Source organism: Coregonus clupeaformis, chromosome 34 (assembly GCF_020615455.1).
Source record: "Coregonus clupeaformis isolate EN_2021a chromosome 34, ASM2061545v1, whole genome shotgun sequence".
Taxonomy (NCBI): Eukaryota; Metazoa; Chordata; class Actinopteri; order Salmoniformes; family Salmonidae; genus Coregonus; species Coregonus clupeaformis.
Genome location: NC_059225.1, coordinates 36,690,522 through 36,834,700, shown reverse-complemented (window position 1 = coordinate 36,834,700; position 144,179 = coordinate 36,690,522). Strand labels below are relative to the sequence as shown.

The 144,179-nt window shown below is 43.3% G+C and overlaps 2 protein-coding genes, 1 long non-coding RNA gene and 1 other non-coding gene across 4 annotated transcripts; 2 read left to right on the top strand and 2 right to left on the bottom strand.

The window, feature by feature from the left end:
• Positions 1–25,208: 25,208 nt before the first annotated feature.
• LOC121549586 (40S ribosomal protein S20) lies at positions 25,209–28,143 on the top strand. The gene is made up of 4 exons (XM_041861370.1): positions 25,209–25,320; positions 26,189–26,288; positions 26,519–26,592; positions 27,932–28,143. Exons 1-4 carry the CDS (start codon positions 25,318–25,320, stop codon positions 28,112–28,114), a joined length of 360 nt encoding a protein of 119 aa, XP_041717304.1. The 5' UTR covers positions 25,209–25,317; the 3' UTR covers positions 28,115–28,143.
• Positions 26,623–26,752, top strand: LOC121550142. The gene has a single exon (XR_005996922.1). It is a non-coding gene; the product is annotated as a small nucleolar RNA SNORA31 (small nucleolar RNA).
• Positions 28,144–38,934: 10,791 nt separating the features above from the next.
• On the bottom strand, positions 38,935–41,484 carry LOC121549585. The gene is made up of 3 exons (XR_005996839.2): positions 41,336–41,484; positions 40,816–40,881; positions 38,935–40,651 (listed from the first exon to the last, which is right to left on the bottom strand). It is a non-coding gene; the product is annotated as an uncharacterized LOC121549585 (long non-coding RNA).
• An 8,155-nt stretch (positions 41,485–49,639) lies between these two features.
• LOC121550070 (rho GTPase-activating protein 21-like) lies at positions 49,640–116,048 on the bottom strand. Its single transcript, XM_045210357.1, has 22 exons — positions 115,968–116,048; positions 109,097–109,175; positions 95,844–95,898; positions 90,410–91,075; positions 89,082–90,378; positions 85,840–85,986; positions 85,588–85,657; positions 85,425–85,458; positions 81,556–81,678; positions 77,424–77,723; positions 76,963–77,027; positions 76,675–76,823; positions 76,340–76,482; positions 75,981–76,139; positions 75,736–75,814; positions 72,424–72,497; positions 72,255–72,344; positions 71,999–72,124; positions 71,809–71,850; positions 71,588–71,693; positions 52,145–52,176; positions 49,640–51,449 (listed from the first exon to the last, which is right to left on the bottom strand). The coding sequence occupies exons 1-22, from the start codon at positions 116,032–116,034 to the stop codon at positions 49,875–49,877; spliced, it is 5,478 nt and encodes a 1,825-aa protein (XP_045066292.1). The 5' UTR covers positions 116,035–116,048; the 3' UTR covers positions 49,640–49,874.
• Positions 116,049–144,179: the final 28,131 nt, after the last annotated feature.

Below are 144,179 nucleotides of genomic sequence, written 5' to 3'. Positions count from 1 at the left end.
AGCTGTCCCATAGTAATGAACGTGGCAGGAGTCGAGATGAGACAGACAGGCAGGCAGCGTTTCTCAGCCAGTCAAAATCATGAATCAGCTGGCATCATTTTTATGGATATATACAAAGAAATGTCAATAGAAACAGGTAAAACCAAATGAAATGCAGCTAGTTTGCTGTCTTTCCAGCTTCAGTTTGAAGTGATTGTGTTAGCTGTGTTGTTGGCTAGCTCCTCTGAATAACAGTGTCCTGATGAGAGAGGACATTTTCTATGCCAGGCAAAATCGCGCATCTTTAGCTCATTGTTATGGATGTATCCAAATAAATGTCACTAGAAAACAGCTTAAACAAACGCAAATGCAGCTACTTTGCTGTTATTCTGGCTGCACTGTTTGATGTGACTGTAAGTTAGACGTAGTTGGCTAGCTAGCAAGCAAGGGATAAGAACGTTGTCAGCCAAAATGGCAATGTAACATTTCGAAAGAACGACTGGGTCGCGTCCATAGATACAGAACAAAAAGACTGAACAACTGGCAACCGAACCGATAGACCAAACGACCTGCCTGCTTGGGTAGCAACCCTAGATTTGTATCGGGACTATATCTTGTGGAAGAATTAAAAAGTATGAATAAATTCATCAAAATAACATTTTTAATCCAAAAATGTCAATAATTATTGACTTTGTCTCGGGCCTAACAACACCCGTGCCAATATATCCTCCAAACACCGGCTTCCCTGGCATTATCACTTAATTAACCCTTGATAAAGAAAAAGTAATCAGAGATTTATATATCCCAGTCAAATTTACACGTAAACACATGTTGTGTTTCAAATTTTGCTATCCATGATTTTCGAAATTGACAAGTTTGAGTAAATCTATTGGAGTAACTTAAAAGGCTCAAGTGCTTGGGGATACTGATATTTTTATATCCTCAATATTTTACACTTTTTATGGTTTCAGAAGGCACTTATTGTGTCCTCTGATGGATGATTGAGTATCTGATACAAGGGTTTCTTCAGTGAGAGACACAGACCTTTAGCAATTCATGTCAACCTTCATTATAAGCTTCAGTGGTACCAGTGAACCATGTTGAATGTGTATGTAAGAAACACTACAATATTGCAATATTTTGGTATTGGATCAAGCTGCTAACATTACTTCTAAAGCTCCTTAAGGTGCCACTGACCTCTTTTCTAGTTCTTTTTTTTTTTTTTTACAACAAATATCAAATTGAGCTGAATGGTCGGCATGTGTGTGCCTGGTTGTTTTCATATACATATGTTTTTTGTACTGTGACTTTCTGTGGTCTTGTATGGACTTTCCTGTAATGGCACAAGCTTCTCTCCTTCACTTTGTATGGCGGTATGATGGGGAACCTTTGTCATCCTGGTGATTGACAGAAAAGGGCTTGGGAGAGTGTTCACTTGTCACCTCAGTATACAATCAGGCTGAGATTACCTTGATGGCGATGATGAGGAAGAGGAAGATAATGACTCCACGAGAGGGGACACATCTCTGAAAGGATTAGTAGTACAGTGAGGGAATTGAGTATTTGATCCCCTGCTGATTTTGTATGTTTGCCCACTGACAAAGACATGATCAGTCTATCATTTTAATGGTAGGTTTATTTGAACAGTGAGAGACAGAATAAAAAAAAAAAATCCAGGAAAACACATGTCAAAAATGTTATACATTGATTTGCATTTTAATGAGGGAAATAAGTATTTGACCACAACACTTTCACACAGTTCTCCTCTGAATCATTCAGATGTTCATTGTCAAACTTCAGACGGGCCTGTATATGTGCTTTCTTGAGCAGGGGGACCTTGCGGGCGTTGCAGGATTTCAGTCCTTCACAGCGTAGTGTGTTACCAATTGTTTTCTTGGTGACTATGGTCCCAGCTGCCTTGAGATCATTGACAAGATCCTCCCGTGTAGTTCTGGGCTGATTCCTCACCGTTCTGATGATCATTGCAACTCCACAAGGTGAGATCTTGCATGGAGCCCCAGGCCGAGGGAGATTGACAGTTATTTTGTGTTTCTTCCATTTGCGAATAATCGCACCAACTGTTGTCACCTTCTCACCAAGCTGCTTGGCGATGGTCTTGTAGCCCATTCCAGCCTTGTGTAGGTCTACAATCTTGTCCCTGACATCCTTGAAGAGCTCTTTGGTCTTGGCCATGGTGGAGAGTTTGGAATCTGATTGATTGATTGCTTCTGTGGACAGGTGTCTGTTATACAGGTAACAAACTGAGATTAGGAGCACTCCCTTTAAGAGTGTGCTCCTAATCTCAGTTCGTTATCTGTATAAAAGACACCTGGGAGCCAGAAATCTTTCTGATTGAGAGGGGGTCAAATACTTATTTCCCTCATTAAAATGCAAATCAATTTATAACACTTTTGACATGCGTTTTTCTGGATTTTGTTGTTGTTATTCTGTCTCTCACTGTTCAAATAAACTTACCATTAAAATTATAGACGGATCATTTCTTTGTCAGTGGGCAAACGTACAAAATCAGCAGGGGATCAAATACTTTTTTCCCACACTGTACTTATACAGAGGGATTTGTTTAGAGGCAAACTGCATTCCAGCCATGTTGGATTTCTTTGTTCATTGCAATGCCTTCCTGTGAGAATGATGGACTTGTGTTGCTAATCATGTATATTTTCCTTAAAATCCATTTTACAAACTACTGTTGTATTTGTATAAATATAGGCAAAATAATTTATATGTTTGCATATAAGTTGTGTAAAATAGAAATTAACACTGCAGCTTTTTATGCATTTTCAAACATTGACAGCATCCAAAGAGACAGATGATTTCTTGTCTGGCCGAGTAACCTGATTTGTTTCCATACTACCTTGCTGCTATGAGAGTGAACAGCTCCCATCTTCAACTCCAGTGTTATTACACCATGTAATGAAAGCTCAATAAACATAAAAGAAGAATTCATGCAAAAGTCCACAATTGTTGGTCAATTCTTTAAGTGTCTGTCTACAAGCCAAAATAATGTATAATAGATACATTTTACTGTAAGATAAGCCCATGCATATTGAACCAATTTCAGCTTTTAGCCGCACTGGTTCTGTAAAATGTGCAGATTATCAAAGAGTGTGTTACTGACAAAAAATCTGTGGTGGAAAATATACCCAACTGTCATACTTGAGTAAAAGTAAAGCTCCTTTAATAGAAAATGACTCAAGTAAAAGTGAAAGTCACCCAGTAAAATACTACTTGAGTAAAAGTAAAAAAAAAAAAAAAGGGGTTTAAATATACTTAAGTAACAAAAGTAAATGTAATTGCTCAAATATACTTAAGTATCAAAAGTAAAAGTATTTCAAATTCCTATTAAGCAAACCAGATGGCACGATTGTGTTTTTTTTGTATTTATTTATGGCAAGCCATGGGCACATTCCAACACTCAGACATCATTTACAAATGAAGCATTTGTGTTTAGTGAGTCTGCCAGATCAGAGGCAGTAGGGATGACCAGGGATGTTCTCTTGATAAGTGCTTGAATTGGACTGTTTCCCTGTCCTGCTAAGCATTCAAAATGTAACAAGTATTTTTGAGGGTCAGGGAAAATGTATGGAGTAAAAACTACGTTATTTTCTTAAGGAATGTAGTGAAGTAAAAGTAATAGTTGTCAGAAATATAAATAGTAAAGTAATGTACACATATCCCAAAAACGACTTACATAGTACTTTAAAGGATGTTTACTCAAGTACTTAACACCACTGCAAAAAATGTATTCATCCAATGATTTTTTTTTTTTTACATGCAACACAATTTATTTTATATAGGCCTACAGTTGGCTACCTTTAGTGCTCAAGGAATGACATTCAATGAGAGCAACATTTACCTTTTTAAACATTATTGAAGTCTGTCCAATAAAAAACAATAGAGTATACATCTTCAAAAGTTATATTCTTCTAAAAATCAAGGGGTATATTTCATTATTTAAATGACAGGAAAATTGACAGACTGACTTTAAATATCCAAGGCTACTGCTTAGGGCTACCTCTTGGTCCAGCAATCCAACTAATCGAATGACAACTATGTGAACAGACAGAGAACACACGCAAGCTCTCGTTTGCAGAGAGCGCAAAAGGTAGTCCGAAAATGCCATCCCCAATTCCCCCGACGCGTGTTGCCTAAAGAACTTTATCCATCTCTCGATTTTGGAACTTGCAGCAGTCCACTGGCAAAGTATTGCAACTGATGAGCCCTTCTTCAAGTAATTCCAAGGGGACCCCTGTGGAAACATTGTTGCCAAGTGCTGGTGCGGCGAGCCAAGGTGGAGACCAAGCGACCAAGATGTCATCACAGATCTGAACAAGATCTGGTCCGAACCTTACATTTATTTGTCATTATCAAGCCAGACTATTTTTTATTTGTCATTATCAACCCAAACTATATATCAACGTGTGATCCGTCAGTAGTGTCCATTCATTTTTATGCATTTTTACTTTACGCACAGCTTTTATGCACAGCCTGTTGGACTTCCATGTTATGCCGTTACTCTTTTGCCAATTCTGCTAAATAGATATTTTAACAGTGTTTAAAAGACGTTGCCTAATATTGAATCTACTCATAGGCCTATTCCTTTTTTAAATGCATAACCTCTGAAAATATATACATTTCTGATGTACAGTGGGGGAAAAAAGTATTTAGTCAGCCACCAATTGTGCAAGTTCTCCCACTTAAAAAGATGAGAGAGGCCTGTAATTTTCATCATAGGTACACGTCAACTATGACAGACAAAATGAGAAAAAGAATTCCAGAAAATCACATTGTAGGATTTTTAATGAATTTATTTGCAAATTATGGTGGAAAATAAGTATTTGGTCAATAACAAAAGTTTCTCAATACTTTGTTATATACCCTTTGTTGGCAATGACACAGGTCAAACGTTTTCTGTAAGTCTTCACAAGGTTTTCACACACTGTTGCTGGTATTTTGGCCCATTCCTCCATGCGGATCTCCTCTAGAGCAGTGATGTTTTGGGGCTGTCGCTGGGCAACACGGACTTTCAACTCCCTCCAAAGATTTTCTATGGGGTTGAGATCTGGAGACTGGCTAGGGCACTCCAGGACCTTGAAATGCTTCTTACGAAGCCACTCCTTCGTTGCCCGGGCGGTGTGTTTGGGATCATTGTCATGCTGAAAGACCCAGCCACGTTTCATCTTCCATGCCCTTGCTGATGGAAGGAGGTTTTCACTCAAAATCTCACAATACATGGCCCCATTCATTCTTTCCTTTACACGGATCAGTCGTCCTGGTCCCTTTGCAGAAAAACAGCCCCAAAGCATGATGTTTCCACCCCCATGCTTCACAGTAGGTATGGTGTTCTTTGGATGCAACTCAGCATTCTCTGTCCTCCAAACACGACGAGTTGAGTTTTTACCAAAAAGTTATATTTTGGTTTCATCTGACCATATGACATTCTCCCAATCCTCTTCTGGATCATCCAAATGCACTCTAGCAAACTTCAGACGGGCCTGGACATGTACTGGCTTAAGCAGGGGGACACGTCTGGCACTGCAGGATTTGAGTCCCTGGCGGCGTAGTGTGTTACTGATGGTAGGCTTTGTTACTTTGGTCCCAGCTCTCTGCAGGTCATTCACTAGGTCCCCCCGTGTGGTTCTGGGATTTTTGCTCACCGTTCTTGTGATCATTTTGACCCCCACGGGGTGAGATCTTGCGTGGAGCCCCAGATCGAGGGAGATTATCAGTGGTCTTGTATGTCTTCCATTTCCTAATAATTGCTCCCACAGTTGATTTCTTCAAACCAAGCTGCTTACCTATTGCAGATTCAGTCTTCCCAGCCTGGTGCAGGTCTACAATTTTGTTTCTGGTGTCCTTTGACAGCTCTTTGGTCTTGGCCATAGTGGAGCTTGGAGTGTGACTGTTTGAGGTTGTGGACAGGTGTCTTTTATACTGATAACAAGTTCAAACAGGTGCCATTAATACAGGTAACGAGTGGAGGACAGAGGAGCCTCTTAAAGAAGAAGTTACAGATCTGTGAGAGCCAGAAATCTTGCTTGTTTGTAGGTGACCAAATACTTATTTTCCACCATAATTTGCAAATAAATTCCTTAAAAATCCTACAATGTGATTTTCTGGATTTTTTTTCTCATTTTGTCTGTCATAGTTGACGTGTACCTATGATGAAAATTACAGGCCTCTCTCATCTTTTTAAGTGGGAGAACTTGCACAATTGGTGGCTGACTAAATACTTTTTTCCCCCACTGTACCTATCCTGAAGTTAGTTTTGCACTGTGCGCTAAATTGTTTTAGGCCTACTTTTTTACCTGGTTTATAAGGATTAAAAATGTGTCAATGTAAAATACATTTTTATGTCAACCTGACTCAGTCTGTGTACATGTAACACATTTGAAGTGGATGTAATGTTTTAGCTATTTGATGAGATTTCATTAAAACATCCTTGTACTGGAATGGTATTTTATTGCAACTGAATTAGAATGGGATGACCTACTACAGTATCAACAAAGAAACAGCTTAACCTAGGTTGTTCATGTTGAAATTATACTTTTTTTGATAAGTTGCGTTTCTACACTGTAAAAAATATTGTGCCCCTTTTACTTAAAAACATTTAGATAACTATTTGAATCAGCTTTTTAAGTAAATCCAACAAGGAGGATCTTTTAAGTATAATATACTTCGTTTTTAGTGTATTACAAACTCAAATATATTAAGTGCAAACAACTAACTGGATCTCAAAAATTCCTTTCTGTCAACTTAATTTTATCAGGTTCAGAACATTTTTGTTTTTTGTTTGACCTGCTTAAGTCCTTCAAGTCCCAGAACTAATGTTATAAGTTTGATATACTTAATGTAATCAGTTACAGAACTAATATTGTAAGTTTAATTTGCTGAATTTACTCAGTATCGTAATTGATATTCTATGTTTTATCTACAAATGTTTTTGGCTCAGTTACTTATGGTACTCAGGTTAGTAAAATGTATTTAAATTGGGTTCCTACTACTCAAATATATACTCACAACTATACTTAAAAAGCTGATGCCTCAATATACTTGGGATAATTTACTAAAAATTATTATTTCTATACAAGGGAATATGCAAAAAGAAACAACAGTGTTCAACTTCAAACTTCAACACCTTATTTTGATTAAATAATTGTTATCATTTTATCATTTCTTCAAACTTCAATCTCAAATTACCCCTTAAACCCTACTCCTTATGCATTTGTGGAGAGCTCATTATTTTGTAATCTGTAAGCATTCTGAGTATAACTAAACCTTGCCTCCTTAGGTAAAGTTACATCCAGATAGCTTGCACCTGACTACAATTAATTTCAGATCTTCACAACTGCATAACATTTAGGTGATAGTTTGGGATTAGCACTTTGACCTCACATCTTGTACAGTTTGGCAAGAATTCTCTGGTGGTCTGTGTGCCACTTAACAACAAAGCAATATTTTAACAGACACGTAAATTAACGATTTGTCTTAATAGACTTTACACAAAGCAAAATATGAAATTTAGTTCAAATACAACCTCATTCAAACTGTTTTAGATTAATTAAAACATGGGTTTTCAAAACATACATTGCACATATTGTTAAAAAATATATACCAAATTGTCCCTTAAACCTGACTCCATATGCACTCGTGAAGCCCATATGGACATATTATTTTGACAGGTATAAGCATTCTGGGTATAACTCCACCTTGCCTCCTTACGTAAAGTTACATCCAGATAGCTTGCACCTGACAAATAATCTCAGATATCCACAAGTGCATATGGAGTATGTTTTAAAACAAAACTGTTTTTAAACAGGAATTGACTATGTCTCTTATGACTTCACCTGACAAAGAGAATCATGTAAACTGTAGGTCCTATACCACCTAGCAACTAGCTTTTCAGCTTACTGAGTAGGGTTTAGACCACAGTTTGTGAGTGGCCCTTTGAGAGTTCTCATAGATATCTCTGAAAACACGTAACTTAATCTTTAGAGCTTGGACCCGTGGGGAGGTCCTGAGATCATCAAGCTCCAAGAATACTTTTTGGAACACCTCAAAGGTATATTTCATTTCTTTGGGGTACCTTAGATTTAAGCCATAGATGAGGCCCATATGCAACGTACAGTTGAAATCGGAAGTTTACATACACCTTAGCCAAATACATTTAAACTCAGTTTTTCACAATTCCTGACATTTAATCCTAGTAAAAATTCCCTGTCTTATGTCAGTTAGGATCACCACTTTATTTTAAGAATGTGAAATGTCAGAATAACAGTAGAGAGAATGATTTATTTCAGCTTTTATTTCTTTCATTACATTCCCAGTGGGTCAGAAGTTTACATATACTCAAATAGTATTTAATAATAATATGCCATTTAGCAGACGCTTTTATCCAAAGCGACTTCGGTCATGCGTGCATACATTTTTTGTGTAGGGGTGGTCCCGGGGATCGAACCCACTACCTTGGCGTTACAAGCGCCGTGCTCTACCAGCTGAGCTACAGAGGACCACTTGGTAGCATTGCCTTTAAATTGTTTAACTTGGGTCAAACGGTTCGGGTAGCCTTCCACAAGCTTCCCACAATAAGTTGGATGAATTTTGGCCCATTCCTCCTGACAGAGCTGGTGTAACAGAGTCAGGTTTGTAGGCCTCCTTGCTTGTACACGCTTTTTTAGTTCTGCTCATACATTTTCTATAGGATTGAGGTCAGGGCTTTGTGATGGCCACTCCAATACCTTGACTTTGTTGTCCTTAAGCCATTTTGCCACAACTTTGGAAGTATGCTTGGGGTCATTGTCCATTTGGAAGACCATTTGCAACCAAGCTTTAACTTCCTGACTGATGTCTTGAGAGGACATTTCTCCAAAAAGTACGATCTTTGTCCCCATGTGCAGTTGCAAACCGTAGTCTGGCTTTTTTATGGCGGTTTTGGAGCAGTGGCTTCTTCCTTGCTGAGCGGCCTTTCAGGTTATGTCAATATAGGACTCGTTTTACTGTGGATATAGATACTTTTGTACCAGTTTCCTCCAGCATCTTCACAAGGTCCTTTGCTGTTGTTCTGGGATTGATTTGCACTTTTCGTGCCAAAGTACGTTCATCTCTAGGAGACAGAACATGTCTCCTTCCTGAGCGGTATGACGGCTGCGTGGTCCCATGGTGTTTATACTTAAGCCATAGATTGCCAATATTGTTTGTACAGATGAACGTGGTACCTTCAGGCGTTTGGAAATTGCTCCCAAGGATAAACCAGACTTGTGGAGGTCTACCATTTTTTTTCTGAGGTCCTGGCTGATTTCTTTAGATTTTCCCATGATGTCAAGCAAAGAGGCACTGAGTTTGAAGGTAGGCCTTGAACTACATCCACAGGTACACCTCCAATTTACTCAAATTATGTCAATTAGCCTATCAGAAGCTTCTAAAGCCATGACATCATTTTCTGGAATTTTTAAAGCTGTTTAAAGGCACAGTCAACTTAGTGTATGTAAACTTCTGACCCACTGGAATTGTGATACAGTGAATTATAAGTGACATAATCTGTCTGTAAACAATTGTTGGAAAAATTACTTGTGTCTTGCACAAAGTAGATGTCCTAACCGACTTGCCAAAACTATAGTTTGTTAACAAGAAATGTGTGGAGTGGTTGAAAAACGAGTTTTAATGACTTCAACCTAAATGTATGTAAACTTCCGACTTCAACTGTACATGACTGTGTAACACTGGGAATACCAGCCAGGACCTCTGCTCCTTCGATGCAGATGCCATGCTCTATATTCTGGTGCAGATCCTTCAGAGTGAACACCTTCATCACATGCTGAACGAGGTCTTCTCGGACCATGGTGTCGTCTGCATCCTGATAAAAAAAGAAATAACAGACTAGGCTACTAGATTAACCGTGCAACTTGAGAGGAGAGAGAGGGAAAGAAAGGAAGATACCTAATTTAGAGATAAATAAGGATACAAAAAAAATATCTTTACCTTGTATTCTGTGATAATGTCTTCATTCTCTTGTCGAGGTATATGATCAGTCTCTTCTTTCCTGGATGGTGTTGCACTGTAATATAATGTTATACAAATAATTCCATTTAATACCGTCAACTAAATACATACAGTACAACCTATATACTATTGTGAAGGTGTTACTGTGCATACCCCGTACAGAACTTCAAGGATTTTCTGCATGTCCGCCTTTACAGCACCTCCTTTTGACTTAAACAAGTCCAATAGTTTTGGTGTATATTCGTCCAGCTTCTGCATAAAGGTGGACTCAAGAGCAACAGTTGTAATTCTTCTGAACTCTTCCTTAATCTGAGAGAGAGAGAGAGAGAGAGAGAGAGAGAGAGAGAGAGAGAGAGAGAGAGAGAGAGAGAGAGAGAGAGAGCGAGAGCGAGAGAGAACAGATAAGGACAAAAGATGATCTGAGAGCCAGAATGCTATCGGGAAACCCCTCCCAAAGCATGTGCAGAGTGAGAATGTTCGGACTAATCTTTAATGCATATTTAATTGTAGATTAGAATATTAGGTCAAGACAACACAAAATATTTAAATCAATATACATGTTTTACCTACATTGACTATTTTCATTTAGCTGTATTTTGTACCTGAGTGGGTTCAAACAGGGCTGGCCATCTTTCTTTGAAGTCTTTCACAGGAAGGGCCTGAACGACATCTTATCTTTGATATGAGAAGGTCTTTTCCATTTTGGCACTCACAATGTTGTGGTTGTCACGTATTTGTACTTCTCTGAGTAGCTCCACTCGCTCCCTCTCCAGGGTCTCATCTGTTTCTCCAGCAGGGTGGGGTGGGAGGTAATTTACCTCCGCCTTCTTTGTTTTTTTTATGTTCTTGGCATTGGGCCTGTCCTCTGGTGATTTTCTCTTGACAGAGTTCACTTCCAGTTCTGGGCAACCAATTCCTCTCAGTTTCGATCTGTAATTGCTTACTAGATCTCATAATAATAAACGCGCAAAACCAAGCATTTCTATTCTATACCAAATACTAAATTCGGCATGAGCTCTATGAGCAATGCGTTGTTTTTAAACCCATGTACCCATGTATAAATACACCACATTTAAAACTATTCAACTTTAAAAGACTGTTACCTAATATTGCAGGCAAATATGGTGCTTCAGGGTTACCATGCGCATTTGGCCAACAGTGTATGCTGTTAGTGGGTAGATGTCTGCCAATTCCTTTTGCTCAATGAACTTAAGCTTCTGTGTGGATTCCAGCTCAACCCCCCTAAGGTGCTCATTATACCAAGCATTCTGACACTTGGCAATAAAAGCAAGTTCACCATGAACAGTGATCATTTGAAGAATTTAAACAAAGTCTGGTAGACCTCCAGTGGATCTGTAGGTTAGGATCATTCCAACCGAGTAGTTGGTACCATTGCAAGTGTGTTTGCCATCTGAACAAAAGTCTAATCTGGAAAAGAAAATTGTACCGCTTCCTTTATGTCATCCTTTAACACTTCCAAAGCAACAGTGGACAGCTTTGTTGCAGATAGGGCAGGCTTGACAAGATTGGTGCCATGTAGATGGTACGCAAGCATTAGTTGATGCTTAACTGCAAGAGACAGCAAAATGTTTCGAAAGCTGTTGGTCTGTCGAACAATCCACTTAACAAAAACTGTGTTTAGCTTCAAAGCGCATAGTCCAAAAAGCTATAAGGGGTCCAAATGCCTTTATCAGTTGCTGGTAGTGTTCAATGAAATTATGTTTCGGTATAAGACTATCCTGAGGAAAAACCGATAAGAATCTATGCCTGTGCTCAGATATCTTGCTGTCAAGGTACCAAATTGATTATTCTGCGTGAATTGGCAAAACCACAAGTTCAACAATATCTTTGAGGTCCATAAGAATTTCCCATGATGGTTCACCTACAGGTATTTTAGTTCCTATAATTAACGGAAGCAGACGCAGTAGGCACCAGTTTTCATGAACATTTCCTCCAATACTTCTTTCTATTCCTTGGATTCATCAAGTCAAGAGGAATATATTGTGGGCAGTCAGTTTCATCACTCCACTTACAGGGGAACTGTGTGATAAGATTGTTTAGTTCCAACAGAGTAAAATATGTATTCTTGATTAAAACCTTTTAGCACAATGCCAGTTCCAGATTCCCTCAAAAAAGTCATGCAGCACATCTGGTGGATAGCCAGACAGCATGTCAAACTGTTTAAGCTTTTCAGTCAAAGCACACTGCTTTTTCACACTATATAGCAATGTATTAAGGTGGGATTTTCCAAAACTGTCTGTATTTGTTCAGAATGTTGCTGCTTTGTTCTGGGTTGGAATGCCCCAGTTCTCACTTATTTTACCTGGATCTCAGAGAGCTCAGCTAAACAGAACCTGCAGACATGCGTTGCACTAAAACTTTCCACAAATCCACCAATAGAGTGGGCTCCAAGATTATCTGCCGCCACACAAAAAACAGTACCTTTCAGTATCTTTCCCAGCACAGGAATAAAATGTCCTTCCTCCTCCAATTGTGCAAGATCTTTTAAAAGTGGCTCTAGCACCTTCCCATATCCATATGTTTTAACATCAACAGCCTTGCAGAGAACAGCTAAGTAAATAGACTTGAGTGTAGACCTAAACTGTAATGGGACATTTGCCAACACCCAATAGACTCCTGTGATTTTGTACTTTTTGCGGGATGTTCCAATGGGGATTGTACACTTCAAAGTCATTAACACAGAGAAGTAAAGATAGGGTTAATTCATCTCCTGATAAACAGTCATTTTCTTTTAAATGTGTGCCATAAAAAGACTTGTATCGAGAAAAACCCGTAGGCCTACTTTTTAAAGCTTTTTCCTGAATGTCCTTGTTGCTCAATACTTTCAATACTGAATGCTTCTTCCTTTCTTTGCATCAAGTATATATCCTACTGGCTCCACCACAGAAATGTTTTTCTTAAAAAACTCCTTCCTCTTGTACGGTGTGTCGAAGGGTCCATCCGGCCCTTAAACTGTGCTGATGGGATTTGTCTCACAGACATCTTGAACCAAATCTGAGATTATGTAATTGTCAATAACACAGCCATGTTTCCTTAAACAGGAATTAACAATGTATTTATGACTGGACCTGACACAGAGCCTGATATGAACTGCAGCTGTCATTTTGCAATTTTGGTTCTTCTATAGTTTCCTCCTCTTCATGGACTTGTGTATTTGAATGGTCAATATGTTTTTCTACAACTCCAGTTCTAAAGTCACCCAGAGAATGAGGATTGTGTTTTAGACTCCTATGAGATGCAAAGGTACCATATACATTTGTTCTAAATCCGCACTTGTCAAATACGCAGAGGACATTTTCGTGTTTCTTTAGATGGTTTCCAAGGTGTTAAAAAAAAAACATTTTCTGTAGAGAAACTGCAAGGTCTGCAAATTTCACATTTAAAAGAAAATACCTCTCCTGGCCTTATTGACTTGTCAGTTGCATGTTGCCTCGACAAATGTACCTTAAGGGAACCCCATGTCTTGAAGGAATAGATGCAATCTGGGTGAAGGCAGGGCAGTGGTTGATTATGTCCATGTCTCAGTCTATAGTGCTTCAAATGTTCTGTTTGTTTGAATGGATTCCATAGGATTCCATCTGAGTTTTCCGCATTGCGGAAATCCTAGGGCCCTTCAATCCCTAATGTGAGCTACAATGAAAACACACAGACATTTGAATATATTTACATACCTTGTATGTATGGTCTGTCCAGTACTCAGGAACGTCTGAATACGTGAATACCTATACCTAAAGAAGAGGAGTTGTATTAAAATCTATGACAATGTCAGGAAAATAAAACTCGAATGACTTTAGCTTTAGATACTAGCTAGTTAGCTAAAAAAACGGAAACATCGCAATCCTAGCTGACTTGGAAGAGCTGCTTGTTATCTATCTTACAAGCCAGCCCAGTTATTTCATTTAGCTACTTTGGCTGTTAGATTATTGACTAGATAACTACTGCAAAAGGTCAACGTTTGCAGTGCTACCTTGAACATGTTGTGAATATGTGAACAACAAGGAGGTTTCTCAAAGGACAGGTGTAGATGGATAGCTAGGTGTAGTTAGCTAGCTAGCTACGTATTGTTCGTTCCTGTCCCTGCCTTGCAAGCTTGCCTAGCAGGCAAACATTAAATTGCAGGGGCACCATGTGTTCAGTTCTACTCTAATGTTTGCTGACGATGCATTTTTTGGTAAGCTAGGTAGCAAATACAGTGGGGGAAAAAAGTATTCAGTAGTCAGCCATCAATTGTGCAAGTTCTCCCACTTAAAAAGATGAGAGAGGCCTGTAATTTTCATCATAGGTACACGTCAACTATGACAGACAAAATGAGGGAAAAAAATCCAGAAAATCACATTGTAGGATTTTTTATGAATTTATTTGCAAATTATGGTGGAAAATAAGTATTTGGTCAATAACAAAAGTTTCTCAATACTTTGTTATATACCCTTTGTTGGCAATGACACAGGTCAAACGTTTTCTGTAAGTCTTCACAAGGTTTTCACACACTGTTGCTGGTATTTTGGCCCATTCCTCCATGCAGATCTCCTCTAGAGCAGTGATGTTTTGGGGCTGTCGCTGGGCAACACGGACTTTCAACTACCTCCAAAGATTTTCTATGGGGTTGAGATCTGGAGACTGGCTAGGCCACTCCAGGACCTTGAAATGCTTCTTACGAAGCCACTCCTTTGTTGCCTGGGCGGTGTGTTTGGGATCATTGTCATGCTGAAAGACCCAGCCACGTTTCATCTTCAATGCCCTTGCTGATGGAAGGAGGTTTTCACTCAAAATCTCACGATACATGGCCCCATTCATTCTTTCCTTTACACGGATCAGTCGTCCTGGTCCCTTTGCAGAAAAAACAGCCCCAAAGCATGATGTTTCCACCCCCATGCTTCCCAGTAGGTATGGTGTTCTTTGGATGCAACTCAGCATTCTTTGTCCTCCAAACACGACGAGTTGAGTTTTTACCAAAAAGTTATATTTTGGTTTCATCTGACCATATGACATTCTCCCAATCCTCTTCTGGATCATCCAAATGCACTCTAGCAAACTTCAGACGGGCCTGGACATGTACTGGCTTAAGCAGGGGGACACGTCTGGCACTGCAGGATTTGAGTCCCTGGTGGCGTAGTGTGTTACTGATGGTAGGCTTTGTTACTTTGGTCCCAGCTCTCTGCAGGTCATTCACTAGGTCCCCCCCGTGTGGTTCTGGGATTTTTGCTCACCGTTCTTGTGATCATTTTGACCCAACGGGGTGAGATCTTGCGTGGAGCCCCAGATCGAGGGAGATTATCAGTGGTCTTGTATGTCTTCCATTTCCTAATAATTGCTCCCACAGTTGATTTCTTCAAACCAAGCTGCTTACCTATTGCAGATTCAGTCTTCCCAGCCTGGTGCAGGTCTACAATTTTGTTTCTGGTGTCCTTTGACAGCTCTTTGGTCTTGGCCATAGTGGAGTTTGGAGTGTGACTGTTTGAGGTTGTGGACAGGTGTCTTTTATACTGATAACAAATTCAAACAGGTGCCATTAATACAGGTAATGAGTGGAGGACAGAGGAGCCTCTTAAAGAAGAAGTTACAGGTCTGTGAGAGCCAGAAATCTTGCTTGTTTGTAGGTGACCAAATACTTATTTTCCACCATAATTTGCAAATAAATTCATTAAAAATCCTACAATGTGATTTTCTGAATTTTTTTCTTCTCAATTTGTCTGTCATAGTTGACGTGTACCTATGATGAAAATTACAGGCCTCTCTCATCTTTTTAAGTGGGAGAACTTGCACAATTGGTGGCTGACTAAATACTTTTTTTCCCCACTGTATGTTACATAGCTATTTCGGTTAATATACAGTACCAGTCAAAAGTTTGGACACACCTACTCATTCCAGGGTTTTTCTTTATTTTTACTATTTTCTACATTGTAGAATAATAGTGAAGACATCAAAACTATGAAATAACACATACGGAATCATGTAGTAACCAAAAAAGTGTTAAACAAATCAAAATATATTTTACCTCATGAAGCTGGTTGAGAGAATGCCAAGAATGTGCAAAGATGTCATCAAGGCAAAGGGTGGCTATTTGAAGAATCTCAAATATAAAATATATTTTGATTTGTTTAACACTTTTTTGGTTACTACATGATTCCATATGTGTTATTTCATTTTATAGTATTCATGAAAGCCCTTTTTACATCAGCAGATGTCACAAAGTGCTATACAGAAACCCAGCCTAAAACCCCAAACAGCAAGCAATGCAGATGTAGAAGCACGGTTGCTAGTAAAAACTCCCTAGAAAGGCAGAAACCTAGGAAGAAACCTAGAGAGGAACCAGGCTCTGAGGAGTGCCCAGTCCCCTTCTGGCTGTGCCGGGTGGAGATTATAACAGTACATGGCCATTAAGGCCAGATTTTTCTCCAAGATGTTCAAACGTTCATAGATGACCAGCAGGGTCAAATAATAATCACAGTGGTTGTAGAGGTTGCAACAGGTCAGTACATCAGGAGTAAATGTCACTTGGCTTTTCATAGCTGGACATTTAGAGGTTGAAATAGCAGGTGCAGTAGAGAGAGAGAGAGTTGAAAACAGCAGGTTTGGGACAAGGTAGCACGTTCGGTGAACAGGTCAGGGTTCCATAGGCAGAAGAGTGGAAACTGGAGCAGCAGCACGACCAGGTGGACTGGGGACAGCAAGGAGTCATCAGGCCAGGTAGTCCTGAGGCATGGTCCTAGGGAGGGAGAGAGAGAATTAAAGGGAGCATTCTTAAATGCACACAGGACACCGGATAAGACAGGAGAATAACACCAGATATAACAGACTGACCCTAGCCCCCCGGCACATAGACTGTTGCAGCATAGATACTGGAGGCTGAGACAGGGGGGGTCGAGAGACACAATGGCCCCGTCCGACGATACCCCCAGACAGGGCCAACCAGGCAGGATATAACCCCACCCACTTTGCCAAAGCACAGCCCCCACACCACCAGAGGGATATCAACAGACCACCAACCTACTACCCTGAGACAAGGCTGAGTATAGCCCATGAAGATCTCCTCCACTGCACGAGCCTGAGGGAGCGACAAACCGGACTGGAAGATCACATCAGTGACTCAACCCACTCAAGTGATGCACCCCTCCTAGGGACGGCATGGAAAGCACCAGTAAGCCCCCGTAATAGGGTCAGAGGCAGAGAATCCCAATGGAGAGACAGGAACTGGCCAGGCAGAGACAGCAAGGGCGGTTTGTCGCTCCAGTGCCTTGCCATTCACCTTCGCACCCCTGGGCCAGACTACACTCAATCATAGGACCTACTGAAGAGATGAGTCTTCAGTAATGACTTAAAGGTCGAGACCGAGTCTGCGTCTCTCACATGGATAGGCAGACCATAGAAATTTAGCTCTATAGGAGAAAGCCCTGCCTCCAGCTGTTTTCTTAGAAAGTCTAGGGACAATAAGGAGGCCTGCGTCTTGTGACCGTAGCGTACGTTTAGGTATGTACGGCAGGACCAAATCGGAGAGATAGGTATGACCTAGAACTAGCATCTCTGTTTTGTCCGAGTTTAAAAGTAAAACATTTGCCGCCATCCACTTCCTTATTTCTGAAACACATGCTTCCAGGGTAGGCAATTTTGGGGCTTCACCATGTTTCATCGAACTGTAGAGCTGTGTGTCGTCCGCATAGTAATGAAAGTTAACATTGTGTTTCCGAATGACATCACCAAGAGGTAAAATATATAGTGAAAACAATAGTGGTCTTAAAACGGAACCATGATGAACACCAAAACGTACAATTGATTTGTCAGAGAACAAACCATCCACAGAGACAAACTGATATCTTTCCAACAGATAAGATCTAAAGCAGGCAATTTTCTAGAGGCTTGCTTCAGAGCTCGGGTATTTTCTGGTCTTCCTTCTGCTCTCCAGGTCGCTGAGGTCCTGTTCCAACAGGTCTTCCGGCATTATGGACTTCCGGAGGGCATCATCTCGGACCGTGGCCCCTAATTCACCTCCTGAGTGTGGAAAGCTTTCCTGGAGAAGATCGGGGCCACGGCCAGCCTCACTTCCGGGTATAGGCCTCAGTCGAATGGACAGGTGGAGCGCATGAACCAGGAGCTGGGGAGGTTTCTTCGTTGCCACTGTCAGGACCGGCAGGGTGAGTGGATGAGGTTTCTACCCTTGGCAGAATATGCCCAGAACTCCCTCGTTCACTCCTCCACTGGGCTCACTCCCTTCCAGTGCGTCCTGGGGTACCAGCCGGCCCTGGCCCCTTGGACACCCAGCCAGACCGATGCGCCCGCTGTCGACGAGTGGTTACGCAGGGCCGGACAGGTCTGGGACGCCGCCCATGTCCATCTCCAGAGGGCCATTCGTCGGCAGAAGGACCAAGCCGACCGCCACCGCAGTGAGGCCCCCGTATTCCAGCCTGGTGATCGTGTCTGGCTGTCCACAAAAAACCTCCCTCTCCACCTGCCCTGCAAGAAACTGAGGCCCCAGTTTGTGGGCCGTTTAAGGTCCTCCGGCGGATAAATGAGGTATCATACCGGCAGCTCCTTCCCCCTCACTACCGTGTCTCACTTACTTTTCATGTGTCTCTCCTCAGGCCAGTGGTTCCTGGTCCTCTGGCAGATGCCGTTCCCTGGGGTACACACCCTCCGCCCCTGGACATTGACGGGAATCCGGCGTATGCGGTGAGGGACCTGCTGGACTCCAGGTTCCGTGGGGGATGGCTCCGTTACCTGGTGGACTGGGAGGGGTATGGTCCTGAGGAGCATTGCAAAGCAATCACTATTCTGCTATTCAGTGGAGTGGGTGTGTGGTCCAAGTCTGGGTTTAAGGGTCTCTTTTCCAAGCTTAAAAGGATAAACATTCAAAACCATGGGCCATAAAAGGTTGAATACATTGGCCATGCTGTCAATCCAGCATGACTTCTGCTGCATTCCAAACAACTGGAAACTCGGAACTGCGAAATCTCAGACTTCAGTGAGTTCAAGACAACTGGGAAAATGAGCTCCAATTGGGAAAATAAGTTTTGAATGGTCATCCATCTCAGAATTGCAAGTCGGGAACTCAGGCCTCTTTCTAGAGCTCCAACCTGAAGATCACTGACGTCATGATTCAACCTTTTTTTTCTTCGTGTTCCCAGTTGTCTTGAAAGCACCATAAATCCAGAGAATGCCAGACTTTGATGACAAAGTTTGATGACAAAATTTGCCCAACGAAGGACCGCCACGCCACCTTCCTGATCAAGTGAGCACAACAAGGTGAGTCCAAAAATGTATTGTATGCTGCTGCATAAATTATGTAATATGCCAGGGAGATATGTATACTGTAGCTGAGAAAGTAATACTAAGTGTATGTTGTGAAGCTGTTAGTAGCCCTAATAATTTGGTCCCTTTCCCCCACATAATTTAGCCTACTGTTCTGACTTGGTGGTGCACATCTAGCCTATAGCCTGTTTTAGAGAAATGTACTCATCGAATATTGTAAGACCTTTCATTGTCTGCTTATATGCCCCCTTTATTTGAACAGTGAGAGGCAGAATAACAACAAAACATTTCAGAAAAACGCATGTCAAAAATGTTATAAATTGATTTGCATTTTAATGAGGGAAATAAGTATTTGACCCCCTCTCAATCAGAAAGATTTCTGGCTCCCAGGTGTCTTTTATACAGGTAACGAGCTGAGATTAGGAGCACACTCTTAAAGGGAGTGCTCCTAATCTCAGTTTGTTACCTGTATAAAAGACACCTGTCCACAGAAGCAATCAATCAATCACATTCCAAACTCTCCACCATGGCCAAGACCAAAGAGCTCTCCAAGGATGTCAGGGACAAGATTGTAGACCTACACAAGGCTGGAATGGGCTACAAGATCATCGCCAAGGAGCTTGGTGAGAAGGTGACAACAGTTGGTGCGATTATTCGCAAATGGAAGAAATACAAAATAACTGTAAATCTCCCTCGGCCTGGGGCTCCATGCAAGATCTCACCTCGTGGAGTTGCAATGATCATGAGAACCGTGAGGAATCAGCCCAGAACTACACGGGAGGATCTTGTCAATGATCTCAAGGCAGCTGGGACCATAGTCACCAAGAAAACAATTGTTAACACACTACGCCGTGAAGGACTGAAATCCTGCAGCGCCCGCAAGGTCCCCCTGCTCAAGAAAGCACATATACAGGCCCGTCTGAAGTTTGCCAATGAACATCTGAATGACTCAGAGGAGAACTGGGTGAAAGTGTTGTGGTCAGATGAGACCAAAATCGAGCTCTTTGGCATCAACTCAACTCGCCGTGTTTGGAGGAGGAGGAATGCTGCCTATGACCCCAAGAACACCATCCCCACCGTCAAACATGGAGGTGGAAACATTATGCTTTGGGGGTGTTTTTCTGCTAAGGGGACAGGACAACTTCACCGCATCAAAGGGACGATGGACGGGGCCATGTACCGTCAAATCTTGGGTGAGAACCTCCTTCCCTCAGCCAGGGCATTGAAAATGGGTCGTGGATGGGTATTCCAGCACGACAATGACCCAAAACACACGGCCAAGGCAACAAAGGAGTGGCTCAAGAAGAAGCACATTAAGGTCCTGGAGTGGCCTAGCCAGTCTCCAGACCTTAATCCCATAGAACATTTGTGGAGGGAGCTGAAGGTTCGAGTTGCCAAACGTCAGACTCGAAACCATAATGACTTGGAGAAGATCTGCAAAGAGGAGTGGGACAAAATCCCTCCTGAGATGTGTGCAAACCTGGTGGCCAACTACAAGAAACATCTGACCTCTGTGATTGCCAACAAGGGTTTTGCCACCAAGCACTAAGTCAAATACTTATTTCCCTCATTAAAATGCAAATCAATTTATAAAAATTTTGACATGCGTTTTTCTGGATTTTTTTGTTGTTATTCTGTCTCTCACTGTTCAAATAAACATACCATTAAAATTATAGACTGATCATGTCTTTGTCAGTGGGCAAACGTACAAAATCAGCAGGGGATCAAATACTTTTTTCCCTCACTGTACCTTATTTACATACACGTGGGGAGAACAAGTATTTGATACACTGCCGATTTTGCAGGTTTTCCTACTTACAAAGCATGTAGAGGTCTGTCATTTTTATCATAGGTACACTTTTTTTTTTTTTTTTTGTCATTTAGCAGACGCTCTTATCCAGAGCGACTTACAGTTAGTGAATACATTTTTTTTACATACTGGCCCCCCGTGGGAATCGAACCCACAACCCTGGCGTTGCAAACACCATGCTCTATCAACTGAGCTACATCCCTGCCGGCCATTCCCTCCCCTACCCTGGACGAATTGTGCGCCGCCCATGAGTCTCCCGGTCGCGGCCGGCTGCGACAGAGCCTGGATTCGAACCAGGATCTCTAGTGGCACAATTAACACTGCGATGCGGCGCCTTAGACCACTGCGCCACTCAGGAGACGTACACTTCAACTGTTAGAGACGGAATCTAAAACATAAATCCAGAAAATCACATTGTATGATTTTTAAGTAATTAATTTGCATTTTATTGCATGACATAAGTATTTGATCACCTTCCAACCATTACGAATTCCAGCTCTCACAGACCTGTTAGTTTTTCTTTAAGAAGCCCTCCTGTTCTCCACTCGTTACCTGTATTAACTGCACCTGTTTGAACTCGTTACCTGTATAAAAGACACCTGTCCACACACTCAATCAAACAGACTCCAACCTCTTGTCACGCTCGTCGGTAAGAGAGGAGGACCAAGGCGCAGCGTTGAAGACGAACATACTCTTTATTTAGTGAATACACGAACAAAACGATAACGTGACAGTCCACGGTCTAACACAAAACCAACTAGAACAAGATCCCACAACTACTGTGGGAAAACAGCCTGTTTAAATGTGGTTCCCAATCAGAGACAACCAGCCACAGCTGACACTCATTGCCTCTGATTGAGAACCACACTGGCCAACATAGAAATGAAACACCTAGAACTACAACACAGAAATCTACACACCCTGGCTCAACATAACAGTGTCCCCAGAGCCAGGGCGTGACACCTCTCCACAATGGCCAAGAACAGAGAGCTGTTTAAGGACATCAGGGATAAAATTGTTGACCTGCACAAGGCTGGGATGCGCTACAGGACAATAGGCAAGCAGCTTGGTGAGAAGGCAACAACTGTTGGCGCAATTATTAGAAAATGGAAGAAGTTCAAGATGACGGTCAATCACCCTCGGTCTGGGGCTCCATGCAAGATCTCACCTTGTGGGGCATCAATGATCATGAGGAAGGTGAGGGATCAGCCCAGAACTACACGGCAGGACCTGGTCAATGACCTGAAGAGAGCTGGGACCACAGTCTCAAAGAAAACCATTAGTAACATACTATGCCGTCATAGATTAAAATCCTGCAGTGCACGCAAGGTCCCCCTGCTCAAGCCAGCGCATGTCCAGGCCCGTCTGAAGTTTGCCAATGACCATCTGGATGATCCAGAGGAGGAATGGGAGAAGGTCATGTGGTCTGATGAGACAAAAATTGAGCTTTTTGGTCTAAACTCCACTCGCCGTGTTTGGAGGAAGAAGAAGGATGAGTACAACCCCAAGAACACCATCCCAACCGTGAAGCATGGAGGTGGAAACATCATTCTTTGGGGATGCTTTTCTGCAAAGGGGACAGGACGACTGCACCATATTGAGGGGAGGATGGATGGGGCCATGTATCCCGAGATCTTGGCCAACAACCTCCTTCCCTCAGTAAGAGCATTGAAGATGGGTCGTGGCTGGGTCTTCCTGCATGACAACGACCCGAAACACACAGCCAGGGCAACTAAGGAGTGGCTCCGTAAGAAGCATCTCAAGGTCCTGGAGTGGCCTAGCCAGTCTCCAGACCTGAACCCAATAGAAAATCTTTGGAGGGAGCTGAAAGTCCGTATTGTCCAGCGACAGCCCCGAAACCTGAAGGATCTGGAGAAGGTCTGTATGGAGGAGTGGGCCAAAATCCCTGCTGCAGTGTGTGCAAACCTGGTCAAGATCTACAGGAAACGTATGATCTCTGTAATTGCAAACAAAGGTTTCTGTACCAAATATTAAGTTCTGCTTTTCTGATGTATCAAATACTTATGTCATGCAATAAAATGCAAATTAATTACTTAAAAATCATACAATGTGATTTTCTGGATGTTTGTTTTAGATTCCGTCTCTCACAGTTGAAGTATACCTATGATAATAATTACAGACCTCTACATGCTTTGTAATTAGGAAAACCTGCAAAATCGGCGGTGTATCAAATACTTGTTCTCCCCACTGTAAGTAGTCAGACACTTAGGAGAAAAACGCCAATGGGATGAATACTTTTGCAAGGCACTGTATTTTTTTCCCTTATCAATCTACACACAATACCCCATAATGACAAAGCAAAAACAGTGTTTTTGAAATGCCAATGTATATATATTTTTTAATCTGACCCTAAGTATTCAGATAATTTGCTATGAGACTCAAAATTGAGCTGAGGTGCATCCTGTTTCCATTGATCATCCTTGAGATGTTTTTACAACTTGATTGGAGTCCACCTGTGGTAAATTCAATTGATTGGACATGATTTGGAAAAGCACAGACCTGTCCCACAGTTGACAGTGCATGTCAGAGCAAAAACCAAGCCATAAGGTCGAAGGAATTGTCCAAGACAGGATTGGGTCGAGGCACAGATCTGGGGAAGGGTACCAAAAAATGTCTGCAGCATTGAAGGTCCCCAAGAACACAATGGCTTCCATCATTCTTAAATGAAAGACATTTGGAACCACCAAGACTCTTCCTAGAGCTGGCTGCCCGGCCAAACTGAGCAATCGCGGGAGAAGGGCCTTGGTCAGGGAGGTGACCAAGAACCCGATGGTCACTCTGACAGAGCTCCAGAGTTCCTCTGTGGAGATGGGAGAACCTTCCAGAAGGACAACCATCTCTGCAGCACTCCACCAATCAGGCCTTTATGGTAGAGTGGCCAGATGGAAGCCACTCCTCAGTAAAAGGCACATGACAGCCCGCTTGGAGTTTGCCAAAAGGCACCTAAAGACACTCAGACCAAGAGAAACAAGATTCTCACGTCTGATGAAACCAAGATTGAACTCTTTGGCCTGACGTCACATCTGGAGGAAACCTGGCACCATCCCTACGGTGAAGCATGGTGGTGGCAGCATCATGCCGTGGGTATGTTTTTAGCGGTAGGGACAGAAAGAGTAGTCAGGATCGAGGGAAAGATGAACGGAGCAAAGTACAGAGAGATCTTTGATGAAAACCTGCTCCAGAGCGCTCAGGACCTCAGACTGGGGCGAAGGTTCACCTTCCAACAGGACAACAACCCTAAGTACACAGCCAAGACAACGCAGGAGTGGCTTCGGGACAAGTCTCTGAATGTCCTTGAGTGGCCCAGCCAGAGCCCGGACTTGAACCCGATCGAACATCTCTGGAGAGACCTGAAAATAGCTGTGCAGCGACGCTCCCCATCCAACCTGACAGAGCTTGAGATAATCTGCAGAGAAGAATGAGAGAAATTCCCCAAATACAGGTGTGGCAAGTTTGTAGCGTCATACCCATGAAGACTCGAGGCTGTAATCACTGCCAAAGGTGCTTCAACAAAGTACTGAGTAAAGAGTGTGAATACTTATGTAAATGTGATATGTCAGTTTTATATATTTAATATATTTGCAAAAATGTATACAAACCTGTTTTTGCTTTGTCATGATGTGGTATTGTGTGTAGATTGTTGAGGGGAAAAAAAACAATTTAATCAATTTTAGAATAAGGCTGTAACGTAACAAAATGTGGAAAAAGTCAAGGGGTCTGAATACTTTCTGAATGCACTGTACATGCTAAAATCTCCACTGTAGGCTGTATAGAAATAATGAAGCTCAAATTGAAAATCATTAAACAAAATAATGAAGATGTCTATCAGCCTAATCAGGTGTAGATTACATCTCACATTCCAGTGTTTGAACTTGTAAAGAATGCATGGGATTTCTCTTAATGTGACTCCGTGCAGCAAATGGCAATGTCCGCTTTAGGTATATAATGCCAGGAGCAGGAAGAATGACATTATTCAGGTGAAATATGGATAATTAGGTATTTATTCAAGGTGCATTTTGTTTAGATACGCCCCCTTGGCATTTAGGCCATTCTATTGGTTTATCGTCGGTACAAAAGTCACGTGGTACCCGGAAGGAGGGTATAAATGTCGAAGTAGGCCTCATTCTGTCCTTTCGCGAAGAACTGACACGGAGATAACGTTCCTGACTCACCGCTGTTCGCTTGGAATTTACGAATAAGTCGGTCGGGAATATATAAAAAAAAAAATGGTAAGATAACATTTTAATTCCTTAAACTATACGCGAGCTAAACTCGTTACATATAGCTAACTAGCTAAGTGGAACGATGGAAGAACAGTCCGGTATTTCTTCTGAATCCGAGCAATTGCACACATGTAGTAGGTAGCTAGCGAAGATGGCTAACGTTAGCTAGCTATTTTGGCCCATAACTTTAGCTTGCTGTAGATTCCTCAATTAATGGGCGGAGATCTGATATTTTTGAAGTAGTTTTTGAATGGTTTTGATGTGACTGAGTGTAGTTTAAATGAGACTGAAGTCTTGCTGATGCCTGATTGGCGTTGCCTAGCTGTGCTAACTTGGCTTATTAGCCAACAACAAACGTCCCACCCCCCCATATGCAACACTCTTAACTTGACATGAAGTCTTGGTTGGTTAACCTAATTTGAAGCTGTACAAATGTAGATGGATTGTTTATTAACCTCTACCTCAATTTCATTGTTGTGATGACTGGAGTAAAACATGGCCATTAACGTTACTAGTACGCCTAAAGGAATTTACATTTGTTTAGGTCAATAAAATCAATATGTGTATAGGCTAGCAGTTACCTAAGTAACTCCAATTTAAGTGACCATTGGAGTAACAAGGTGTACCCCCCAAGATGCTGAAATCCTCATTAATCATTCAGTTTATTTCTGGCGCTTGGCTGTACCACAGTCAACACTGGCTACTATGTATGCGTTCATTGATTCTACACCATTTGGCTAGAAGGTTAGAAACGTATTACAATCTGACTCAAAAGTTATTCTGAGCACATTGATGGCACATTCAATCAGATTCTTACCACACATTCAGCGTCGTTGCCCTCTTGAAATGCAGCATTCTTTTCTTGCACGTGTAGGCATTCAAGGACACTGGTAAAGCCCCTGTTGAGGCTGAGGTTGCCATCCATCGCATCCGTATCACCCTCACCAGCCGCAATGTCAAGTCTCTAGAAAAGGGTAAGCTCACTTTACTATGGCTTTCAGTCTTAAGTGAAATATTTGTTATATACTGCATTAACTTTGCGTCAACATCTTTGGCTATGAGGATAAAAACTTGATATGACATAGCAAACGCTATGACATACTGATTTATCATACGCTATTCTGAGCCTTGTGTGCGCATTGGAGCACACATGTAGCTTAGTTGCTTTCGTTTGACAAGCAGTTGTTTTCCTTTGTGTCCTTAGTGTGCGCAGACCTCATCCGTGGCGCTAAGGAGAAGAACCTCAAGGTGAAGGGACCAGTCCGTATGCCCACCAAGGTATGTACCAGATATAGATGGTGGACTTCACTGTATCCTTGACAGCCTGGGACCCACATCTGTGGTCTACCCCAGGTCTCTATAGAGGTGATGCCAAATCAATGTCCCTGCGCTTTCTGCCCGCTCTGTGGCGGCTCGGATTGAATCGGGGAAGATATGACAAACTTGGTTTAGACAACAAAACTGTCAATATGTTTAAGGCTGCAGAAGATGGTCCTCTGTAGCTCAGCTGGTAGAGCACGGCGCTTGTAACGCCAAGGTAGTGGGTTCGATCCCCGGGACCACCCATACACAAAAAATGTATGCACGCACGACTGTAAGTCGCTTTGGATAAAAGCGTCTGCTAAATGGCTTATTATTATTATTATTATTATTATATTAAGATAGAATGAGGGAAATGGTCGTTTGTTTTCGACCAGATGCAGGGCCAAAAATTTAGTTTTTGGCCCACCAGCCAATGGCAGGTAGATGGAGAAATCTAACAGCCACTCAAGATTTTTACCAGGCAAAATATTTAAATTATAATTGCATCAAAAAAACTGAATGCTTTAATGTTTCTAAAACAACAAATGTCTTAGTCAGATGTGTTATTGTTTCATTTTGTGATCTGAATCTGTTAACCAAAATATCAAATGAGACAGCTGCCCCTTTAAGGGTGAGGTTACCATGGTAATAGGGCCACTAAAGTCCTGTCACTTGTGAGATTTGTGATCTGACTAGGGCATCTCTTCGCTAGCAGTTGAAGCAGACGCAAACTAACGTTAAACATAATTCTTGTCAACAAAACAATGTAAATTGCCAAGAAACACAAGGAAAAAGTTGCACGTTTGTGGACATTCGCGTGAATTGACGTTTATGCCTGTGCGCAACGCCTCCAAAAATGAATCGATCAGCACTTCACTCAGTGCACACAGCTCCCCTGCCAGGCAGTGTTGCTGCACGAGGTGGGATATAGTATTTGTACGTCTTTGTGCGATTAGCAGCTATGAAACAAAACAGCAGTATTACTATTATAACCGCTACTGCAGCATTTTTCAGCTATAAATTGCAACTCATGTGCTCATTTTTACCTTTGACTATTTGTATTCAGGAATGTAATGCTCGCACTGTAGAGCCCTGCAACTTGACCACGTGGCTGGTGAAATTGATATTCTTACCTGCAATACCTAAAGCTACCCACATTTGGCGGGTTATAATTTTCTGCCCTTAACAGATGGCACGAAGCCCCAAGAGGTGTTGAGAAAATGTGCCAATGTGCTTGGTCAAAAGTTTTAATCCCATTGTGACTCTTCCGCTCACCATTTGTGACATCTTATTTCATATTCTCATCTCCTTTCAGACTCTGCGGATCACCACCAGGAAGACCCCCTGTGGAGAGGGTTCCAAGACCTGGGATCGCTTCCAGATGCGGATCCACAAGCGTCTGATCGACCTGCACAGTCCCTCTGAGATTGTCAAGCAGATCACCTCCATCAGTATCGAGCCCGGTGTAGAGGTCGAGGTCACCATCGCTGACGCATAAGCTGTTTACAATAAAATATGGAAAATGCATTGCCACGGTCTTGGCTCATTATTCAATGTCGTAAGATTTTCAGTGTTGCAGGGGCTAATGGTACGGATGCTTTTATTGGAAAATTGTGGTATGCTATGAAATTGATCATCAATATAGGAATATTTCATTAACAAAATAGCTTCTCTCAACATGACTGGAGCTAGGTCCTCGTTACATACGTGGGCTTGCACTACAGGATGTTTGACTTAATTGGTGAAGGGTGTATAAGCGTAACACTGACATAGTTACGGTGTGACACTATCATGGAGAACTAGTAAGCCCTCAACCTGTTGCTGCCGATGAAAGGGCAAACATTGGGTTAGTGATCAGTCCTATACCCCCATTTTCATGCCTCCAGAGCGTCTGCTAAATGACTAAAATGTAAATGTAATGGATTTCATGACTGGGAATACAGATCTGGATCTGTTCAGGGTGTAATGACTGAGCTGTTGAATTGTGACATTGTCTCTGTACTTCCGTATTACCTTACAGCGGGTGTAACTGGCCTCGTGTAGCTCAGTTTAGAGCATGGTGCTTTCAATGCCAGGGTTGTGGGTTCGTTTCCCACAGGGGGCCGGTATGAAAAAATTTAACTGGACGGTATTGACAATATATCCAGTCACCTTGCGGTTTGCGCTTTCAGTTTTGCGCAAATGCTGCCACCCACGTTTTTTTGGGTAGGATAGGTTTTAATCGTCACCGTGGGAACATCCTCTAAACACTTCATGATGAATGTCGTTACAGTGTTAGTGTATACGTCAATGTTATTCCCAGAGGCACGCGTTCCCAGCCCAGGACCGCCAGATCCAGCTTCTTCACCTGCGGGATAGTCTGAGATCAGCCACCTGGAAAGCTGATGAAACTGGGTTTGCACAACCGAAGAATTTCTGCAGAAACGGTCTCAAGGAAGCTCATCTGCATGTTCGTCGTCCTCACCAGGGTCTTGACCTGACTGCAGTTCGGCACCGTAACCGACTTCAGTGGGCAAATGCTCACCTTTGATGGCCGCTGGAGAAGTGTGCTCTTCACGAATGAATCTCGGTTTCAACTATACCAGGCAGATGGCAGACAGCGTGTATGGCTTCATGTCGGTGAGCGGTTTGCTGATGTGAACAGAGTGCCCCATGGTGGCGGTTGGGTTATGGTATGGGCAGGCATAAGCTATGGACAACGAACACTATTGCATTTTATCGACGGCAATTTGAATGCACAGAGATACCGTGAAGAGATCCTGAGGCCCATCGTCGTGCCATTCATCCGCTGCCATCACCTCATGTTTCAGCATGATAATGCACGGCCCCATGTCACAAGGATACACAATTCCTGGAATCTGTAAATGTCCCAGTTCTTTCATGGCCTGCATACTCACCAGACATGTCACCCATTGAGCATGTTTGGGATGCTCTGGATTGATTTGTACGACAGCGTGTTCCAGTTTCCGCCAATATCCACTACTTCGCACAGCCATCAATGAGGAGTGGGACAACATTCCACAGGCCACAATCAACAGCCTGATCAATTATATGGAAGCGCCTCCGTATCTTACGATAACACTGATAACACAGGTACATCACATCTGTAAGCCCATCTCGTTGAAGTCGGACAACATTTGTATTTTGAAACGTCAGCTGATAGAGTGGATCCTATATGCGGTTCTCTGCCTCTTCTAGTTAAGTTTGTGGATGTGTCGTTTGGAGAGTGGGACCGGTGCCAGTTCACCGTGTGGGTGTCTTTCTGAGATCTACATCGAGAGCGTCTATGACCTGTTGCAGGCGCCACCCACCTCCAAGACCAAGAGACGCGCCGCCTCCATGTGGTGTGAGGACAGTGCAGGCAACTCATACGACAGATCTGTGTGTAGTCCTGTGTAGCTCAGTTGGTAGAGCATGGCACTTGCAACGCAAGCGTTGTGGGTTCGATTCCCACGGGGGACCAGTATGAAAATGTATGCATTCACTGCTGTAAGTCGCTCTGGATAAGAGCGTCTCCTAAAGGCAGTGGGATGTCATGTCCATTGAAACAAAGTGCCTGCAAGTTTCCTTCAGTTTAATTAGTCACTTTGATGCAGACCAACTTTTGCAAGCAGTGCCCCCATAGCGCATGTAGTCCTGAAAGAGATAAAGTCATATTTTTCTCCTTCTCCAAATGAGTAGATATGACTGCCTGTGTAAACAAAGCCTATGTGGCTTCCTCAGCCCTCCCTGGAGAAGGTGCTGAAATGTAGGTTCTTTCCATTAAATCAGGGGTGTCAAACTCATTCCACGGAGGGCCGAGTGTCTGCAGGTTTTCACTCCTTACTCCTACTGTCTACTTCTTCATTGAAACCGAAAACACTCAGCCCTCCGTGGAATGAGTTTGATGCATTAAATGACTAGAGTATACAGTGCGTCTGACTTTATTATTATATAAGTAAACCAAGCCGTGGGCTCCTTTGAGCCAAGAATAAGTGCTAACAAAGTAACAAGATGCAGATCCCTAAACAGTAAGAGGACAATAAGAAAACAAAACAGTTATGAAATCCTATGTGCAACTATAACACATTGACGAGATTTACTTGGCATGATGAGGGAGCAGTGGCGGCTCCTGAAAAAATTCTCAGGAGGGGCAATTTTTCTGATGATTTAGGTGACCTACACACATTTTAAAAAAGATATGTCCAGCAACAACATGAAGACAGGGGCAGCATATAAGTCAATACCAGAAGCATTTATTGACTGATCTCAAAAGTGTTGGCTTACAAAATCAAAATAAGTTATCACAGTAAAAATAATCAAGGGTGTTCTTTCACATTCCTCAACACTGCATAAACAATATGCATTTCCATAAACAAATGAAATAAGAATGAAAACAGAATTTGAAAGTAATTTCTAGAAAAGGTAAACACAGCTATCTGTATGGCTTTGTAAAAATGAACAACCATATTCTGGCCAATTGTATAGATTTGTAAATATGAACAACCATATTCTGGCCAATTGTATAGATTTGTAAAAATGAACATGAACAGATTTTTATTTTTATTACTTTTTTTAAAAATGAAAAAAACTATTTTAAACAACATCAACTGTGAACTGATTTGGGCGTGTGTGTGTTAAAGAGACAGACAGGGAGGGACAAAGAGAGAGAGAGGCTACATTACTTGTACTGAAACTGTTCTCTTCTCTGTTTCAATACAGCAAAGCGTTCAATGACTTTCTCATTGAAATCAGGCATGCTGAGGACTAGTTCCCTCTCCATGGAAAGCATGGCCAGTGCATTCAGACGTTCCTGGCCCATTGAATTTCGCAGGAATGTCTTAACTCGTGTCAAAGTTGAGAAACATCTCTCAGCTTCAGCTGTTGTCATGGGAGTAGTTATGAGGATGTTCAACAGAGTCACAGTCTCAGAGAACGTCTCCTGGAGGTTGTAGCTCATGAGAACCTGGTACAGTGCCAGTGCACCACAGCCTCCCTTGAATTCAGGATTCTCATAGATCAGAGATAGTTCTGTCTTGAGCTTTGCCTTGCTCAGCATGGGGTATGCATTCACAGTGGCATTCAGAGCCTCATCAGGAAATGAATGGCAGTACCTTTCAAACATGTCTGCTTGCAGTAAGGTAGCACTCACAAGGTGGCCAGAGAAAGAGAACCTTTCTTTGGTGTGATCCAGGATGGTGTTGCAGACCTCTTCAGACAGCCTCTGCTTCTCCTCTTCTCTCAAAGCTGTTCTGGGTCTTTTGGCTCCTGTTGCTTCTTGCAGCTGCTGTTGAGAGGAGTCCCTGAAGGCAAACAGACCAATGTGTTTGTTGGCTTTGTACAGTATTGTTGTCTATGTGATGCACAGGTATATGCAATGTATCCATGTATAGTACAAATACTTAAGTTCCACTTAAAATGGGCAGGGATGCATAAAGTCTTTAGTGTTTAAGTTAGCCTTTGTGTCTCACATAGCCTGGATGTTCAGCACAGTATACAGTGGTGCTCATAAGCTTATGATCCCATGCTAAAGTTGACTAAAAAGAGGAATAAAAAAGAAAAGAAAATTGGTGTCCTTAAAGGTTGGATTTTCCAACTTTTTTAATTAAGTCATTAAGATCAATTTCCAAAAGATGATTTTTTAAAAAATGTTATTCCTCTTTTTAGTCAACTTTAGCATGGGATCATAAGCGTATGAGCACCACTGCACAGTACACATAGTATATAAAATAAGATAGATTACACCACTGGCCATATATAATGAGAATAATGTGATTTCAAACACAAATGCAGTCTCCTTTCATGCATACATTTTCAAATAAAGCTCTGCTTTGAGAAAGATCGAATGATATTGTTTAATCTTACCTTATGGCCTGCACACTGCTTGTGAAGCTGTCGAGGGCACGTTTGATAAAGACAGCATCGATGTCCTTCTTCTGTAGCTTCTGGTACAGAATGTCGACGTGGGGCATGATTTTGTGAAAAAGCCGCAGGAAAAAAATAAAATCTTCATCATGTAGCATCCTCACGTAACCAGATGCCTCTCTCACAGTAAGCTGGTCAAATGAACCCAATGAACCCGTCCGGATGGCTTCAAAACATTCTATGAGGTCGTCTCGATTCTCGTAGACAGTGTTCACGACTCTGCTGTTGAAGTTCCACCGTGTGGATGAAGGTCTGGGCAGTCTTCGTGCAACAGTCTGGTCAAGAATGCTGGTGCGTTTGGGTGACCGGGAAAAAAACGTTGTAATCCCGCTCAGATCGGAAAAGAAAATGTTCACTTTTTTTGATGCGAGAAGTAGCTTGATGCATGATCAAATTCAGCTGATGCGCATAGCAATGCACGTAATGGGCATTCTTGAAATGCTCACGCACCTTCTGCTGCACACCTGCCTTCTCTCCCCTCATCACACTGGCTCCATCGTAAGCTTGCGCAATGAGTTTGACTTTCCGTCATCGGCAAAAAGACCGTTCAGTCTCTCCAAAAGTACACTGGCGATTGAGGCTGAGGTTGATTCCGAGATGGGAAGGAACTCAAAAAAGCGCTCCTGCACTTTGTGCTTGCTATCTATGTACCTCAGCACAAGCACCAACTGTGTCTGCGTAGAAACATCCGTGGTCTCGTCAGCTTGGATAGCTACGAAGTTCGCAGACTTCACCTCCTCCACAATATGTTCCCTCGTGACCGCTAGCATACACTCCAGTAGCTCGTTTTGAATGGTCTTTGATGTGCCCTTGAAAACTTTAGCATTTTTAAGATGGTCATCAAACACCTCATCTAATTGTGCCACAAAGTTGACAAGTCCAAGAAAAATACCAGGGTTGGTGGAGCCCTCAGTTTCATCTTTGCCTCGCAAAGCTAACTCAAACACTCCGCAAAACTTAACACACTGGATTAGCCGGCTGAGGATATGGCGGTTCTTGCTAACCTCATCGTTGTGGCGGCGGACAGCTAGCCTGTATCCCTCATCCAGTTGAGTGGCAATATTCACTCTTCCCAAAGATGACAATCTCAAACAGCTATCCATGTGGGTCTTTGACAGCTCATGTTTCTTTATCTTTTCTGAAAGATGGTGCATGTCGGTTACACCAGTCGCTGTCCAAGCGGTGCTGTCTGCTGTGCCGCCTTCAGGGTGGAAGAGTAAGCAGGGGTAGCAAAAAACTGCATTAGCTACATCGCAGCCTGCTAGCCAGGTTTTCCGTTCATACCAATTTTTGGAAAATCCTCGGGTGTAGGACTTCCCCCCTTTAGTAGACACCTGTTGAATTATTAAATTTGGTCTGGGAGGTCCTAATTGTTTCGTTGCCAATTTATCTTCATTTGTTCGCCGACAAAAAGGAACTTCTTTCAAAGACACAATCGAGTTGGACTGAAGCCTAGCCATTTTGATAGTAGTAGTGAATTGATTGAGGCTGCTACCTGGTCTTTTCTTAGTTACGTTCATTCGTGGTTACGTTATGTATGACGAAAGCGCGTAAGTGCATGCCCACAGACACCCATAGAGAATGTATTGAAAGCTTTGAAATGTGAAAAAAATAGATTTTACATGACAGGCTATGAGAGACTTTTGGGCGATTTTCAACCTGACTGAAATCGGCCAAAAAACGGGCGGGGCCATTTGAAGCACGACTTTAGCCTGATTTGACATTTAGTGGCTGGCAGATCAGACGTGAACACTGATAACTGCTGTTGCCGTGATATAATTTTTTATAAATTTATTAAAAAAATTTTTTATTTTTTATTTTTATTTTTTTAAATAATTGATTAGAAAAAAAATCCCTTCCTTTTCCCGTTTGGCAGTGCGTCGCCCATATCGCCCTATTGAACAAGCCGTCCCTGTGAGGGAGACATACTATAAGAATGGTGTGCTGGTGTTACAATATGATGGTGGCATTGCATACATACAAAATATAAAGCATGCATGTTAGGGATGTGTATATTTCCCTTTCAAGACGTAGTGATTCATATCTAGATATATGGGCTTCGGTCCGATACAGGAACGTACGTTTTAGGTTGACCCTACCTAACCACACTGAGGATGATCACAGTTTAACACAATGTACATCTGACGATGCTGTTGGCTAGCTCCGATATGGCCTGCTTAACCCCTTAGACTCTGCCTCTCAAATGAACATGCAGATAATAATATATAATATAATAATAATATGCCATTTAGCAGACGCTTTTATCCAAAGCGACTTACAGTCATGTGTGCAGACATTTTAACGTATGGGTGGTCCAGGGGATCGAACCCACTACCCGGGCATTACAAGCGCCATGCTCTACCAATTGAGCTACAGTGTAGTTAAATACAATTTAAAAAAGTTATGGGGAGGCAATATGTGTGAGGATAACTAAGTACAGCTTTGCCCAACTAAATCTGCAGAATCCACACTGTGACCTACAAGATCAGAATGCACACAGAGATGGTGCATTGACTGCAAAATGTACACTTATAACACACAAAAACATCCAGTACCACATTTCATTACCTCACAGAACATAACTTCTGCGATGAAGTATAAGTGGGTGTCTGCGTCAAAGTCCTTGTCCCGCCGTGCGATGACCCTGAATATCTTCCTTATGAGGGCCTCTTGGCACTTGGAGACTGCAGGATGAACAAACTTGGAGCCTTCTTGTCTCACCCTGGACGATCCTGAAGGATCCAGCCACTTGCTCATCCAGACGTTTGTGACTGTGCCGTCGGAAAGCTCTCGGTATGCAATGTAATAGTTAAGTGGAAGGGTACTGTTACTCATGTGAATTGTAAGCAAATTGTAGTTGAGCGACTCATCAACACAATCATTTCTTCAGACAAGAAAGTTGCCTCAATGTCTTCGTCAGTGAGGGCATCAACATGGCGGTGGAGAGCAAGTGTTCTGGAAAATACCACGTAATAAAGTTCATTCTTTTTTATTGATCAAACGTTGTATTCCAATTGCAAAATGATGCATCATCTATGAGGTGGAATCCAAGTACATACCTGTCATATGACAAAGACTCCAGTTGTCAGAATCCGTCTGAGCCTGGTGCCATTGTGATGGGTACATGGCGGTCCATTCACTCAGATCCCAGACGTTCCTGAAGGCATTGCTGCAATAAAATTCAGGATTTTGTTATGTAGCCCTTTACACTCGTACCGTCAACATTTGCAAATGTTTTGTTGTCCGAGTAAGGGAAATGCTGTAAATTTAAGAGGACTATATATTTCAAAAGATAAGACGTTGAGGATTATAATAAATACACTTTGATGTCATACAAGCAAGCAAAACACCCGTGAGTCCAAATGTGTACATTTCCATATCATAAATCTCATGTCATACACAGTGTCAATGTTTATGATCACTATGTTTGATGTACAGTTACAAGATGACATGGCACCATACCCTGGGTCATTCTGAACAGAATTCACTGTGGCACACACATCTGAATGGACTCATAATGACCTTTTAGTTGAAGACTTATTTCTTTGAGTCATAAAAGTGCATTGAAATTACTTAGGAATTGTGCACACTTTGTAGAGGTGTGGCCACTTGGAGACACCAGTTAGTCCTCTCACTCAAATAAACCCATGTAATTTTCCAGGAATATTCTTATCACGTACTGATCATATTCAGAGTATTTTCAAATTTTGTTAATATTTCTGCTCCTGCTATTGTTGTGTCCTCACCTTTGGTCTAATAATTTTCCCATAATCTCCAAACTGTTCCCTTTCAATTGCTACCATGGTTATGCATATGCATTTCATATTTCTTCTGTAAGAAACATTTCAATTTATCCCTATACATATAGGCCAATTCCCACGAGTGTAAAGGGTATACCACAACCACAATGTGTTTTGGAATTGACATAAAGTGCATTCGGGAAAGTATTCAGACCATTTACCTTTTTCCACATTTTGTTACGTTACAGCCTTATTCTAAAATGGATTATTTGTATTTTTTTTTACTCATCAATCTACACAAAATACCCCATAAAGACTAAGCGAAAACAGGTTTTTAGAAATGTTTGCGAATTTATAAAAAAACTAAAACAGAAATACCTTATTTACAAAAAAACTAAAACAGAAATACCTTATTTACATAAGTATTCAGGCCCTTTACTATGAGACTCGAAATTGAGCTCAGCTGCATCCTGTTTCCATCGATCATCCTTGAGATGTTTCTACAACTTGATTGGAGTCCACCTGTTGTAAATTCAATTGATTGGACATGATTTGGAAAGGCACACACCTGTCTATATAGGGTCCCACAGTTGACAGTGCACATCAGAGCAAAAACCAAGCCATGAGGTCGAAGGAATTGTCTGTAGAGTTCCGAGACAGGATTGTGTCGAGGCACAGATCTGGGGAAGGGTTCTGTCGTGGAAATTCTACACAGGGACACTCAAAGTCAATCTTAAATCAATCATAGTTTATTATCAGCGCGATGGAGAGGTTCCAACCAACTCAATGCTCCGAGTCTGAGAATGAGTTTATTACAGAGAATGAAATAATGTTAGTTAGGGAGCCAATAAACCTACTGAAGCCGTTCATGTTTGAGCCGATCAATGCCCCAGGTCAAAGAGTTTGTTCTCGTAGCAGTAACACAGATATGCCGCCTGAAACACCTCAGCTAGAGGGTCGGTGTAGCGGTGACACAAACTGTTGTGAGTCCGGATACTGCCAGATAATGGCTAAAGAGTATGAGTGTGTGTTGTAGAGAGATGATGGCGATACAGCACAAAATCCCAGCGGATGGTGGCTGTATTATATCCAGTCAGAGGTTCCTGTCTGGATGGCGATGTATGTATTGGACGTGTCACTAATCCTTATGAAGGACTTCCTGGCAGAAGAGGTTACTCGACCAGTCAGCAGCCGATATGCCAGTGAAATAATTGCTGAAATTTTGCTTGATTATAAATTGTTTAAAGTTAATATCAGTAGTAGGTAGGTGCTCAATATATATCATCAGTATCCTATAACGATGTTTATCACACACGCTGTTTGGCGCGATGGTAACTCATTTACCTTTTGATTAGACGACCCGGAGTTCTAATCGCAGAAAGCATCATGATTCATGAAATCTCATTCTAACCAATAATGGGGCGTGCTCATTATAAATACATTGAGATTTAGTTTCGGTATCAGACTAACTTTTATGATTTTGTTTGCAGAGCATACAGGCTGGCAGTTTATCGCCAGTTCCCCCTATGGGCACAATGGAGAATTGGACGAGGTGTACGGCGTCTCATCCCTACGTGTGTCGTTTCTTCCATAAGGAGCGCATACCCAGAAGCAAAGGCATTTACGTAGGGTTTGAGCTTGAATAAAACCAGTTCATTTAGTGTCTAGCCTGCTGTAATTTTTTTCAGCACATAGACCTAATGCCTGCGCCTTATGAACAAATAGTATTAGTTAGCTTGTCCACTATAACAGGTTCAAGCGTAACCAGATAAACTTGCTTTGAAGATAAAACTAATTTCAACACGCACTAACCCAGTGTCCCTGTCGCTAGAGTAGTGACTTCGACTAGCTTTGGCTGCCATCTATTGGAAAGGAATGGTAACTACACTGGGCAGCTAGTTGACAGTCGAAATAGACGTTAAAAATATATGCCATTTAGTAGACGCCTTTATCCAAAGCGAACTGGCTACATGGTAGTGGAAACAGATCATAGAAACAGGATTACAATTTTGATATCATCGATGGTCAGTCGCTTGCATCTATAGCTCTGTCTATGAATTTGAGAGTGGTTACATTTCTTCAGCCCCATCCCTCAGCTTTATACCAAAAGAGGAGCAGGGAGACACTTTGTTATTGTTTCTACTGCTGATTGCCATTTTAAGAAGTTAAGTTAAGATTAAATACACACCAAAATATGTTACAGATACTATAAAAATGTCCCATCACTCATACAGTTAGTGAATACACAGCATCCAGCACAGCAAACAATCAAATGTATTTTACATCAAAATAATAACCACAGTGGTTATAGAGGGTGCAACAGTTCAACACCTCAAAAGCAAACGTCAGTTGGCTTTTCATAGCTGAGCATTCATAGCTTGAGAGAGTCGAAACAGCAGGACCGGGACAAGGTAGCACATCCGTTGAAACGGGAAAGAAAATCAGTGGAAAAACAATTCCACTCCGATTCCCTTTATGGATGGGTGTATTTTTGAATTTGCTGTTGAATGGCCTGCTTCTTCTCCATTTTCGGAACGCCAGCCCGCTCCCCCAAAGTGATCGATAGTATACAGGTGCAGCTCAATAAATTAGAATATTGTGGAAAAGTTAAGTAATTTCAATAATTCAATTGACAAAGTGAAACTCATATCGTGGATTAATTACACAAAAAGTGAAATAGTTCAAGCCTGTATGTTTTAATCTTGATGATTACGGCTTACAGCTCATGAAAACCCCAAATTCAGTATCTCAGAAAATTAGAATATGACATAAGACCAGTGAAAAAAGGAAATGTAATAAAGACATGTCGGCCTTCAGCCTATGTTCTTGTACATGCAGTCAGTACTTGGTTGGGGCTCCTTTTGCATGAATCACTGCATCTATGCGGCGTGGCATGGAGTCGATCAGCCTGTGGCACTGCTGAGGTGTTATGGAAGCCCAGGTTGCTTCGATAGTGGCCTTCAGCTCGTCTGCATCGTTGTGTCTCGTGTTTCTCATGTTCCTCTTGACAATACCCCATAAATTCTCTATGGGGTTCAGATCAGGCCAGTTTGCTGGCCAATCAAGCACAGTAATCCCATGGTCATTGAACCAGGTATTGGTACCTTTGGCAGTGTGGGCAGGTGCCAAATCCTGCTGGAAAATGAAATCAGCATCTCCATAAAGCTTGTCAGCAGAAGGAAGCATGAAGTGCTCTAACATTTCCTGGTAGACGGCTGAGTTGACAGTGGACCAACACCAGAAGATGACAAGGCTCCCCAAATCATCACTGACTGTGGAAACTTGACACTGGACTTCAAGCAACTTGGATTCTGTGCCTCTCCACTCTTCCTCCAGACTCTGGGACCTTGATTGCCAAATTAAATGCAAAATTCACTTTAATCTGAAAAGAGGACTTTGGACCACTGAACGACAGACCAGTTCTTTTTCTCCTTAGCCCAGGTAAGACGCTTCTGACATTGCCTCTGGTTCAGGAGTGGCTTGATACGAGGAATGCGACAGTTGTATCCCATTTCCTGGATACGTCTGTGCGTGGTTGCTCTTGATGCACTGACTCCTGCCTCAGTCCACTCCTTGTGAAGCTCCCCCACATTTATGAATGGCCTTTGCTTGACAATCCTCTCAAGGCTCCGGTTATCCCTGTTGCTTGTGCACCTTTTCCTACCACACTTCTTCCTTCCACTCGACTTTCCATGAATATGCTTGGATACAGCCCTCTGTGAACAGCCAGCTTCTTTAGCAATGATCTTTTGAGGTTTTCCCTCTTTGTGGAGGGTGTTGATGTCTTCTGCACAACTGTCAAGTCAGCAGTCTTCCCCATGATTGTGAAGCCTACTGAACTGGACTGAGAGACCATTTAAAGGCTCAGGAAACCTTTGCAGGTGTTTTGAGTTAGTTAGCTGATTAGTATGACACCTTGAGTCTACAATATTGAACTTTTTCACAATATTCAAATTTTCAGAGATACTGAATTTGGGGTTTTCATGAGCTGTAAGCCGTAATCATCAAGATTAAAAAAAATACAGGCTTGAAATATTTCATTAATGCACAATATATGAGTTTCACTTTGTCAATTGAATTATTGAAATTACTTAACTTTTCAACAATATTCTAATTGATTGAGCTGCACCTGTATCTCTCACTGTGATGATTGTGATTCTGAGCTCTCAGGTTCATACAGCGAGTTATGGTCTTCACTGATCTCACTCTCCGTCAGCTCCATCTGTGGCGTATAGGGTTCAGGACTCGGTTGTATACTGATGGTCGAGAGCGCAATCTAGCTTGGCCCCGAGCTCTTTAGTGATAGTCCCGGTGGACCTCTTCTCCACCGCAGCACAGGAACACTCTGGCACCCAGGGGTCAGTTTGGCATACTCTACTAACAGTTCTTTCCTGTTGGTAAAAAACAATTAAGGCATCTATTAGGCTATAGTTATATTCAATAATCACTGCATATACTGTATATTGTCCATTTTATATCCAAAATGGCATCAGGGATGACAGATTGTGTCTTGAAATTAACAATAGCCTTAGAAATAACATGGATTTCCATGTACCTCCTCTGCCTCCTCCTGCACATTCTCCTTCAGGATGAAAACCTTTTCAGGGATGAAGACCTCCTCCTGAAAACAAACAAACGTTTTGTTAAGACAACTGAACCCAAATATATCAGTTGGCATTAACAAGCTACCTGTCTTGTATGCTTTGTCAACACACACAGCAAATACAGGGACATTTATTTTTCAGCAAACATTAGCTATGTCAACTTCAGTCTAGCTAAATGAGGTGGAGCTAACAAAACATTTCAAAAACAAATCTGTCAACAAAATCTATTACAGTACTTTGACTATCTGAGGTGAAAGATAGCTACAGTAACTAAGTTAAATGTAGCCTATGACTCCTTTCCATTCGGAAACTCCCGGTTGCCGCATCGAAAGTGCCCTTCATCGCGAAGTCTGCCTCCGAGAAGTGCTGTCTGCAGATCATGCTAGCTCGAGCTAGCACGTCCTTCCTCTTAAGGACATGGAGCCACTTGTTCAAAAGTTGTGGGTCCTTGGGCAGCCGATGGTAGCTTACCGAGTTTTTTTTTTAAGTAGCCAATTCATACAGCCTGGCACTATACAGTTCATGTTTGAATTACTACTTGTTGTTGCCCGCACCAAACCTCACTGTCTTCAATTCAAACTCAATACCACAGACAATTAGATGATTCTGCCAGTGACGCACTGGCGTCTTCTTCTTCTTCTTCTTCTTCAATGAGGTTTAACTGCGGTTGGCATCCAATTTGTTGCATTACCACCACCTACTAGACTGGAGTACAACTCCCTTATAAATTGCTTGAAAAATACAATAAAATTAAGAAATACCCTACCATCTAACTACACTCACAAATTCAAAATTATTATTAATAATTAACACCACCCTTCTCCACTATTTAAATATATATTTAAATATGTGCCATTAAACCCCTACAACTCATCCAGAATGCCGCAGCCCGTCTGGTGTTCAACCTTCCCAAGTTCTCTCACGTCACCCCCCTCCTCCGCACACTCCACTGGCTTCCAGTTGAAGCTCGCATCCGTTACAAGACCATGGTGCTTGCCTATGGAGCAGTGAGGGGAACGGCTCCTCCGTACCTTCAGGCTCTGATCAGTCCCTACACCCAGGCGAGGGCATTGCGTTCATCCACCTCTGGCCTGCTGGCTCCCCTTCCTCTGCGGAAGCATAGTTCCCGCTCAGCCCAGTCAAAGCTGTTCGCTGCTCTGGCACCCCAATGGTGGAACAAGCTCCCTCACGACGCCAGGACAGCGGAGTCACTCACCACCTTCCGGAGACATTTGAAACCCCGCCTCTTTAAGGAACACCTGGGATAGGATAAAGTAATCCTTCTACCCCCCCCCCCAAAAAAAAAAAAAAAAAAAAGTATAATTGTAAAGTGGTTATCCCACTGGCTATAGGGTGAATGCACCAATTTGTAGTCGCTCTGGATAAGAGCGTCTGCTAAATGACGTAAATGTGCCCTTGAGCAAGGCACTTAACCCTAATTGCTCCTGTAAGTCGCTCTGGATAAGAGCGTCTGCTAAATGACTAAAATGTAAATGTAAAAATGTTAATTTCTACCTAATGCCCTCAACCTGAAATGATGGGACATCACCACTTAACACTCCCTGTAACTCTTCTGATGTCAAGTCTCGCACACCCAAATACCTCTCTGTAGCTGCCACCACAACCTCAATTTTCTTCGACTTACGTTCCATCCCTGCAGTACAATTAATAACAATTTCTATAAGCGCTAAAAATCCAATCTTACTGAAACATATATCACTTGTTGGCCTATCCCTCTGTACTGGTACATATCTACTACTCTCACCACTCCTCCCCCTTGACCCCTCTTCCTCTACTTTCTTCACTGCCTCAGCATATGACAACTTCACTACTCTTACCCTGGAAACCTCAACCTGCTTCTCTCGCACGGGACATTTTTGATCCCCAGCCCAATGGCCACCCGTACAATTAGCACTTACCACTACTTTCCTCTGTAGCTCAATTGGTAGAGCATGGCGCTTGTAACGCCAGGGTAGTGGGTTCGATCCCCAGGACCACCCATACGTAAAAATGTATGCACACATGACTGTAAGTCGCTTTGGATAAAAGCGTCTGCTAAATGGCATATTATTATTATTATTATTACTTTCCCCAATGCTACACATTCCTTTGTCTCATGCCCTTCTGCACACTTCTCACACCTTGGAACCTCCCTCCTACATACTGCTGCCACATGCCCATAAGTTTGACACCTGTAACATCGTAATGTATTCGGCACATAAGCTTGTACAGGATAACTTATATATCCTAACTTCACTTTGTCTCAAAACTCAAAAGAACAAACAATGACTTCTGTTTCCCCACTCTCGCCACCCAGCTTTGACATTGATCGAAATGGTGGCGCTTGGCTTCCACGTCCAAATTCAGCACACACAACATTCTATAATAGAATTGTGTTATTTGACGTGTCAAATTAAAAGCAAAGACCCAAACGGCGTTCCATACACAACAACCAGAGTGACAGGTACAGTACAAGTACCACTGCTATCGATTACCAGAATGACAGTATAAACAACACCACTTCTACAAAAACACATTTACATTACATTTTAGTCATTTAGCAGACACTCTTATCCAGAGCAACTTACAGTTAGTGAATGCATACAGTTTTTTTTCTTCTTTTTTTTTCATACTGGCCCCCCGTGGGAAACGAACCCACATCCCTGCCGGCCAAACCCTCCCCTACCTTGGACGACGCTGGACCAATTGTGCGCCGCCCATGGGTCTCCCGGTTGCGACAGAGCCTGGACTCGAACCAGGATCTCTAGTGGCACAGCTAGCACTGTGATGCAGGGCCTTAGACCACTGCGCCACATGACAATTTTGACCAAATGCTGCACACAAACCTGATTGACAGGTGAATGTATTGTAGCTGCAAGACAAATACAATCCAGATGTTTCCAAACCCTGAATAAAACTGCAATAAGATGCAAGTGATTGGAAGCTGATATTTGATATAAAACTCATGAGTTGTCCTCCTTTCCTAGAACTGCTATATTGCTTTCAGGGAAAGCAAACCGACCCGTCTCTTCCAGTCCATCTTCTGTGGGAAGGGCCGATTCTCCATGATTGTCAACATCATTCAGTGTGCATCCACACACGACAAAACTCTCTCTCATGAAGTTCTCTGCCATCGCCAAGCAGGTTGGTCTCACTCACCCTGTCAACATTTCACTCAATCTAGGCTTAGAGTTGACTCTAGGATTTTTGGGTAACACTTTACTTGACACCTAGCGTCATAACACATTATGATATGGTCCTAACCATGTCATATGTCATAAAAGCTGACATAACTTGTCATAACCTGTCACAATATGGTCATAACACTGTCATGACCCATATATTTACACCTGTTGTGACATATTGTTATTTTATGGCTGGTTATGACACCACATTTTTTTTTTTCCCGGCCAAGAAGTTTCCTTTTGTTTTGAAATGTTGTTTCTTAAATCCTTTGTTGTTGTAATTAATTATTTAAAGTCATGTTTTTACACTTTATGACACTGTCAAGAAGCATTATGAACATCCTGTGTCACTTTACTTGGACTAAGAAAATACACTTTGTGACTGTCATGAAGCATTATGATTATATTGTGTCACTTTACTTGGACTAAGAAATTACACTTTATGACACTGTCAAGAAGCATTATGACCATCAGAATCATATATGCCAGATAGGCCTATCACGTACATGCCCTTAGGTCAGTCATCATCAGTCAAAAAGAGGTTGTCTTGTCCTGCTCCAGAAATCTGCTCCTGCATTCATCCCAGTCATCAGCAACAGATAATTGGGGTAGGTGCATGTCTGACATCAATGTGTGTGCAATAACAATGATAATTCAATATCGTCAATCTCAGAAAATGTTATATAACATAAAAATACTGTTGACAAGTAGGCTATGGTGTAATGAAATGTTTTGCCTTGTATGTAGGTGTCATAACCGGCCATAAAATAACGCAATATGTCACAACAGGTATAAATATGTCATGACAGTGACCATGTTATGTCAGCTCTTATGACATGGTTATGACCGTATCATAACGTGTTATGACACTAGGTGTCAAGTGTTAACGATTTTTGAACTTCTCTCTATTATGGTTGAAAGATGTAGTAGTCAGTAGCAATGCCCTTCATCACCCTATAGGTGTCACTGTTGACAACAATTCCATTTGTCTAATGTCCATCTCTCCAAAAACTGCACTTATTCACTCCCCCTCATTGATGAGGGCTAGTGTGAGAAATATGGTGGAAACTGTAAACGAACACCCGTACAAAAAGTAACGTTGCAGTAGTTCTATTCTCGGTCTATTTAATTTAAACTAATTTAACCTAGAAATGAAATTAGTTGCTAATGTTAGATGACATACAGTATATAATTGTTTGTCATAACATATGGTGGCTCTAGCTCTATCGATCTCTGAGTAAATGGGAAAAAAACTGTTACTTCTGTCCCGGTTCTCACCGATTTTGTCAGCTCATACCGCAGTTACACCTCCAACACTGCCAAAATGCCAACACGGGATAACGCTCGATCTGATCGAATCGATGCCTTCGAGTGGGCGCTATGGACAGGAAAAAGTATTGATTGTGTGTCTATAAAACCTTGGTTCAGTCTACTGACTAGAGTCCCTAGAATAACATTTATTAATTTGTTTAACGAAAAGCTAGGTCATAGCAAGTGTTGCTAGACTTTACTGTTGTCAAATAGCTTAGAGTGGGCCCAATGGACACACTTCGGTACAAATCATAGAGATAGATAGAGGACTCTTCTTTGTATCTGTACCACTATACCATCCGTGACAGCATGGGCAGCGCCATTGAGGCTATCTCCATTTTCTTCTTCACGCCTGGATGATCCCTCCTGATGATCCAGCCGGGTCATCAGGAGGGATCAGCCAATGAAGTTGGAAGGATCACCCAGTTGACTACATTAAAATGGTGAAAGCCCTCAATGGCGCTGCCCATGCTCAAACAGCCTTTGGCCACTAGAGGCCTCTATCATTCTCTGGTAGAAATATTGCAGTGTACAGGCTAGTGTGAGAAAAATTGTGGAAACTCTCTCAATCAGGGGGAGTAAACAAATGTGTCTGTGAGAAGTACTATGAGTGTTTCCCAAATGGCACCCTTACTCCCTATATAGCACACTACCTTTGACCAGAGCCTATGAGCACTAATCTCCTTTGTTGCCTCAGGTGGTCCAGGTGATCCCGACCAAGTCTCTAGAGTCTCTGGCCCCTCGGCTGGTGGGGCGCGATGGGAAGCCTCTACTGAAGAACGGGGTCATCGACGACCAGGCTCTGGAGAACTACCTGTCTGAAGAAGAGCTGCTGCATTAGTAGTATGTATCGGACATCGGTCCATTTTACCCCAGGAGGTATTTGCCATCCAAACAGTCTAAAAGATTTAGCCAGTTTTCTGCTATTTCTGATTTATTTATTTAATAGGGACATATATTGTATCTGTCCCTATGAAATAAATAAAAAACATTTTTCATTGCACTATCATGCTTTAGCTTGCGTTAAATCCCAGCATCACCGGTGTCTCGGTTTTTGACTACTTTATGAACTGCTCCCCTTTCTAGGATCTTCTGAATGTGATTGAGAATCTCAGAACCAAGCTCCTGGCTGAGTGGCGGAAAAACTTAGTCCAGGAGATCACAAGGCGATGGGAGACTCAATGCTACAGCAACTCATGGAGAGTGAGAAACTCAGGAAGGAAGTGTTCCCGAGCTTCACACGGGGCTCAATCATGCCTTCATTATTTCCACTAGGTTAGCAATACTTGTTTAGTGTTCTCATGCAAAATGGCTGCCGTGCAACACCCATGTTGGTGCTACACATTGGTGGTGGATAGGGTGTATTGCTGTACCATATAGTATGTAATTCCTTTTCAGATGTAATGAATAGCATTCATGTAGTTATTTCCACTTCAATTGTAATTCCACTGTGTTTTTGCATTTGTCCACACCAATAAGTTGTCTTCCAAATGATCTTATTAAAACAGTACATTGTAAATGTGTCCAGTTGTCAGGTGGCTGAGCTGAAGGAGAGCGACCAGAAAAAGCTGGAGAACTCATTTGAGATGTCCAAGGACGCCGTAAAGGACCACGCCTACCAGCGGGCCCTGGATGGCGTGGAGGACGATTACGTACCCCTTGACGAGTTAATCGCTGAGCAGGAGAAAGTATAGGTACTAGACCAGGGGTAGGCAAACCTTTTGGCTCAAGGGCCACATTGAGTTTTTGAAACCAAGTGAAGGGCCACATACTATATGCGTGACAAAACATGTGAAGCCTTTATTCATTTTCACATTGACACGCAACTACTAGTGTACTGTAGGTATGCATATGCTTGCAGAACAATTCTACCCTTGTACCATCTCTACCCTTGTTTTTTTTTTTTTTATCACAAATTTATATAATTTAAAACATCACAGACACAGTCAAAAACACACAGATCCTGCATCTCTACCCTTGTAAAGTACAATCAAACTTACAGTCACAATATGCAAACTTAAAAATAGATATGTATTATATGACTGGAGACATGCTAAATGTAACAGCAGATGTGTAAAAAAAACGATTCTAAAATTTGAGTGAAACATATGGTAAGAGCATCTGTTTAATTTGGAATGGTCTGTTTTTGAAAGCATATTAAGGAACAATTCTCATCTCATCTGGCTGTTATGATGCAATGCAACGTAAAAAATAACTTCCCACAGCTCAGCAAGCAGCCCTCAGAAATATGAGAATACTTGACGCACAGAGAAATGTACATATTGTTTTAAAATGACAATTGTCAGTCAAAATAATGAATATACATTCCCAATATTGGTAACAATAGGAGAGGATGAAACCGTCAATTCCTTAAATGTCTTCCTCTTGTACAATTAGTTATGCATTCTTCAATAACATTCAAGTGAATGTACCACAGTCCAGGCTTTCAACCTCCCATTTAATTTGTGTCCTGTCATTCGCACAAAACCACCTATGAATGTTTCTGTCACATTCTTGTATTACTAGGGTTTGAGGATATAATAGAGCACAAGGATAGAATACCATTTTTCATGTCTGTTCCAGTACAAAGTCACCAAGTCAACTAAAGTGAGATTACACACACACACACACAAACGTGTAACTTTACTCCGGTTACATTTGAGTCTATACACATATGTACAGTAGAGATATATATAATGAGGGAAAAAAGTATTTGATCCCCTGCTGATTTTGTACGTTTGCCCACTGACAAAGACATGATCAGTCTATAATTTTAAATGGTAGGTTTATTTGAACGGTGAGAGACAGAATAACAAAAAAATACAGAAACACGCATGTCAAAAATGTTATAAATTGATTTCCATTTTAATGAGGGAAATAAGTACTTGACCCCCTCTCAATCAGAAAGATTTCTGGCTCCCAGGTGCCTTTTTATACAGGTAACGAGCTGAGATTAGGAGCACACTCTTAAAGGGAGTGCTCCTAATCTCAGCTTGTTACCTGTATAAAATACACCTGTCCACAGAAGCAATCAATCAATCAGATTCCAAACTCTCCACCATGGCCAAGACCAAAGAGCTCTCCAAGGATGTCAGGGTGAAGATTGTAAACCTACACAAGGCTGGAATGGGCTACAAGACCATCGCCAAGCAGCTTGGTGAGAAGGTGACAACAGTTGGTGCGATTATTCGCAAATGGAAGAAACACAAAAGAACTGTCAATCTCCCTCGGCCTGGGGCTCCATGCAAGATCTCACCTCTTGGAGTTGCAATGATCATGAGAACAGTGAGGAATCAGCCCAGAACTACACGGGAGGATCTTGTCAATGATCTCAAGGCAGCTGGGACCATAGTCACCAAGAAAACAATTGGTAACACACTACGCCATGAAGGACTGAAATCCTGCAGCGCCCGCAAGGTTCCCCTGCTCAAGAAAGCACATATACATGCCCGTCTGAAGTTTGCCAATGAACATCTGAATAATTCAGAGGAGAACTGGGTGAAAGTGTTGTGGTCAGATGAGAACAAAATCGAGCTCTTTGGCATCAACTCAACTCGCCGTGTTTGGAGGAGGAATGCTGCCTATGACCCCAAGAACACCATCCCCACCGTCAAACATGGAGGTGGAAACATTATGCTTTGGGGGTGTTTTTCTGCTAAGGGGACAGGACAACTTCACCACATCAAAGGGACGATGGACGCGGCCATGTACCGTCAAATCTTGGGTGAGAACCTCCTTCCCTCAGCCAGGGCATTGAACATGGGTCGTGGATGGGTATTCCAGCATGACAATGACCCAAAACACACGGCCAAGGCAACAAAGGAGTGGCTCAAGAAGAAGCACATTAAGGTCCTGGAGTGGCCTAGCCAGTCTCCAGACCTTAATCCCATAGAAAATCTGTGGAGGGAGCTGAAGGTTCGAGTTGCCAAACGTCAGCCTCGAAACCTTAATGACTTGGAGAAGATCTGCAAAGAGGAGTGGGACAAAATCCCTCCTGAGATGTGTGCAAACCTGGTGGCCAACTACAAGAAATGTCTGACCTCTGTGATTGCCAACAAGGGTTTTGCCACCAAGTACTAAATCATGTTTTGTAGAGGGGTCAAATACTTATTTCCCTCATTAAATGCAAATCAATTTATAACATTTTTGACATGCTTTTTTCTGGATTTTGTTGTTGTTATTCTGTCTCTCACTGTTCAAATAAACCTACCAGACTGATCATTTCTTTGTCAGTGGGCAAACGTACAAAATCAGCAGGGGATCAAATACTTTTTTCCCTCACTGTATACTTTGTAAAAAAATAATAAATAATACCTTGCTAAGGTATCTACATACATATGTAAATACATTCTCTCCTTCGCTCATGAACACACTTGTACCCTCAACACATCCTTGCTGTTTCATAGATACTGATAGAATCACGAGCGGATGACTTGTGCTCCTGACAGTTTGTGTGGGTGCGCATCGTCAGCTGCCAGGTTGAGGCTGGCTTTGTTTTTGCCTTGCGGCCCATCTCAGTTCGCTTGCTCCCTCACCATGGGCTGAAGGCCTGGGGAGCCAGACGAAGAGGGGCTCTCTGGGGTGGTGCCCTGGGCTTGTGCCTTGTCCCCCTCTGGGACAACTTTGGGTGGGGTGTCTATGCTGAACTCTGACACTCCGGCCCGACATTGCTCGCGGGTGATCCAGTCCCCAATGGAGAAGTCCTGAGAGGAGCACTTTGGCTTGAGGCGGTCCATGGCTGACAGCTCAGCCGCCTGGTCCACCCCGCCTTGCTCCCTCCAGTCATTGATGATGGACAGTTCTGCAAAGTCCCGCTGGCCACCCATGGTGTGCCTCCGCCGGATGTTCTTCTTCTTGCTGCGGGTCTCCGGGGAAGACCGACTCGTCTGGGCACCCAAGCCAAACATGTCATTGGCAGATCTGCGCAGACGGAACTTGAGCCTCTCTGTGATCTTGAGGTGCCGGGCGGGCTCAGGAGGGTGCTCCAACTCACTGCGGGAGGAAGAGCTGAGGCTGCCGGTGGACCGCCCCTTCTTCATCACCTCCAGGACGCGAGACAGTCGTGTTGACTCCGCCCTGCCCTCGACAAACTCCCAGCTGCCGGTCCCACCCTCTACCGATGACTCGCTGTCAGTCTTCTGCCGCAGGGACTGCCTGGAGAGTGTGTCACACTCAATTAGCCTGTGGGTGGGGAAGAAGCAACAGGGTTCCAGTTTCGGAGTCGTGCTCCCGTCAGCTGCTGCAGGATCAGGCTTTTCTGGCCCATTCCCAGTCTGGTTCGGTTCTAAGGCAGGCATGGTTTGGATGTTGCCACCCCCTGTGGCGAACACAGGGAAGTCGCTCTCACTGTCGGTCTCCATGGGCCGGCCTTCACTGATGAGCTCACTGCACTCGTCATCTGCCTCGCACCCACCCTGAACCTCTGGACTGAGCGTGCTCAAGTCTGCTGCAGTCAGGAAGGTGATGGATGAGGTGGTGGAGTAGTCCGAGGTGATGGAGCTCATCTCTGTCCCAGCTGATGCCCCAGGCCCAGCCACTGATAGATCAGGAGCAGTAACTCCTGACATCCACTTCTTGGGTCGTGCCCTGGGCACGGAAGCCCCGGAGCTCATGGTGCCCAGATCAGAAGTAGGCTCATCCAGCTGGGACGGGTCTGAAAACGAGGATATTCCAAGCAAGGCGGTGTGGTAACTGAGGCTGGGGGAGCCAGAGTTTTTGGGTGAGGGGGAAGGGGCAGGTGAGGGCTGCCTTGACGAGGGCTTCTCCCTTAGAAATAAAGAGTTCCTGTGCTCCTTTTTGCCTTTAGGAGTGAGCTCGATACCTCTCCTATTCACCTTCTCTCCTGTCCTTGCTTGCTCTTCTGCTTCAGGGCTGGCACAGGTCCCTTGCTCCACATCCATTTTAAGGCCTCTGTGATTCTGCTTCCGGACAGGGAGCTCCTTCTTTGGGAACACAGAGTCTAGGTCATCATCGGAGCTACTAGGCTGCGGCTTGTCCTTGGGCTTCTTTCTTTTGCGGTTGGCTGCATCAAAGACCGAGGAGACCAGGTGTTCGCGGCTACACTGGTCCTTCCCGGAACCCCAGGAACCCTGTAAAGAGGGAGAGAAACAAGTCAGTACTTATACCACAGAAACCCCCTTGGGAGAACAACACATAGAAAAATAAAATCTAACCCCTGCCTGTGTTCTTGACCAACTCGTACTCCACCTGTTCCTCTGAAAATGCCACAAAGCAAAAGGGTGGACAGAGAGAGGAACATTAGTGACAGGAGGACAATTACAACTGAACCATGCCAGCCTTTCAGCAACAACAGAAGCAGCAACAGCAGCACACTTAAGCAGTCCAGCACGGGAAGCTTGATGTTCTGCATGAACTCGTGTTCATAGCCAAAGCTGAGCAAGGCAGCCAGATGACAGCAGTGCGGTAATAAGCATCAGTTCCTGCACGAGTTTCTCCTGAAGCTCAACTGTCTATGATGTGAGTTATCCCTTTACTGAAGTGAAATGTCCCAGACAGTAAAGATTGGACAGACTTCTGAAGTTTGGACCCAACACAGTTTGATGTTTGACATGAAATGCTGTGTTTATAATGTTGCTTGTTTGTTTTGTTTGTATTGAATATTCACAGACTAAACTCCCCCTGGCCTACAGTCACACCTGTGGGAATCGGTGCTTTGATCTAGCCTGGTGATCTGATCTTTGCACTGCTCATCTACCTCTCCCCCCCCCCACACACACACACACTACTATAAGCTGGAGAGAGCAGACACTGGGCACCCACTCACCTTCGATTTAGCAGAGTCACTAGTTGGTGAATCTGTAAGAAAAAGGGAGAGGAGCGATTATCCACCAAGTACGCAAAACAGCATGTGAGACAACTGGACAAGACAACATCCACGAGAGTGCAATATGAAAAAGCCAGTTAGAGAGAGGAGAAACAAAGAGAACCATGAAGAGGATAGTAACCACAGATGAGACACTGCTTGATGGAGAGAGCCTGGCAGATGAGTGGACAGAAGGATGACAGAAACATTAATAGGAGGAAAGTCATGCAGTGAGCACGATGTTACATTCAGATCCACATCCACCTGGGTGGGGTGTTCTTTCATGGAAACCTAGAAACCTACACGCAAAACGATATACTAGCGAATGGGCATTTAAAATTATTTCAATATTTGAATAATATGATTTTTGGGGGGATATCCGGATAGTCAAAAATAAAATAAAAAATCCTCTACTCTCCTTGAACAATCAGAATGATGCAAAATGAAACAACAGACAGCCTGGTCTCAGAGCAAAATGTATTATATTTTACTACAATACGTGCCACTCCATTTAGTATGATATGTTACATTACGTTAGGTTACATTACATTGGCCTATGTAAATCCGGAACACTCAAATTAGTATGGTATGTTACGTTTAGTATGAGTAGGGAGCTGACCGATCACCTTTATAATAAAGCATTGCATGCATCTATGCAGATAACAAAGTCAAATTCCTAATGTGAGGGATAGCCTAAGCATAGGACAAGATTCAGTAACAGAAACAGTATCACTGCATCCTAAGTCAATTTAACTTGTGGCTGTTTGCAAATAAGCCTGCAGAAAGTCTGTTGTGAACTGCATAATTACAACGGGTTTGCGCATATTCACTCTTTATCATTGGGTCAGTGCCACTTGAAACCTTGTTTTTGGACAATCATTTCCTCCTCCAGGTTAGATGGTCTTTATATTGTACAATGTGTGTCTCCACTTTTCATAGGCCTAGATAAGATGGTTGCAGACAAGGTCGTTTTTATTGATCTGTTTGTCAGTGTCAGCAGTAGCCTATAGGGCTATACTACCTTGTAATTTTTGTTGTATTAAAAAAGATTCTGCTAATGTCGCCAGAAAAAGTGTAGTAGAATTGCATGAAATGCGTTTATAAACACAAAAAGGAGAATAAACGTATCTGATATAGCCTATAGCCTACTCTACTAATCACCTTAGGAATAGTAGGCGATCTTACATAAGTCTGCAAATGCGATGATAGATGCATGGAATGCTTTATTATCAAGGTGCATTTTTATGGTGGAAAAATGTGATTCCCCAAACTTGAAACTCAAGCTGACACTGACAAACAGATCAATAAAAACTTGAAACTCAAGTTTGGGAGAGGGACAGAGAGAGACTCAACTTAATTCATACTAAACTGTCTATCGTACAGCGGAGCGTGTGTTCAACTCCAAATCCCAACAACTGAATAGATAAGAGCATATCAAGAGCGCACCGTTTACAAAACAGCTGAGACCTCGCCATTCCAAATGGGGCCCATATAAATATCCCATGTTTTTTTTCGATCAAGATATAGGATACTTTAAGTCCTACAATTCGTATTATATTTTTTGACCGCTAATACACTGCTCAAAAAAATAAAGGGAACACTTAAACAACACAATGTAACTCCAAGTCAATCACACTTGTGTGAAATCAAATTGTCCACTTAGGAAGCAACATTGATTGACAATACATTTCACATGCTGTTGTGCAAATGGAATAGACAATAGGTGGAAATTATAGGCAATTAGCAAGACACCCCCAATAAAGGACTGCTTTGCAGGTGGTGACCACAGATCACTTCTCAGTTCCTATGCTTCCTGGCTGATGTTTTGGTCACTTTTGAATGCTGGCGGTGCTTTCACTCTAGTGGTAGCATGAGACGGAGTCTACAACCCACACAAGTGGCTCAGGTAGTGCAGCTCATCCAGGATGGCACATCAATGCGAGCTGTGGCAAGAAGGTTTGCTGTGTCTGTCAGCGTAGTGTCCAGAGCATGGAGGCGCTACCAGGAGACAGGCCAGTACATCAGGAGACGTGGAGGAGGCCGTAGGAGGGCAACAACCCAGCAGCAGGACTGCTACCTCTGCCTTTGTGCAAGGAGGAGCAGGAGGAGCACTGCCAGAGCCCTGCAAAATGACCTCCAGCAGGCCACAAATGTGCATGTGTCTGCTCAAACGGTCAGAAACAGACTCCATGAGGGTGGTATGAGGGCCCGACATCCACAGGTGGGGGTTGCGCTTACAGCCCAACACCGTGCAGGACGTTTGGCATTTGCCAGAGAACACCAAGATTGGCAAATTCGCCACTGGCGCCCTGTGCTCTTCACAGATGAAAGCAGGTTCACACTGAGCACGTGACAGACGTGACAGAGTCTGGAGACGCCGTGGAGAACGTTCTGCTGCCTGCAACATCCTCCAGCATGACCGGTTTGGCGGTGGGTCAGTCATGGTGTGGGGTGGCATTTATTTGGGGGGGCCGCACTGCCCTCCATGTGCTCGCCAGAGGTAGCCTGACTGCCATTAGGTACCGAGATGAGATCCTCAGACCCCTTGTGAGACCATATGCTGGTGCGGTTGGCCCTGGGTTCCTCCTAATGCAAGACAATGCTAGACCTCATGTTTTTTTTTTTTTTTTTTCACCTTTATTTAACCAGGTAAGCCAGTTGAGAACAGGTTCTCATTTACAACTGCGACCTGGCCAAGACAAAGCAAAGTAGTGCAACAAAAACAACACAGAGTTACATATGGGGTAAAAAAAACATAAAGTCAGAGATACAACAGAAAATATATATACAGTGTGTGCAAATGTAGCAAGTTATGGAGGTAAGGCAATAAATAGGCTATAGTGCAGAATAATTACGATAGTATTAACACTGGAATGCTAGATGTGCAAGAGATTATGTGCAAATAGAGATACTGGACTGCAAAAGACCAAATTAAATAACAATATAGGGATGAGGTAGTTGGGTGGGCTAATTTCAGATGGGCTGTGTACAGGTGCAGTGATCGGTAAGGTGCTCTGACAACTGATGCTTAAAGTTATTGAGGGAGATAAGAGTCTCCAGCTTCAGAGATTTTTGCAATTCGTTCCAGTCATTGGCAGCAGAGAACTGGAAGGAATGGCGGCCAAAGGAGGTGTTGGCTTTGGGAATGACCAGTGAGATATACCTGCTGGAGCGCAGACTACGGGTGGGTGCTGCTATGGTGACCAATGAGCTAAGATAAGGCAAGGGTTTTGCCTAGCAGTGATTTATAGATGGCCTGGAGCCAGTGGGTTTGACGACGAACATGTAGTGAGGACCAGCCAACAAGAGCGTACAGGTCACAGTGGTGGGTAGTGTATGGGGCTTTGGAGACAAAACGGATGGCACTGTGATAGACTACATCCAATTTGCTGAGTAGAGTGTTGGAGGCTATTTTATAAATGACATCGCCGAAGTCAAGGATCGGTAGGATAGTCAGTTTTACGAGGGCATGTTTGGCAGCATGAGTGAAGGAGGCTTTGTTGCGAAATAGGAAGCCGATTCTAGATTTAACTTTGGATTGGAGATTCTTTATGTGAGTCTGGAAGTTGAGTTTACAGTCTAACCAGACACCTAGATATTTGTAGTTGTCCACATACTCTAGGTCAGACCCGTCGAGAGTGGTGATTCTAGTCGGGTGGGCGGGTGCTAGCAGCGTTCGATTGAAAAGCATGCATTTAGTTTTACTAGTGTTTAAGAGCAGTTGAAGGCTACTGAAGGATTGTTGTATGGCATTGAAGCTCGTTTGGAGGTTTGTTAACACAGTGTCCAATGAAGGGCCAGATGTATACAAAATGGTGTCGTCTGCGTAGAGGTGGATCTGAGAGTCACCAGCAGCAAGAGCGACATCATTGATATACACGGAGAAAAGTGTCGGCCCAAGAATTGAACCCTGTGGCACCCCCATAGAGACTGCCATAGGTCCAGACAACAGGCCCTCCGATTTGACACACTGAACTCTATCTGAGAAGTAGTTGGTGAACCAGGCGAGGCAGTCATTTGAGAAACCAAGGCTATTTAGTCTGCCAATAAGAATGCGGTGGTTGACAGAGTCGAAAGCCTTGGCCAGGTCGATGAAGACGGCTGCAGCATGTGGCTGGAGTGTGTCAGCAGTTCCTGCAAGAGGAAGGCATTGATGCTATGGACTGGCCCGCCCGTTCCCCAGACCTGAATCCAATTGAGCACATCTGGGACATCATGTCTCGCTCCATCCACCAACGCCACGTTGCACAAAAGACTGTCCAGGAGTTGGCGGATGCTTTAGTCCAGGTCTGGGAGGAGATCCCTCAGGAGACCATCCGCCACCTCATCAGGAGCATGCCCAGGCGTTGTAGGGAGGTCATACAGGCACGTGGAGGCCACACACACTACTGAGCCTCATTTTGACTTGTTTTAAGGACATTACATCAAAGTTGGATCAGCCTGTAGTGTGGTTTTCCACTTTAATTTTGAGGGTGACTCCAAATCCAGACCTCCATGGGTTGATACATTTGATTTCCATTGATAATTTTTGTGTGATTTTGTTGTCAGCACATTCAACTATGTAAAGAAAAAAGTATTTAATAAGATTATTTCATTCATTCAGATCTAGAATGTGTTAATTTAGTGTTCCCTTTATTTTTTTGAGCAGTTCAATGTATTGGTAGTTCAATGTAATGTAACATATCATACTAAATGGAATGGCACGGATTTTGGTAAAATATAATACGTTTTGCTCTGAGACCAGCGCACAGTTGTTTCAGGGTGCTATATCGGTCGTTTTTGGCTAACATTAGCCTAGGCTAACAGCAACAGTGAAAGAGAAATTTGATGTTCGCCATCATAGAACTTATTCTGTTTCAAAAAAAGGTTTTCTGGTGAGTATTTTAACTGAGTAAGGAAAATAACAAATTGTCAGGGCTGACTGGAGGGGTAAATGCGCTATGACGGTAAAATGCCTTTTCATGTAAAACGCAACCCATAGAGAAAATTATCTTCAAAATAAAACAATCACTTTTGTGTTCTCAGAACTGTAGGCTACCTTTACAATGCGCAACTGTAAACAATGCTGTGTCAAAGCCAAGTGACGTCTTCTTCTTCTTTGGTATATTGGCGATCACACAATTGAATGTGCATTCTGCCACCTACTGTGCGGGATGGAAACAGGATTCCCAAAAATGGAACAAAATACCAAAACAACTACCAAACTAACAAAAATGTATCAACTAAATCAAACTTTTCTGTTATGTTTTCTCAATTATTTTAGTCGCCTCTGCATAGGAGATTCGATTGACTGCTCTAACTCTTGCCACCTCAATCTCCTTCACCCTTACAGGGCACTCCAGGAACTCGGGATCATGATCCCCACCACAACAGCAACACTGTCGTCCTTCTACACACCGTTCAATATACTCTATCCGTCTGCACACACTTGAAACATGGCCAAATCCTTTACAATTCTTACACTGCAATGGTTTGGGGACGAAAGCTCTTACAGTGTATCTTACATAACCAAACTTCATATGCGTAGCTATTTGCTCTTCATCAAAAAACAACAGGACTGACAGAATTTCTTCTTTTTCTCCATTAACCCAGGGGGGTCAGACGCCAGGCACCAACCACACCAGGAATTATCTTCAGGGATTCAACCTGAACATCCGTCGTCACCCCTGAGATGACTCCTTTGACTGGTGCTCTACTCTGAAGATTATTTTGAGGCTCACTGCATTCTTCCTCTGTTCTTCAGAAATGCAATGAATCAAAATAAGACCACTCCTGGTAACTCTGACAGACTCCACTTATTCCAGCGCATACTTCACAATTTTTGACACCTCAAACGGATCTCCCACATATGCATCCTTACTCAACAAACGCATCCCAACAAGAAGCGATTCATTATCATTCATACATGTCACGTACGTTGAGTACAGGATTGGACCAAGGTGCAGCGTGGAATGCATACATGTTTATTCACTAAGTTAATACACGACAAAACAAACAAACGCAACATGAAGCTCACAATGGCTACACACAAACAAGAGTCAAGATCCCACAACATAGGTAGGCAACATGGCTGCCTAAGTATGATCCCCAATCAGAGACAACGATCGACAGCTGCCTCTGATTGGGAACCACACCCGGCCAACATAGATCTAGAATATCTAGATCATACACATAGAAATACACACCCTGACCAAACCAACTAAAAAAAACGGGCTCTCACGGGCAGGGCGTGACAATACAAGTATCCTCCACTCCAATTTTAGCAAATGTCCTTTTTGTTCCAGTTTTTGATCCTACTGTTGTCCATTCAGAACATTCGTCTTCATCAACTTTGCTCGACTCGCTGCTTAATTGAAACTCATCAGCCACGTGACGTCTGAAGCAGCAGTAGATCAATACACACTACATTCTAAAGTTTGTTGTTTTATTAAATTAAGCATTTCAAATGTCATGGTATATCCTTTTGTGTAACAATGTAACATGGACAATTTAATTAAAACAAAGCTTTTTCATTGTTAAAATGTGTATGAATACTAACGTCCGTTTGGATATCCGAATATTTGATTAACTGTGTCCATCCCTCCTACATGCAGGACATATTGGAGGCTCCCGAGTGGCTCAGCGGTCTAAGGCACTGCATCTCAGTGCTTGAGGCGTCACTACAGACCCCCTGATTCGATTCCAGGCTGTATCACAACCGGCCGTGATTGGGAGTCCCATAGGGCGGCGCACAATTGGCCCAGCGTCGTCCGGGTTTGGCCGGTGTAGGCCGTCATTGTAAATAATAATTTGTTCTTAACTGACTTGCCTAGTTAAATAAAAGGTAAAAATAAATACAAATATTGGAGGCAATGAAAATCATTCTGGGTAAAAGAGACGAAACTCAACTAAGTTGGACTTAGCACACTGCTATGGCCAGGTACGTTTCTAAAGCAATAATACACTATATATACAAAAGTATGTAGACACCCCTTCAAATTAGTGGATTTGGCTATTATGAAGTCGAAACCAGGAGTGGTCTAGGAGCAACAACAGCTAGTGGTAGGCCACACAAATGCAGAAGCGCGTAGTGCGTAAAAATAGTCTTTCCTCGGTTGCAACACTCACTACCGAGTTCCAAACTGCCTCTGGAAGCAACATCAGCACAAGAACTGTTCGTCAGGAGCTTCATGAAATGGGTTTCCATGGCCAAGCAGCCGCACACAAGCCTAAGATCACCATGCGTAATGCCAAGTGTCGGCTGGAGTGGTGTAAAGCTTGCAGCAGTGGAAACGCGTTCTCTAGAGTGATGAATCACGCTTCACCATCTGCCAGTCCGACGGAGTAATCTAGGTTTGGCAGATGCCAGGAGAACGCTACCTGCTCCAATGCATAGTGCCAACTGTAAAGTTTGGTGGAGGAAGAATAATGGTCTGAGGCTGTTTTTCATAGTTCGGGCTAGGCCCCTTAGTTCCAGTGAAGGGAAATCGTAACACTTGTAAGGGAAAAATTACATATTTACCTGATTTGTTTGATATTAATAGTTAACTATTATATACTTAACTAATAGTATAGTTCTATTACATGTCTGTGTGAACTGAGAGGAGCCTGAAAACCTACAGTTGGCATTCCATAGATAAGATGTGGTGGGGGTAACCGAGATAGGATAGCCTGAAGGGGTGGAACATAATCCCTCATTGTCTCTGTTCATCCTTGCATCTGGGAGACTAAGCCTGGGTGGTGTTAAGACAACACCCCTGTAAAGATGACCATAGGATGAATCCAAAGTGGCTTATGGTGCCCCCAATCTGCATGGGAGGGGTGGAACCAGCCGTGACTAAGCATTCTTAGTGTCAGCTATATAAAGAACTCTGCATTTCTGTAAAGGTTCTCGGCCCAACAGTCAAGAGTGTTGGGTCGACCAGTCTCATTATTGCAATAATTAAATCGATATTGAATAAAGATGATTGTTAAAGAAATGACAAGTCTCTCTCAGTGCTGAAATTTCCATGACACACTACAGCATACAATGACATTCTAGACGATTCTGTGCTTCCAACTTTGTGGCAACAGTTTGGGAAGGCCCTTTCCTGTTTCAGCATGACAATGCCCCCATGCACAAAGCAAGGTCCATACAGAAATTGTTAGGCCTACTGCTGCTAGGTAGCTCTCTCTCTGCTCTCCCCCTCCCCTCTGTCTGTCCTTGATTGCAGGAGTGAAGTCTGGTGTGCGGGAGTCAGGGTTCCAGCTGCAGCTCATTCACCATAATCACCTCAGCCTTTAAGACCCGGTCAAACCTGCCACTCATCGTCAGATCATAGTCAAGACGACCATATTATTGGAACCTGACTCCTGCCTCCGCTTCACTCCTGCCACCACCATCCTGCTTTCCACTACCGGACCTCCCTTTTGGACTCACCACGGACACTAGGACATTACGGTACCACACCTGCTCTGAACCTGGATCTGTTACCCTCCCTGTAACCTGGACTTGCTCTTCCCCTATTATTGGAAACCTGGACAAATTGAACATTGTAAATAAACCTGTTAAACCTTCTCTGGCTCGGTGTAGTTGTCTGCATTTGGGTTCAAATCCAGTTTAATCATGACAGTATGATCTGACCATGATGAACCCAGCAGACTGTAGCTCGGATACCAACCCAGAGTGCACTCAGATTCGGACTGCCATAGCCAATCAGGGCATTTTACTTGGCCAACATGATACTTTGTTTAAGACTATTTCTGAGAACAGTCAGATGCTGTTTAATCAGATTCAATTACTCACCCATCAAGTGTCTGTCCTTACTACCCAAATTAATAATGCACCCCTCGTTCATGGCATACAAACTGCTCCTCCAGCCCAGATCAGATAGCCTTTTGTTCCTGCTCCAGAGCGCTATGACGGGAACATGGGAACCTGTGGTGATTTTTTGACTCAATGCTCGCTAGTGTTTGAACAACAGCCCCTCACCTACGCCTCAGAGAGAGCCCGTATTGCCTACCTTATCAACTCTACTAGCGGTTCCGCTCGTTCCTGGGGATCCGCGGTCTGGGAGAGTCAGTCGGACATTTGCAATGCTTACGTTGCCTTCACCACTGAGATGAGGAAGGTTTTCGACCACCCCGTACGGGGCAAGGAGGCTGCTAAACGGTTGTTGTCTCTTCGGCAGGGGTCTCGCAGTGTGGCGGAGATGGCAGTGGAGTTTCGGACGTTAGCGGCAGTGAGTGGTTGGAATGACGAGGCATTACAAGGAGTGTTCATTAATGCTTTGTCTGAGACTTTGAAGGATGAATTGGTGTCATATGATGAATCGCCTACGCTGGATAACCTTATTTCACTCACCATCCGGTTGGATAATCGGATTCGGGAGCGCCGCCGGGAGAGAAGTGTTAATTCCAAGCAACCTGTCTGTCGTCAACCAACTCCTCCCCGCCTCTTCCCTACGGAGAAGGCCGAGTCTTCCCGAGTCGATACTAGGAGCACTGAACCCGAAGCCATGGAGGTGGGTCGTGCACGGTTGTCCTCAGAGGAGCGTGCACGTCGTATTCAGGTTCGGGCCTGCCTGTACTGTGGAGAAGCTGGTCATTTCGTTCCTTCCTGCCCAGTTCGTCCGGGAAAAGGGCCGGCTCATCATTAATGGGAGAAGTTTTGGTGAGCCGAACAGCGGATTCTTCCTCTTCTCCCCGCATTCTGCTCCAGGCATCCCTCCAGTGGCAGGTCCAGGATTTCCCTGTTAGTGCGCTGGTTGACTCTGGTGCCGATGAAAGCTTTTTGGATCGAGAGTTGGCTCAACAAATGGAGTTAGAGACTGTTCTGATGGACCGTCCGCTGCAGGCTAAGGGTCTAAATGGACAATTGTTGACCCGTATTACTCATCAGACTGTCCCTGTTTGTCTCAGAGTGTCGGGTAATCATCAGGAGAGCATTCAATTTCACATAATTGACTGCCCACAGACCCCCTTGGTCCTTGGTATCCCCTGGCTCATAAGACACAATCCACACATTGATTGGGTGACAGGTAGAATTGTTTCATGGAGCACATTTTGTCATGTGAACTGTTTGTGTTCTGCTCAGACCCCTGCCAGCACTGTGCCTCAGCCTCCACTGGAGTCCATGGATCTCTCTGCTGTTCCTGACGTGTATCATGACCTGGCATCCGTTTTCTGCAAACACAGAGCTACTTCTCTTCCTCCTCACCGGCCATACGACTGCGCCATTGACCTCCAGCCAGGAGCCCCTCTCCCTAACAGTCGCCTGTACAATCTCTCCCGCCCGGAGACGGAGGCTATGGAGAACTACATGCGGGACTCCTTGGCGGCAGGTATTATTCGTCCTTCCTCGTCACCTGTAGGAGCGGGATTCTTTTTTGTTGGAAAGAAGGATAAGACCCTCAGACCCTGTATTGATTACCGTGGACTTAACAACATCACCATTAAGAACAAGTATTCTCTGCCTTTGATTAATTCTGCTTTCCCCCTCCTTCATGGTGCTACCATCTTTACGAAACTGGATCTACGAAATGCATATCACCTGGTGCGCATTCGTAAAGGTGATGAATGGAAGACTGCCTTCAACACACCCTTGGGACATTTTGAGTATCTGGTCATGCCTTTTGGTTTGTCTAATGCCCCTGCTGTTTTTCAGGCACTCGTGAATGATGTCCTTCGGGACATGTTGAATCGTTTAGTTTTTGTCTATCTGGATGATATCCTGATTTTCTCAGAGTCCTCCCAGGAACATGAACTGCATGTGCGCCAGGTGTTGCAAAGGTTGTTGGATAACAAACTATTTGTGAAGATGGAGAAGTGTGAATTTCATGTGTCTGAGACCTCTTTTTTGGGTTACATAATAGCTCAGGGGGAGTTGCGGATGGACCCAGCTAAGATCTCCGCGGTCACGGACTGGCCAGCCCCCTCCACCCGCAAACAACTTCAACGATTCCTGGGGTTTGCGAACTTCTACAGGAGGTTCATCAAGGACTACAGCCGCATTGCGGCACCACTCACCGCTCTCACCTCCATCTCACTACCGTTCGCTTGGAATGAAGGGGCCGAATCAGCGTTCGAAGAACTGAAACATCGCTTCGCCTCGGCTCCCATTCTGATGCAGCCGGACCCCGACCACCAGTTTGTCGTGGAGGTGGATGCATCCGACACTGGGGTAGGTGCGGTGTTGTCACAACGTTCTCCTGAAGATAACAAACTGCATCCCTGTGCTTTTCTTTCACGGAAGCTTTCTCAGGCAGAGAGGAATAATGATGTTGGAAATCGTGAACTGCTCGCCGTTAAGCTGGCTCTCGAGGAGTGGCGGCATTGGTTGGAGGGGGCGGAACAACCCTTCATCGTTTGGACGGATCACAAGAATCTGGCATACATCCAGTCAGCTAAGCAGCTCAATCCCTGTCAAGCCAGGTGGGCACTATTTTTTGGGAGATTCAATTTTTCTCTGTCCTACCGTCCTGGGTCACGCAACGTCAAGCCTGACGCCCTGTCTCGTGTTCATTCTGCTGTTGATACTGGTAGTAACCCTGAACCCATCTTACCTCCTACCTGCAGTATTGCGGCCATTACATGTGACATCGAAGGGATTGTTAGACAGGCTCAACATCATCAAGCTGACCCTGGGAGCGGTCCTCCTAACCGGTTGTTTGTCCTTGAGTCTGTTCGCTCCCAGGTACTTTAGTGGGCTCACTCGTCTCCCCTTACCTGTCACCCTGGAGTTACTCGGACCCTTGACTTTGTGCGACGGAAGTTCTGGTGGCCCAGGATGGAGGCGGACACTCGAGCCTTCATTGCTGCTTGTACGGTATGTGCACGAAGTAAGAACTCCACCCAGGCCAACGCTGGTCATCTACGACCTCTGCCTATACCCAGCCGGCCCTGGTCCCACATTGCATTGGATTTTGTCACTGGACTTCCCCCCTCATCTGGAAAGACTGTCATTCTTACTGTGATTGATCGTTTTTCTAAGTTTGCTCATTTTTTGGCCCTACCTAAACTGCCCACTGCCAGAGAGACGGCTGATATTTTGGTTGAACATGTGTTCCACTCTCATGGTCTACCCACTGATATTGTTTCTGACAGGGGTCCCCAGTTTGTCTCCCAGGTATGGAAAGCTTTCTGTAAAGCTTTGGGCATCACATCCAGCCTGTCCTCTGGATATCACCCCCAGACCAACGGGCAAGCCGAGAGAGCGAACAAGGAGATGGAGACCGCTCTCCGCTGTGTCACAGGGTCTAACCCTGGGTCTTGGAGCTTCCATGCTTCCCTGGGTGGAATATGCTCATAACACCTTGACTAACGCTTCCTCTGGTTTGTCTCCCTTTCTGTGTGCTCTGGGTTATCAACCTCCCCTGTTCCCTTCTCAAGAGAGGGAACTGGCGGTACCCTCGGTGCAGTCCAAACATGCGCCGCTGCTTCAAGGTCTGGAGGAAGGCCAGGGTAGCTCTGTCCCGAGCTTCGTCATACATGCAGAGGCAAGCCAACCGTCACCGGTCCCAGGCTCCCGGTTACTCTCCTGGTCAAGAGGTATGGCTTAAGTCACGTGATCTTCCATTGAAAGTGGAGTCTAAGAAGATGGCGCCGCGTTTTATAGGACCGTTCAAGATACTGTCTATTGTTAAACCCTGCGCGGTTAAGCTACAGCTTCCTGCCTCCCTACGGGTTCATTCCACTTTTCATGTTTACCAGATTAAGCCTGTGTCGGTTAGTCCTCTGTGCCCGCCCTCTCGTCCCCCTCCTCCGCCCAGGATCGTGGGTGGGGGTCCTGTCTACACTGTCCGGCGACTTCTGGATGTTCGCCGCCGGGGTCGTGGTTTCCAGTACCTGGTGGATTGGGAGGGTTATGGTCCTGAGGAACGTTCCTGGGTGCCCAGGAGCTTCATTGTGGATCCTGCTCTGGTCCGTGAATTTCATAGGTTACATCCCGATAAACCCTGTCGGCCGCCAGGTGGCGTCCGTAGAGGGGGGGGTACTGTTAGGCCTACTGCTGCTAGGTAGCTCTCTCTCTGCTCTCCCCCTCCCCTCTGTCTGTCCTTGATTGCAGGAGTGAAGTCTGGTGTGCGGGAGTCAGGGTTCCAGCTGCAGCTCATTCACCATAATCACCTCAGCCTTTAAGACCCGGTCAAACCTGCCACTCATCGTCAGATCATAGTCAAGACGACCATATTATTGGAACCTGACTCCTGCCTCCGCTTCACTCCTGCCACCACCATCCTGCTTTCCACTACCGGACCTCCCTTTTGGACTCACCACAGACACTAGGACATTACGGTACCACACCTGCTCTGAACCTGGATCTGTTACCCTCCCTGTAACCTGGACTTGCTCTTCCCCTATTATTGGAAACCTGGACAAATTGAACATTGTAAATAAACCTGTTAAACCTTCTCTGGCTCGGTGTAGTTGTCTGCATTTGGGTTCAAATCCAGTTTAATCATGACAGAAATGGTCTGTCAAGATTGGTGTGGAAGAACTTGACTGGCCTGTACAGAGCCCTGACCTCAACCCTATTGAACACCTTTGGGATTAATTGAAAAGTCGACTGCAAGCCAGGCCTAATCGCCCAACATTAGTGCCCGACCTCACTAATGCTCTTGTGGCTGAATGGAAGCAAGTCCTTGCAGCAATGTTCCAACATCTAGTGGAAAGCCTTCCCAGAAGAGTGGAAGCTGTTATAGCAGCAAAGGGGGGACAAACTCAATATTAATGCCCATGATTTTGGAATGAGATGTTCGACGAGCAGGTGTACACATACAGTACCAGTCAAAAGTTTGGACACACCTACTCATTCAAGGGTTTTTCTTTATTTTAATATTTCCTACATTGTAAAATAATAGTGAAGACATCAAAACTATGAAATAACACATATGGAATCATGTAGTAACCAAAAAAGTGTTAAACAAATCAAAATATATTTTATATTTGAGATTCTTCAAAGTAGCCACCATTTGCCTTGATGAAGCTTTGCACACTCTTGGCATTCTCTCAACCAGCTTCATCAGGAATGCTTTTCCAACAGTCTTAAAGGAGTTCCCACATATGCTGAGCACTTGTTGACTGTTTTTCCTTCACTCTGCGGTCCATCTCATCCCAAACCATCTCAATTGGGTTGAGATCGGGTGATTGTGGAGGCCAGGTCATCTGATGCAGCACTCCATCACTCTCCTTCCTGGTCAAATAGCCCTTACTCAGCCTGGAGGTGTGTTTTGGGTAATTGTCCTGTTAAAAAACAAATGATAGTCTCACTAAGGGCAAACCAGATGGGATGGCGTATCACTGCAGAATGCTGTGGTAGCCATGCTTGTTAAGTGTGCCTTGAATTCTAAATAAATCACTGACAGTGTCACCAGCAAAGCACCCCCACACCATCACACCTCCTCCTCCATGCTTCACGGTGGGAACCACACATGCGGAGATCATCCATTCACCTACTCTGCGTCTCACAAAGACGCGGTGGTTGTAACCACAAATCTCACATTTGGACTCTGCTCGTGTTTCTTGGCCCAAGCAAGTCTCTTCTTCTTATTGGTGTCCTTTAGTAGTGGTTTCTTTGCAGCAATTCGACCATGAAGGCCTGATACACGCAGTCTCCTCTGAACAGTTGATGTTGAGATGTGTCTGTTACTTGAACTCTACAGCATTTATTTGGGCTGCAATCTGAGGTGCAGTTAACTCTAATGAACTTATCCTCTGCAGCAGAGGTAATTCTGGATCTTCCTTTCATGTGGCGGTCCTCATGAGAGCCAGTTTCATCATAGTGCTTGATGGTTTTTGTGACTGCACTTGAAGAAACGTTGAGCGTTCTTGAAATTTTCCCGATTGACTGACCTTCATGTCTTAAAGTAATGACGGACTGTCGTTTCTCTTTGCTTATTTGAGCTGTTCTTGCCATAATATGGTATTTTACCAAATAGGGCTATCTTCTGTCTACCACCCCTACCTTGTCACAACACAACTGATTGGCTCAAACGCATTAAGAAGGAAAGCAATTCCACAAATTAACTTTGAACAAGGCACACCTGTTAATTGAAATGCATTCCAGGTGACTACCTCATGAAGCTGGTTGAGAGAATGCCATGAGTGTGCAAAGCTGTACTTTTGATCATGTAGTGTATATCAGGATACTGAGTGAAACTGTGGTAATGGAAAAAATATCCAGGGTGCATTTCACAACACCAGACCAATGAACAACATGAAATATGGAATATGGATTCCCTCTGTGTGTTCTATGGTATAGAGCAAACCAAAGCTTCTGATTACTCATTAAAAGAGCTCTAACACAATCTCTCTTGTTTTTGTCTGAATTGATAGTCAAATGACAAACCTAGCACATCTGACTAGTGATGAATATGGTACTTCACTGAGGAGACTTTGTGAACATGTAATTACTAGTGTTACCTTAAAGGGCCAGTGCAGTAAAAAAGCGTGATTTTCCTGTGTTTTATATAAATATCCCCACACTATGAGGTTGGAATAATATTGTGAAATTATGATAATGCCCTATTAGTGTAAGAGTTGTTTGAAAAGACTGCCTGAAATTGTAGCCTGTTTTGGTGGGATGGAGTTTTGGCCTGTAAATTAGTTAATAGACCAATAAGAATGAGAGTTCCAAACCTCTCTGCCAATAACAATAGTTTTCAGTTTTCCCCTCCACATTCAGACCACTCCAAGACATTATTTTTAAAAAACTTTAAAACAGTTACAGAGTTTAATGGCTGAGGATGGATCAACAACATTGTAGGTACTCCACAATACTAAGCCTGTACAGAATAAAACATATTCCAGAACATGCATCCTGTTTGCAACAAGGCACTAAGGTAATACTGCAAAAAATGTGGCAAAGCAAGTCACTTTTTGTTATGAATACAAAGTGTTATATTTGTGGCAAATACAACACATTACTGAGTATCACTCTTCATATTTTTCAAGCATAGTGGTGGCTGCATCATGTTATGGGTATGCCTGTAATTGTTAAGGACTGGGGAGTTTCAGGATAAAAAAGAAACCTAGAAGAAAAACTGATTCAGTCTGCTTTCCACCCAGACACTGGAAGATGAATTCCCCTTTCAGCAGGACAATAACCTAAAACACAAGGCCAAATCTTCACTGGAGTTGCTTACCAAGAAGACATTGAATGTTCCTGAGTGGCCGAGTTACAGTTTTGATTTATGTTAAAGGCCTTCATTTTTCCATTCATATTTTGAGGTTGGACGTTAGCATGTTAGCATGCCGGGCGCACCGATTGGCGTCACCTTGTTAGTCAGTATGTGTTACACCTGTGCTGGCTTGTCATCTCGTTAGAAGTTGTTCCACCTGTGCTGGCAAAGGGTGATATTTAAGAGCGGCTGGCCCAGTGCTCCAGTTGGCTTGAGAGATGTGGAGGGTTTAACACCTTTTGTTGGCTCTCCCTATTTGATTTCTAAAAAACAATCCTTTATCTCATCTTCCCTGTTTTTGGTTTGCTTCCTGTCTTTAAGTGTGGTGTGGGTTTTATTTTGTGTGCTTCTTCTTGGGCAAATTTAGTGGCCGCTCATGGTGGGTGTCTTTTAGGTCCTTATTGTTGTTGCTAGTCAACTTTCAGTGGACACCCCCATGAGTGTCTTTCAGAACCCCTCCTAAAACTCCACCTGTTTAGTTTTGATTGTGTTAGTGAGTCTTTTTTTCTTCTTCTAGGGGGTAGATCAGCTTTAATATTGCAGATAGACTGTAACTTCCATCAATGTAATTGTCTGCATCACTTCCAATCCCCCATATGTTTTATTATTTTACATTTTTTTCTCGCATATATATATATATATATATATACAGTGGGGAGAACAAGTATTTGATACACTGCCGATTTTGCAGGTTTCCTACTTACAAAGCATGTAGAGGTCTGTAATTTTTTATCATAGGTACACTTCAACTGTGAGAGACAGAAAATCACATTGTATGATTTTTAAGTAATTCATTTGCATTTTATTGCATGACATACAGTGGGGGAAAAAAGTATTTAGTCAGCCACCAATTGTGCAAGTTCTCCCACTTAAAAAGATGAGAGAGGCCTGTAATTTTCATCATAGGTACACGTCAACTATGACAGACAAATTGAGAAGAAAAAAATCCAGAAAATCACATTGTAGGATTTTTAATGAATTTATTTGCAAATTATGGTGGAAAATAAGTATTTGGTCACCTACAAACAAGGGCCCTATTCTTCACCCGGTTTGATTTTACATCCCGGGTACGAAGAACGTGAAAGCAGACGCACTGTCACGGCTGTACGACACAGAGGAGAAGCCCATAGACAACACCCCCATACTCCCGGCCTCCTGCATTGTGGCGCCGGTAGTGTGGGCAATGGACGCGGACATAGAGCGGGTGCTACGCACAGAGCCATCTCCACCTCAGTGTCCAGCTTGGCTGCAGTACGTGCCTTCTCTTGTCCGTGACCGTCTGATCTATTGGGCACACACGTCCCCCTCCTCTGGTCACCCAGGTATCGGTCGTACAGTGCGCTGCCTGACCGGAAAGTACTGGTGGCCTACCTTGGCTAAGGACGTGAGGGTGTATGTCTCCTCCTGCTCGGTGTGCGCCCAGAGTAAGGCACCTTGGCACCTCCCAGCAGGTAAGTTACAGCCCTTACCAGTTCCACAACGGCCATGGTCCCACTTGTGTATTGACTTCCTTACTGATCTTCCCCTCTCTCAAGGTAACACCACCATCCTGGTCGTTGTGGGCCACTTTTCCAAAGCCTGCCGCTTCCTTCCTCTGCCCGGTCTCCCCACGGCCCTGCAGACTGCGGAGGCCCTGTTTACACAAGTCTTCCGGCACTACGGGGTGCCAGAGGACATAGTTTCTGACTGGGGTCCCCAGTTCACATCCAGGGTCTGGAAGGCGTTCATGGAACGTCTGGGGGTCTTGGTCAGCCTGACCTCTGGTTTTTACCCCGAGTCTAATGGGCAGGTGGAACGGGTGAATCAGGTTCCTGCGGTCCTACTGCCAGGACCGGCCGGGGGAGTGGTCGGTGTTCTTGCCATGGGCCGAATATGCCCAGAACTCTCTCTGCCACTCCTCCACTAACCTAATGCCATTTCAATGTCGGTTCTGGCACCGTAGCATCAGAGCCTGTCACGACTTCTTCCGAGGCAGCCTCCTCTCCTTGTTCAGGCAGTCTTTGGCATTCGTTGTCACCTGCCTTCTAGCCACTGCCGCTCCTCATCTCATCATTCCATTTGTTTTGTCTTGTTTATTACACACACCTGGTTCATATCCCCTCATCAGTACCTGTATAAGTGTTCCCTCTGCCCCCTTGTCTTTGTGTGTGATTGTTTATTGTGGAGGCTCGATTAGCTGGGTGGAGCTCTTTGTTATTTTGTATCACCGGGTTATTTTCACCCGTGTGCTTTGTTGTTTTTCCAGTGCGCCTGTTTTCCGAACTGAAGTGTTTGACGCAAGTGCACATTGACTGGTGAGGTGGAAACCTGGGGTCCATACCATCCTATCTCTCCTGTTGTGAGAAGCTTGTGAGACATTGAGGAGAGACAGCAGATACAAAACGGACACCACCGGATGTACAGTACCATGTAGCTGCTGCTCTGCTTTCTTTGTCACACGGTTTCATCACGTTTTTCTTAAGCCGGTTTTCTCAAGCTTAAAAGAAACTAGGGTTTCTGCAGACTAGACAACTACACTGGGGGCAACAATCCTCCTTCTTCCTACAGTTCCAGCTGTCCGTCATAGACATTTTAGAGTCCTTCAGTGACATCATGGTGTGATAGACTCCTCCCACTTGGTCTGTGTCAAGATCAGTATGTGTGAATGCTGGGAAATCCTTTAGGACACTCGATAGAGTGGCACTAGAGACAGAGGGACCTGAGTTCGCCTGTTGCTTTTTTTCTCGTGTTGTCTTTGGGAGAGAACATGCTGTGTTAGTGCAACAATAGGTAGGATTAATAACAGGAGGAGAGAAAAACAGACAGCCCAGTGGAGTTTAAAAAAACACAGGGGGAAGGTTGAAGAAAGTTAAAGAACCTTGTAATTTTTAGGCAAATACATTTAGCTGAAAATTTGAAGCAAATGGAGGAAAGTCTTAAACAAAGCAAAATCAGACTAATTATTTTCACCCTTCTCCTTTGTCTCATGGAGAAGAGGAAAAAATAATTTGCCCTCGCAAACTCACACAGGCTTTTTGAGTTATGACTTGGCATAGACTTTTCTATATCATGGTACAGCCAATGAAGCAAAGAAGGCTCTCTTAGGAAGAAAGCAGCACTATCCATCAACACTCTCCAGACATTAATTACATTGAACCTCACGGCATGATACGCTCTTAGACTAAAATACATTGGTCTCACCAGCGACAGACACAGTGGTTAGCAGGGTAAAGGTAGCAAAAGGTTGACCCACCACCACAGTATCGGTCTGGTCCAGGGAACACGTTACCTGAGACTTCCCCCTGCATTGCGGCCATGCGGCCGATGTTAGTGAGCAGGTGGTCGATGTTGGGCACAGGCTGAGACTCCACCGCGTTCTCATATCGGGCCATAGTCTGAAAGAAACAGAGTCAGGCAACAGGGTGAACACTCTATAAGCCTCGCAGAAAAGAGCAAATAGGACAGGAATAATATAGGTCACATTGAGGGCAGGAATGTGACTGTACCCACCACTGGCTCCCCGTTGCCTTCCTCTATGAAAAACCAGTCGTACTAGAACAAAAGAAAGGGAGCGTTATCTTTAGGGGATCACTTTTTTTTATCAAGTACTCAAATGAGTTCAAGCAGAAATGGTTTGATATGCAAATTATGCACAAACAGTCCACTTGTGTCTGCAATTAAGGTGGTAAGTGGGACTCACATGCTGAATGAGAGTCTCTACGATCTTGTACTGGTCGGGCATGTGGGTGACCATGTGGGTCATGTTGTCCTCTGAGGTGCGCACCAGAGTGGGACCAAACACGATGGCCAGGTTCCTTGGCTCCATCTAACACACAGCCAAAGGATAGTTAGGAACACAAATATGCTTTACACGTACATACCATCAATACAATCACAGGTTCTCTAAGTTGAACGCTAGGGCTGCCAGCCACTATTCAAGATGGAAACTGACAGACCTTATTTTTATCAGAGTTGTCAGACACTGTTTTCAGATGAGCCGAGAGGAACTTGAGGGTCTCGTAGTGATGATCTGGCAACTCGTGTAGCTGCAGTGAGAAGTAGGATTAATATAGGCACCATGCAATATTATCAGTTAAGTTCATAATGAATGTCACATGAACCCACCATCCTCTTCAACAATTTCAGTCTTTTCACTGGGTCCTCTGTTCTGTTGGCCTCTATGAAGTCTGCATACTTCTCTACATGGCACAAATGAAGCGGACATTGGTTTTACACAAGAAGATAAAGGCTCTTGGTGTTATGAAAGTGAATACTAAACTGAATATGTGACTCGTTTCAGGAAACTAGGCGTATGTCGCATGTCACTACTTCACAGGAGAGAACGTAAACATTTATTTTTTATTAAAATGAGTTTTCTTTGGCAGAAATGCCTTCTGGAACATGTGAACTTTCATATGCTTTAATAACAAGTCTATATTCCATTCGTAAATACAAATAAAATTGTTAAATTATGTGCCTAGTTGGTTTAGACACAGAAAAAGACAGGAACCTTCCCTCTAGCCATGATTGACTGAGATAATGGATGAGTTGGAAAAGTGATGGGCTACATTCTGCACACGTCATGGTCAGTGTGAACCGGAGTGAGTTGACACAGCTAGAGTTAAATGGTTCCAGTCTGCAGTGAAGCGTTCATCCATGTATACGTGTAAGAGTCTAGCTACATTTTCAGATATAATACATTTCTAATTTTGTCACAAAGTCGTTTTCATTGCAAGTTAAAGGGTACTGTTAGCTAGCTAGCAAACATTAGCTTGCTGGCTCGCTAGCTAACATGATGTGTATGATCTGTGTAGTAATATTATTCGAATCAGAAATACATTTACATTGCTAGTTATAGCCTAATGTTTGCTAGCTAACATTGAACCTAGTTGGTTAGCTCTTTAGCTACCTGCAGATTAATACTACAGCTATGACAACGTTTGTATTGGTAGTAGTATGAGTTGGGATTATGCCAGTTTATTGTTTAGCTAGCTACATGTCTAAACAAAAGATGCCACTTCACCAGACATTTACATGACCCATCAAGTTAGCCAGGTGTGTCTGGGGGTGATTATGACCATCTATTGTATTTCAAGAACATGTGTACATGTCTAGACAATAGTGACCCATCCACTTAGCTAGATGTGGCTGGGGGGTGGTTATAGAATTTCCTTCACATTATCCATTAATTTAGACAAGTGTGTCGGGTAAGCGTAATCTAATAATTATAAAATACACTGCTCAAAAAAATAAAGGGAATACTTTTTTCTTTACATAGTTGAATGTGCTGACAACAAAATCACACAAAAATTATCAATGGAAAACAAATGTATCAACCCATGGAGGTCTGGATTTGGAGTCACCCTCAAAATTAAAGAGGAAAACCACACTACATCAAAGTTGGATCAGCCTGTAATGTCCTTAAAACAAGTCAAAATGAGGCTCAGTGGTGTGTGTGGCCTCCACGTGCCTGTATGACCTCCCTACAACGCCTGGGCATGCTCCTGATGAGGTGGCGGATGGTCTCCTGAGGGATCTCCTCCCAGACCTGGACTAAAGCATCTGCCAACTCCTGGACAGTCTGTGGTGCAACGTGGCGTTGGTGGATGGAGCGAGACATGATGTCCCAGATGTGCTCAATTGGATTCAGGTCTGGGGAACGGGCCATAGCATCAATGCCTTCCTCTTGCAGGAACTGCTGACACACTCCAGCCACATGAGGTCTAGCATTGTCTTGCATTAGGAGGAACCCAGGGCCAACCGCACCAGCATATGGTCTCACAAGGGGTCTGAGGATCTCATCTCGGTACCTAATGGCAGTCAGGCTACCTCTGGCAAGCACATGGAGGGCTGTGCGGCCCCCCAAAGAAATGCCACCCCACACCATGACTGACCTACCGCCAAACCGGTCATGCTGGAGGATGTTGCAGGCAGCAGAACGTTCTCCACGGCATCTCCAGACTCTGTCACGTCTGTCACATGTGCTCAGTGTGAACCTGCTTTCATCTGTGAAGAGCACAGGGCGCCAGTGGCGAATTTGCCAATCTTGGTGTTCTCTGGCAAATGCCAAACGTCCTGCACGGTGTTGGGCTGTAAGCACAACCCCCACCTGTGGATGTTGGGTCCTCATACCACCCTCATGGAGTCTGTTTCTGACCGTTTGAGCAGACACATGCACATTTGTGGCCTGCTGGAGGTCATTTTGCAGGGCTTTGGCAGTGCTCCTCCTGCTCCTCCTTGCACAAAGGCGGAGGTAGCAGTCCTGCTGCTGGGTTGTTGCCCTCCTACGGCCTCCTCCACGTCTCCTGATGTACTGGCCTGTCTCCTGGTAGCGCCTCCATGCTCTGGACACTACGCTGACAGACACAGCAAACCTTCTTGCCACAGCTCGCATTGATGTGCCATCCTGATGAGCTGCACTACCTGAGCCACTTGTCTGGGTTGTAGACTCCGTCTCTACCACTAGAGTGAAAGCACCGCCAGCATTCAAAAGTGACCAAAACATCAGCCAGGAAGCATAGGAACTGAGAAGTGGTCTGTGGTCACCACCTGCAGAACCACTTCTTTATTGGGGGTGTCTTGCTAATTGCCTATAATTTCCACCTGTTGTCTATTCCATTTGCACAACAGCATATGACATTTATTGTCAATCAATGTTGCTTCCTAAGTGGACAGTTTGATTTCACAGAAGTGTGATTGACTTGGAGTTGCATTGTGTTGTTTAAGTGTTCCCTTTATTTTTTTGAGCAGTGTATTTTTAACTGGACACTTTCTGTTTTTGATATTGCTACTATGCAAATAACCATTTCATTGTACCGTTTACACCTTCTGTATCCTATGCATGTGAAAATTAAACTTAGATTTTATTAGATATATTGTCTGAAGAACATGACCTGCACCAAAGACAGATGAGGATATAGGCCAAGGACTAGATAAAGTGTACCTGGAGTTTTTCCTTATTGTAAGCTACTACTTTTACCACTTTTAGTCTTGAAATCTTTGGTTGTTTACTAAACTACTCACTCTGTTTAGCACATAGCCTCACATGTGAATCCTTAAAGAGATGGGGTGGGGCTAAGGCTTAAGAGGGTGTGAACGATGTTGGGGGGTTGTAGACAAAGAAGAGCTCTCCAGTAGGTGTACCAAAACATTCAAGGGCCATTTTCTCAAAAGTGGGGTTACAAGTTTATAAACTTTTAAAGCAGAATTACTTTCCCATTGTTCCTCAACTACAGTGTATGATATACCATTTTCTAGCTTGAGTCTCTACTTTTATCTAATGTAAAAAACACAATTTCAAATGTTGCTACATAAGACCGAATCTAGGCGGTCGGTCGCAAATGTACTTAACTGTAGGTTTCACACTCAGCCACTAGGTGGAATTGTGACCCCTTAATGTAAGGCAATTCCTTAAAGGGACTCCTTGAATATTCTTACCATTGGTGAACAGAGGCTCTGGAAGTTTACGGAAGAAGGATTTAAGTAAACTGCTGATCACATTCAGGTCCCTCCATTTCTGTCAAAGGCAGGTAAAAAAGTGATTTTAGACAGGAGGTAAGAAAATACCACGGAAAAGGTGAGTGAAGAAAGGTGTGAAAAAAGGATAGAGCCAACATAAAGAGAATGAGCATAAGACAATTGGAGAGCGAGAGAGACATAATGTGCTCTGTTGAGTCGCTCACATCATCCTGGGTGTCGATGTCGTTCATGCCTTTATTGTCGAGCTCCTCCTGCATGTTGGTGATGGCTGAGTTGTTCCCTGGGACCCTGTAGATCCCTGTGTACTCCAGCCCCCTCTCCTCCACCATGTTACAGCACACCTCCACGATGAGGGGAACAAACTACAACACACACAACATGGACTCATCAATGATGCCCATTCCAAATGCCATGGCACCTTGGCAGCACCCGCAGAAAGTTGTGCTACAAAGTGTTGAGAAGGAAGACACTTTCTGATAAACCATTCCAATAAATTAATAAAACAATTAACTGTAGCTTAAAAGAGAGGAGATGGAGAGAGTAGGCGTGAATTGAATCTTACCCTGTTGGTGACGGCTGAAGGGCAGTTGTCCAGCCTCCTCCCAAACGTGACGCCTGGAGAAGGCTTCCTCTCAAAGGGCTTCCTCATCAGCCCTGGGATACCCTTCCTCCACGTCCCCTTGTCCTTGGGTGGACTGGTGTCATCTAACACACAAAACATGAGGATAGTCTCACACAAGAGCACCTACACACACATATTGTATAGATTGAGCAAAACTGGAATATTCAAAGCCATGCTCAAAGATCAATCAGACATTCACATTACTCAAGTAAATTGGTTCTTGAGGTTTGTTGAGAGCTAAGCGGAAATTAAGAGGCCTCTCCTCTGACTCTTACCTTTATGCATGTTTTTCCTGTCCTGCTCCGCTTTAAGTGAGTGTGGACTTAGAGATTTTGGCTCCCCCTTCCCTCCCAGTAACGTCTGTCTGATGTTCAGTGACTGGCGTGACGATTTGGGCGACGGTTCGGTCTTACTGCCTGTCGGGCTGGGTCACACACACAAACTCAAATGTAAACACACACAATACGTTTTGCTGTCTGACGTCCACTAGTAGCAGTCCATACAAGTCTGAATCTCCCTCTGTAACCAGGGACGACTCCTCTCTGTGGCCCCGCCCTGCTTACCTCATCAAGGTGTTGTACTCCTTGATCTTCCTGCTGATGAGGTCACAACTAGTAAAGGCTGCGTTCTAAAATAAGAAGGGGGGGGGCGTAGTGTGGTTAAGGTCTTAATGGAGGGGAAAGAAGAGCTTCGGTTTTTTCGTAGCTGGAGGGGAGGACCTGGTTCCGTTTGCCTATTTTAAGATACAGTAGACCAGGGTCAGGTCATATGTGTGTATTATGTGACCTATGACCCATATCCAATCACTGTTAGCTGATCCTTATCAAGGTAGGGATAGTGACACAGAAATTAAGATACTTTGTATATTTTTCTGTAATTAATGAATTATTGCCCATCAATGAGGTTGATCATGTCTTTAATACCAAAACAGAAATGGTTTGACTTCCCTTTGCCAAAATGTTCTGTCAATCCTGGAAGACTTGATAGGATGTCATCTCCTGTAGGATGTGGGTGTGTCCCTCACCTCATTGTCCAGGTTGCTGTTCTCCTGTATGACTCTGATCCAGGCCAGCATGTCTTCTCTATCCTCTGCCTGGAACAGGTAATCACAGTCCGACGTGGTCAGCCGCAGCACATTCTTGCGTTTTGTGTCGCTGTAGGAGATGTCAATCAGACAGGCCTTGATGCTGATTGGCTGGGGCTCGTCCTCCACCTGGGAGTTGGCGTGAGCCTGTCCCTCCTTTTTGTCCTTATATAGGCAGAGGAAGTGGCCTCGCAGCACTGCATACATTTGCTTCCAGGTGCACATTCCCCCACCAACATGCTGCAGAGAGAGAGAGAGGAGAGGCAAAAACAATGATATTACTTAATGACAAGTATGAGATGTACAGTACCAGTCAAAGGTTTGGACACACCTACTCATTCAAGGGTTTTTCTTTATTTTTACTATTTTCTACATTGTAGAATAATAGTGAAGACATCAAAACTATAGCCACCCTTTGCCTTGATGACAGCTTTGCACATGCTTGGCATTCTCTCAACCAGCTTCATGAGGTAGTCACCTGGAATGCATTTCAATTAACAGCTGTGCCTTGTTCAAAGTTAATTTGTGGAATTTATTTCCTTCTTAATGCGTTTGAGCCAATCAGTTGTGTTGTGACATGGTTGGGGTGGTATACAGAAGATAGCCCTATTTGGTAAAAGACCAAGTCCATATTATGGCAAGAACAGCTCAAATAAGCAAAGAGAAACGACAGTCCATCATTACTTTAAGACATGAAGGTCAATCCGGAACATTTCAAGAACTTTGAAAGTTTCTTCAAGTGCAGTCGCAAAAACCATCAAGCACTATGAATCTGGCTCTCATGAGGACCGCCACAGGAAAGGAAGACCCAGAGTTACCTCTGCTGCAGAGGATAAGTTCATTAGACTTTACTGCACCTGAGATTGCAGCCCAAATAAATGCTTCACAGAGTTCAAGTAAAAGACACATCTCAACATCAACTGTTCAGAGGAGACTGCGTGAATCAGGCCTTCATGGTCGAATTGCTGCAAAGAAACCACTAATAAAGGACACCAATAATAAGAAGAGACTTGCTTGAGCCAAGAAACACGAGCAATGGACATTAGACCTGTGGAAATCTGTCCTTTGGTCTGATGAGTCCAAATGTGAGATCTTTTGTTCCAACCTCTGTGTCTTTGTGAGATGCAGAATAGGTGAACGGATGATCTCCGCATGTTTGGTTCCCGCCGTGAAGCATGGAGGAGGAGGTGTTATGTTGTCGAAGGAATGAGCGTTACACCGAGGCCTGTACTCTGGAGCGGGATCGATTTGGAGGTGGAGGGTCCGTCATGGTCTGGGGCTGTGTGTCACAGCATCATCGGACTGAGCTTGTTGTCATTGCAGGCAATCTCAATGCTGTGCGTTAGAGGGAAGACATCCTCCTCCCTCATGTGGTACCCTTCCTGCAGGCTCATCCTGACATGACCCTCCAGCATGACAATGCAACCAGCCACACTGCTCGTTCTGTGCGTGATTTCCTGCAAGACAGGAATGTCAGTGTTCTGCCATGGCCAGCGAAGAGCCCGGATCTCAATCCCATTGAGCACGTCTGGGACCTGTTGGATCGGAGGGTGAGGGCTAGGGCCATTCCCCCCAGAAATGTCAGGGAACTTGCAGGTGCCTTGGTGGAAGAGTGGGGTAATATCTCACAGCAAGAACTGGCAAATCTGGTGCAGTCCATGAGGAGGAGATGCACTTCAGTACTTAATGCAGCTGGTGGCCACACCAGATACTGACTGTTACCTTTGACGCCCCCCCCCCTTTGTTCAGGGACACATTATTCAATTTCTGTTAGTCACATGTCTGTGGAACTTGTTCAGTTTATGTCTCAGTTGTTGAATCTTATGTTCATACAAATATTTACACATGTTAAGTTTGCTGAAAATAAACTCAGTTGACAGTGAGAGGATGTTTATTTTTTTTGCTGAGTTTATTTAAGCTGCAGCTGGCCCAGAACAGAGCTGCACGTCTTGCTGTTCATTGTAATCAGAGGGCTAATATTAATATTGCTAGTCTCTCTTGGCTAAAAGTTGAGGAAAGACTGACTGCGTCACTTCTTGTTTTTATAAGAAACATTGTGTTGGAAATTCCAAATTGTTTGCATAGTCAACTTACACACAGCACTGACACACACACTTACCCCACCAGGGGTATTTTCACAGTCCCCAGGTCCAGAACAAATTCAAGGAAACAGTACAGTATTATACAGAGCCATGAGGGCATGGAACTCCCTTCCATCTTATATAGTGCAACTGAACAGATAACCTGGTTTCAAAAAAACTAAGAAAGCAACACCTCACGGCACGACGCCTCTCACCCATGTGACCTACTTGTTGTGTGTATGTACTGACATGTATGTGTAACTGATAGATGCCCACACACACACTACATGTTAATGATTGTAAATGTATGTACACTACCATTCAAAAGTTTGGGGTTACTTAGAAATGTCCTTGATTGCGAAATAAAAGCTATTTATTTGTCCATTAAAATAACATAAAATTGATCAGAAAAACAGTGTAGACATTGTTAATGTTGTAAATGGCTATTGTAGCTGGAAACAGCTGACTTTTAATGGAATATCTACATAGGCGTACAGAGGCCCATTATCAGTAACCATCAGTCCTGTGTTCCAATGGCACGTTGTGTTTGCTAATCCAAGTTTATCATTTTAAAAGGCTAATTGATCATTAGAAAACCCTTTTGCAATTATGTTAGCACAGCTGAAAGCTGTTGTGCTGATTAAAGAAGCAATAAAACTGGCCTTCTTGAGACTAGTTGAGTATCTGGAGCAACCGCAATTGTGGGTTCGATTACAGGCTCAAAATGGCCAGTCTATTCTTGTTCTGAGAAATGACGGCTATTCCATGCGAGAAATTGCCAAGTAACTGAAGATCTCGTACAACGCTGTGTACTACTCCCTTCAAAAAACAGCGCAAACAGGCTCTAACCAGAATAGAAAGAGGAGTGGGAGGCCCCAGTGCACAACTGAGCAAGAGGACAAATACATTAGAGTGTTTAGCTTGAGAAACAAGCTCCTCACAGGTTCTCAACTGGCAGCTTCATCAAATAGTACCCGCAAAACACCAGTCTCAACGTCAACAGTGAAGAGGCGACTCCGGGATGCTGACCTTCTAGGCAGTGTTGCAAAGAAAAAGCCATATCTCAGACTGCCCATCTTAATCTTTTATTTTTATTGGCCAGTCTGAGATATGGCTTTTTCTTTGCAACTCTGCCTAGGTCAGCATCCCGTCTTGGCTACTCGCTGTTGGCTGGGCTCCCTGCTTGTGCCAACAAACCCCTGCAACTTATCCAGAACGCTGCAGCACGCCTGGTTTTCAACCTTCCCAAGTTCTCCCATGTAACCCCGCTCCTCCACACACTCCACTGGCTTCCAGTTGAAGCTCACATCCACTACTAGACCATGGTGCTTGCCTACGGAGCAGCAAGAGGAACTGGCCCTCATTACCTTCAGGCTATACTTAAACCATACACCCCAACCTGAGCACTAAAATAACCATCCTGAACCAACACTTGCACTGGACTCTCCCCCCCCCCCCTTTCTAGCTCTGACTTTGCTGATAACTACTTTATTGAGGAAAAGTGTACTTACCATGCCTGTGATATGTGGTTGTCCCTCCTAGCTGATGAATGCACTAACTGTAAGTCATTCTGGATAAGAGCCTCTGCTAAAAATGTGATGCCATTGCACATTAAAGATCTCCACATCCTTGATGCATCTCATCCAAAATGGTTCTCCAACAGAGTATGAGCTGTCATCAAGTCCAGTGTAACCCACTAGAGGGGGAGTCATGACCTCAAGGCAAACATTTACATTTTAGTAATTTAGCTCTTATTCAGAGCAACTTACAGGAGGAGCATGACAAGGAACCTAAAACACATTTAGGTCAAAGCCTAACTGGTCTGGCAAGTGCAATGCACAAACAGACATTACTGTAACCAAATATCTACCAGAGGAACAGAAGGATTATCCACTACTCTTTCTAAACCATGTCACAGGTGATATAATTGACCCCCTTAATCCCTGTGTGTGTGTGTGTGTGTGTGTGGATAGCACTGTACACACACACACCTTGCTCTTGTCCGTGTTGATCTGTCGGAAATGGAGCATGCCCTCCTTGGTAGCATCACTGAAGACATCTGATGAGGAATCTCTCCTGGATCCGGAATCTTCTAAAGACCTATCCACCGTCACCTTTAACACAACAAACACACAAGTTACCTCATTAAATCAAATCAAATTTTATTCGGCACATACACATATTTTGCAGATACACAAATCTAAAAGTAAAAGAATGGAATTAAGAAATATATAAATATTAGGACGAGCAATGTCAGAGTGGCATTAACTAAAATACAGTAGAATAGAATACAGTATATACATATGAGATGAGTAAAGCAGTATGTAAACATTACTAAAGTGACTAGTGTTCCATTATTAAAGTGGCCAGTGATTCCATGTCTATGTATATAGGGCAGCAGCCTCTAAGGTGCAGGGTTGAGTAACCGGGCGGTAGCTGGCTAGTGATGGCTATTTAACAGTCTGGTGGCCTTGAGATAGAAGCTGTTTTTCAGTATCTCGGTCCCAGCTTTGATGCACCTGTACTGACCTCGCCTTCTGAATGGTAGCGGGGTGAACAGGCCGTGGCTTGGGTGGTTGATGTCCTTGATGATCTTTTTGGCCTTCCTGTGACATTGGGTGCTGTAGGTGTCCTGGAGGGCAGGCTGTGTGCCCCCGGAGATGTGTTGGGCAGACCGCACCACCCTCTGGAGAGCCCTGCAGTTGCGGGCGGTGCAGTTGCCGTACCAGGCGGTGATACAGCCCGACAGGATGCTCTCAATTGTGCTTCTGTAAAGGTTTGTGAGGGTCTTAGGGGCCAAGGCAAGTTTCTTTAGCCTCCTGACTGTGTGGGTGGACCATTTCATATTGTCAGTGATGTGTATGCAGAGGAACTTTAAGCTTTTCACCTTCTCCACTGCGGTCCCGTCGATGTGGATAGGGGCGTGCTCCCTTTGCTGTTTTCTGAAGTCCACGATCAACTCCTTTGTTTTGTTGACGTTGAGGGAGAGGTTATTTTCCTGAACCACTCCGCCAGTGCCCTCACCTCCTCCCAGTAGGATGTCTCGTCATTGTTGGTAATCAGGCCTACTACTGTTGTGTCGTCTGCAAACTTGAGGATTGAGTTGGAGGCGTGCGTGGCCACGCAGTCATGGGTGAATAGGGAGTACAGGAGGAAGCAGAGCACGCACCCTTGTGGTGCCCCAGTGTTGAGGATCAACAAATTGGAGGTGTTGTTTCCTACCTTCACCACCTGGGGGTGGTCCGTCAGGAAGTCCAGGACCCAGTTGCACAGGGCAGGGTTCAGACCCAGGGTGAAGGCTGAGCTATAGTTAATGAACAGCATTCCTACGTAGGTATTCCTCTTGTCCAGATGGGATAGGGCAGTGTGCAGTGAGATGGCGATTGCATCGTCTGTGGATCTATTGGGGCGGTAAGCAAATTGAAGTGGGTTTAGGGTGTCAGGTAAGATAGAGGTGATATGGTCCTTAACTAGCCTCTCAAAGCACTTCATGACGACAGAAGTGATTGCTACGGGGTGATAGTCATTGAGTTCAGTTACCTTTGCTTTCTTGAGTACAGGAACAATGGTGGACATCTTGAAGCAAGTGGGGACAGCAGACTGGGATAGGGAGAGATTGAATACATCCGTAAACACTCCAGCCAGCTGGTCTGTGCATGCTCTGAGGACGCGGCTAGGGATGCCGTCTCGGCCGGCTGCCTTGCGAGGGTAAACACGCTTAAATGTCTTACTCACGTCGGCCACGGAGAACGAGAGCCCACAGTCCTTGGAAGCGTGCCGCGTTAATGGCACTGTGTTATCCCCAAAGCGGCGAAGAAGGTGTTTAGCTTGTCCGGGAGCAAGACGTCGGTGTCCGCGACATGGCTGGTTTTCCCTTTGTAATCCGTGATTGTCTGTAGACCCTGCCACATACGTTTCGTGTCTGAGCCGTTGAATTGCACTTTGTCTCTGTACTGATGTTTTGCCTGTTTGATTGCCTTATGGAGGGACTAACTACACTGTTTGTATTCAACCATATTCCCAGTCACCTTGCCATGGTTAAATGCAGCGGTTCACGCTTTCAGTTTTGTGAATGTTGCCATCTATCCACGGTTTCTGGTTTGCGAACAACATCCCCTATATACTTCCTGATGAACTCATTCACTGTGTCCGTGTATACGTCAATGTTATTCTCAGAGGCTACCTGGAAAATATCCCAGTCCGCATGATCAAAACAATCCTGAAGCATGCATTCCGATTGGTCAGCGTTGAATAGACCTTAGCACGGGTACTTCCTGTTTGAGTTTCTGCCTATAGGAAGGAGGAGCAAAATGGAGTCGTGATCTGACTTGCTAAAGGGAGGGCGGGGAAGGGCCTTGTAGTCATCTCGAAAGTGTGAGTAGCAGTGGTCTAGTGTTTTCCCAGAGCGAGTACTACAGTCAATATGTTGATAGAACTTCGGTAGCGTTTTCCTCAAATTTGCTATGTTAAAATCCCCAGCTACAGTAAATGAGGCCTCAGGATATGTGGTTTCCAGTTTCTATAAAGTCCAGTGTAGTTCCTTGTGGGCCATTGTGTGTGTTGCTTCACAGTCCCCGCTGTTCCATAAGGTGTATTTTTATCTGTTTTTTAAATCTAATTTTACTGCTGACATTTGATTGTGAGGTATTCTAGGTCGGATGAATAAAAGGACTTGAGTTTCTGTATGTTATCACAATCACACTATGAGTAGTTAATCATGAAACATACAAAACCGCCTTTCTTCTTCTCGGAGAGTTCTTTATTCCTCTGCGCGATGAACTGAGCTGGCTGTATGGACGGGGACAGTATATCCCAAGAGAGCCATGATTCCGTGAAACAGAGTATGTTACAGTCCCTGATGTCTCTCTGGAAGGAGATCCTCGCCCTGAGCTCGTCTACTTTATTGTCCAGAGACTGAACATTAGCAAGTAATATACTCAGAAGAAGTGGATGGTGTGCACGCCTCCTGAGTCGGACTAGAAGTCCACTCCAAATACCTCTTCTCCGCCGGCGGCGTCTTGGAGCAGCCTCTGGGATAAGTTCAATTGCCCTGCGGGGTACGAACAAAGGATCCAATTCGGGAAAGTCGTATTCCAGGTCTTAATGCTGGTTAGTTACCTCCACTCTGATATCCAAAAGTTATTTCCGGCTGTATGTAATAACACAAAAAACGTTCTGGCCTAATAATGTAAGAGATAACACACAAAAAAACTAAATACTGCAAAGTTGCTTAGGAGCTATAAGCAGAGCTGCCATGTCTGTCGGCGCCATCTTACTACAGTCTCAAACATACATGATGTACAGTGCTTGGCTTTGTAAGCTGCTAAATCACGCCATAGCTCCCAAAGTTCTGCTCTGCTGTGTTCACAACCTTAATCAAGGCCTTCAGTAACCCAGAGTCATTGGAAAGCTGTCTGCTTGCTCTGCTGGTTGTCCTTTCAGTCTGGCTCTGGGGCCATTCAGCAGGCTGGATAATGAGGAATGGTCACGTAGAGTCCCTCCAGTGGACAGTTTAGCTGATTGGATGACCCTTGCCTGACTTTGGACTATTATAATGCCCCCTCCAGTGAGCAGACAGACAGAAATGGCAAGGTTGGCATCCAGGCTGGGTCTTTAGAGCTCATTTGGCTTATTCAATATCCATTTTACAACCGCTACTGGCCAACATCAATACCAGCCATTCAGAGGAGAGACTCATATCTAAAGGGTGTGAACAGGATATGCAAATAATGATGATGCAGTCGAGTCTGACAGCCAGAAGGAACACCACCATTTCTGTGGAAAGTGACCAGAGGGTTCGTCACTTTTACAGCTTCTTGTTACTTGGGTTGATATTACTGTGTGTTGAGGTCGGACTCACCTTCCTAAGGCACTTTAGACCAGGTATTTGTCTCCTACAAGGAAGACATGAGAGTGAAATTAGAAAACAATCATCACAAGTTAGTCTAACGGAAAGGACTAAAATGTTCATGACACTGCACTGGTCCACTGTTTTAGGCCAAATTACAGTTAGGAGGACTCACCCTTCCCTGTAGTTATACAGACCTTCATCGTAGGATTTGGACCGCTCAATAATTGTGAGCCGAAGAGAATCTTAAAAAAATAAGCCAAATAATGATCAAGGTCTTAGCTCAAGGCTGTAAGTGTCCCAAGCCTTTTTGAGGACCAAGTATTCAAATTCAGCCATCAACTCATTTCTAACACCCAATTCTTAAAGCATGCATATCGTTGCTGTCAGTCCCTGGCCAGTTTTTCTAAAAAGGGGGTAACCTTACCGTGGTCATGTGACAGCTGTCGTCGATTGAGAGGAGAAGGAGAAGTGGGGCTGGGCGGGATGGTGGTGATGAATGGAGTAACAGATATTACAGCTGAAGTGGAAATGTGACTGGTGTCGTGATCGATACTTGGACTGGATAGTTCATCTGGAAATTATGTGAGGAGAACCAAAGTTAAACAAGAATAGACACTATTCCTGTTCTACATTTTTTAATTTTAGTCATTTAGCAGACACTCTTATCCAGAGCGACTTACAGGAGTAATTAGGGTTAAGTGCCTTGCTCAAGGGCATAGACAGATTTTTCACCTAGTATGCTCGGAAAGTCGAACCTGCGACCTTTCGGTTACTGACCCAACACTCTTAACCGCTAGGTTACCTGCCGCCCGTTCTACTCCAAAAACATCATTGAATAAAGATAGAGAAATCATAAATCCTGGTAAAAGTAGTCAGTCTCAAACGTAAATTAAGCCTACTATAGCACAAATACACAGTCAAGCATCACAGTTTAGGATTGAGTGAAACTCATACTGAAGCAGTCTAAGTTCTCTGTTTGACACCAATAAAACACAAATGACATGAGGAGATATAGGCCTACAACTAAACACAGTCTGGTTATGAGTACATGACGCTTATCAAAGACAGCATGGTCACTAGACAGGTAACCCAGTCCACAACCGCCACAATCAACAAACACACAGGAAGGGAAAGTGAGTTGACATTTCATTACCCTTCTCAGACGTAACTGTCACCGAGTCTGAACAGTAAGGCTACACCCAGGCAAGTCATCATTTTACTGAGAACAGTGAGTAACACTGCCTTTGACATTCTATCCCATATTTCTGTTTGACCAGGCAGCACGTGACGCAAGATACAGGATGGAAGTGTCTGGCAATGAAGGGGAGTGCCATGAAATTGAGAATGTAGGAATAATAACAGGGCAAACAGAAATGTATCACTACCAAAAGCAGTTAATTATAATCCTAAAACAAAGTGTTTCACAGATGTATCTGTATCATCCGTGTAGTATTATTTCTGTGAACTGGTCCAAATAAAATCAATATGCCAATATGTGGGACAAATAATTAATTAAAAGGAAAATAAAACATAGACCAGAGCAATCTGAAAGCTTCCATTCCTATGTGTGCCTAAGCAAAACATTTCAAATTTAAAAGCACACATTAATATGAAACATCTGACCTGGTTTTCGGCTGCAGAGATCGTTGCAGTGAAATTCCCCAACATAATCTCACAGATTGCTCCCATGATACCAGACAGATGTTCCCTATTTCATGTGTTCGTGAGAACAGCAACAAACAGCATTGCTCGACACATGTACTTGATTAAAATGGAACAGCTGTCCAAATGTAAGACTACCCAAAACAGATCAAAATGGTTGGGGATTGAATCAGTTAGTCATAGTGCAAACAGTGTTGCTCAGCTAATAGTATGGTGTGCGACCGTGGCAAAGTTGGTTTGACATTGGATAGCCCATCTCTGGGGCTAGTGTGTGTGTGTCTGTGTGTCTGTGTGTCTATGTGTGTAAGAGGATATGATTAACTGATGTGGGCTTTAGGCCACTGGTGTATGTCTGAGTAAAAGTTGCCCTGATTGGTGGATGATGACTCATGTGGGGCCACCCCAGTTAATGGACAGGTCAAGTTCATGATCCTTCGGTCTCATCAATGAAACTATTGGCACGTTAAGATTAAATCCACCTCAGACTCTTAAAAAACAACACCGTCGAATACACATAAACTAAAGACATGATAATATGTCTATTCTACCAACAACAAAAAAGATCAATTAAGAGTTCCATTACGATCTGCCACAGCCTTTTAGGAGTAGACTCCTCTCAGGTTTCCCCTGCTTTACAATACTGGGGGATAAATGAGATTTTATTTTGTGTGTGTGCGACTATGTTTGAGCATTTGTGTGTGTATGTGTGTGTTTTTTGTTTTCCTATCCCTGTAGGGACCAGAAGTCTTTACAAGGATATTAAAACAAGTACAATTCGGACAAGTGGGGACATTTCGCTGGTCCCCACAAAGAAAACTGCTATTTTAAGCTTAGGGTTAGAATTAGGGTTAGGGGTTAGGTTTAGAGTTTGTGGTTAGGGTTTGGGTTTAAGGTTAGGTTAAGGAAAATTTGATTTTGAATGGGAATCAATTGTTTGATCCCCAAAAGGATAGTAAAACAAACATGCAGTGCAGTGTCACAAAATCCTTTGCCTGACCCTGCCATGATGTCATGTTGATCCAAAACAGCCAGGAGCACTCTAGCTTACTGGGACATCCACTTTAGATTAGTTATGTTCCTTTAACCCTCATAAAGACATGTAATTGTTGAACTGATTGTCTGCCTTTTAAAATTAAGACACTATTTGTTTACATTGGTGCATTTAAGCATGCTGTCAACATTGAGTGTACCCTCTTCTCTTGTAAGATGTTTTGTTTAGGTAAAGAACTAAATACGGGGCTATAAATAGCTGACTCTGACACTTTAAAATCAACATATCTGCTGATGCTAAATAAAATGGCAATACAGTATATCAACATGAAATGGAATGCACGTTATACAGTTTCCCCATTTCAAATAGATTTGTCCTGCCCTGACCCAGCATTACGACATACCTCAACAACAAAGCCAGCTCTGTTCAGACAGCCAATAAACCACTGCCACCAAAAGCTGTTATAGCTCAATTACTTCCATCAATATGTACATTGGTGATATACTCTATCCAAATTCTCTCACTGTATAAAGCCATCAAGAGAAAAATATAAAGCTATGGTGACATTATGATGTTAAGGACATTTATGACATTTTGTAACAGTGCAGCAGGAAGTCTGAACATCAGGACTTTTACTGCATGACAAATCCCACCTGCTAAGACTTGAGGGCAGAAACTGATAAAACATTAAAACACTGATATAACCTCTCCATCCAAGAGATATTATGTGCTTTGCCAGGCACATTAAGCGAATCAGTCTACACACAAACAAAACAAATTCTCTCTCTCCTATAGTAAGCTGAAACCGGAGCAACAGGAACTCCTGATATGCAATTTACAATGCAAATGCGATTGACTAACGGTTAGAGTGTGTTATGAAGGCGTTACCTAATTAAAGTGTATGCTTACCACACACACACACACATCCATCCCTTCGCAGGACTCTCCCTTTCTGTGAGGAGTTGCTATGGGAACAAAGAAGTCGAGAAAGTGAACAGAAACGTGTTTCTTACCGATGAAGGGGATGGAGTCGAGCGAGTCATCCAGGTTGCTGGAGCACGAAGCCTTGCGCTGCTTGCCCAGCCTTCTCATGGTCACCTCTTGCTGGGTGTCGTTGGGCAGCCAGCACTCCGATCCTCCCTTGGCTGCTGGAGTCCCCACCTCCGTTGGCATCTCGACATCAGTGTCGTTCACAGCCAGGATGTATGAGGGGTGGCGGATAGGCTGGGGTCCCGAGTTCTTATCCCTCCTCAGGACTACCACCGTGGCGTCTGGCCCCTCTATGCCCTCCACCGGCCTCCCGTTATTCTGCACCGGGACAGGGACCTTTGACTTGAGGGTCACAGTAGTGGAGGAGGGGATGGCTTGCTGTCTCTGAATGGGAACTTTGGAGGAGCCGGTGCAGGAGGAGGACCTGGCACCCAGCCCCACCTCCCTCCCATTCTCCTCACTCAGGCTGTCAGCCTGCCCCCGGAGCTGTAGCTGCTGCTGGGGAGAAGAGGAGTAGCCCAGGTGGTTACCCACTACCACGGCTCTTTGGTCTTTGAGCAGGTCCATAACGCTGCTGTTACGAAGGCCCCGGGTGTAAGACAAGGCCGGTGGCAATGGGTCCGAGGCTGAGTTTTCGACAGGCACCAGCGAGGGCGTACTGAAGGCTGTCTGTGCAAGGCTGTATCTCCTAGAGGGGAGCAACAGCTCTGTTGTATCTTTAGTGAACATAGCGATGGGCATGCCTGTAAGACTGGTCCTGTGAGGCTGGTGTAGTTGCCTCAGCGCTGCCCCCTGTCTGCTGGCTCTGGCCTCCTCGCCCCTGTACAGCAGTAGCCTGCCCTCCAGCTCTGCCCTGCTGTACACTCCCCTCTCTGTATATACCACAGCCGCTGGCTCACTCTGCCGGCCCAGGTAGTCGCAGGATCGTGCCTGGGGCTTTGCTACCCCTATGGGGGCTGAGGAAGGCAGGGCATCCTGGGAGGGACTCTGGGGCCAGTCCCTGGGCATGGCTGTCCTCTCAGTCCCTCCCTCGCCTAGCCTTTCCTGGAAGGCACTGCGCAGTGGGGCCACAATGGCCTCCTGGTAGGACCCCCGGTCGTGGGATGTGCCCCTACGTCTGACCTGGGACCCCCCAAGGCCTTGTTGGAAGGAGGCAATGGCGCTGGGAGGAGGGCCAGGCTGCAGGGCGTAAGCAGCATTGGGGTTGGCTGCCGCCCGCAGGCTGTCCAGGCGCTCCTGGATAGTGCGGAAGCCATAGGTGTGCAGCCGCTTGGCCTCAATGTAGTCCTTGTAGGTAGTGTAGTTGCGCCAGTCGATGTTCTGGTGGGGGGAGATGGAGGTGGCAGGGGAGGAGGGTGAGGGGGTGTAGTGGTTGGGTGAGGTGGGGGGAGGGGAAGGTTTTGCCCGCCGGGGTTTGCGGGGAGGGTGTGAGGTGTTGTGTGTCGGGGTAGATCAGGGAAGGCCTAGAGCCAGAGAGGGAGAAGACTGAGAGCTCTGTGGGCCGGGTGGGGATGGGGGCGTACTGTAGTTGTGACCCTCCAGGGTGGCCAGGAGCCACAAGGTGTATAGGCCTAGTTGAGAAGTCCAGGGGACTTCCGTACCGGTTCTCTTCTATCGTATGGCTGGGGCCAGCCCGAGCCACACAGCGGGGGCCCTGATCTGCTACTGGGTCAGGCGGCACCACCACTGTCCTCACACTCTCGTTGCACACACAAAGCACTATCTGTGTCTTAGGGGCCTGGGGGGGTGGCGGAGAGGGGGGGACAGGGATCTCCACCCGGTAGCCCATGTCTGTGTGGCCTGGCATGGAGGTGGAGGTGCCCTGTCTTCCTGCCCCTGCCTGGGCCTGCCTGGCCCCCCGGGGGGCCTCTGTGGAGGGGGATGGGTCAGGGGCATGTGCCATCCCTGGGGCTTTAGGCTCTGTCCTCGGGTAGCATATGGGAGGGGGCTCCGGGATGTGTCCGGCGTTTCCCCTGTACGCCTCGTTTCCTTTGAGGTATGCATCTTGGGAATAGGCCTGCAGGTGATTATGGGACATTATGTCACTTCAACTGCATAGGACAAAAATAGGTCACTGATACCATTTCTCTGAAGTATATAATAATTAAGGCCAGTAGTGTGGCATTGCGCCAAACTGAATCAATTCTCTGGGTTCTGCTTCGGCTTTCCGTCATGCCCAACAAGAAACAGTTAATCTACAGCACAATGAACAGAAGAAAGCATAATGCTGAATGAAACATCAAATAATAACATGACCCATATACTGAGAGGCGATTAATTTCATGACACAGTAAATGGCAGATGACCAACTGAACACACTGTCTATAAGTAATAAAAACCATCAACGAAGACGTTTCACTAAAGATAACAGTATTGCTGTCTTAGCCAAAGCCAACAACCAGCCCTTCCCACCCCAGCAGAGCCTGAATCCTGCTGTGAGTTTGGGTCGGATGACCACATCCAACGGAAGGTGCTGTAAAAAGCAACAGCTGCATGCAGGAGACAGTGAAAAAAGGCCCAGAATAAAGCCTGGTGACCCAGAGTGGAGATTACACTGGCATGGCTGAGGCTTACCCACCTTTGGCTGGGAGAGGAAGAGCCTGGCCTGAGATAGCAGGATAGGCTGAACCGGGGATGCCTTTGGTGGCCTTTGGCGGCTAACGTCAACTCTGTGAGCATGACTCCTCAACTGTTATGCTAACAAGATTTTCGTTTACAAGATTGACACCCTCCCCAAATTTTTTTGAAAATGCTACCAGTAGAACCTAATTTACTAAAGTTAAGAGCTGGATTTTAAGCAACTAAATTAAAATGAAGTCTTCAGGTCAGAGATGCGTATTGAATCAGGTATTTGATGTACATCCTTGCAGTACGAGCACTCACAGAGAAATGAAAGCGAGAGCCGGGAGCATTGGACTTTAATCAATGAGCGCTCTACCTGTGGTATCGGGTTACGTTTGTACACTGTTTGTACAGTGACTCCAGCATGCCTGCCCACCCCTAACTCTAGATTTGCATAAGTCAAGTGATGTTGTCAAAACATTTACTGACTCAGAGCTTCCTTGATGTGAGCAGAGAGCAGGAGACACAAAGGTATTTGAATGGGGAAACTACTTTCCTGTCCATATTTAGCATGCTCTAAAATACACTTACTAGTACAGGGAACTACACGGTTCTGAGGAGACAATACAACATTCTGTAGAGGTGACACGGTTCTAGCTAAGGGAAGGTATACAAACATTACACATATTGGCAATCATTACACTGTTGATACCAGCTTTTAAAAATGTCTGAAGCCACATTCACAAATGAAAGGAAATGACAGACAAACAAGAAAACAAGGAGTTAGTAAGTTTCCCTCCTTACCAGAGCAGTGATATCCCTGGAAAACTGCCAGCCAACAGGTTAGAGGCAGGCAAGTGGAGAGAAGAAGGTGAGGGGAGAAGAGGGGTAAAAAGATGTGCAATAGGCAAAGGCTGGAGCTGTTGAGACTGGATACTTCGGTCCAGCGCAGGCTAAAAGTACACTTGGCTACTGATGCTGTGTGAGTGCTGTAGGGAAATACTACATAAAAGCAGAGGGCAAGAGAAGGGCAGCGAAAAAAGAAAAGTGGAGCAGGAACGGATAGGAGGAAGGAAGACTTCCCCCTTCTTGTCCTTCTTGTCCCTCTGCGACCTGGGGACAAGTCCAGGAGCCAGGCTGCCTCTGACCGTCATCACCATAATAGCGTCATTACAGATTACCCTAAGCTCCACATCGTGACTACTGACGACTACTGTTGCTGCTGCTCACTAGCTGTTTCTCCCACTGTATCCATCTCCCTCTGTATCCCTCTCTTACACACTCAGCATCTCCCTCTGTATCCCTCTCTTACACACTCAGCATCTCCCTCTGTATCCCTCTCTTACACACTCAGCATCTCCCTCTGTATCCCTCTCTTACACACTCAGCATCTCCCTCTGTATCCCTCTCTTACACACTCAGCATCTCCCTCTGTACCCCCCTCTTACACACTCAGCATCTCCCTCTGTATCCCTCTCTTACACACTCAGCATCTCCCTCTGTACCCCTCTCTTACACACTCAGCATCTCCCTCTGTACCCTCTCTTACACACTCAGCATCTCCCTCTGTATCCCTCTCTTACACACTCAGCATCTCCCTCTGTGTCCCTCTCTTACACACTCAGCATCTCCCTCTGTATCCCTCTCTTACACACTCAGCATCTCCCTCTGTACCCCTCTCTTACACACTCAGCACCTCCCTCTGTACCCCTCTCTTACACACTCAGCATCTCCCTCTGTATCCCTCTCTTACACACTCAGCATCTCCCTCTGTGTCCCTCTCTTACACACTCAGCATATCCCTCTGTGTCCCCCTCTTACACACTCAGCATATCCCTCTGTGTCCCTCTCTTACACACTCAGCATCTACCTCTGTATCCCTCTCTTACACACTCAGCATCTCCCTCTGTATCCCTCTCTTACACACTCAGCATCTCCCTCTGTACCCCTCTCTTACACACTCAGCATCTCCCTCTGTATCCCTCTCTTACACACTCAGCATCTCCCTCTGTATCCCTCTCTTACACACTCAGCATCTCCCTCTGTATCCCTCTCTTACACACTCAGCATCTCCCTCTGTATCCCTCTCTTACACACTCAGCATCTCCCTCTGTATCCCTCTCTTACACACTCAGCATCTCCCTCTGTATCCCTCTCTTACACACTCAGCATCTCCCTCTGTACCCCTCTCTTACACACTCAGCATCTCCCTCTGTATCCCTCTCTTACACACTCAGCATCTCCCTCTTTCAGGTGCATTTTCATTATTATTCTCCTGCCCATTTCCTCTCACTCTCTCGCTGTTGCCATTCATATGACGAGAGCAGCTGCTTGATTATACGTTCAGTTCTGGCAGTAGAGCACTCTTTTCTTGCCTCATCCCTCCTTCCAACAATCTCTCCCTCGGTCAGCCCGCCTTCTGAAGCGAAGCAACATGAACTTGAAGCTGAGGGCAGTCAGCTGACTGCAGTTGCTGAGTGTGTGCACACGCCTCTGATATGTACTGATTCAGCAGTAGGCACTCTGTGAGTGGAGAGACGCACGTTCACACACACACACACACACACACACACGCACACACACGCACACACACGCATCCTTCCCTATCTCAGCCAAACCAACCTTTCCTAAGATCTACACTGACTGAACTGATTATGTCATGTTACAGGGCAGACCCACTGGTTGCTCTCAATCTCAAGTGTTTTAGAGAACTGTGTTCCACATAGCCTCTTTCCCTACTCTTCCTTTGAATAATTTCCTTTTCCTTCACGCATCATTGCTATAGCTAATGCACACTGATGTGTGACGCTGAACTTGCTGAGAGGGATGAGAAGACATGAGGAGCAAATCATTTACGTTGCTCCTCTGTAAATATAAATAAGGAGAGGAGAGACAGTATCAGTCCAAAATGGCTTGTTTACATTTACAGGATATTTCTTTATCTTCAATTCTGAATGAATTACATATATTCTCCATATTTCAGAACTAATTTGGGACCAGATTTATGAGCAATTTGCACCAGTTTAATGTGCTTTATGTAATAAAAAATCCCTCAACAACTACAGACTGGTGCAAACATGTAGTAAATCAGTCACCTGAAGTATATTTGTGGGCAGATTTCACTGGGATAATTACCTGACTTTTCTTTCAATTTCTAACACTAATTGCTGTGTATGGCATGTGTCATTTACTGAAAATGCCCTCAAGTTTCAACAGTGCTCCGACGCATTCCAAAACGCCAAAAGCTGTTTGTGTGGCTTTGGCGCGCTGTGGCCTAACTATCTAGCTATTCATGGATATAGAATCACACTAGGGGTTAGAGTAGGTTCAGTTCCTTACTCCAGAAGAGAGAACCAGTGGAAGTGAATAACAGGAGGTGACTGGGCTGTGGTGTGGTGTGGCCTGGCATAGCGTTATCGTCTGCTGGGCTCTGGACCCTGATGAGTGGCGTTGGTTTGCTGTGCAGATCACTGAGCCGGCCAGGAAGACGGGCAGGCAGAGCAATGGCTGTGGCACCACAAAGACTCTGGTCCTCTGGTCCTTAAAGCTCTCGGTCCTCTTTCTCTGTTCTATCACTCTTTCTTTCCACGCTACTGTCCTCATCCTTTATTTTTACCCTCTGTTGCTTTCCATCTTGGCCCATACTACTCAGCTCTTTTCCTGCACGCGCACGGAAACGCACACACTTTCAAGCCCACAGCCAGTATTCTTCATCTGCTATCAACAGTCCACCGCTGGTCGGTAATCCATGAGAAATGGACTGGAGGAGTTTTAGTTTACCCAAGGGAGAATGCAAGAAAACCCTTATGTGCAAATCAACGCTGAGTGAATGATGGCTAATCTTCCCTCTGTCCATGGCAGGGAATCTGATGGATGCAACGCCCCGCACAGAGAGCCCAGTGCATGGTGTCTATTTGTGGGGAAGAAATGCTCTGAGTGCCTTTAACCCAAGGAGGACAGCAGTATTACGGGACAGGAGTGAATATTGTATGATGCTATATTAACAATCCCTATTCTGTACACTGTCCAGCACAATGATATGGGAAAGAGCAAAAACAACTACCTTAAAAAATAAATAGGAACTACCCATCCCACTTCAGGCACGTAGAAAGATACAATATGGATTGATTTGCGTAAACCCTTTCAGTTCTCTAGTCAACAATTATCAAGGAAGATATTTGAGCACAAAGTTAGGAGGATGGTCTTAAATGAATTGTACTTACCAACTGCAAAATGTCCTCATCTTTTGGCATCACGCATAGTTCCAATGAGGTGTCACTGCAAGAGGGACAAAAGTAGTAACGTTAGAGATTCATTCCACATATGAGTTGGAACAGTAGTATACACAATCAACATAGTTGAAGGAACATTCCATAGTTTGTCTCCACGACTCCACAGCAAGTTGTTAATGGCCCTGGTTATCCAAATTGCCCTGAAATTTAAAAAAAATCTAGCAAACAAGCAACAAAATAGCCTTTTGTCGAACCAGGAAGTAATTTGTTAGAATTATGAGATTACTACAGCTTCCATCATCAAAAATCTAAGAAGTTGAAGCTCATTTACTGCATTTCTATAAAAAAAATGAAACTCTAAAATGCTATTTGGGGAACAGCAAAAACAAGCAAAAATTACCTCAGCCAGTCGATCTACAAACACATACAATTAGCCGCTACACATTAACTCAGCACCGGGATTAAAAACTATAATTTTTTATGTACAGAGGGTAATTCTTTAACAAAAGGTAAACAAATAAGTTTGCTTTACAGATTTTTGTTGTAGTTGCAATTTTACAGCTAATTTCCTGCAATTCTACACATTTTGCCATAGGGTGGGGAGAACTTTATGCAGTTTTAAAGCTAATTTCCTGCAATTCTACACATTTTGTCATGACGTATGCCATGTTAATATGATACCCGAGTGAGACTAAGAAACTCAATGTGGGACCCCTGGAGGTCAGGGCCCCTGAGCACGTGCCCAGTTGGTTATTTGGCCATGATTACTACAAATGTAGATAGCTGGCTAGACTAACTAGACTCATTTACAAATCTACATTTCTTTTACTGCCATGGGCTAATTGAGTGACTGTCATATAACAAGAGAAAAACTGCTGATGCACAACCAAGTTTTGAAATTGCACCTTGTGTATGTATTCTGCTATTCTGACTCTTAAATTACGTTACCAGCTAAAATATTGTAATCAGATTACATATTCTTTTGAAAAACTAGATGGTTACTTATTGGATTACTTTTAAATTCAGAAAGGAAGTTTGCGATGAAAACTTTGTTTTCTCAATGACATTCAATTGACCCATCGCTAAGCCCCACCCCCTTTGGTTACTGTTGCAACCTTGGACAACATTTTCCTGGGAAGCCCAATTCCCCATTCAACCACTAGGGAAATCCCCTCACAGTGGTATATTAAGTGGCTAGCTAAGTGGTTTGGTGGTCAATTAATAAGACTAAGCGCTAGCTAACCAGCTGAGCTAGCAAACAATGTAACAAAAGTATCATTTCAGATTAGAAAAATACTCCATCAACAGGCTCTGCATTTCAGAAATCACAGTAGCAAGTAGTCCTGGTGCACTCAAATTATTTAGCCATTTAAACATTTATTTTGGAAGAAAACTCTGTTTTTGCCATAGCCCTCACTGGCTTTCAAGCGATTTAGAAAAAGATGGTTGACTTGACAACAGTTGATATCCAAAATTCTGGGGCGGGGCTTAGCGATGGGTAAATTCAGCATTGAGAAAAGATGCAAGTTTAAGTTTGTTCCACCTGATCAAGTCTGACCAGATGTCAGAGACCACTATGATGACACACCAAATGTGTTTGATGGATCCTTTATCTAAAGCTGCAATATGTAACTTTTTGGGCGACCTGACCAAATTCACTTAGAAATTAGAGTTCTCATTGAAAGCAAGTCTAAGAAGTGGTAGGTCTGTTCTATGTGTGCTTTTTCCATTATTAAGTTTTGTTTTGTGTCTTTTACTTTCGGTTTTGTACACCAGCTTCAAACAGCTGAAAAGACAATATTTTGGGTTATAGAAAATATATTTCACAGTGGTTTGGATAGTACAATGATTCTTTACACTATACTTGCTTGTTTTTTCACAAACAAATTAGGCAAACTATTACAATATTAGCAACCAGGAAATGGTGGAGCAATGTCTGTGTCTGCATTAGGGCAGACCCCAATTAGTCGATTGTTTGGTCGTTGGTCGACCGATAATGTTTTAGTCGAGCAGTAACAAATATATACAGTTGAAGTCAGATTTTTTTTTACAATTCCTGACATTTTATCTTAGTAAAAATGCCCTGTCTTAGGTCAGTTAGGATCACCAGTTTATTTTAAGAATGTGAAATGTCAGAATAATAGTAGAGAGAATGATTTATTTAAGCTTTTATTTATTTCATTTACAATTTTTCTATAGAATTGAGGTCAGGGCTTTGTGATGGCCACTCCAATACCTTGACTTTGTTGTCTTTAAGCCATTTGTCCACAACTTTGGAAGTATGCTTGGGGTCATTGTCCATTTGGAAGACCCATTTGCGACCAAGCTTTAACTTCCTGACTGATGTCTTGAGATGTTGCTTCAATATATCCACATAATTTTCCTTCCTCATGATGCCATCTATTTTGTGAAGTGCACCAGCCCTCCTGCAGCAAAGCACCCTCACAGCATGATGCTGCCACCCCCCGTGCTTCACGGTTGGTATGGTGTTCTTCGGCTTGCAAGCACCCCCTTTTTCCTCCAAACATAACGATGGTCATTATGGCCAAACAGTTCTATTTTTGTTTAAATCAGACCATAGGACATTTCTCCAAAAAGTACGAACTTTGTCCCCATGTGCAGTTGCAAACCGTAGTCTGGCTTTTTTATGGTGGTTTTGGAGCAGTGGCTTCTTCCTTGCTGAGCGGCCTTTCAGGTTATCTCGATTTAGGACTCGTTTTACTGTGGATATAGATACTTTTGTACCCGTTTCCTCAGGCATTTTCACAAGGTCCTTTGCTGTTGTTCTGGGATTGATTAGCAATTTCGCACCAAAGTATGTTCATCTCTAGGAGACAGAACGCGTCTCCTTCCTGAGTGGTATGACGGCTGCGTGGTCCCATGGTGTTTATACTTACTTACGTACTATTGTTTGTACAGATGAACGTGGTACCTCCAGGCATTTGGAAATTGCTGCCAAGGATGAACCAGCTGCAGGAACGCCGTCCAATGCTTCATGCTTGTGTGACACTTTTGAATGTGGGTCAAAAGGAAAATGGTAAAATAGATTAGCATTCCACATGAGAAAGGTTGCCGACTCCTCGTGTAGCCTATTACCGGCAACTTAAGGAGAGTAATGGCAGAATCTGCGAAAGCAAGCAGGAGGAGAATAGTTGGTAGTTGGGTCAGATTACGTTTTTTTTCTTCTGGCTATCTAGATCTCTGGCACACTCTTGAGGTATTTGTCTTATTTCATCAAACCGTAAGCTTTAAGCATCAGACAAGCTCAACGCATATCGTTGATTAAAAAAACCCACATAGGGTGTGTCTATATATGGAAAAATATACCTGGTCGAAAGAACAGACGACCTTCGGGGACAGCCATAGTCTGTATAGTGCATCTTTAAGGGGAAAGTCATACAAAAGTAACAGAAAGTAGTCAGGTTACGTTACTGAGTTTAGGTAATCCAAAAGTTACGTTACTGATTACAATTTTGGACAGGTAACTAGTAACCTGGGGCGTCAATTGGGTATGTCAGTCGCCATACCCTAGCTCAAGACCAACATTTTTAAGTAGGGAGCGACACCGGTAGACATTTTCCTTCGCTCCCGTCTGCCGAACACCTGCTCTCACTTGCTCTCACCGTCGTTAACAGAACACTGTTGAAGGACACTAGTACAGCAGGCTGGAGCGACACCGTTAGCTTTCTAGTTAGTGGCACCGTGTGATAGCTTGCTAGTTACCTAGTGCACGGTGTCGCCCCCGCCTTCCGCCTGCTGTGTACACGAGAAAACCGTGCCGACAGGCGGGGGCCAAGGACACTATCTACCAGTCACCCCGCCTGCCGCTAGCACAGCAGGAGGGAACAACACTGTATGTTAACTAGCTAGCTTGCTAGTTAGCGACACCATGTGCTAGCTTGATAGTTAGCTAGCTGGCACACTGTCGCCCCCGCCTCCTGCGTACCGGAGTCCTCTTTTGGACTACCTGGCTAAGCTAGCACACAGTGTCCTTCACTCCCACTTGCCGAATACCTGCCCTTGCCGTCGTTAACAGAACTGCTGGAAAACGGTGCCCGACAGCTACCATTGTTGCCCCCGCCTCTTCTTCTGTAGGGTTTATCAGCGGTTGGCATCCAACGTTATGGTGCATTACCACCATTTACTGTACTGGAGTCATAGCTTCAAAATTGACCAATATAAATTTAAAGAGGGATTCCTACAGATGCAGGAATGCCCACATGCAGGAAGACCCCGAATTACTGTTAGAAAGCAGAGAGCAGTGACAGTTGCCAGTTTGCTTTGCCAGTCAGACCTTTTCTCTCACTTTTAGAAGGCAGAGAGCAGATACTGTGCCAGTTTGCTTTGTCAGTCAACCATTTAGGCAGTGCGCTGATTTTGATATCAGCATTTGAACTCTGCCTTGTAAGCCTTGTTGTTATTTGATAGCCAGGGGTTAACTGAATTGGGAAGTGAGGGAGCCTTCCTTTTTGGTAAATATTCAAAACCAAAAGTAATTTTATTGCTAGTGAAATATAGGCTGTGATAGCTGTAGGCCTTATTGATATTTAGATTCATTCGCCCAATAGACTAGCGCAATTTGGTTTCATGTATTGGTATGAAAATAAACAACTGAACAACTTGCTATTTAGAGCATTTCCCCAAAATACATGTCCTGTTTTTGGCTTCAAAGCCAATAACAATTGTAGGCTATAACAACTGTACATTGTCATGCAGTGACAGAATGATAATTGAGATAATGCAAATCATTAATGATTTAGTTGGGCTAACTTTTTAAAAACGTTTTGCTATAGCCCTACTTCATCATCATCATCATCATCCTCTGCCTGCATCCCTACCTGTAGTCTACCTGCCTCTGGTATAATGCATTTCCACCTCTCACTCTATCAGTCTTGCTTGTCCATCCTCCTCAATTAAAATGAGATATTCTTACAGATCAATCTTGCTGGCAAAACGTCATTGAATATTGCTAAGTTATTTAGCTATAGTGTGGATGTAGGGCTGCTTTTTAAATATAATAATCACCCAGACAGTGCAACTACTGCATAGGGAACACAATAACATCAGACAGAGACAACCTGGCCCAGAGAAGAATGTGCAAGCCGGCCCTTTGTTGGCTACTATGCTGCAATTAATATTCTCAGAGCCACCTTGTTGATACAAAGCTTGGCGAATAATGCAGACAGGCAAATGCAAAAATTTGTGGGAAGCGCAGGAGACAATGACACTGTCTGTCACGGTGCTGAGTTAAGGGACGGTAAACGGAGCGCTCGTAGAGTGTCATCCTTTTATTTAAACTTATCACACTATACGTTCTCAAAAATAAGCAAAGAGAGACAAGCACCAAGTTACTTACATGCCATGACCACAATCGCGCACGAACAATGATCCACACACAGGTGGATGTGAGAGGTGCCTAAATACTATCCCCAATCAGAGACTAACTCTAGACAGCTGTCTCTGATTGGGGATCATCAACCACCCTTAGTATTCATGTGAGAGCTTGACTGTGGTCCTACCACTCCTCCTAGTGGAAAAAAGACCTACCCACAGTCAAACCTTCACACTGTCACTGTATGCACCGTTCCACAAGGGTGGCTTCAGAAAATATTCATACCCCTTGACCCCCACAATTTTTTATTCTTATTTGTTGTGTGTTTTTTTCTATTATTACATTGTTATCGATTATTGCATTATTGGGATTTGAGTTTCCAAAAAAGGCCTTTTACTGTACTTGTGCATGTGACATTAAACACTTGAAACATTTTGTTGTGTTACAGCGTGAATTTAAAATGGATTCAATAGATTTTTTTCTCTCACCCATCTACACACAATACCCCATAATGACAAAGTGAAAACCTGTTTTTAGAAATTTTTGCAACTGTATTGAAAATGAAATACAGAGATTCTCATTTACATACAGTGCCTTCGGAAAGTATTCAGACCCCTTGACTTTTTCCACATTTTGTTACATTACAGCCTTATTCTAAAATGGATTAAACACAGAAAAATCCTCATCAATCTACACACAATACCCCATAATGACAAAGCGAAAACAGGTTTATTCAATTTTTTGCAAATGTATTAAAACAGAAATACATTTACATTTTAGTCATTTAGCAGACGCTCTTATCCAGAGCGACTTACAGTTAGTGAACACATTTTTTTTTTTTATACTGGCCCCCCGTGGGAAACGAACCCACAACCCTGGCGTTGCAAACGCCATGCTCTATCAACTGAGCTACATCCCTGCCGGCCATTCCCTCCCCTACCCTGGACGACGCTGGGCCAATTGTGCGCCGCCCCATGGGTCTCCCGGTCGCGGCCGGCTGCGACAGAGCCTGGATTCGAACCAGGATCTCTAGTGGCACAGTTTGCACTGCGATGCAGTGCCTTAGACCACTGCGCCACTCAGGAGTTATACCTTATTTACATAAGTATTCAGACCCTTTGCTATGAGACTCGAAATTGAGATCAGGTGCATCCTGTTACCATTGATCATCCTTGAGATGTTTATACAACTTCATTTTAGTCGACCTGTGGTAAATCCAATTGATTGGACATGATTTGGAAAGGCACACACCTGTTTATATAAGGTCCCACAGTTGACACTGCATGTCAGAGCAAAAACCAAGCCATGAGGTCGAAAGAACTGTCCGTAGAGCTCCGAGACAGGATTGTGTCAAGGCACAGATCTGGGGAAGGGTACCAAAAAATGTCTGAAATATTGAAGGTCCCCAAGAACACAGTGGCCTCCATCATTCTTAAATGGAAGATGTTTGGAACCACCAAGACTCTTCCAAGAGCTTGCCACCCAGAAAAACTGAGCAATCGGGTATTTATTATTTAATTTATTATCTTACTATCAACTAGGCAAGTCCGTTAAGAACAAATTCTTATTTACAATGACGGCCTACACCGGCCAAACCCGGACGATGCTGGGCCAATTGTGCGCCGCCCTATGGGACTCCCAATCACGGCCGGTTGTGATACAGCCTGGAAACGAACCAGGGGGTCTGTAGTGACGCCTCAAGCAATGAGATGCAGTTCCTTAGACCGCTGCGCCACTCGGGAGCCCAAAGGGTAGAAGGGCCTTGGTCAGGGAGGTGACCAAGAACTTGATTGTCAGTCTGACAGAGCTCTAGAGTTCCTCTGAGAACCTTCTAGAAGGACAACCATCTCTGCAGCACTCCACCAATCAGGTCTTTATGGTAGAGTGGCCAGACGGAAGCCACTCCTCAGTAAAAGGCACATGACAGCCCGCTTGGAGTTTGCCAAAAGGCACCTAAAGACTTTTAGACCATGAAAAACAGGATTATCTGGTCTGATGAAAACAAGATTGAACTCTTTGGCCTGAACGCCAAGCGTCACGTCTGGAGGAAACCTGACACCATCCCTGCTGTGAAGCACGGTGGAGGCAGCATCATGCTGTGGGGATGTTTTTCAGTGGCAGGGATTGGGAGATTAGTCAGGATCGAGGCAAAGATGAACGGAGCAAAGTATAGAGAGATCCTTGATGAAAACCTGCTCCAGAGCGCTCAGGACCTCAGACTGGGGCGAAGGTTCACCTTCCAACAGGACAATGACCCTAAGCACACAGCCAAGACAACAAAGGAGCGGCTTCGGGACAAGTCTCTGAATGTCCTTGAGTGGCCCAGCCAGAGCCCGGACTTAAACCCGATCAAACATCTCTGGAGAGACCTGAAAATAGCTGTGCAGCAACGCTCCCCATCCAACCTAACAGAGCTTGAGAGGATATGCAGAGAAGAATGGGAGAAACTCCCCAAGTACAGGTGTGCCAAGCTTGTAGCCTCATACCCAAGAAGACTTGAGGCTGTAATCGCTGCCAAAGGTGCTTCAACAAAGTACTGAGTATTCAGATTACAACCTCACACTTTCAGTTATTTGAAAAGGAAATAATCTCCCAAATATCACTATTTCTAAAACAAGCCACAGTAAGTTGGTTGCAATTTCAATTTAATCCTCCAGAAACGACAGAACAAATAATGCAACAAATATTGTGGTTAAACTCAAATATACTAATTGATAAAAAAACTTTTTTTGGGACAAAATGTTTCAAAAAGGTATAATCTTCGTAAATGATATCATCGGTAGGACTGGTGGAGTTATGTTGCACATGCAGCTAACAAAAACATATGTAAATGTCTGCTCTAGCCAAAATTACAACCAAAGAATTGCAGCATTACCGCAAAAATGGAAGAGGAACGTGGAAGGGGGAAAATGTAAGGAAGTTGTCTGTCGGCCTTGCATTAAATAACATAATTGGTTAAAGAAAACTGTGATAAATAACAAAGTATACCAGTTTCATTTAAGGACCAAAGTATTGACAGCCGTCCCATATAGATTGCAAAATAGTTGGGAAGAGATTTTTGACGTACCGATCCCATGGCATAATGTTTATGAACTGATACGCAAAACGACGCCGGATTCAAAATCTTCTTACCAATAGAATGTTATTTATATGGGGGATACAATCTTCCCAGCTCTGCAGATTTTGCTGCGAAGAGACAGAATCATTAGATCATTTGTTTTGGTACTGTCCATTTGTAGCTTGTTTTTGTTGGACACAGGTCCAGGAATGGCTAAAGGATTGCAATATTTACCTGGAGCTAACCCTGCAAATAGCATTACTGGGTGATCTGAAAAGTCATAGTCAATCGATCAATAATATAATAATAGTTTTAGCAAAAATGTTTATTTTCAATTTACAATCTGTTGAAACAATGAGAATAGAAAGGTTCAGAACCTTTGTAAAACATCACAGTACAGTTGAAAAATATATGGCAAATATATAGAAATCCAATATGGATGGTGTTAAGAGATAGATGGGTGGTGTTGAATGGAGTTGAAGGATGGGACTAATAACAACTAACAGCAACTAATAACAATACGATAACTAATAATGTAAGCATACTGTGTCCATAATAAGTATATAGGTTATAGGTTGAGAGCTTTTGTGAAAGAGCACAGTTTGGGGGACATGGCATGTAGAGGCAAACCGGATGGACATCATGAAAATGATTGCAGAGGTTGAGGGAAGTTCAAGAGTAAAAACAAACAAAATATAATTATTGTAAAATTGACTGTGTCCATAAATTGTACAGTTGAAGTTGGAAGTTTACATACACTTAGGTTGGAGTCATTAAAACTCGTTTTTCAACTACTCCACAAATGTCTTGTTAACAAACGATCGTTTTGGCAAGTCGGTTAGGACATCTACTTTAAGTAATTTTTCCAACAATTGTTTACAGACAGATTATTTCACTTATAATTCACTGTATCACAATTCCCAGTGGTCAGAAGTTTACATACACTAAGCTGATTGTGCCTTTAAACAGCTTGGAAAATTGGCTTTAGAAGCTTCTGAAAGGCTAATTAACATCATTTGAGTCAATTGGAGGTGTACCTGTGGATGTATTTCAAGGCCTACCTTCAAACTCAGTGCCTCTTTGCTTGAAATCATGGGAAAATCAAAAGAAATCAGCCAAGACCTCAGAAGTCTGGTTCATTCTTGGGAGCAATTTCCAAATGCCTGAAGGTATCACGTTCATCTGTACAAACAATAGTACGCAAGTATAAACACCATGGGACCACGCAGCCATCATACCACTCAGGAAGGAGACGTGTTCTGTCTCCTAGAGATGAACGTACTTTGGTGCGAAAAGTGCTAATCAATCCCAGAAAAACAGCAAAGGACCTTGTGAAGATGCTGGAGGAAACAGGTACAAAAGTATCTATATCCACAGTAAAACAAGTCCTTATCGACATAACCTGAAAGGCCGTTCAGCAAGGAAGAAGCCACTGCTCCAAAACCGCCATAAAAAAGCCAGACTACGGTTTGCAACTGCACATGGGGACAAAGATCGTACTTTTTGGAGAAATGTCCTCTGGTCTGATGAAACAAAAATAGAACTGTTTGGCCATAATGACCATCATTATGTTTGGAGGAAAAAGGGGTAGGCTTGCAAGCCGAAGAACACCATCCCAACTGTGAAGCACGGGGGTGGCAGCATCATGCTGTGGGGGTGCTTTGCTGCAGGAAGGACTGGTGCACTTCACAAAATAGATGGCATCATGAGGAAGGAAATTATGTGGATATATTGAAGCAACATCTCAAGACATCAGTCAGGAAGTTAAAGCTTGGTCGCAAATGGGTCTTCCAAATGGACAATGACCCCAAGCATACTTCCAAAGTTGTGGCAAAATGGCTTAAGGACAACAAAGTCAAGGTATTGGAGTGGCCATCACAAAGCCCTGACCTCAATCCTATAGAACATTTGTGGGCAGAACTGAAAAAGCGTGTGCGAGCAAGGAGGCCTACCAACCTGACTATAATTAAAAGAAAAGGATAGGTCTCCCCCATGAGACTCTCTCCAGGATACTGTCTCCAACCACACAGAAGTTACCTTACTTACCCCAGTCCTCTCTCGTGTGCTGCCCTTCTGGCAGCTTTATGGGCCTTGCACAGCTGGTGAGCAATCCGCCCTTAATTACTCACCAGCTCCCAATCAGCCCCAATTAGTCCTGTCCGGGGAGCCCGTCGAGACCTGGCACGTCCAACAGGTGGAGCCACCGCCTTGTGATGTATACTACCTCTGTTACCAGGCCTCGACGAGTCTCACCCTGGTGGCTGACCTGCTGTACGCCACAATATATACACATACATATAGACATACATACGTACACATACATATACATTTCCTTTTTTAAAATATATTTCCCTTTGTTACTTTCCAACCCCACCACACCTTCCCTAATTGGAGTAAACTAGTGAACAACAATGCTTAGGCCTGTCAGTTACACCAGCTCTGTCAGGAGGAATGTTACAAAATTCACCCAACTTATTGTGGGAAGCTTGTGGAAGGCTACCCAAAATGTTTGACCCAAGTTAAACAATTTAAAGGCAATGCTACTAAATACTAATTGAGTGTATGTAAACCTATGAACCACTGGGAATGTGATGAAAGAAATAAAAGCTGAAATAAATCATTTTTTCTACTATTATTCTGACATTTCACATTCTTAAAATAAAGTGGTGATCCTAACTGACCTAAGACAGGACATTTTTACTAGGATTAAATGTCAGGAATTGTGAAAAACTTTTAAATGTATTTGGCTAAGCTGTATGTAAACTTCCGACTTCAACCGAGCTAATCATACTATGTCCGTGTCTGATCTGTGTAAACGTCTTGACCCAACCCCCTGATCTGCCACAATAAATAAATATATATATATATATATATATATATATATATATATATATATATGCGAGAAAAAAAAAACATATGGGGGATTGGAAGTGATGCAGACAATTACATTGATGGAAGTTACAATCTATCTGCAATATTAAAGCTGATCTACCCCCTAAAAAAAAAAGTATAGAGTAAAGGGTCGGAATACTTACATAAATTTGATATTTCCGTTTATTGTATCATTTATTTTGCAGAAATGTCTGAAAACCTGTTTTTGCTTTGTCATTATGGGGTATTGTGTGTAGATTGATGAGGGTGAAAAAACAATTGAATACATTTTAGAATAAGGCTGTAACGTAACAAAATTTGGAAAAAGTCAAGGGGTCTGAAATACTTTCCGAAGGCACTGTAAGTATTCACACTCCTGAGTCAATACATGTTAGAATCACCTTTGACAGCAATTACAGCTGTGAGTCTTTCTGGGTAAGTCTCTAAGAGCTTTGCACACCTGGTTTGTACAATATCTGCCCAATATTCTTTTCAGAATTCTTCAAACTCTGTCAAATTGGTTGTTGATCATTGCTAGACAACCATTTTCAAGTATTGCCATTGATTTTCAAGCAGATTGAAGTCAAAACTAACTCAGCCACTCAGGAACATTCACTGTCTTCTTGGTAAGCAACTCCAGTGTAGATTTGGCCTTGTGCTTTAGGTTATTGTCCTGCTGAAATCTCCCAGTGTCTGGTGGAAAGCAGAATGAAGCAGGTTTACCGCTAGAATTTTGCCTGTGCTTAGCTCCATTCCGTTTATTTTTTATCCTGAAAAGCTCCCCAGTCCTTAACGATTACAAACATACCCAAAACATGATGCCGCCACCACTATATTTTAAAATATGGAGAGTGGCACTGAGTAACGTGTTGTATTGGATTTGCCCCAAACATAACACTTTGTGTATTCTGGACAAAAACTTAATTGCTTTCCCAATTTTTTTGCAGTATTACTTTTAGTGCCTTATTGCAAACAGGATGCATGTTTTAGAATATTTGTATACTGTACAGGCTTCCTACTTTTCACTCTGTCAATTAGGTTAGTATTGTGGAATAACTACAATGTTGTTGATCCATCCTCAGTTTTCTCCTATCACAGCCATTCAACTCTGTAACTGTTTTAAATTCCTCATTGTGAAATCCTTCCTCTGCGGCAACTGAGTTAGGAAGGACGCCTGTATCTTTATAGTGACTGGGTGTATTGATACAGCATCCAAAGTGTAATTAATAACTTTACCATGCTCAAGGGGATATTCAGTGTCTGCTTTTCTTATTTTTACCCACTTACCAATAGATGTCCTTCTTTGTGAGGCACTGGAAAACCTCCCTTGTCTTTGTGGTTGAATCTGTGTTTGAAATTCTTAAATTCTAAGACCCACAAGTCCTCTGGAGGAGATTGAATATAATATCCATGATCCAGAAATGGAGGTTACAATGTGTCAAATAAAGTGTTACCGTTTTATTTGACGATTTATTATTTCATTCCAAGTCATCATCTCATCTCTACAGAGCTGCTGCCTATGCTGTCTGACAAAATCAAAATGTTTGTAGTTCTTCAAAGTAAATAAGGTATACTTTGATGACTGCTGAATACCAACTATACGTCACTTAGAAAATCTATTTTCAGGTAGAGACACCACTTGATGCAACTTCTCTATCCCTCTCGATCACACGTTCTTCGGTCTCTCCTCTCCCTTTCTGTGTTTGCCCCACAAAGACCGGACAAGTGGGTGCGCAACGGATTATGGTAATTGTAGTTATTTACCACGTTCTCTGCACTAAACTATGTAAAATATTGGCCTGTTGGAAACTACAACTCCCTACTACATTGCACAGTTCGGGCTTGATCTGATTTATCTCTAGAGAAACTGCTCATTGCGCTCACAGAAAAAAATTGGATTCAAATAATTTAACCTTCATCGCCCCCTCATCGTGTAAAACTCCATGACAGTGAGATTTATAAGAGATGCATGCAGTCCCTTACCTGTTCTGTATCAAGGCGATCACTTGAGAGTACATCTTTCCAATTATACTTTCTCCGTTCACCTTTACAATCCGGTCACCTGAAGGGAAGATAATTAACGGTCCCGCTTTATTTGAAGTGCATCTGATGAAGGCTTTATAAAGCCTTCATATAGGCTTCATAAGCACTACATAGATGCTTCACAAATCATTTATAATCGTATATCATGCTCTATAAAGATTCCTAATGTGGCATAGCTGTGTGACATAACCATCAATTTATTTGTTCACATTTAATATTTTATACATTAAATATTGTTATAGATTATTTGTGACCCATTCATGCAGCACTTATGAAGCCTAAATGAATGCTTTATGAAGCCTTCATAAGATGCACTTCAAATAAAGCAGGACCGAATTAACATTGAAAGCACATTGAATGTCTCCAATGGACACATAGCATATGACAGAAAAACACAATCATCAACAGTACATGCAGGGACACGATTGCAACTACATATGAGAATTATAAAATGTGTTCCTCAATGTGGCCCATGTCATCTTGGATAAGGATGTAGCTCCCTGTACTGTACCATTTCCCCTCAGACAGATAAGACTGTGTTGGGATCAAAGGGGAATAGCGACACTGCTGAAACGTGTTTACACTAAACCCTACTGTACGTTGGACTCTTTGGCTACGTCTCAAATGGCACCCTATAGGGCTCTGGTCAAAAGTAGTGCACTTTATAGGGAATAGGGTGCAGTTTAGGAAACAGGCTTTTCCATTCACGTTTTCTGAAGATGAGATCTAGGAAGTCGGTCGAGGGATTTGAGATAATTGTGGGAAAACCAGTGCACTCCCCTTTCCCAGGAGAGGGTTTATTCAGTGATGAAAAGAGAGAGCTAGGCTGTGTCTGTCTGTGCCACTTAGCTGCCATGTAGCCAACCAACAGCGCTGAGACCACAGTGGCATTGTATGCATATTTTGTGACCACATTCTGATTTGGTTTCAATGAAACTAAATGACATGGCAAACCTTTGATTTGACAACAAGCAATTAACATACACTACCGGTCAAAAGTTTTAGAACACCTACTCATTCAAGGGTTTTTCTTTATTTGTACTATTTTCTACATTGTAGAATAATAGTGAAGACATAAAAACTTTGAAATAACACATTAACAATCATGTAGTAACCAAAAAAGTGTTAAACAAATCAAATAATATGTTATTTTTGAGATTCTTCAAATAGCCACCCTTTGCCTTGATGACAGCTTTGCACACACTTGGCATTCTCTCAACCAGCTTCATGAGGTAGTCACCTGGAATGAATTTCAATTAACAGGTGTGCCATCTTAAAAGTTAATTTATGGAATTTCTTTCCTTCTTTAAAAAAAATATATTTTGTAGGGGGTAGATCAGCTTTAATATTGCATATAGATTGTAACTTCCATCAATGTAATTGTCTGCATCACTTCCAATCCCCCATATGTTTTTTTTGCGCAAAGTTTACATACACCTTAGCCAAATACATTTAAACTCAGTTTTTCACAATTCCTGACATTTAATCCTAGTAAAAATTCCCTCTCTTAGGTCAGTTAGGATCACCACTTTATTTTAAGAATGTGAAATGTCAGAATAATAGTAGAGAGAATAATTTCTTTCAGCTTTTATTTCTTTCATCACATTCCCAGTGGGTCAGAAGTTTACATACACTCAATTAGTATTTTCGTAGCATTGCCTTAAAATTGTTTAACTTGGGTCAAACCTTTCGGGGAGCCTTCCACAAGCTTCCCACAATAAGATGGGTGAATTTTGTAACATTCCTCCTGACAGAGCTGGTGTAACTGAGTCAGGTGTGTAGGCCTCCTTGCTCGCACACGCTTTTTCAGTTCTGCCCACAAATGTTCTATAGGATTAAGGTCAGGGCTTTGTGATGGCCACTCCAATACGTTGACTTTGTTGTCCTTAAGCCATTTTGCCACAACTTTGGAAGTATGCTTGGGGTCATTGTCCATTTGGAAGACCCATTTGCGACCAAGCTTTAACTTCCTGACTGATGTCTTGAGATGTTGCTTCAATATATCCACATAATTTTCCTGTTCACTAGGCATGGGTAAGACCATAAGCAACTAGGTAAACTGGGATAATACTAAAGAGTTAATCAGGGTGATTTTTCCACAAATAGACAGGTATTTACCTTTTCATGGTAGCAAGATCTTATCTATTTTTGCTAACTTTCTATTAAAATGTATTGGAGTGAGATCATTTATTTATTTTGGGAAATGTATTCCGAGTATATCCACATCACCATCAGACCATTCTATTGGTAAACTACACGGTAATGTAAAAAATTGTATTTTTTAGTGATCCAATATCATAACTTGGTTGTAATTCAGAGAGATCCTTTATGAGGCTGTGGAGGGATTCAAGTTGTGGATTTAAAAGAAAACATTAATCATCAGCGTACAATGACACCTTTGTTTTTAAGCCTTGGATTTCTAATCCCTTGATAATATTGTTGGATCTGATTTTAATAGCTAACATTTCGATGGCCATAATAAATACATATGACGATAGTGGACAACCTTGTTTTACTCCTCTTGACAGTTTAAAACTTTCTGAGAAATAGCCATTATTTACTAATTTACACCTAGGGTTACTATACATGATATTAACCCATTTTATAAGAGATTCTCCAAAATTGAAATGCTCCAGGCATTTATATATAAACTCCAGTCGTACTTTATCAAAATCCTTTTCAAAGTCAGCTATGAATAGCAGGCCTGGTTTCCCAGATTTTTCATAGTGTTCTATTGTTTCCAGTACTTGCCTTATATTATCTCCAAAGTATCTTCCATGTACAAAACCTGTCTGATTAGAATGATTAGGTTAGGGGCCTGCAATTATTTTAATGGACATGATCTTTATATTTCCTACTTGTATCCTGTTTCAAAAATAATGAAATCAGACCTTCTTGAGTGTCTGATAACCTACCATTCACATAGGAGTGGTTAAAACATGCTAATAACGGTCCTCTGAGTATATCAAAAAAGGTTTGGTATACCTCAACTGGTATGCCATCCAACCCTGGAGTTTTCCTGGACTTAAAGTCTTTAATTGCATCCAGAAGTTCCTCCTCTGTAATTTCACCTTCACATGATTCTTTCTGTATGGCTGTTAATTTTACATTATCAATAGAAAAATATTCCATACAATTAGCTTCAGTTAGAGGAGATGGAGGCGACTGAAACGAAAACATATGCTTAAAGTACTTTGCTTCCTCCTTCAAAGTATCATTTGGTGAATCATGGGTGACTCCGTCATTTGTAACCAGTTTCAGTAAATTATTTTTGGTAGCATTTCTATGTTGAAGATAAAAAAATAATTTGGTGCATTTTCCCCCATATTCCATCCAGTTTGCTTTATTTGTATAATATATTACACTTGATCTTACTTGAATAAGTTCATCCATTTATTTTAGTTTTTTTCTCTAATTTATTCTTAGCCTTTATGTTACAGTTTTTATTGCTATCTATCTGTTCTGTTAGACCTTCTATTTCCTTTGTTTATGAACTCTTTTGACATAAATTGCTTTTGTTTTCGAGATGAGTACTGAATTGCATGGCCTCTAAAGGCACATTTAAAAGTGTCCCATACAATAAGGGGATTTGCTGTACCTATGTTACGATGGAAAAATTAAGTTATAAATTCCTCTGTCCTAGTTAAAAACAAGTTATCATCCAATAGGCTTTGATTATATTTCCAATATCCTCGCCCATGTGGAAATTCAGTAAGAGTAATGTATATGCCAATTATATGATGGTCTGACCGCATTCTGTCCCCTATCAACACTTTTTAAACTTTTGGTGCCAACGAGAATTACATAAGAAAGAAGTCAAGACGACTAGCTAGACTGAGTCTCCGCCATGTATATCTCACTAGGTCAGGATATATACGGTGAGGGAAAAAAGTATTTGATCCCCTGCTGATTTTGTACATTTGCCCACTGACAAATAAATTATCAGACTATACTTTTAATGGTAGGTTTATTTGAACAGTGAGAGACAGAATAACAACAAAAAAATCCAGAAAAACGCATGTCAAAAATGTTATAAATTGATTTGCATTTTATTGAGGGAAATAAGTATTTGACCCCCTCTCAATCAGAAAGTTTTCTGGCTCCCAGGTGCCTTTTATACAGGTAACGAGCTGAGATTAGGAGCACACCCTTAAAGGGAGTGCTCCTAATCTCAGTTTGTTACCTGTATAAAAGACACCTGTCCACAGAAGCAATCAATCAGATTCCAAACTCTCCTCCATGGCCAAGACCGAAGAGCTCTCCAAGGATGTCAGGCACAAGATTTTAGACCTACACAAGGCTGGAATGGGCTACAAGACCATCGCCAAGCAGCTTGGTGAGAAGGTGACAACAGTTGGTGCGATTATTCCAAATGGAAGAAACATAAAATAACTGTCAATCTCCCTCGGCCTGGGGCTCCATGCAAGATCTCACCTCGTGGAGTTGCAATGATCATGAGAACGGTGAGGAATCAGCCCAGAACTACACGGGAGGATCTTGTCAATGATCTCAAGGCAGCTGGGACCATAGTCACCAAGAAAACAATTGGTAACACAATACGCTGTGAAGGACTGAAATCCTGCAGCGCCCGCAAGGTCCCCCTGCTCAAGAAAGCACATATACAGGCCCGTCTGAAGTTTGCCAATGAACATCTGAATGATTCAGAGGAGAACTGGGTGAAAGTGTTGTGGTCAGATGAGACCAAAATGGAGCTCTTTGGCATCAACTCAACTCGCCGTGTTTGGAGGAGGAGGAATGCTGCCTATGACCCCAAGAACACCATCCTCACCGTCAAACATGGAGGTGGAAACATTATGCTTTGGGGGTGTTTTTCTGCTAAGGAGACAGGACAACTTCACCGCATCAAAGGGACGATGGACGGGGCCATATACTGTCAAATCTTGGGTGAGAACCTCCTTCCCTCAGCCAGGGCATTGAAAATGGGTCGTGGATGGGTATTACAGCATGACAATGACCCAAAACACACGGCCAAGGCAACAAAGGAGTGGCTCAAGAAGAAGCACATTAAGGTCCTGGAGCCAGTCTCCAGACCTTAATCCCATAAAAAATCTGTGGAGGGAGCTGAAGGTTCGAGTTGCCAAACGTCAGTCTCGAAACCTTAATGACTTGGAGAAGATCTGCAAAGAGGAGTGGGACAAAATCCCTCCTGAGAGGTGTGCAAACCTGGTGGCCAACTACAAGAAATGTCTGACCTCTGTGATTGCCAACAAGGGTTTTGCCACCAAGTACTAAGTCATGTTTTGCAGAGGGGTCAAATACTTATTTCCCTCATTAAAATGCAAATCAATTTATAACATTTTTGACATACGTTTTTCTGGATTTGTTTGTTGTTATTCTGTCTCTCACTGTTCAAATAAACCTACCATTAAAATTATAGACTGATCATTTCTTTGTCAGTGGGCAAACGTACAAAATCAGCAGGGGATCAAATACTTTTTTCCCTCACTGTAGCCCTATTTGGTAAAAGACCAAGTCCATATTATGGCATGAACAGCTCAAATAAGCAAAGAGAAACGACAGTCCATCATTACTTTAAGACATGAAGGTCAGTCAATACGGAACATTTCAAGAACTTTGAAAGTTTCTTCAAGTGCAGTCACAAAAACCATCAAGCGCTATGATGAAACTGGCTCTCATGAGGACCGCAACAGGAATGGAAGAACCAGAGTTACCTCTGCTGCAGAGGATAAGTTCATTAGAGTTACCAGCCTCAGAAAATGCAGCCCAAATTAATGCTTCACAGAGTTCAAGTAACAGACACATCTCAACATCAACTGTTCAGAGGAGACTGTGTAAATCAGGCCTTCGTGGTCTAATTGCTGCAAAGAAACCACTACTAAAGGACACCAATAATAAGAAGAGACTTGCTTGGGCCAAGAAACACGAGCAATGGACATTAGACCGGTGGAAATGTGTCCTTTGGTCTGGAGTCCGAATTGGAGATTTTTGGTTCCAACCGCAGTGGCTTTCTGAGATGCGGTGTGGGTGAATGGATGCTCTCTGCATGTGTATTTCCCACCGTAAAGCATGGAGGAGGAGGTGTTATGGTGTGCGGGTGCTTTGCTGGTGAAAATGTCTGTGATTTATTTAGAATTCAAGGCACACTTAACCAGCATGGCTACCACAGCATTCTGCAGCGATACGCCATCCCATCTGATTTGTTTTTCAACAGGACAATGACCCAACACACCTCCAGGCTGTGTAAGGGTTATTTGACCAAGAACGAGAGTGATGGAGCGCTGCAACAGATGACCTGGCCTCCACAATCCCCCGACCTCAAACAAATTGAGATAGTTTGGGATGAGTCGGACCGCAGAGTGAAGGAAAAGCAGCCAACAAGTGCTCAGCATATGTGAGAACTCCTTCAAGACTGTTGGAAAATCATTCCAGGTGAAGTTGGTTGAGAGAATGCCAAGTGTGCAAAGCTGTCATCAAGGCAAAGGGTCGCTATTTGAAGAATCTCAAATATAAAATATATTTTGATTTGTTTAACACTTTTTGGGTTACTACACGATGCTATATGTGTTATTTTAAAGTTTTGATATCTTTGCTATTATTCTACAATGTAAAAAATAGTTTAAAAAATAAAGAAAAACCCTTGAATGAATAGGCGTTCTAAAACTTTTGACCGGTAGTGTTGAAGTGAATGTGGTCTTGAGAATCCACAAGCTCCAGGGAATTTAATCTATATTGTGTGGTCAAATCAGTGACACAAAACATGATTCATGAGCTTTCCTCTGAAGCCTGACTGTTCTCCAGGGTTAAAGCGTGAAGGCCCAAATGCCGTTACCTGTACAGAGTCCAGCTCTGTGGGCGGGGCCTCCCTCCTTCACTTGCTTGACGAAGATGGTGTCCATTGGTTCCAGCCTGTTCCTCTGTCTCCCTGGTAACGACAGGAGCAGAAGCGCACAAGGGGTCAGGTCACATGCTTGGCAGAGCCACAGCCAGAACAGATTTACAGTATTATTAGGGAATATCACTACTAGCATTAGAACTAGTAATACTACATACAGTGCCTTCAGAAGGTATTCACACCCCTTGACTTTTTCCATTTTGTTGTGTTACAGTCTGAATTTAAATTGAGATTTTGTGGTACTGACCTACACACAATACCCAACAATGTCAAAGTGGAAAACATTTTAAAGCTGAAATGTCTTGAGTCAATAGGTATTCAACCCCTTTGTTATGGCAAGCCTAAATACGTTCAGGAGACACATAATAAGTTCCATGGACTCACTCTGTGTGCAATAATAGTGGTTAACATGACTTTTTTATGACTAACCCAGGCACATAATTTCCTGTAAGGTCCCTCAGTTGAGTAGTGAATGTCAAGCACAGATTCAACCACAAAGACCAGGGAGGTTCTCCAATCAAATCAAATCAAATCGTATTTGCCACATGCGCCGAATACAAGAGGTGTAGACATTACCGTGAAATGCTTACTTACAGCCCTTAACCAACAATGCATTTATTTTTTAATAAAAAAGTAAAATAAAGCAACAACAAAAAAGTGTTGAGAAAAAAAGAGCAGAAGTAAAATAAAATAACAGTAGGAAGGCTATATACACAGGGGGGTACCGGTGCAGAGTCAATGTGCGGGGGCACCGGCTAGTTGAGGTAGTTGAGGTAATATGTACATGTGGGTAGAGTTAAAGTGACTATGCATAAATAATTAACAGAGTAGCAACAGCGTAAAAAGATGGGGTGGGGGTGGGGGGGCAGTGCAAATAGTCCGGGTAGCCATGATTAGCTGTTCAGGAGTCTTATGGCTTGGGGGTAGAAGCTGTTGAGAAGCCTTTTGGACCTAGACTTGGCGCTCCGGTACCGCTTGCCATGTGGTATCAGAGAGAACAGTCTATGACTAGGGTGGCTGGAGTCTTTGATAATTTTGAGGGCCTTCCTCTGACACCGCCTGGTATAGAGGTCCTGGATGGAGGTCGGTCAGGGGCCGAGCAGTTGCCATACCAGGTGGTGATGCAACCAGTCAGGATGCTCTCGAAGGTGCAGCTGTATAACTTTTTGAGGATCTGAGGACCCATGCCAAATCTTTCTCCTGAGGGGGAATAGGCTTTGTCGTGCCCTCTTCACGACTGTCTTGGTGTGTTTGGACCATGATCGTTTGTTGGTGATGTGGACCCAAGGAACTTGAAGCTCTCAACCTGTTCCACTACAGCCCAGTCGATGAGAATGGGGGCGTGCTCAGTCCTCTTTTTTTTTCCTGTAGTCCACAATCATCTCCTTTGTCTTTGTCACGTTGAGGGAGAGGTTGTTATCCTGGCACCACACAGCCAGGTCTCGGACCTCCTCCCTATGGCTGTCTCATCATTGTCGGTGATCTACCACTGTTGTGTCGTCGGCAAACTTAATGATGGTGTTGGAGACGTGCCTGGACATACAGTCATGGGTGAACAGGGAGTACAGGAGGGGACTGAGCACACACCCCTGAGGGGCCCCCGTGTTGAGGATCAGCGTGGCAAATGTGTTGTTACCTACCCTTACCACCTGGGGGCGGACCGTCAGGAAGTCCAGGATCCAGTTGCAGAGGGAGTTGTTTAGTCCCAGGATCCTTAGCTTAGTGATGAGCTTTGAGGGCACTATGGTGTTGAACGCTGAGCTGTAGTCAATGAGTAGCATTCTCACGTAGGTGTTCCTCTTGTCCAGGTGTGAAAGGGCAGTGTGGAGTGCAATAGAGATTGCATCATCTGTGGATCTGTTGGGGTGGTATGCAAATTGGAGTGGGTCTAGGGTTTCTGGGATAATGGTGTTGATATGAGCCATGACCAGCCTTTCAAAGCACTTCATGGCTACAGACGTCAGTGCTACTGGTCGGTAGTCATTTTGGCAAGTTATCTTAGTGTCCTTAGGCCCTGGGACTATGGTGGTCTGCTTGAAACATGTTGGTATTACAGACTCAGTCAGGGTCATGTTGAAAATGTCGGTGAAGATACTTGCCAGTTGGTCAGCACATGCTCGGAGTACACGTCCTGGTAATCCGTCTGGCCCTGCGGCCTTGTGAATGTTGACCTGCTTAAAATTCTTACTCACATCGGCTACGGAGAGCGTGATCACATAGTCATCCGGAACAGCTGGTGCTCTCATGTATGCTTCAGTGTTGCTTGCCTCAAAGCGAGCATAGAAGTGGTTTAGCTTGTCTGTTAGGCTTGTGTCACTGGGCAGCTAGCGGCTGTGCTTCCCTTTGTAGTCTGTAATAGTTTTCAAGCCCTGCCACATCCGACGAGCGTCAGATCCGGTATAGTACGATTCAATCTTAGTCCTATATTGACTCTTTGCCTGTTTGATGGTTTGTCGGAGGGCATAGCAAAGAAGGGCACCTATTGGTAGATGGGTAAAAAAGCAGACACTGAATATCTCTGAGCATGGTGAAGTTATTAATTACGCTTTGGATAGTGTATCAATACACCCTGTCATTACAAAGATACAGGCGTCCTTCCTAACTCAGTTGCCGGAGAGGAAGGAAACAGCTCAGGGATTTAACCATGAGGCCAATGGTGACTTTAAAACAGTTACAGAATTGAATGGCTGTGATAGGATGAAACTGAGGATGGATCAACAATATTGTAGTTACTCCACATTACTAACCTAAATGACAGAGTGAAAAGAAGGAAGTCCGTACGGAACAAAAATATTCCAAAACATGCATCCTATTTGCAATAAGGCACTAAAGTAATACTGCAAAAAAATTTGGACAAAGAAATTAACTTTTTGTCCTCAATACAAAGCGTTGCCCTGAATACAATCCAGCAGAACACATCATTGAGTACCACGGAGTACCATATTTTCAAGCATGGTGGTGGCTGCATCATGTTATGGCCAAATAACATGATGTCAAGCTCTGTCAAGTTCTGTCAAGTTGGTTGTTGATCATTGCTAGACAGCAATTTTCAAGTCTTGCCATAGATTTCCAAACTGCTTATCAAGAAAACATTGAATGTTCCTGAGTGGCCTACAGTTTTGACTTAAATTGGCTTGGAAATCTATGGCAAGACTTGAAAATGGCTGTCTAGCAATGATCAACAACCAACTTGACAGAGCTTGACCATTTTATTTTAAAGAATAATGGGCAAATATTGTACAATCCAGGTGTGCAAACAAAGCTCTTAGAGACTTACCCAAAAAGACTCACAGCTGTAATCGCTGGGTGATTCTAACATGTATTGACTCATGTGATTGAATACTTATCTTACTTAACTTACTTATCTAATCAAGATAGGGTTTTATTTTTCATGCATTTTTTAAAATGTTTAAACATTTCTTCCACTTTGACAGAGTATTAATGTGTAAATTTAAAAAAATACTTACATTTCATTTTAATCCCAATTTGTAACAACTAAATGTGGGGAAAGTAAAGGGGTGTGAACACTTTGTTAAGCCTCAGCATACACATCTAACACATTTGTATTTGTATTTATTATGGATCCCCATTAGCTACTGCCAAGGCAGCAGCTACTCTTCCTGGGGTCCGGCAAAATTAAGGCAGGTATACAATTTTTAAAACATTACAATACATTCATTACAGAATTCACAACACACTAATAAGTGTGTGCCCTCAGGCCCATACTCCACTACCACATATCTACAACACAAAATCCATGTGTATGTGTGTTTATGCATATGTCTGTGCCTATGTTTGTGTTGCTTCACAATCCCCGCTGTTCCATAGGGTGTATTTTTATCTGTTTAAAAAAAAATCTGATTCAACTGCTTGCATCAGTTACTTGATGTGGAATAGAGTTCTATGTAGTCATGGCTCTATGTAGTACTGTGCGCCTCCGATAGTATGTTCTGGACTTAGGGACTGTGAAGAGACCTCTGGTGGCATGTCTTGTGGGGTATGCATGGGTGTCTGAGCTGTGTGCTAGTCATTTAAACAGACAGCTCGGTGCTTTCAACATGTCAATACCTCTCACAAATACAAGTAGTGATGAGTCAATATCTCCTCTACTTTGAGCCAGATGAGATTGACATGCATTTGATTAATATTTGCTCTCTGTGTACATCTAAGGGCCAGCCGTGCTTCCCTGTTCTGAGCCAATTGCAATTTTCCTAAGTCCCTCTTTGTGGCACCTGACCAAACGACTGAACAGTGGTCCAGATGCGACAAAACTAGAGCCTGTAGGACCTGCCTTGTTGATAGTGCTTTTAAGAAGGTAGAGCTGTGCTTTATTATGGACAGACTTCTCCCCATCGTAGCTACAGTTGTATCAATATGTTTTGACCATGACAGTTTACAATCCATGGTTACTCCAAGCAGTTTAGTCACCTCAACTAAATATTTCCACATTATTTATAAAAAATGTAGTTGAGGTTTAGAGTTTAGTGAAGGATTTGTCCCAAATACAATGCTTTTAGTTTTTGAAATATTTAGTACTACCTTATTCCTTGCCACCCATTCTGAAACTAACTACAGCTCTTTGTTAAGTGTTGCAGTCATTTCAGTTGCTGTAGTAGCTGACGTGTATAGTGTTGAGTCATCCGCATACATAGACACACTGGTTTTACTCAAAGCCAGTGGCATACCGTTGGTAAAGATTTAAAAAAGTAAGGGGCCTAGACAGCTGCCCTGAGGAATTCCTAATTCTACCTGGATTATGTTGGAGAGGCTTCCATTAAAGAACACCCTCTGTGTTCTGTTAGACAGGTAACTCTTTATGCACAATATAGCAGGAGGTGTAAAGCCATAACACATACGTTTTTCAGCAGCAGACTATGATCGATAATGTCAAAAGCCACACTGAAGTCTAACAAAACAGCCCCCACAATCTTTTTATCATCAATGTCTCTCAACCAATCATCAGTAATTTGTGTAAGTGCTGTGCTTGTTGAATGTCCTTCCCTATAAGCGTGCTGAAAGTCTGTTGTCAATTTGTTTACTGTAAAATAGGATTGTATCTGGTCAAACACCATTTTTTGCAAAAGTTTACTAAGGGTTGGTAACAGGCTGTTTGAGCCAGTAAAGGGGGCTTTACTATTCTTAGGTAGCGGAATGACTTTTGCTTCCCTCCAGGCCTGAAGGGCACACACTTTCTAGTAGGCTTAAATTGAAGATATGGCAAATAGGAGTGGCAATATAGTCCGCTTTATCCTCAGTCATTTTCCATCCAAGTTGTCAGACCCCGGTGGCTTGTCATTTTTGATAGACAACAATTACGGAATTCAAAATTACGATTCTAGTCTTTCAGCGTTTGTTGATGGCATGTCATGCCTAAGTTTGCTAATCTTGCCAATGAAAAAATTATTAAAGTAGCTAGCAGTATCAGTCGGTTTTGTAATGAATGAGCCATCTGATTCAATGAATGATGGAGCTGAGTTTGCTTTTTTCCCCAAAATTTCATTGAAGGTGCTCCAAAGCTTTTTACTATCATTCTTTATGTAATTTATCTTTGTTTCATAGTGTAGTTTCTTCTTCTTTTTATTCAGTTTAGTAACACGATTTCTCAATTTGCAGTACGTTTGCCAATCGGGTGTGCAGCCACACTTATTTGCCATTCCTTTTGCCTCCTACCTCTCAATCATACCATTTTTCAATTCCTCATCAATCCATGGGGATTTAACCGTTTTTACAATCATTTTCCTTATGGGTGCATGGTTATTAGTAACTGGAATAAGCAATTTCATAACTTTGTCAAGTGCAATGTCTGTTTGCTCCTCATTACACACCACAGACCAACAAATATTATTGTGTGACCTCTTATACACTATATAGGCCCAGCCTTTGGAACTTTGGTTTTCCTAGATATGGCTACTATATTGTGATCACTACATCCGATGGATCTGGATACTGCTTTCAAGCAAATTGCTGCAGCATTAGTAAAGATGTGATCAATACATGTTGATGATTTCATTCCTGTGCTGTTTGTAAATACCCTGACAGGTTGACTGACAACCTGAACCAGGTTGCAGGCACTGGTTACAATTTGAAGCTTTTCCTTGAGTTGGCAGCTTGAAAGCCAGTCAATATTTAAATCACCCAGAAAATATACTTCTCTGTTGATATCACATACATGATCAAGCATTTCACACATGTTATCCAGATACTGACTGTTAGCACTTGGTGGTCTTTAGCAGCTTCCCACAAGAATGGGCTTTAGGTGAGGCAGATGAACCTGTAGCCATATTACTTCAATAGTATTTAACATGAGATCCTCTCTAATCTTTACAGGAATGTGGTTCTGAATTTAAACAGCAACACCTCCAGTACGTATTTTCTGTAAATGTTATAACCTTGTATTGACACCACTATATCATCAAAAATATTGTCTAAGTGAGTTTCAGAGAATATGAATGTCATCTGTTACTAGCAAGTTATTCATTTCTTGAACCTTGTTTCTTAAACTACATATGTTAATGTGGGCTATTTTGAGCACTTTTCTGGGATGCTTGGTTGTTTTCATTGCTTTACTGGGAAGCTTAGCAGAAGCAGATATTTTCATGTTATTTATGTTAGTGCAGGGTGAGCTGCACACAGTGGACTTCCTACTAGTGCACACCGCCTCAGTGCTAACAGCATAAATCTGGTTCATAGACGCATGATTGCCACATACAATAGCTGTAGGCATTCAAGGCAGTTAGAAGGACATACATTAGGTTGCTTACATTGTGTCTACCAATGCCACTGGTATAATGTACATTTGCTGAAGCATTGTGATGACTCAGCGACACAATGGTAGGGATTAACTGAGCTCGGCTTGGGACATTGATAAGTCATTGTCTCAACGCAGCCTTATAATGCTGTGAAAGGATGAAGGGACACAAATTATTTGGGTGGATCTCAGCCTCCTTATAAAACGTGTTTTGTTTCCAAAATATATCGAAATTGTCAACAAAAGTTACACCCACTGAGCTGCAATAATCACGTAGCCAGTTGTGAAGAGAAAGAATCCTGCTAAAGTGTTCAATACCACGATTCAGAGAGGGCACAGGGCCAGATATGATGAGTCTTTTATTAGTGTCTAGCAGAGAGTCAATCAGCTCTTTGAAATCCAGTTTTAACTGTTCAGAGCTGCCCTTTATAATGTGATTAAAACCCATATGGACTAAGATAGAATAGATGTCCATGTCCTGGCGTAGTACATTCGGGAGCAGCTTAGTAATGTAATTTACTCGAGCTCCGGGATAGGACATTGTTTTTGCACCACGAACAGTCACATTTCTTACCATGGAGCTGCCCAAAATCACGACTGGCGAGAAGGACGAGGAAATCCGCCCACTCCCACGCTTCACAGGATGGTGCAGGCCTCCGACAGTTGGAGAAGCCCCACTCGATCCAGAGCAGGGACAGAAGGTTGTCGACGTCGACTTCGAAATTGTAGGGGAAGGAGTAGGAGTAGGCACAACGGCCGCAGACACAGGTACCCCCAGCTACGAAGGTGCAGGAAGATCAGGCTCCAGGGCGGCGAAACCATTTGTTGTTTGTATTCGCTCTGGGCCTCTCGTTGGGAGTGTAGAGGTCGCTGTCTTCGGCTTCCACGGCTCGTGACATGCGACCATTGTTGATTGCCATGCTTCTCTTGCTGTGCTCCTTCGACTCCACTATCGGATGGGGGAGGAGAGGCAGGAGATGGCTCCTCTGGCGAACGAACTCCGGGCAACACCGGCCAGTCGGATAACGACAAACGACAAGACGGAGACACATCCAACATGCGCCAACGCCATCCAGCCACCGGCGTAGAAAAGGTAATCATTCCACTCTGCGTTTTCCCCAGTTTCTTACGTAGGCTGGCTACCTGCGTGATCAAGGAAGCCACCTCAAGCCTATAATCCTGCCAAGCAAACAATTGCCACATTGGAACTCTGAGTCCAGCTCTTATTCCAGCTGGTGTCTATTCCACAAGTTACCACCAGCTAAATCTATGACATTAAAATGCCTATTTACACTGTCTCATCAACCCAGTCAGGGACTTTATAAACTTGATCTCCACTATAAAAAGCATCTAGACATTATCTCACATTTCCTTTAGACTAACATTTCGTTTTCAACAGCTGAGATTTGTATAAACCTTGCTGTCTGTCTCTCCGACATTTGCAACATTGTTTCAATATTCAAATTCGATCTCCTGTTGTCCCATAGTATTGAATGTGTCAGGAGTCGGGACGAGACAGAAAGGCAGGCAGCATTTCTCAGCCGGTCGAAATCAGGAATCAGCTGGCATCATTTTTATGGATATATATATAAAAAAAAATCAATTGAAAAAAGGTAAAATAAAACGCAGCTAATTTGCAGTCTTCCAGCTTCAGTTTGAAGTGATTGTGTTACTGTAGCTGTGTTGTTGGCTAGCTCCTCTGAACAACAGTGTCCTGACGAGTGAGCACATTCTCTATGCCAGGCGAAATCACGCCTCATTAGTTCAAAATACCAAAATACCAAAATACCAGCAACAGTGTGTGAAAACCTTGTGAAGACTTACAGAAAACGTTTGACCTGTGTCATTGCCAACAAAGGGTATATAACAAAGTATTGAGAAACTTTTGTTATTGACCAAATACTTATTTTCCACCATAATTTGCAAATAAATTCATAAAAAATCCTACAATGTGATTTTCTGGATTTTTTCCCCTCATTTTGTCTGTCATAGTTGACGTGTACCTATGATGGAAATTACAGGCCTCTCTCATCTTTTTAAGTGGGAGAACTTGCACAATTGGTGGCTGACTAAATACTTTTTTTCGCCACTGTATGGATGTATCCAAATAAATACCACTAGAAAACAGCTTAAACCAATGCAAATCCAGCTACTTTGCTGTTATTCTGGCAGAACTTTTTGACGTGACTGTAAGTTAGCCGTAGTTGGCTAGCTAGCAAGCAAGGGATAAGAACGTTGCCAGCCAGTATGGCAATGGAACATTTAGAATGAACGACTGGGTCGTGTCCATAGATACAGAACAAAAAGAACGAAGGACTAGATTTGTGTTGGGACTATATCTTGTGGAAAGATGAACTAGTACGAATAAATTACCCCACTCTCCGAGCCACCCTCGGCGAGTGGGGTCCTGGCCAGGGTCCTGGAGCAATTAGGGTTAAGTGCCTTTCTGACACTGTCGGCTGAGGATTCGAACTAGCAGCCTTTCAGTTACTGGCCCAACGCTCTTTTGGCATAAATGCCTGATGCCTGGTGGTTAGGATTCATCCCTCTATCTATAGTATTCCCAAGACGACATGAAACATTACCAGGTGAGAATGTGTCATTCGCAGACTGTGATCTAAGAGTGATTACAGTAAACATTTGACATTTGTCAAGTACAGTTCTGTGCCACTGTTCTGTACATAATACCCATGATCCCCTATGACTCATGTCCTTACCTGCTACTGTCCCCAACTCTCTGCCAACATGTCTGCCGTCTAATTTCCCATCATTCCTCCCTCTGTCCCTTCTTTCCTCACCCCATCATCCGTTCCTCCCCCGACCCATCGATCCCTGGTGTCTGTCACATCTGGCCAGTCCTATGTGACATGTGAGAGAGGCAGTGTCATCACCTAATGTCAGGGTCATTGTGTGCTGACTATGGGGAGTCATGCTTCAGTGCTGAGGGACAGACAGGGTGCGTGGGCTGGGAGTCACCAAGACTGTTGGTTACGAGTGTATTCGTAATGTATAGACTCTGATACTGGATTACATTCCTTTTAAATGATGTCCATCTGATAGTTCCAGTAATATCGTTGTCGCAACTTTGTGTTTGGCTACCAACTGCAACCGGAAATGGAGGAAATATAGTATGCCTAGCAACCAAAGCATTACATGGTTCCAATGCAAGGGGAGTAACCCATTACATTGAGAGATGACATGAGAATTCTGAGCAGTCAGAACATACAAGCACCACTGTGTATTTGTTTGTGTTAAAGGGGGAGGGTGTCACATAGAGTGTGAGATAGAAAATCAAAGTGAAAGCTACAGGAAGAGATGAGAGTAGGGAAGTGGTGTGTGGTAATGTATCATATGTATATATTTGTTTGTTTAAGTGAGTGTGACCACAAGAGACAGAGGGAGATGAGTGATTATGTGGGGCGTGATTTGGAGGGAGCGCAGGTGTCACGACTTCCGCCGAGGCTGCCCCCCATCCTGGTTCGGGCAGGCTTCGGCGTTCGTCGTCACCGGAGTACTAGCTACTGCCGATCCCATTCTCATCACTCCACCTGTCATGTCTTGTCAATCACACACACCTGGTGCTCATTCCCCTAATTAGTATGTGTATAAGTGTTCCCTCTGTTCCCCTTGTCTTTGTGAGTGATTGTTTTGTTGTGAGAGCGTGTAGCTCGGTTGAGTTACATTTCACTGTGTTATTGCCAAAGTGGATGTTTTCCCTTGTACAGTTTCGTTTGACACTTGGGGCGTTTGATTTATGTAAACGGAATAAACTCTGGACTTCTGTATTTTACCTCCTGCGCCTGACTCCTTCTTTCACACCGCGCCACAGCAGGTGGGTGTGAGACTCCCTAGGTTGTGTGCCACCCTGTCAGTTTAAACACTGTTCTCTGGACAGGCTGTGGAGACGAGGCAGCTGGAGCTTTGTCCTCTTAGAAGCCTGTTAAAGCCCTCAGGCCTTTATTATGAGTAGAGTGCCAGAAGCAAAGGAATAGGTAAGCACAACTCTGTACATATACACAAAAAGTCAGCTTCTGACAAACATAACCCTGAACAACTATCATTTTCACTATGGTATGGACAGAAAGAGACAGGATTCTACAGGTCCACATATGGAGACGCAAATAATAATATCAAATTATGCCCTTGCATAATGGCGTGTCACTTTAGGAAAGATGTGCATTTTGCTGTCCTAAACTCCCTCTTGTGGTGGAAAGTGCTATGCCAGTGGATGAATGCTCTGAATAGTAAATGCACTGATCTTATAACTTTATTCTATTGCTGTTGAATTGTCTGTATTTCTTTTGCCAAAGCATTTGCCTACAACAAATTAACACTATTCTGGTGTATTAGCGCAGCCCTATTGCATATCTGCAGTATAGGCCTACTGTAGTTACTGTACAATGGCAGAAGTGACCAAGTTGAGCGCATAAGACAGACTAAACCTAACCTGCAATGTGACAATTTGAAAATGTTTTCCTGTTTTAACTACAACTTGATTTCTACCATAACAACAGAGAGACACCTTTAGACCAGTAGATGGCAATAAAGGACATACAATGAGGAACATGTCCATCGCTCACAATGTTACTTAAAGTGCATTCTAAAATTGATTAAAAAATAAAAATCCTCACCAATCTACACACAATAACCCATAATGACAAAGCAAAAACAGGTTTTTAGAAATGTTTGCTAATTTATTGGACATGATTTGGAAAGGCACACACCTGTCTATATAAAGTCCCACAGTTGACAGTGCATGGCAGAGCAAAAACCAAGCCATGAGGTCGAAGGAATTGTCCGTAGAGCTTCAAGACAGGATTGTGTTGAGGCACAGATCAGGGGAAGGGTACCAAAACATTTCTGCAGCATTGAAGGTCCCCAAGAATACAGTGGCATCCATCATTCTTAAATGGAAGAAGTTTGGAACCACCAAGACTCTTCCTAGAGTTGGCTGCCCGGCCAAACTGAGCAATCGGGAGAGAAGGGCCTTGGTTAGGATCCTATGGTCACTCTGACAGAGCTCCGGGCTTCCTCTGTGGAGATGGGAGAAGTTTCCAGAAGGACAACCATCTCTGCAGCACTCCACCAATCAGGCCTTTATGGTAGCGTGGCCAGATTGAAGCCACTCCTCAGTAGGCACATCACAGCCCGTTTGGAGTTTGCCAAAAGGCACCTAAAAGGACTGTGAAACAAGATTTTCTGGTCTGATGAAACTAAGATTGAACTCTTTGGCCTGAATGCCAAGCGTCACATCTGGAGGAAACCTGGCACCATCCCTGCGGTGAAACATGGTGGTGCTGTGGGGATGTTTTTCAGCGGCAGGGACTGGGAGACTAGTCAGGATCGAGGGAAAGATGAACGGAGAAAAGTACAGAGAGATCCTTGATGAAAACCTGCTCCAGAGCGCTCAGGACCTCAGACTGGGGTGAAGGTTCACCTTCCAACAGGACAACGACCCTTAGCACACAGCCAAGACAACGTAGGAGTGGCTTCGGGACAAGACTCTGAATGTCCTTGAGTGGCCCAGTCAGAGCCTGGACTTAAACCTGATCGAACATCTCTGGAGAGACCTGAAAATAGCTGTGCAGCGATGCTCCCCATCCAACCTGACAGAGCTTGAGATAATCTGCAGAGAAGAATGGGAGAAACTCCCCAAATACAGGTGTGCCAAGCTTGTAGCCCCATACTCAAGAAGACTCGAGGCAGTAATCGCTGCCAAAGGTGCTTCAACAAATTACTGATTAAAGGGTCTGAATACTTACGTAAATGTGATATTTAATGTATTTTTTTTTCTTCATACATTTGCAAAATTTTCAAAACCTGTTTTTGCTTTGTCATTATGGGGCATTGTGTGTAGATTGATGAGGGGGGGGGGGAACGATTTACCATTTTAGAATAAGACTGTAACGTAACAAAATGTGGAAAAAGTCAAGGGGTCTGAATACCTTCCGAATGCACTGTAAATGATGAGAATAACACTAATAATTCCAAGGGCAAAACTTAATTACCCTTCATCTTCATGCTATTTAATTATTCAACATTTTCAAAATGGATGACAAGGTTGTCATTAGGAATGTCTGAAGGATACCGCTACACTGCTACTTCCGTTTTTATGTAAAATGGTTGAAATTCAGTGACTGTTACATTTCATTTAAGTCTCTTTAAATCTCATTTAATGTCTAATGTAATGTGCCCTAAGGTTGAATAAACTGACACAGTATGATGCTACTTAAAAAAGAAAAAGCTTTGGATATTTTTTATGTTCCTATCCTACTAAAGTAGAATCACAGTTGAGATTGATGGCGATATAGGACAACATTACATATTTGACCTTTTTTAATTTTCAGACAGCTGTTAACTGGATAAGCATAATCATTAAGGCAACTGTAAGTGTTTTTACTTCGATATAAATATTGCTATAGCCAGATGTAAATATTAGAATCAGATTTTTCTCATCAAGCAGATCAATTAGACCTTTAGCTGTAGTGTTACAGCAGTGCTTACAGTATGTGGCTTTCCCTACAAAGTACTGGTTGAACAACTAATACAGTAGAATGCACAAGGTGCAATTTCGAAATTGGGTAGTGCATCATCAGCTCCTCTTGTCATGGTCGTCATTGCATACCTTAGAGATGTATAACTTGTCAGAAATGTCCAGATCAACTAGCCCACATAGTTTTTTTATTTAGGCTTTTTAGCCCATAGATATTTTTTTGTCACTCAAATATCACATGAATACACATTAGACATGGCAAAATCTATAGAATTGAAAGAAAATTAGCATTTAAACTGCTAAATTCTTTGCACCCCATGACAAAATGTGTATAATTGCAGGAAATAAGCTTAAACTTGCAAAATTCTCTCCACCAACAAGAGGGGTCTGAACAGTGAAAATGTATGCACTCACTAACTGTAAGTCGCTCTGGATAAGAGCGTCTGCTAAATGACTAAAATGTAAATGTAATTAAAAAGTTTGGGAACCCCTGTTCTAGAGGACAGTGTACTGTAATGAACACTGACTGTGCTGGAGGAACCCGTGTGAATAGCACGGCTCCAGGCAGTGGTCTTGTTTCCTGCTGCCAAAAACCTGCTGAAACTCTTTTCTTTTTTTGGGGGGCAGTCCCACTCTTTTTGTGCTTTTATTGAACAGATAGGACTGTAGAGAAAGGTAGGAGAGGTCGAGTCAAAGGGCAGTCTTAGTTGCCCTGGCTGTGTGTTTCGGATCGTTGTCATGCTGGAAGACCCAGCCACGACCCATCTTCAATGCTCTTACTGAGGGAAGGAGGTTGTTTGCCAAGATCTCGCGATACATGGCCCCATCCATCCTCCCCTCAATAAGGTGCAGTCGTCCTGTCCCATTTGCAGAAAAGCATCCCCAAAGAATGATGTTTACACCTCCATGCTTCACGGTTGGGATGGTGTTCTTGGGGTTGTAATCATCCTTCTTCTTCCTCCAAACACGGCGAGTGAAGTTTAGACCAAAAAGCTCTATTTTTGTCTCATCAGACCACATTACCTTTTCCCATTCCTCCTCTGGATCATCCAGATGGTCATTGGCAAACTTCAGACGGGCCTGGACATGCGCTGGCTTGAGCAGGGGGACCTTGTGTGCGCTGCAGGATATTAATCCATGACGGCGTAGTGTGTTACTAATGGTTTTCTTTGAGACTGTGGTCCCAGCTCTCTTCAGGTCATTGACCAGGTCCTGCTGTATAGTTCTGGGCTGATCCCTCACCTTCCTCATGATCATTGATGCCCCACGAGGTGAGATCTTGCATGGATCCCCAGACCGAGGGTGATTGACCGTCATCTTGAACTTCTTCCTTTTTCTAATAATTGCGCCAACAGTTGTTGCCTTCTCACCAAGCTGCTTGCCTATTGTACTGTAGCCCATCCCAGCCTTGTGCAGGTCTACAGTTTTATCCCTGATAAGGTTGGAGAGGTTGGAGTCTGTTTGATTGAGTGTGTGGACAGGTGTCTTTTATACAGGTAACAAGTTCAAACAGGTGCAGTTAATACAGGTAATGAGTGGAGAACAGGAGGGCTTCTTAAAGAAAAACTAACAGGTCTGTGAGAGCCGGAATTCTTACTGGTTGGTAGGTGATCAAAAATGCAAATTAATTACTTAAAAGTCATACAATGTGATATTCTGGATTTTTGTTTTAGATTCCGTCTCTCACAGTTGAAGTGTACCTATGATAAAAATTACAGACATCTACATGCTTTGTAAGTAGGAAAACCTGCAAAATCGACAGTGTATCAGATACTTGTTCTCCCCACTGTATGTTCCGGGGTCAGCGTGGCTCTAACCGCTGGACCACACAGGCCACAAACTGTTTCAAATCAAATAACCCATCATAACATGTTATTCTTAACATCTTAACGATCAGATCCTTCTTTTCAATTTCAGCCTAAAATGACATACCCAAATCTAACTGCCTGTAGCTCAGGACCTGAAGCAAGGATATGCATATTCTTGATACTATTTGAAAGGAAACACTTTGAAGTTTGTGGAAAGGTTAAATTAATTTAGAAGAACATAACACAATAGATCTGGTAAAAGATCAAACAAACAAAAAAACATACATTTTCTATTTTTATTTTTGTTGCATAATCTTTGACATGAAAATGAAAAGCCATACTGGAGGTAATTTGGATGTTGTCTGCAAGAGGGCAACAGTGTATGAGCAAATTTTCAGACTGATACCTTCAAGAATGAGGGAGCTACATAACATTTAGTATGAAGTCACCCAGGTGTCCCTCACGAGTTTGCCCAAATGTACCCAAATGGCCTCCAAGTGGCCGAATTGGTAAATTGATACATTTTCATAGAGAACTATAGAGAACATACAAAAATGCTATGGTAATAAAAAATACAAGTTTACACACTCCCAGGAATGTCATACATGATGGATCATTAGCTTCACTACATAAAAGGTACTAACAGGAGACGCAACGAGAATGCTGATTCAATGCCTCCCAACACAGAAGTTAACTATTTAAGACAAGGGTCAAGTTAGCAGCCATCACTGATCTAATGTCATAAGTCAACACACCACAAACCACACACAAAGTGAATATATATATATATATATATATGCAGTACTAGTCAAAAGTTTGGACACACCTACTCATTCAATGGTTTTTCTTTATTTATACTATTTTTTACATTGTAGAATAATAGTGAAGACATCAAAACTATGAAATAACACATATGGAATCATGTAGTAACAAAAAGTGTTAAACAAATCAAAATACACTGCTCAAAAAAATAAAGGGAACACTTAAACAACACAATGTAACTCCAAGTCAATCACACTTCTGTGAAATCAAACTGTCCACTTAGGAAGCAACACTGATTGACAATAAATGTCACATGCTGTTGTGCAAATGGAATAGACAACAGGTGGAAATTATAGGCAATTAGCAAGACACCCCCAATAAAGAAGTGGTTCTGCAGGTGGTGACCACAGACCACTTCTCAGTTCCTATGCATCCTGGCTGATGTTTTGGTCACTTTTGAATGCTGCCGGTGCTTTCACTCTAGTGGTAGCATGAGACGGAGTCTACAACCCACACAAGTGGCTCAGGAAGTGCAGCTCACCCAGGATGGCACATCAATGCGAGCTGTGGCAATAAGGTTTGCTGTGTCTGTCAGCGTAGTGTCCAGAGCATGGAGGCGCTACGAGGAGACAGGCCAGTACATCAGGAGACGTGGAGGAGGCCGTAGGAGGGCAACAACCCAGCAGCAAGACCGCTACCTCCGCCTTTGTGCAAGGAGGAGCAGGAGGATCACTGCCAGAGCCCTGCAAAATTATCTCCAGCAGGCCACAAATGTGCATGTCTCTGCTCAAACGGTCAGAAACAGACTCCATGAGGGTGGTATGAGGGCCCGACGTCCACAGGTGGGGGTTGTGCTTACAGCCCAACACCGTGCAGGACGTTTGGCATTTGCCAGAGAACACCAAGATTGGCAAATTCGCCACTGGCGCCCTGTGCTCATCACAGATGAAAGCAGGTTCACACTGAGCACATGTGACAGACGTGACAGTCTGGAGACGCCGTGGAGAACATTCTGCTGCCTGCAACATCCTCCAGCATGACCGGTTTGGCGGTGGGTCAGTCATGGTGTGGGGTGGCATTTATTTGGGGGGGCCGCACTGCCCTCCATGTGCTCGCCAGAGGTAGCCTGACTGCCATTAGGTACCGAGATGAGATCCTCAGACCCCTTGTGAGACCATATGCTGGTGCGGTTGGCCCTGGGTTCCTCCTAATGCAAGACAATGCTAGACCTCATGTGGCTGGAGTGTGTCAGCAGTTCCTGCAAGAGGAAGGCATTGATGCTATGGACTGGCCCGCCCGTTCCCCAGACCTGAATCCAATTGAGCACATCTGGGACATCATGTCTCGCTCCATCCACCAACGCCACGTTGCACAAAAGACTGTCCAGGAGTTGGCGGATGCTTTAGTCCAGGTCTGGGAGGAGATCCCTCAGGAGACCATCCGCCACCTCATCAGGAGCATGCCCAGGCGTTGTAGGGAGGTCATACAGGCACGTGGAGGCCACACACACTACTGAGCCTCATTTTGACTTGTTTTAAGGACATTACATAAAAGTTGGATCAGCCTGTAGTGTGGTTTTCCACTTTAATTTTGAAGGTGACTCCAAATCCAGACCTCCATGGGTTGATACAATTGATTTCCATTGATATTTTTTGTGTGATTTTGTTGTCAGCACATTCAACTATGTAAAGAAAAAAGTATTTAATAAGATTATTTCATTCATTCAGATCTAGGATATGTTGTTTAAGTGTTCCCTTTATTTTTTTGAGCAGTGTATATATTTGAGATTCTTCAAAGTAGCCACCCTTTGCCTTGATGACAGCTTTGAACACTTGGCATTCTCTCAAAAAGCATCATGAGGAATGCTTTTCCAACAGTCTTGAAGGAGTTCCCACATATGCTGAGCACTTGATGGCTGCTTTTCCTTCACTCTGCGGTCCGACTCATCCCAAACCATTTCAATTGGGTAGAGGTCGGGGGATTGTGGAGGCCAGGTCATCTGATGCAGCACTCCATCACTCTCCTTCTTGGTCAAATAGCCCTTACACAGCCTGGAGGTGTGTTGGGTCATTGTCCTGTTGAAAAACAAATGATTGTCCCGCTAAGCCCAAACCAGATGGGATGGCGTATCGCTGCAGAATGCTGTGGTAGCCATGCTGGTTAAGTGTGCCTTGAATTCTAAATAAATCACAGACAGTGTCACCAGCAAAGCACCCCCACACCATAACACCTCCTCCACTATGCTTTACGTTGGGAACTACACATGCGGAGAACATCCGTTCACCCACACCGCATCTCACAAAGACACGACGGTTGGAACCAAAAATCTCCAATTTGGACTCCAGACCAAAGGACAAATTTCCACCGGTCTAATGTCCATTGCTCGTGTTTCTTGGCCCAAGCAGGTCTCTTCTTCTTATTGGTGTCCTTTAGTAGTAGTTTCTTTGCAGCAATTCGACCATGTAGGCTAGAGTCACACAGTCCCCTCTGAACAGTTGAAGTTGAGATGTGTCTGTTACTTGAACTCTGTGAAGCATTTATTTGGGCTGCAATTTCTGAGGCTGGTAACTATAATGAACTTATCCTCTGCAGCAAAGGTAACTCTGGGTCTTCCTTCCTGTGACGGTCCTCATGAGAGGCAGTTTCATCATAGCACTTGATAATTTTGCGACTGCACTTGAAAAAACGTTCAAAGTTTTTGACATTTTCCGGATTGACTGACCTTCATGTCTTAAAGTAATGATTGACTGTCGTTTCTCTTTGCTTATTTGAGCTGTACTTGCCATAATATGGACTTGGTCTTTTACCAAATAGGGCTATCTTCTGTATACCCCCCCTACCTTGTCACAACACAACTGATTGGCTCAAACGCATTAAGAAGGAAAGACATTCCACAAATTAACTTTTAAGAAGGCACACCTGTTAATTGAAATGCATTCCAGGTGACTACCTCATGAAGCTGGTTGAGAGAATCCCAAGAGTGCAAAGCTGTCATCAAGGCAAAGAGTGGCTATTTGAAGAATCGCAAATCTAAAATATATGTTGATATACAGTACCAGTCAACATTTTTGGACACACCTACTCATTCAAGGGTTTTTCTTTATTTTTACTATTTTTTACATTGTCTAATAATAGTGAAGACGTCAAAACTATGAAATAATACATATGTAATGATGTAGTAACCAAAAAAGTGTTTAACAAATCAAAATATTTTATATTTGAGATTCTTCAAATAGCTACCATTTGCCTTGATGACAGCTTTGCACACACTTGGCATTCTCTCAACCAGCTTCACCTGGAATGCTTTTCCAACAGTCTTGAAGGAGTTCCCACATATACTGAGCACTTGTTGGCTGCTTTTCCTTCACTCTGCCGTCCAACTCATCACAAACCATCTCAATTGGCTTGAGGTCAGGTGATTGTGGAGGACAGGTCATTTGATGCAGCACTCCATCACTCTCATTCTTGATAAAATAGCCCTTACATAGCCTGAAGGTGTAATCGCTGTAATACCAACTGTAAATTGGACACTGCAGTTAGATTAACAATCATTTAAGCTTTCTGCCCATATAAGACATGTATATGTCCATGAAAATGTGCTTTTGTTTACAATGTCATTGTAGTCACATTATCCGTATTGAGCAACAACTGTCACGATTTCGGGACACCCATCCAGTAGAGGTTAATGTAATAAAAAGGATAACCTTGCATAATGCCTTAGGATTATGTGCCAATATCCTAAACTGGTGGGGCCCTCTCTCTAAGGCAGAGTAGTGTTTTCCAGGCAGCGCTGGTCTACAGTGTAAAGCCCTGTTGGTCTGGCTGCGCTTCAGCGCAGCGTTAGCTGATTTGGCTGCGGTCCCTGCCTGCACAGCTGGTCTGGCTCCATCACTCTCCCGTTGTTTTGGGTTAGATAATGTTATTCTACAGAGGGACTGGGACCAGTGCCCGCTGCCCGCTCACTCGCATGCATTAGCCCAGACAGAATGCAACAGGGCCTATTTTCTATTCTCTCTCTCTTGCACCTACTTCAGAAAGCATTCATACCCCTTGACTTATTCCTTATTTGTGACTCGTTTCAGGAAACTAGGCGTATGTCGCGCGTCACTACCTCACAGGAGAGCCATTTGAACGTAAATTATTATTTTTTTAATCAAAAAGCGTTTTTGGGCAGAAATGCCTTCTGGATCATGTGAACTTTCATGTGCCTTAATAACAAACTTGTATGGCATCTGTAAATACAAATAAAATTGTTAAATTACGAGCCTAGTTGGTTTAGCCAAGAAAAAAGACAGGAACCTTCCAGCTAGCCATGATTGGCTGAGATAATGGATGGGCTGGACATGCAGAGTGATGAATTCGGATTGGTCTGCCACGTAGCACAGTTCTGTCTATAACATGAGCTGGTCAGTATGTGTAGGTAATCCTTTCTAACGCTGCTTTTTTTAAAGATATGATGTAGTGGAATGCCCGTTGGGATTAGAGTATGATAGCTAAGGAAATGGAGAAAACTGTGTCCAAGTTCTAAAATCCTCCGGTAGAATGCCCTACTTTTATTTAGGCACACTCACATTCACAACCGTAAGCTATTTTCTGTAACTGGCTCAACATTAACTTGTAAATAATGATCTTGTTGTGAGTTTATTTTCCTGTAATAATGAAGACAAATTAGCTAAAGTGAAGACGTAGTCAGCTATATGATATGGTCATTATTTGAACTAGCTAGCCAGCTAACTTAACATTAGCTAGCTAGCTAACAAGCTAGAAACAAACCACAACATTGTTTAGAAAGTTGCTTTTAATTGCCTGGTTTGCTAGATTGACATATACTAAAGTCATTTTTAAACGGGTGGGTTTGTTGGTGTTAAAATACACTAGTTATGCTATTTTGGACCACCAGGCTGCTGATGTCATGCAGCCTGTAGTTTTTGTGTTCATACTTTTTCATAACGACAACGACAAGTTTGATGTCGGACGACAATAGACTATTCATGATGTTACTGTGATGACTATCTACAGACATGTCGATAGACGTAGTATAAACCAGCCTTTAGTCTTGAAATCGTTGGTTGTTCACTACATGGCCTCACGTGAATCCTTAAAGAGATGGGGTGGGGCTAAGGCTTAAGCGGGTGTGAATGATGCTGAATGCGTGTAGACAAAGAAGAGCTCTCCAGTTGGTTTACCAAAACTTTCAAGGGCCATTTTCTCAAAAGTGAGGTTACAAGTTATCAACTTTCAAAGCTGAATTACTTTCCCATTGTTCTTCAACTGTGGTGTATGATGAACAATTTTCTAGCTCTGAGTCTGTACTTTTATCCACTGTAAAAAACACAATTTCAAATGTTGCTACCTAAGACCGAATCGAGCCTGTCGGTCACATTTTGTTGTGTGACAGCCTGAATTCAAAATGGATAAAAAAAAAAAAAATGTTCTCACCCATCTACACACAATACCCCATAATGACAAAGTGAAAACAGTTTTTTTGTGTGTTTTTTTGCTAATTTAAATGTAAAAATTAAATACAGAAATATCTGTCTGTATCTGCTTTGCATATCTGGATTTGGGGATTTTCTCCCATTCTTCCTGCATATTTTCTAAAGCTCTGTTAAGTTAGATGGGGAGTGGCGTTGAACAGAATTCTTCAAGTCTTTCCACAGATTTTAAAAGGGATTCAAGTCTGGGCTTTGGCTGGGCAACTCAAGGACTTTCACATTCTTGTTCTGAAGCCATTGCATCGTTGCTTTGGCTGTATGCTTGGTGCCATTGTCCTGTTGGAATGTAAATCTTCAGTCTAACGTCGTTTGCACTCTGAAGTAGGTTCTCAAGGATTTGCCTGTATTTGGCTCCATTCATTGTTCCTTCTATCCTTACCATTCTCCCAGTCCCTGCCGCTGAAAAGCATCCCCATAGCATGATGCTGCCACCACCATGCTTCACGGTAGGGATGGTGTTAGACAGGTGATGAGCTGTGCCTGGATTTATCAATGCACAACAGCAAGCACCTTTTTTCCCAATCCTATTGATAAAATAATAGTATTAAGTCATATGTTGCGTGAAGTTTAAAATGCATTCTGTCAATACTAAATGTGTAATGTGATATATTTTAACATAATTTTTTAACACCAAAAAAACATTTGCGTCATAAAATATTTAATCAGTCATCTTCCTCAAATGAAGGGGATGATAATGCAATCTTTGCAAGGGGGAGGAAATCTGATGTCATTGGTCCTCAACTCGTGGCTTAGTCATTTAATTCAGGGTACATTAGCCATGAGTTACCCTGCCCCGGCAACCTGGTCTCAGAGCATTTCGTATTATTCTGTACGTAAATCTGAGACTCCCCATTTAGTATGATATGTTACGTTTTGTATGGTATGTATTACTTTGTGGATGTCCATTACCCATTTCATATGATGTTACGTTACAATTTGTATTACATGTTACGGATTTGCTAAACGTACAATATGTTACGAATTCTAACTAGGTACCTAGGTGGCTAACGTTAGCTAGGCTAGGGGTTTTGGTTATAATTAGGATTACGTTTAGGAGTTAGTTTAAAAGGTTAGGGTTAGGGAAAGGGTTAGCTAAAATGGTTAATGTTAGGGTTAGGGGAAGGAATAGGTAACATGCTAAGTAGTTGCAAAGTAGCTAAAAAAGTAGTAAGTAGTTGAAAAGTTGCTGATTAGTTAAAATGCTAAAGTTGTCTGTGATTTGATTCAAACTCGAAACCTTTGGGTTGCTAGATGTTTACATTATACACCTACACATCCACCCCAACCAACCACCCTACTTTCGTTTTTGCCTTAAGTAACCATATGTCTTATGTAACCATACCAAATGTAACATATCACACAAATTTACATTTACTAGGTTATGTCTAGTCTATGAGACCAGGCTGGCCCCGGAGCAGGTTAGTTCTGAAGGATTTGTTGCCGTAGAAATGTAACTGGCTAAAAGGTGAGCCACTTTCGTATGACTGGTTATCCCCAGTTAAACTCAGAGTTGATAAAAGTTACCTCGCTAACTCCTCAAACCTACTTCGTAGGATACCCCTCTGGCTCTATGTGAACATAACCGGGAGGACGATATGTCCCCAGAAAGTTAGCATCCAGGACACTAGAGGGAAATATGTGTGAGGAATCTTCTGTTGCTCTAAGGGAAGTTAGCTGGACATAACTTTACTGAGGAAGTTTGGGGATTATATAGCCCACCAGAGAATATTGGGGAATTCGATTTTCTTGTGCTATTGCGCCCTCTGCAATCTTTATGGAGGCTGACCAAAATCTGCCAGAAATGAAATAAAACTCCAGTGAGGACAAATATTTGAACAGATGTAGGTTATGTTTCTGGAGTGCTTTTTTCAGGCCCCACAGCTTCACAAGCATAACACAATATGCCTCATTTTTATTTTCTAAAATACACAGTCAGAGAGAGAAAGACCCAACAACAAAGAAATACAGAGCAAGCGAGAGAGGGAGGGAACGAATGAGAATACTTTTTTAAAATAAGAGCCGTTCGGTATGTATACAATCATTGTGTAAAGCAATAAACAGAGATCCACACTTCTAAACAAACAAGCACAGACGTGAGCATGCACACACACAGGCATTCACCATTCCCTGTCTGCATGTTTAAATTGTGTCGAGATTCCACCATCCCAGGAAAGCGAGTGGAGCAACATCACACACTGGCCCAGAGTCAAGCAAATAAACACTGCTGCTCTGCTCTGCTCCGGGGGGAATATGGGAATGCATGACACAGGCCGAAAGGGCTGTCTAGGGCTGTCTAGGGCTGAAAGAGGAAAAACCTTTGGATCTCAATACTTTGAAGTGTCTTTCTAGCCTAGAGTGCCTTCAGAAAGTATTCACACACCTAGACTTTTACTACATCTTGTTGTGTTACAGCCTGAATTTAAAATGGATTCAATTGAGATGTTTTTGTCACTGGCCTACACACAATACCCCATAATGTCAAAGTGGAATTATGTTTTTTCAAAAAAATTAATTAAAAATGAACATCTGAAATGTCTTGAGTCATTAAATATTCACTCGGTGTTATAGCAAGCCTAAATAAGTTAAGGAGTAAATATTTGCTTAACAAGTCACACAATAAGTTGCATTTTAAACATGATTTTTGAATGACTACCTCATCTCTGTACCCCACACATAAAAGGTCCCTCAGTCGAGCAGTGAATTTCAAAACAGATTCAACCACAAAGACCAGGTATGTTTTCCAATGCCTCGCAAAGAAGGGCACCTATTGGTAGATGGGTAAAAATGGAAAAAAAGGCAGACATTGAATATCCCTTTGAGCATGGTGAAGATATGAATTACACTTTGGATAGTGTATCCATACACCCAGTCACTACAAAGATACAGGTGTCCTTCCTAACTCAGTTGCCAGGGAGGACGGAAACCACTCAGGAATTTCACCATGAGGACAATGGTGATTTAAAACAGTTAGAGAGTTTAATGGCTGTGATAGGAGAAAACTGAGGATGGATCAACAACATTGTAGTTACTCCCCAATACTAACCTAATTGACAGAGTGAAAAGGAAGCCTGTACAGAATAATAATATTCAAAAACATGCATCCTGTTTGCAACAAGGCACTAAAGTAATACTGCAACAAATTTGGGAAAGCAATTAAGTTTTTGTCCTGAATACAAAGTGTTATGTTTGGGGCAAATCCAATACAACACATTACTCAGTACCGCTCTCCATATTTTCAAGCATAGTGGTGGCTGAATCATGTTATGGGTATGTTTTGAATCGTTAAGGACTGGGGAGTTTTTCAGTATAAAAAATAAACGGAATGGAGCTAAGCACAGGCAAAATCCTAGAGGAGAACCTGGTTTAGTCTGCTTTCCAGCAGACACTGGGAGATTAATTTACCTTTCAGCAGGACAATAACCTAAAACACAATGCCAAATCTACACTGGAGTTGCTTACCAAGAACATAGTGAATGTTCATGAGTGGCCGAGTTACAGTTATTACTTAAATCAAGACCTGAAAATGGTTGTCTAGCAATGGTCAAGAAACAATTTGACAGAGCTTGAAGAATGTTTTAAATAATAATGGGCAAATGTTGCACAATCCAGGTGTGGAAAGCTATTAGAGACTTACAAAGAAAGACTCACAGCTGCCAAAGGTGATTCTAACATTTGTTGACTAAGGCGGTTGAATACTTATCTAAATAAAGATACATTAATGTTTTGTTTTTCATGATTTTTTTATTTTTCACTTTGACATTACAGAGTATTTTGTGTAGACAACTAAATCCATTTTAATCACACTTTTTAACAACAAAATGTGGAAAAAGTCAAGAGGTGTGAATAATTTCTGAAGGCACTGTATGTGTAAGTGTTATCATATTGAAGTACTGATGCTGAAACCAATCAAGAAAATCACCACTTCGTATTGAGGTCCAGTTGATCTTTGAGAAAGCTTGTGGGAGGAAAGCTGCGAGAGTCTTGCGAAACTGAGTCTTGTAGGTGCAATAACATTTGAGAGTCTTGCAGGGAAAATCTCACTGTTACGGTACAGGTCTCATATAGTGGTGCTGATTAACCTGTCAACGTGGCGCCATTCATGATGGGGCTGGGAGGGAGTTTGACCTGACCACGGGACTTCCTATGACATCAGCTCTCTGGGCAGGAGGGGACGTTATTCATCTTCTATTGCTGAGTGATGAATGGTATGCCTATGTGGGCGCACACGCAAAGTACCACACACACCCCTCCCTCCCTGAGGGTTTCCTGATGTCAAAGGGGGGGTCTGTGTGTGTTGTTTTATGTTTCGGACCCAGTGGCGAATATGCAGAATGCTAAACTCCTGAGTGGCGCAGTGGTCTAAGGCACTGCATCGCAGTGCAAACTGTGCCACTAGAGATCCTGGTTCGAATCCAGGCTCTGTCGCAGCCGGCCGCGACCGGGAGGCCCATGGGGCGGCGCACAATTGGCCCAGCGTCGTCCAGGGTAGGGGAGGGAATGGCCGGCAGGGATGTAGCTCAGTTGATAGAGCATGGCGTTTGCAACGCCAGGGTTGTGGGTTCGATTCCCGACTGTAAGTCGCTCTGGATAAGAGCGTCTGCTAAATGACTAAAATGTAAATGTAAACGGAGGGCCAAATAAATGCTTATAGGATTCTTTCTGCTGCTCAATTTCCCGTTTGTAAATCCGCCTCATCACGAGCTGACCATTCCCTCCCTCTCTGCTCATCACTTCACTTGTCCAGTCATACCATAACTATCCTCTTATAATAGTCACACTATACTTTTTAATACTTATAGCAAGAAAAAACAACAGGAACGTAGTAAGTGATATAAACCCAAAACAAACACTTTTCTCAACACAAATGATATGCTTCAGAAATAAGAAAAAAACTACAAACAAAGTATATAATTTCAATGCATCAGTTTTACAAACACAAATATTCAATAAACCTTTTCAAGAACCTTATTGCATCTTTTTTTTTGGATTAAATTCAAGTTCATGTTTGGCTATATTAGCCTAGAAATGATTAGTTTATCAATCCCTTCATTCTTTTTCCTTTTTTATTCCCTTTAGTTAATTTAGTTCAGTTCATAGTCTTTGTGCATACAAATAATATTTCCCCCATAAAGTAAAAAGATAGCCTGCAGTGGATGATCCCAAAAACGATTAGGAGAAAAAGGACGTATCTCACCGGAGTTTGGAAGGCGCGTCTGTGCTTATGAAACTTTCTCAGCGATCCATTTTGTAATCCACAACAAGGAAATAATACGGCTGGTCCTGATCACGATCACAGTGCACAATAGTAAATCCAAACAACGGAAGGCATGGATGGTGTTCAGCAGGCTGCAGTTTTCTTCTAAAACTTTGAAACTGGCGCCTCGGAGGTGTCTTTGTCTCCCAGGTAAGCTATAGCAAAACACACCTCTCCATATTCTTCTTCTATTTCTTTGGGATTGGGTTGGCGGATCGCATCTGACTTTTAATGTGCATACACCACCACATACTGTACTGGAGTGTGAGGCCAGTCACGGGCCTACCTACATTTCATTCTCTTCATTAGTCCTGCTCCTCTAAGAATGTGAATTAGAGCGCTAGACACCACTTCCCTCCCCAAACTACAACACCCAAACCCCAATCCCGTCCAGCCTCTCTAACCCTTTCACACAATCTCTCCCTATCCACGTCATTCAGTTCATAAAATATCAACACATGCTCCACTGTTTCCTCCACTAAACAGTTGTCACACAGACCTGTTTCATGTCGCCCTATCATCCACAACGTGGCATTCAAACCTGTGTACCCAAACCGGAGTCTACCTCACACAACTTCCTCTCTCCCATACTCCCCACCTCTTCCTTAACTGACTGGTGCACGTGATAAAATTGCCTCCCCTTACTACCAGCATCCAACTCCCTTTGCCAAAGATCGAGCCCTTTTGCTCGGATCAAGGACTTAACTTCCTTGCGGTTCATTGAGACCTGAATATCTACCCTCTCTCTCCTCACCGCACTCTTAGCCACCACATCAGCCTTCACACCCACATGAGCGGGAACCCAGCAAAAGCTTACCACCATTCCCACTTTCTCCAATCCCATCAACAGCACCATCATCTCCACAAAAAAGTATCCCCTATCTGACCTGTCCGTCTTCACACTACTCAACACTGCAGCCGAATCAGAGCAGATCACCACTCTGAGTGGTTTCACCTCCTCCACCCATCTCAAACCTATAATCATGGCCATCAACTCGGCCGCATACACTGACACAATCAGATAACCGCTTACATAAAAATTGTTGATATACACCTCTGCCCTCACCCTACCCTGACTGGATCCTTTGAACCATCTGTATACATCCTTAAAAATGAATAAAAACGATTATATCTCTCCACACCCCGTCTCACGTCCTCACCATATACTCTCCTGCCCTCAATCATGTCCACATCTACACTTGGTTTTCGGAAACAGCCAGGGAGGAACATTCCCCAATGCAATTGCCGGCCCTATCTCGCTCTCCCCCAGTCCATATTCTACCATCTTCTGCCCGATTGTCCACCCGTACGCCCTCTGCTTACCCGCTCCCAGCATTCCCCAGTTGCCGTGACCGCAGGATGTCCTTCTGAAATCCCTTTGAACTTCGGCCAGTACGCTAATGCAAGTTATTCCCGCCTTCTCCTCAGTGGATGTTCCCCACTATCCACCTGCAATGCCTCAACAGGTGTCGTCCTGAAGGCACCCACACACAATCTCAGGACCCTTGACTGCATCCTATCCAGGCGCTGTAGTACCATTTTGGCTGCCGATCCATATACAAAGCACCCATAATCCAAAGATGACCAGA

What these genes read in the sequence shown, in the direction of transcription:
- LOC121549586 (XM_041861370.1), top strand. An exon ending in TGTCAAGTCTCTAGAAAAGG is followed by an intron (nt 26,289 to 26,518) that starts GTAAGCTCACTT and finishes TTGTGTCCTTAG; the next exon opens with TGTGCGCAGACCTCATCCGT. An exon ending in CAGTCCGTATGCCCACCAAG is followed by an intron (nt 26,593 to 27,931) that starts GTATGTACCAGA and finishes ATCTCCTTTCAG; the next exon opens with ACTCTGCGGATCACCACCAG.
- LOC121550070 (XM_045210357.1), bottom strand. Translation starts at nt 116,034, where the DNA reads ATGGACACCATCTTCGTCAAGCAAGTGAAGGAGGGAGGCCCCGCCCAC. An exon ending in TGAAATTGTTGAAGAGGATG is followed by an intron (nt 72,345 to 72,423) that starts GTGGGTTCATGT and finishes TTCTCACTGCAG; the next exon opens with CTACACGAGTTGCCAGATCA. An exon ending in GTGACTCTGCTAAATCGAAG is followed by an intron (nt 51,450 to 52,144) that starts GTGAGTGGGTGC and finishes CCCTCTTTACAG; the next exon opens with GGTTCCTGGGGTTCCGGGAA.